General features: G+C 38.4%; 4 protein-coding genes across 5 annotated transcripts; 2 read left to right on the forward strand and 2 right to left on the reverse strand.

Annotated features, from left to right (window-relative positions):
- Positions 1 to 154: 154 nt before the first annotated feature.
- Positions 155 to 1,495, forward strand: LOC131844848 (uncharacterized). The gene is made up of 2 exons (XM_059193830.1): positions 155 to 881; positions 954 to 1,495. The coding sequence occupies exons 1-2, from the start codon at positions 155 to 157 to the stop codon at positions 1,493 to 1,495; spliced, it is 1,269 nt and encodes a 422-aa protein (XP_059049813.1).
- A 6,028-nt stretch (positions 1,496 to 7,523) lies between these two features.
- Positions 7,524 to 23,087, reverse strand: LOC131844835 (glycogen debranching enzyme). Its single transcript, XM_059193812.1, has 20 exons — positions 22,771 to 23,087; positions 18,948 to 19,054; positions 18,549 to 18,643; positions 18,283 to 18,466; positions 17,039 to 17,240; positions 16,215 to 16,352; positions 15,655 to 15,873; positions 15,465 to 15,577; positions 15,114 to 15,377; positions 14,887 to 14,955; positions 14,010 to 14,219; positions 13,273 to 13,393; positions 12,578 to 12,710; positions 12,030 to 12,292; positions 11,096 to 11,329; positions 10,289 to 10,425; positions 9,274 to 10,174; positions 8,800 to 8,934; positions 8,580 to 8,729; positions 7,524 to 8,510 (listed from the first exon to the last, which is right to left on the reverse strand). The coding sequence occupies exons 2-20, from the start codon at positions 19,046 to 19,048 to the stop codon at positions 7,524 to 7,526; spliced, it is 4,656 nt and encodes a 1,551-aa protein (XP_059049795.1). The 5' UTR covers positions 19,049 to 19,054; positions 22,771 to 23,087.
- A 1,738-nt stretch (positions 23,088 to 24,825) lies between these two features.
- Positions 24,826 to 29,060, forward strand: LOC131844837 (small ribosomal subunit protein eS4). The gene is made up of 5 exons (XM_059193813.1): positions 24,826 to 25,108; positions 25,852 to 25,949; positions 26,762 to 26,933; positions 27,806 to 27,935; positions 28,897 to 29,060. The coding sequence occupies exons 1-5, from the start codon at positions 24,901 to 24,903 to the stop codon at positions 29,024 to 29,026; spliced, it is 738 nt and encodes a 245-aa protein (XP_059049796.1). The 5' UTR covers positions 24,826 to 24,900; the 3' UTR covers positions 29,027 to 29,060.
- Positions 29,061 to 37,051: 7,991 nt separating this feature from the next.
- LOC131844839 (radial spoke head protein 3 homolog B) lies at positions 37,052 to 74,398 on the reverse strand. Of its 2 annotated transcripts, none has more exons than XM_059193816.1 (9): positions 74,014 to 74,398; positions 56,070 to 56,163; positions 50,274 to 50,429; positions 49,392 to 49,520; positions 49,041 to 49,244; positions 48,408 to 48,570; positions 47,687 to 47,773; positions 46,440 to 46,565; positions 37,052 to 37,280 (listed from the first exon to the last, which is right to left on the reverse strand). In XM_059193816.1, exons 1-9 carry the CDS (start codon positions 74,136 to 74,138, stop codon positions 37,267 to 37,269), a joined length of 1,098 nt encoding a protein of 365 aa, XP_059049799.1. In that variant the 5' UTR covers positions 74,139 to 74,398; the 3' UTR covers positions 37,052 to 37,266. The 2 variants fall into 2 exon arrangements, with proteins under 2 accessions (XP_059049799.1, XP_059049798.1); XM_059193815.1 differs by lacking the exon at positions 74,014 to 74,398 and adding an exon at positions 59,719 to 60,638.
- Between the last annotated feature and the right edge of the window lie 69,781 nt (positions 74,399 to 144,179).

Below are 144,179 nucleotides of genomic sequence, written 5' to 3' on the forward strand. Positions count from 1 at the left end.
GATTCGCACCGCACAAAACATGTGCGATGCTAATCACACGCAAGCTGAAATACGACACACCACGTCTGAGCATGGGCGGGGTCGCCATAGGCATGACCGAAAGTGTCAAACTCTGGGACTCACCATCGACCACCGGTTAACCTTTAACGCCCACATGGCTGCTGTTTGTAAGAAGGCGATAGCCATCTACAAACAGCTGGCCAGGGCGGCAAAGGTGAACTGGGGTCTGCACCCAGAAGTTACGAGGACAATATACACAGCGGTGGTGGAGCCGATAATCATGTATGCGGCAAGCGCGTGGTCGGAATCGGTGACGAAGATAGAGTTCCGGAAGCAGCTGAGCGTGGTGCAGAGGGGCTTCGCCCAAAAAATCTGCAGGGCTTACCGCACGGTGTCCCTGAACTCCGCACTGGTACTGTCAGGAATTCTCCCTCTAGACCTACGTATACGTGAGGCTGCCTCACTGTACGAGGCGAGGAGGGGGAGGGCCGATGGGCTAGTGGGAGACAGGGATGTCGAACGGATGACGCCAGCGGCAGACAAGCCCCATCCGGCCGAGCAGGGGAGGCTGGAGTTCCGGGACCTGGTAGACGAGGAACAATATAAAACAGCGCAACAAGACTGCGAAATAAGAATATTCACCGATGGGAGCAAGATTGAGGGCCGGGTCGGTGCGGCTCTGTCGGTATGGAACAGGGCGACCGAAACAAAGGCCCTCAAGCTTGCTCTCTCGGCACACTGCACCGTCTACCAGGCGGAACTCCTGGCTCTGAGCAGGGCGGTTGGGATAGCATCAGAACATCCTGCTACCACAATCGGCATTCTCAGCGACTCCAGGGCAGCACTGCAAACGGTTGCAAATCCGAAAGCCCCCACCCCTAGCGGAAGAATTTAGAAGAAGGCACACTCAGTGTAAACAAAACGGGAAAACAATAAACATCTATTGGATTAAGGCACACGCGGGGTGGGAAGGAAACGAGAGGGCGGACCATCTCGCCAAGGAAGCGGCCCTGAAGTCGAAGAGGAGGTCAGACTACGACTGGTGTCGGTCTCATTCGCCAAACGTCTGATCCGGGATCGGACGATTGCCGAATGGGATAGGCGGTACCAGTCTGGCGAGACTGCTTCCGTAACAAAACTCTTCTTCCCGAGCGCGGCCGATGCGTACAGGGTCGTCGGCAAAATCACCGCAGACAAATACATCACCCAGCTGTTCACGGGACACGGCGGATTCCGAGCGTATCTACACCGTTTTCGGTGCCGCGAGAATCCGTCGTGCCCATGTGACCAGCACACACCCGAAACACTATTACACATTATGTCACAATGCCCTCGCTTTGGAAGGAAAAGAATGGACTTAGAAATAGAACTAGGAATCGAAATAAAAACAGAAAACTACAAGGAAATTATAAAGCATAAAGAGCACAGAGAAAAGTTTTTAAAGTACGCAACAGAAATAATAAACAAGGTATCAAACATAAACAGCGATAAGTAAAGCTGTATCTAGGTGTATAGTGGATATACAGTCATAGATAAGCAATAGATATAAGTAATAAAAAGAATAATAGTAATAGTAAGAATTGTATTAGATAAGTAAGAAATAAAATAGGCTAAAATAGTAGTATGTAAACAAAAACAAAATAGATAACCCTTAGAAATGTAAATCCCTAATTAAGTTCTCCTCTAGGTTTAAGTGTAGTAAATAAGAAAGTTATGTGTCTAATAAAGAAAATGTAAAAAACCTGGAATTTCACATCCGGGCTTAAGTGTGTTTCCTTGGCTGTACCCCCTAGCATAAGACCCTAGCTAGACGACGGCCCACCCTGTTGTAAACAGCGGTGGGGAGGTAGGCCAAGTAGGAAAAAAAAAAAAAAAAAAAAAAAAAAAAAAAAAAAAAAACCTAACCTAACCTAACCGGAGGTTTTAGTTGTACTCTCTGTTACTTGTGTAAACTTCAGAATGAAACTTCATCGCCTTCTAGTTTTACCTTACCTGCCATCTAGCGTGCAATGGCGTTAGTTTGTTTGTTTATTGTTGTTGTTACAGTTTTAAGCATTTTATGTTTACCTTACCTACCTGCCATCTAGCGTGCAATGGCGTAGTTTGTTTGTTTATTGTTATAGTTTTAAGCATTTAATGTTGTTGGTGTCGGCGAAACCGGAGGTTTTATTTGTACTTTCTGTTACTTGTGTTAACTCCAGAATGAAACTTCATCGCCTTCTAGTTTTACTTTACCTGCCACCTAGCATGCAATTTTTTGTTTGTTTGTTGTTTATTGTTATTATTATTACAGTTTTTAATCATGTTATGTTGTTGGTGTCGATGTCGCCGTTGTTGCTGTCCTTGTCGTGTTGTCGTTGTCGTTGCATTGTTGTTGTTATCGTTGTCGTCGTAGTCGTTGTCTTTTTCATGTAGTTGTCATTTTCATATCGTTGCATTTATTCCTGCTGTTGCGTTGTCGTTATTGTTGAGTAGTGTTTGTCGTTGCGTTGCCGCTGCGTTGTCATTATTGTAGTCGGCGTAGTCGTCGTTGTTGTTCTCATTATCGTGTCGTTGTCGTTGTCTTCGTAGTCGTTGTCTTTGCGTTGTCATTATCGTATTCGTCGTTGTTGTCGTTGTTGTTCTCATTATCGTGTCGTTGTCGTTGTCTTCGTAGTCGTTGTCATTGCTTTGTCATTATCGTAGTCGCCGTAGTTGTCGTTGTTGTTCTCATTATCGTGTCGTTGTCGTTGTCTTCGTAGTCGTTGTCATTGCGTTGTCATTATCGTAGTCGGCGTTGTTGCTGCCATTGACGTATCGTTATCGTTGTCGTCGTTGTCGTCATTGTCTTTGTTGTCATTGTCTTTGTCGTCATTGTCTTTGTCGTCATTGTCTTTGTCGTTGCGTTGTCGTTGATGTTGTCGTTGTCCTAATTGACGTTGCGTTGTCATTTGTCATTGTCTTAGTGTTTGTCGTTGACGTTGCGTTGACGTTGTTGTTGTCATTGTCATCGTTGTTCGTTGTCATTTTCTCGGTCGGAGTCATTGCTGTGTCGGTATCTGTGTAAGTGTCATTCTCCGCCTTGTCACTGTCAATATCACTGTCTACGTCGGTTACGGTTACTCTGCCAGTAGGATCGTGTGTCGGAACGGAGCGCTGCTGCCGCGTTAAACGGAAATATGCCGGTCAGCGACAGGACTTAGTGCTCTAAATTAAATAACTTTCTTCATACATATGTATGTGTGGCGATCAGGCGCCGCGCCGCCCTGTATTCGACGCTGGCGGAGAAATATCTGCGGCGCGTGTGCCGAATCGCCCACTCATACGAATCTATATTGACAGTTGTGGCAACTTAGTATATACTTTAATACGTAATATTAACGAGAAGTAACGTGTTTGCTGAAGAGCGGAACGTATTGAGGAATGAACAAGGGCGCAATGTTAATTGAAAAGTTTTAATTGACAATCAATCAATCAATCAAATATTGGCCGATTTTCGAGACTTTTTACATAATATTTGGATGTAATAAATTGCATGCAGGCACAGTACAAGAGGTAGAGCAAAGATGGAATGGAAAGCGACGCTCGTTAATAACCTTCGAAGCGGAAAGCAATATAACTGTCGGCGGTAAATTGTGGCGCAGTGTAGAAGCATTAGCAGTTCACAGCCCGCGGCGACTACCGCCGGCCGCTTCCGACATGCATAGACTCGAACCCGCGCCGATCGGAAGTAAAGCTATGTACTAAACCGGTAGATTACCGAGATAGTCATATTAGTAAGCAATTACTGGCATTCACTTGTAATCATTTCGGATTCTGGAGTGAATAGGTAGAAAGGACAAAGGAGCTCACCGGTGAATTCTTTCTTCGACTTCTCCCGATGATTCTCGGCGCTGGTTCTCTTTTCTATTCACTAAGACTAATTTTTTTTTTTTTTTAATAATGTTTTTCTTAAAACTTCTTGATCAACAGACACAACACATTACGGATTTATTCTCACTTTATGCGTTTTATTGTATAATAGTTTTGGACATGCGGATAGAAATTGAGCAGCGTTAGCGGTGGCGGCCGGCGGTAAACTTGAACTAACTAGGAGCAACAGGAGTGGAGCGTAACTGGCACTTCAATTAGTTCCTAATGATTATGGCGGTTCCTCCACGCCATGCTGACAATTATATCGGTACTCATTATAGAATATCTCGCCTCCTACAATTAACGTGACGACCTCTCTTCAATCGAGATATCATTTTGCACGATTATTATACAGTCAGTCTGTCGTCAACATTATTCCGAGCCTGGGTGAAAAATGAGCCCTCTTTCTCCACGTGATCTACGCTTACAGCAAGTGACGCGTTATAGACACATGCTCTGATTACTTTTTAACATTGAAGTTCAAAGCTCTATACCTACCAACTCGTAACATTATGTAATGATGATTATACGAAAAATAAGATCTCGTAATTTCATTCGATAAAAAAAAAAAAAACCAGTTTTGTTTATCCCAGGGTAATACCAGTAACCGTGTTAATGGAAAATCCACCCCTGAGAGATCACACTCAGGCTGCCCTGCGTACTCTGGGGTAGGCAATACTCCGCTCAATTTGGCCAATAGGACCGAGCAAATCTCTAACGGCGTTTCCCTTGCTCATAATCAGTTTTTGCAAAATCAGGGGAATTCATTTCAATCTCAACGCCGTCCACCACCAACTAGAGACGGCGAGGCCGGCATTGCTCTTCCTAACGGAGTCGGAGGAGCAAATCTTCTATCCCGACGAAATTTTATTTATATGTATACATTACAACATGAGAAAGTTATTTGGCTAATAATAAAAAAAAAAAAAAAAAAACCCTGGCAATGTCACAAAAGCAGACTATATGTAGCTACATAATTTACTTTATTATCTAATCATAAAAAAAAAAAAATACTACGTATTTTATTTTATTTATAATTTTTTTTTTTTTAATGGTTTACGGTCATCAATTTTATTTAGCTTCTTCATAATTGTGACATAATTCTCATCGTTATCTTTTTTTTGCCTAATTTTTATATTCTATATATACTTATTTAATTTATTACCTACATTAACTGTAGACATAATTAATTTTGAATATTTTTATACGGGAATGCGATCTGGCTGAGTACAGTACTGTGAATGAAGTAAACAGCTTAACTACAATGTACAATGTAAGTTATGTAATGAAAGTGTAAAAAAAAAAAAAAAAAAAAAAAAAAAAAAAAAAAAAAAAAAACGAGAAACCAAAACTATTTATTTGCCTTATGGAATAATAACATTTATTTATTTACTTATTTTTTTATGTTCGACAATTTATAATACATCATAAGTTTGTATGGTAGTACAAAACAATTACAATTAATATAATGTGCATTATTATTAATGGCGATGGTACCTAGTGGTAGTAGTAACACTGTACCTACTCAGAACTCAGAACAGTACACTGTGTGTGTACGGTGCACCGAGTTTACAGCAGCAGTAGCACGGCTCGTCAGGTGGCACGGCTACGGCCAATGGATAAGTATTTACATAATAATATACTGATGACACATACACAACAATAATGTTAATATTAATTATAAACTAGTACAATATATTGATGTGAGTATTTTTATCAGGACAACAGCATATGCACCTATTGGTGTATTACACCGGATGACTTTTTCTGTTCTAGGAAAATTAGAGTGTATAAATTACAATTTAGTACTTGTACTTCATATACACATATACACTGTAAAATTATAATATAATGGCTGGCTAAGGCTGGATTTCACCAATCATAGGATAATAAAGTTTAGATTTTCAGTCGTTCAGTGTTATACGTTCATAAAATAATATTTGATGTAATGAGTAATTTAACTAAAATAATTTTAAGAAAAATTAATAAGTCAATCATGTGATAATTAGGTTAAGTTGTTTAACTTTTAATTTAATAAGTACCGTCGACTACGAAATATATAACAACAACCTTTACCTATAAACAAGGTAAACATTATTTTATGGAGGATATTTTTTTTTTTTTACACTACTGGTAATTTCTTATTTATTCCCGATATTATATTGTCAAAAATTTGATTGTTTGATAACTGATAGCTGCTTTAAATACGTTTAAAGAGTTAACGGTAGGAAATCGAGCATTCAGAATTTATAAACGTGTTTAGCGAAACTTGTAGTGGTGAAATGCAAAATGAAGCTTTGAACACGTTTAAACGGCATTCAGTTCGAACAAAATGCGATCAGTTTCTTTGGTGAAATCCGACCTAAGTATATTACAATTTCGGTTATCGTACTATTTCTTCACATTATCCCTGCTATATTTAGATTTTTGTTACGTACTTATACAAATAAATTATTACTTAAATTACAACATGGCAACATTTTAATAAAGTTTATTAAAAACTATCATAATATAAAATTTTAATGTTATAAAAAGTAAAAAAGTTTATTATACATACATAAATAGTATAAAATGTTTAATTTTTTTTGTATATGGACTATATATATATATAAATATATATAGTACAGAATGTATGTCTTCTATAATAATTTTATTTGATTGTAGTTAAATTAAAAAAATCGAGCCAAATATTAATTATACGTTAGTAAGGTAGCAGAAGTAGGTGAGCAGCGCGAGCGTCACGCGAGACTGAGGAAGTAGAAGGTGAGCAGCGCCAGCACGTAGCACAGCGCGCTCCAGGCGAGCAGCGCCCGCACGCACGCGCGCTGCGCCGCCTCGTCCCCGCCCCCCGCGACCCCTCGCGCGCGCCCCTCCGCCCCGTTGTTGTAGCGCTCGGTGTTCAGCACCTTGTGCAGCGTCGCCGCCGCCGACCCGCGCCGGGACCGCGCCGGCTCCGACGGCGGCGGCGCCGCGGCCGACCGCGCCTCGTCCGGCAACGCGAACTGCGGCAGCGGCGCGTCGGCCAGCGACCACGAGGAGCCGCGCGGCGACGGGCAGCGGCGGCGGCCGGCGGGCGGCGCCACCAGTGCCGCCGGCGGCGCCAGCCCGCCGCCCGGCTGCCGGTACGACAACGCCGGCCGGCGCGGCGGCGGCGGCTCCTCGCGCTCGCGGACGCTCTCGAAGCGGACCGCCGACACCGGCTCGAAGACGCGCGGCGCGGGCCGGCGCGGCGGCGGCGGCGCCGCGAACCGCGCGGGCGGCGGCGGGCGCGGCGCGACGCCCCGCAGCAGGCCGGCGGCGGGCGCGGCGCGCGGCGCGCTCGCTGGCAGCGGTATCACGTGCGCGGCGCCCGGCGGCCGGCCCGCGGGCGCCGCGCACGCGCGCAGCGGCAGCCCGTAGCGGAAGTAGCGGTCGCTGTAGACCACGGTGGCGAGCGCGCCGCCGCGGCTCTGCAGCAGGTTGTAGACGGTGCGCGACAGCGCGGCGGGGCGCGGCGCGCGGCGCAGCAGCCGCGCCAGGCGCGCGAGCCGGCGGCGCGGCGCGCGGCGCTCGGCGGGCTCGGCGTAGAGGCGGCGCGGGCCGGGCGAGGCGGCGCGCGGCGCGTGTCGCAGGCGGCGGCGCGGCGGCGCGCGTCAGTCGCCCAGCGGCCGCGCGCGCCTCGCGGCCTCCAGCGCGTGCAGCACCTCCAGCGCGGCGCCCGAGCTCCACGCCTGCGTCGGGCACGAGCCGGCGCACGGCGCGCCGTCGGCGTTAGTGAGCTCCGGCAGCCCGCGCCAGGGCGAAGCTTCGAGCGCGGCGAGCAGCGGGCCGAGCGCGGCGTACGCGGCCGCCACGGTGCGCGCGTAGCGACCGTTTTCGTGCGCGAAGGCGAGGCGCGCGCGCAGGTAGAAGCCGAGCGGCCACACCCACTCGGGCCCCTGGTGGTAGTTGAAGCCGTGCGCGACGCTCGGGTCGTCGCCGCCGTTCGCGTTGTCGTAGTCGCCGCGGTAGGCCCAGTCGGCCGGATCGAGCGTCTTGACGCCGAGAGGACCGAGCAGCAGGCGCTCGACGTTGTCCAGCGCGGCCCACGCGTGCTTCGGGTCGAACAGCTCCGGCGCCACGGCCATGGCGACGGGAAAGTTGCAGCGCAGCTGGTAGTCGGCCCAGGGCTGCGAGGCGCCGTGCGAGTCCTTGTAGATGGCGCGGCGGTGCACGAGGTCGGGCCGGCGGTCGGCGGCCGAGGGCGCGGCCGGCACCCAGTAGTGGCGCTCGAAGTTGAGCCGGATGCGCTCGGCCCACTGCGCGAAGCTCCAGGCGGTGAGCGAGCCGTCGCGGTGGCGGCGCGAGACGCCGGCGTGCGGGTACCGGCCGGCGCGGTGCTGCGCCGCCAGCCACGCCAGCACCGAGTGCGCCAGCGCCACCACCTCCACCGCGCTGCCGTCGCGCGGCGTGGCGGGCCGCCCGCGGTTGCCGGCCGTCTCCGAGGAACCCATCTTGTCCATCCAGGTGCCGCAGTTGGCGTCGTTGCCGCCGAACGGGAATCCGGTCTCCGGGTCGACGCCGATCTGAACGTTGAATCCCTTGTCCGACATGTGAGCGTCGATCTTGCGCCCGGCGTTCCTCTCCCTGAACACTAAACCCTGGGAAACGACAACGATATGGTGAGCGTCGGCGATGTCGTCGTATGCGTCGGCGGCGGCGAGCCTCACCTGGAAGTGCACCTGCAGCGCCTCCTGCACGACGTCGTGCAGTGGCTGGTCGGCGGCCCCGGGCGGCGCGGGCTCGGCGTCGTCCTGCGGGAACAGTCGCGACACGGGCTCCGTCAGCAGCGCCGTCCCCTGCGGCGCCTCCGAGCAGTACTGCGACAAACGAAACGTCAGTCGGCGCTCACCACGACCACTCGCGCACACGTACACATCCACACGGTACCTGCTTGATACTCTGCAACCACCACCACACTGCGTCTCTGCAGTTGTACCGCGCGTTGATTCCGCCGTCCAGCAAATTCGGTATCAGTCCGTGACGCAGACAGGCCGCGAAGCCGAGGATGTGAAACCGAGCGTCCTGAAATAGGAATAGGAATAGAAATAATTTTTATTCAAATAGACTTAATATAAGCACTTTTATCACTATTATCTAAATAGGATTTCATCAACTTTAGAGCTTCATTTTTAATATCGTAATGTTCAAGTTTGAGTAAGAGTGTTTCGTGATCGACGCAATCAAATGCTTCGGAGAGGTCACAGAATACACCGATAGCATTCGGAGATCTCTCCCAACAGTCAAAAATGTGTTTCATTAAAGCTACATCAGCGTCAGAACCTGAACGAACCGGTATAAAGTCGCATCAGTCATATGAGAGTCGAGTATCTCGCGATAGAGACGGCGAGGAGAAGGAGTCACCTGGTAGCGACCGGTCAGCAAAAAGAGGCCGCGCAGCGCGATGAAGGTGTCGCGGCCCCAGCAGCGCATGTGGCCGACGGAGAAGTGCGGCAGGCCGGCGGCCAGCGTGACGCAGCGCGGCGGCGGCGCCGGGCGCGGCGGCGGCAGCGCCGGCGACGGCGGCGGCAGCGGCGCGGACGGCACCGCGCCCGCCAGCTGCACGCTGGTGAGGGCCAGCGCGCGGGACAGCGCGCAGCCGCCGCCCGCCGCGCCCAGCCGCGCCAGCGCCGCGCGCGTCGCCGCCCCGTGCAGCGCGGCCAGCGCCCGGGCCGCGTACGTCGGCACCAGGTAGCGCGGCAGCCGCGTCACCGGCTGCAGCGCGGCGCGCACGCACGCCGCCGCCGCCGCCAGCCGCGGCTCGCGCTCCAGGCGCCGCCACTGGTACTCGAGCAGCCAGTCGCCGGCGCGCAGGTTCTCGCAGAGCGGGTGGCCGAGGTCGTCGCTCGGCCGCAGCTCGTCGAGCAGCGAGACGACGCCCTGCAGGCCGGCGTAGGGCAGCGGGCCGTGGCCGGGCACGTGGTACACGCCGCCGCCGCCCGCGTCGCGCTCCTCCGCGTCGCAGCGGTAGAGCAGCGCGTGCAGGTCGGGCAGGTCGAGCGCGGCGAGCGGGGCGAGCGCGGCGGGCGCGGGGGGCGCGGGCGGCGGCGCGGGGGGCGCCACGCGCAGCGCCAGCACGGCGCCGGGCCGCAGCGGCCGGAACTCGAGCACGGTGAGCGCGCCCTCGCGCCGCGCCGCCGCCACCATGGCGGACCGCGCCGGCGCCACGCCGCGCCGCACGTCGCAGCGGTACTCCGCGAGCCCGTTGATGTACCGCGGGTCGCGCTCGAAGGCGCCCGGCGCCTGCAGCGGCCGCCCGGTGCTCCTGCGGACCGAACGTTCCGTCAGGCCGCGCCTCGCTCCCCGCGACGGTGACGCGGAGAGTTTCATCGTCGCGGTGGGAGACCGGGCTCTGCCCAGGCGGTCGTCGCCCGCTTACTCGTGATCGACGTGCACCAGGCTGGCCTCCAGCAGGATCTCCTCGACCTCTCCCTCGAACCGCAGCGGCTTCACGTAGCGGCCGTCGCTCGCCGGGTCCGGGGCGGAGAACGCCGTGTGCGCCACCACGATCACCGACTGCCGGATTAAGATTTCTCATCAGAGTGAAGTACTTTTTAACTTTATATAATAAATATACTTAAGTAAAATAATAGTTTTGTTACTGTGCACAACACTAGAGCCCAATCAGCTGTCCCGGCCATCGACATCATAATGCCTAAAAATAACGGATATTTAGTGGAATAAAAGACCTCTTCATATTGCTCCTGGTATTTTTATTGCATTTTGGGTTCCGGACAAATAACAAATAAAAAATATTTTTTAATTCCAAATTGGAGTCACACCAAAGAAATATTGACAGGCAAACCATTCCATTAAGTAACCGGCCAGTAAATAGTTTTTTTTTTTTTTCAGAATATTTGTCACATTGCGATTGCCTATGTCGTCTACTAAGATTTTTTTTAAAGGATTGTAATAGAATATAACCCACGTTACAATTACTGATATTCTGTTGTAGTACATCATAATAGTAGTCTATTTTGGACAGAACTTTACTCCGATGGTTAGATACCCTAAGTACTCCAAGGGCATCTTATCCTTGGAGTAATATTCGATTCAGCAATAGATAGCCAATAATGAGTTATGTTGCGCTTTGCGTTAATCAACTATTATTATATCGATATGAATATTACTTATTAAATGTGGGTATGAATAGGTGTATGGGTGTGTGGGTGAGTGTGGACGGTACCTGCCGCGTGTGCGGGTGGTGTCGCGTGACTGCGAGCACGTGGTCGTCGAGCTGGTCCACGTACAGCTCGCTGTGGCCGGCGGCCAGCGACAGGCGCAGCTCCAGCAGCGCGCGCCGCGCCGCCACCAGCCCGCAGCCCGCGTCCACCGCGCCCCCCGCGCCCCCCGCACCCCCCGCACACTCACCGCCCTCCGCCCACTCCGTGTACAGCCGCGACTCCGACACCACGTCCACCTGTCGACACGCTCATACTTGTTATATATACAAAACTGGAAGCCTTACAGAATACTTTAATAATAATTTTATACATATAAAACAAACTATTTAATTAATACATCCTTCTAGATGTAAACACAGCATGCATAACTTAATTTTTACACACACAAAATAACACTATAGAAGAATAATTTGCATTAATAGAGAACTATGTTATAAAGCTTCTTGTATTTCAAGAAAATTACAACTTAGTGTCCGTTTACTATTCCTGACTGATGCTCCGAAAATATCAAATATGTGTCTGACAATATTGTAATTCTCACATATTCGATATAACGAAAAGAACAAAGGACCCAAATGGGAACCTTGAGGAACGCCCGAAGGTACTACTCTTGATTTATATTAAAACACCACCGCTCCTGTCATCACACGCGTAGCATAACGAGTTGCGAACGGTTTCTTAGGTAGGAATCGCACCACCTCAACGAAGACCCACAGATACCGGCGTGTTCTAATTGATTAATGAGTATATCGTGGTTCACGACATCGAAAGCTTTGCTAAAGTCAGCGTAAATCGCATGTACCCTCTCAAGCGCAAGTAAAATATCGTTTGGGCAACTCAGTAAATCGGTCCGATTCGTCTCGGGCGTCGGCGTCACATCTAGCATCGAAGAAGGACAGTCGGAGATCGTACGGTAGCCGCGGCGCGGAGGCTGACCTGGTGCGGCACGAGGTCGTCGTAGCCGCGCGTGGAGCCGGCGGCGCCGGGCGCGAGCGCGGCGAGCGCGGCGCCGGGCAGCAGGTCGAACACGCAGCGCGCGGCGGCGGGCGCGGGGTTGTCGTGCGACGCGTCCAGCAGCAGCGCGGGCGCGGCGCGCGGCGCGGCCGGCCGGCGCGCGGCGCCGCGCAGCGCGCCCACCGCCCGCGCGCCGCGCCGCACCAGCCGCGCCAGCTCGCCCGCCGACCGCGCGCTCTGCGACTCTGCGACCGATAGGATCATCACATCGACGACGATCGAGATCATTGTATTATGAAACAGGCGAAAAGGATTGTCAGCGATGCGGACCGATGACCTCATCGCTAGCGATGTATCGTGTCAGTCGACCTCCACGCGATTCCCCCGAAAACCATCGTGACAAATTCCAGGTGAATTTACCACGATGGGCTAACTGACCTGACCTCGTTAGCACAGACGGGTGCACCATACCATAATCGTACATCAAAAAAAAAACGTGACAAAACAAAAATGACGAAAACAGCGTTTACCGCGGATCAGCGCCGAGATGCCGAGCCGGTTGACGAAGATGTTGTCGACGTGCTCCGAGTTGGTGAACAGCTCCGCGACCACGTACAGGTCGGGCTTCACGTTGCGGGCGCAGTCCAACATGTACTCGGCCACCTGCCACGCGACCCATTAGATAATATATAATCTTAAGTTCTATATGTGTCATTTAAATATAATCATAATTTTTGATACAAAAATATACTTATGAATATATTGATCATACTATAATATAAGGAGCGCTTCCGGTCACAATACGCGCCTAAAAGATATAATATCAAATTGTATTGGTTTCCCCGCTCTTGCGCTTCTCACTACATACATCCTACACATCGATGTTCGAGGAAAAGTAATATTTTCCTCGTTCGCCAAACAGCAACTAGTGGTATTTTATACTTCAGTAAGTGTTGAAACTTAACAAATCTCGAGCAACTTATTGTTCGAAAAATAGGTCGATTCGATCGCATCGTTAATATTATGTTTGAATGTGAACGTAGTGCGTGTGTGCCATACGTTATATCTATACACACGATAGTGTGTCAAGCCAAGGTCGAGTAGCCACTTTTGACCCCTCATATATTGAGATTTGCGAGATACATATGTGCTCCAAATGTCATAAACACTTATCAAACTGGTATTTAGACATTAACGTGTGGGTATGTGTGTGTGGGGCACTCACGTGTAGCGGCGTGGAGTGGCAGTTGTCGAGCCGCAGTCCATCGAACAGCTCGGCCGTCAGCTCCACGTACTCGCGCATGTGAGCCCACAGGAACGGACTGTCCTCCGGCCGCGCACCGTACCTGAGTCGGGACAGACGGTTATACTTGCCGCCCAGATACAGCACATACACAGACAACATCCACACTGATACAAACGATCACACTCGTGTATACGAATGTTTGGATCGAGCAAGGAATCGAACCTACGACCATCGTAAGATGGTGTGTCCAATCGCTAGACCACCGAAGCGTCGATGTCATAATGAGTACATGTAATTATAGCTGAATTCGCTCACATCGACCAAGTAGCTATACATAAATAGAAATAATCTGTATTCAAATAAACTTAATATGAGCACCATTGAATAGTTTTATTTTTTCATTTTACCACTGATTCGGAAAGTAGTAGTAGGTAGTCTTATCACAAGAAGATCAAGCGAGAAACACTAAAAAGACTGAAAACTACATATTTAGAAATTTTTATGTGAATACATACAGTAACATAGCAAATTTAACATGAATAATTTAAGTTACTCGAGTAACAAAATAAATCAGTCATGAAAGGGGACCGACGAGTCACATACCGATCCCGCGTCGGACTGAGATAGTCGTTTTATATGACAAAATAGGTCGGAGAGGGTCGGTTAAGTTCTCACGATCCATTCTCAGCGGTAGTACCGGCCGGCCAGTGTCGTACCTGAGCTTGACGCAGTCGGACCAGGCGACGAGCTCGCGGCGCAGGTAGGCCCGGCCGGCGGCGGGCGGCGCCGCGAAGTCCTGCAGCGGGTCGGCGTCCAGCAGCCAGCCGCTGTGCGCCATCACCAGCGCCGCGCGCGCGCCGCACGCCGCCGCCTCCGCCTGCGCGGCCGACAGCGCGCCCGCCGCGCCGCCCGCCCACAGGAAGTACCTGCACGTACGCCGCCGCCGGACCGCGACCTCCGATATTACAATCTCGTGCAAAATTTACCGATCGCTTATTTGGAGCCAGTTTTGACCCTTCACAACTCAAAAACTCATTCACATAAACGTGTCAAATCTAGACACGCGGCAGCGTGTCAAATCTAGACACGCGGCAGCGTGTCAAGCCGAGTTTCAAGTAAACTGATAACTTAGATATTGAGACTTGTGAGATACATACTTACTAATATGTATTTTATAAACATATCAAACGGTTATTTAGATATTAACGTCCAATAATCGTCATTTACATAATCACTGATTGACCTATAGATCAAAATTCTAACCCAGTTCCAAATGACATAGAATCAAATTTGGAAAGGAATAAATCAGAAACTGGTAAAATTTTATTATAATTTTTCGCTTAATTGATTCTATTTCATTGGCCGATATATTGGCCGATTACTAAAATTATATGAAGATGCATATATCACAATATTGAACTTGGCTTTCATTTCACATTTATGTTTTTGATGGGAAACCATTATTACGTCGTCCGACAGGTCATATCAAAAATATATAATTTTTAGAAATCAGGTACCACAATTATTCTTCGGAGTGTGGCCGAGAGACTATTTATAATAGTAAAATACATGTGTGCACCGCCGACATCTCACCTCGGAACCAGAGGATTCTTCTCGCTGACTTCTTCTATCTTCGGCCCGTCCGATTGCAGACGAAAATACCTACGGTGACATGTAACACAAGAATACGATTAATACGTTCGATAAAAAGTAAAATTTGTAATCGAATGAAAAATAAGCGTCGGTACATCGAGCGACCCGTACGGGCCGTCCCGGACGGGTCGGTGGGAGCCGTCGCAGAATGCGGGGCGGGCACTCACTGCATGGTGGCGACGCAGTTGTCGATCGCGGCCCGCAGGTGTCCGCGCAGCTCGTCGGCGGCGGCGGCGTTGAGCTCCTCCAGCCGCCGCCGCAGCTCGTCGCAGCTCCGCCGCAGCCGCGCCTCCTCGTCGTAGCAGTCCGTGCGGTACACGTTGTAGAGCTGCAGCGCCAGCTCCAGGTCCACGGCGGCGTGCAGGCGGCGGTACTGCGGGTCGGGCAGCAGCTTCAGCTCGCCGCCGTCGGCCGCGCGCACCGGCGGCACCCTGCACACGAGCGGCGGTGAGCGGGGGCGGGGGCGGGGGCGGGGAGCGGGGGCGGGGAGCCGGTACCCGACCGTCGCGAGCACTCACTTGTTCCGCGCCAGCTGGTAGAACTCCTGCACGATGCGATCCACGTCACACGTGAACATCTCATGCAGGCGCAGCTCCGGCACCAGCTCCGACTCCAGCAGATGTTTGATGGCCTGCCGACCGTCATGACTCGTTATGAATCAATGAAATTTGCATCGTACCTCTCACAGAATATACCGCGGGCTCTCACCTGCACGTGCTGGTGGGTGGTGACGGCGGGCGGCAGGCCTCGCGCGCGGAGGTCGCCGCGGCCGACGGCGGCGGTGAGGCGCGCCAGCAGCGCGTCCAGCAGCGCGGCGGGCCGCAGGTGCGGACACGTGCCGCAGTTGTACGTGGCCTCCGGGTGCTCCGTCAGCCACGGCGTCTCGTTCGCCGTGTGGTTCAGCACCACGTCGCTGATCGACGCCATCTGCACGGGCGCACTTGTATCGTCGACGAACCTTATACTACCGATGCGATTTCGCAGATGCGAAGCAAATTAAATAACACAAGAGGAAAAAAACAGTTGGGTTTTTTCCCCCGATTTTATGTCCTGATTGTATTTTTGAGTCCCGGATTAGGGACGGTATGCGCATCAAATCATATGCAGCACCGTTAACAGTGTTCAAGTTTCCGCACTGAATATGTTTGGCTTCACGCATGCTAATGACAGCGAAAGAAAACAAAACAATACAAATCCATTAATAACGAAACAATATTTTTTAGGTGTTCGCGACGAAAGACTAGTCAGGTGATCGGTACGGCACGTACCTGCCATTCGTTGCGTATCTTGGAGATGACGTTCTCGACGTCCGCGAAGGTGGCCTCGCGGCCGGAGTCCCCGCTGTACCTGGGGTCGAGCCGCAGCCGGTTGGCGATGCTGTAGCTGGAGTCGGACGCGCCCAGCTCCTGCGGTATATCAAGACGCATAATAAAATATTTAAAGTTCGAAAACGTACTGAAATATAGAAACCTCCGTCGTCATGTACGAGCTCCAAGAGGTATAAATTCAAATTCAAAATATCTTTATTTATGTAGGTCCATTACAGACTCTTATGATATGTCAAATCCACCGTCAGTTCGGAACGATTTCGAAATGAGAAGAACTGACAAGAAACTCAGCTCGTTTTGTTTAATGTTGTACATATTTACAATAATACTATTATATTTAAATTCAAATTTGGGAGAATAGAGTGACCACCACCACATGCTATATAAAAAAAAAATAAAAAAATCTAATCAGTGTTCGCAACCTGAACATACCAGTCCCCACAAGCAGCACCCGTTCACGTGTATGATGGATGAGCCAGCCATCATTGCACTCAACCATATTAGAGGGAGCGCATCGACCCGGCCCACCACGCCGCCACAAGTTTGTACTTTATAGCGAGCATGACTGTTTCAAGTTACTCCACTACGTCATTTATATTATTTACAGCATAAACTGTACCAATCACAGTTTTCACCCATTACAATATTTAATTTACATTATTTAAATTACAATATGTCATTACTAAATTTATAATAAGTTTGTTTAGTGTTAGAGGTATATAAGGACGGGAGGGTGTGCGGTGCGGGGGAGGAGGCGGCGGTACCTGCACGGGCGTGAAGTGCAGCATGGTGTAGCCGGCCTCCCGGGCGACGCGCAGCACGCGCGGCCAGCGCGGCAGCGGCCCGAGACACTTGGCGACGACGGTCTGGCAGCTCACGGCCGCCGGCGGCAGCGCGCGCCCGCCCGCCGCCACCGTCGGCGGCACCGCGAACCAGCCCGAGCCCGCCGGGCCCGCCGCCGACTCCCTGCGGCCGGCGCCTCACACATCTCACACATCTCACACACCACTCCGTGCCACGCATGTCACCACTACCTACTCCTATCACGTTTCCGTGCAGTGAACCCTAACATTTTTTAAATGTTTGCCCGTTTGTGCGTTACTAATCTCGGGAAGGGCTCGACGGTTTTGGGCGCGGTCTTCGCTATTGTATTGTGGCAAGTTTCCTTAATGTATGTTTGTTATTTATAAAATAAAAAGTTATAAGTCCATGGATCGAATACTAGTAATATACGCATTATCTGATGACAGTTGAATGCGCACAGAGAACGTATATAAGAATCAGTTTGTGTCAAAGAACATCTTAAAAGGTAGTGTCGTCGGACTGAGCTCTCTTACGGACGACCAGTTGAATGAGCAACCGGTCAAGGTCCGACCATCGAGGACCGATTTCCACCCTGTCCAAAAATTACAAGGTAGTTAGAATAGTTATATTGATACTAGAAAACTTCAGCTAAGGTTTCGAGGGTAAATTGAAGGACAGGACGCAAATTTTGAACGATAGATCTTATAGCACTATAACTTTTTTTTTTTTAGGAAATTTATTATAATAGGTTTTCTACTGCTAACTACACGGCCATGTAGTAAATATAGACAGCGCTATTTAGATATTTTTGTTTTAATCTCTAAATTGCGGTTTGTAGATACAATAGATAGCACTACAAATTTATTGTGACATACATTTTGTACAACGCCATCTAGTAAGCAGTAGATAACCTGTTAAATAAAACCACAGATAACATAATAAAACTAAAGTTTATAGTACATAAATATTTTTTTTTCCAAAAAAATAAATCTTTGAGAGAGTTCTACTCCTCAACACACCCCCGGACCGCAACTGTCGTTTCATAATACAACTATGTAATATTATGTTATCTGTGATACAACTGTCTTAACAGTTTTAGAAGTTTTCGGTCGAGACGAAATTAAATTCGTTCTCTTACTCCTCCCGCTCGCTCCCAGCGCCGGAAGCGGGCGGTGAATGTAACAATCGAATCGAATATAGTTACGCATTATCGTAGACGAAGTAGTAGTGGAAGGAGCCGGCGCGGGTGAGTCGCAGCTCGCAGTAGAGCTGGGTGTCGGTGACGAGCACGCCCGCGCCCAGCGGCTCGCCGCGCGCCGCGCCGCGCCACTCCAGCCCGTAGTACTGGTTGCGGACGAACTCCGCCTGCTCGCCTTTGTCGTCCTCCGCTGAACACCAAAGCAAGTAGCGAGTCAACAGAGCAGCCGGCCCGGTCGCCGCCACGCGCCCCGACCGATAGCGAACACTTACGGTTGTCCGACACCACGTAGTTGGTGTAGAGAAATACTTTTCGACCGAGTAAACTGGGACCCGGGCAGAATTGCAAGTAGTACCCTTTTTTGAATCTGAAATAAAATATATTAGCAAGAATAACAGTTACATCTCGATTTCATAACATACAAACGGAGTTGGCCAAATGATTTACAGGCTCTAATTAAAATACCAATTACGAAATACACTCAGATATTAGATGTGTGTGTGCTCAAATTAAATATTATCAAATTTAAACGGTAAACTGCTTATTTTTCATAATCAAGTTTATTAATCATAATTACTATGTCTAAATTATTTCAGCGTCTGGTATAAATAACTAATTACGGTTTAGATAATAATTGTAATTGTATTATAGATTACTGATACTGTAGGTACCTGTAGAGGGTGGCGTCGTTGTGCTCGCCGTGCTCCAGCGTGAGGACCCTGGTCTGCGGGCCCTCCGCGGCCGCCTCCGCCGCGCACCGGTCGATCGCCATCTGCCTCTGTTGACAAACACCCAATAAGATTAGCGTAAAGATAGTAATAAGTTATACACGTGTAAAACTGTTACATGTATCTCTATGTATTTTGTTGTTTACTTTTGTTTCGTACCCCATAAATTAATATAAAATGTCGTATGTAAATAAATAGTAGCAATTTCTAGGAAATTAATATCCGGGGCTTTATTAAAAAGAACCCCCAATAGGTAAATATTTAATGGCATGTATGTTACTGGTCACGGACGTGACCTTTTAACGCCGGATCGTACCGGTTCGTATATTCCGTCCAGTGATGTTTTTATTGAACTACATGAATGTTTGCCATTTGCCAGCTGACCGCGTTGCAAGTGCCAACCGTGAGCTAAATACATGAATAGCACCACGGACTTGTGACGCACGAGGTGCCCTTATGTATTGCTAATTCCTACCTCCGTGTCCTGTAATTTCGAAGTGAGGGGATTTTTAACAATGGGCACAAGTGGCTCCACTGTTGGTAATGGACCATGCCAGGTCGACCTCCATACGATCCACGTAGATATCATCGTAGTTTTCAATGACCGGCTAACCGGCCTGACTCAATGCGCATCTTATCATCCTTATGTGGCTACCATGATTATAGGTAGTCTTAAGTTTTATTTGTCTACAAATAATTTCATTTCAAAGTAACATGGGGTATGTTACTTTGAAATGAAACGAATTGAACCAATTTCAATGCCATATAGTTACCCTTCAAGCAGAAATAACCTTAGAAAGGAAGCTACTCGGAGACTGAAGTATGTAAGATTGCCAGACCACTTTGTATAAAGTCTGTCTTAGTATAAACGTATACACAGTACCTGCAGGCAGGGGGGAGTTGTTACCACACTACACGGTATACAGAAACATTACCCTAAGTCGCGCTTGACTACTATAACGTATCTACATATAAATGTTATTTTATATACTGATTGTAATGAGTCAATACTATTTAGTATTATTAGTAATATTTATAAAAATACTTTATTAGTTATTGAATTTATGTTTAATATCTAAGTACCACCACACCAAAGAGATGACTTATAATTTTATTCACTAATAGTTCAATCAGTCTCGAAGTCACGTCCATCGCGACCAAACCCTGCACTAGACTTCACTTGTACCTTTTCTGTGACGGCTTTTTCCTGCACCATTCTGATATATTCTGCTTTCTCGCGAGTCACCATGTTCGGTAGGTAGATTGTAAGCACCGATCATGAAAACCCATGTGACAGCAATTTTCGTTTAAACGTGGCGGCTGTGCTCCGCTCACTTATATAAACGTGGCGCTCGTACACCGGAACCGCACCGCCTCCGTCACGGGCGCCGCGGACCACGCACAGACAGACACTTGCCATATTCACTTACATTCTCCCCTTATTATTTATTTATTTGTTGAATAAACTAGAGCCATCACCACCAAATCTACAAATGCGTCATTTTATTTTTTGTGGATGATAATGGAATGCTACTCCTGCTATGATAATATGGTATATTGCAGGCAATGAGATCATCTATCCACACTACTAACAATCCCATTTTCTAGCACAGATGTGACATTAAGTAAACAACTTACTCAACGACCCAGGTAAATAAACGGAATAAAAAAAATGCGATATTGCGATTTGGGTTTACACACCAAGGAAACTGCCCTCAACTGCTACCTATGACACACTGGGTACTCTTATGTCTCAATAATTTATAAACAAAATGTTTTTAAGTGCTTCTATGACTTGTATTGTTCAGTATTGATAGTATAGAATCGATTTAGCCTTACTAATATTATAAATGCGAAAGAGTGTCTGTCTGTTTGTTACTTTTCCATGACTAAATAGCTAATTTAAGACGACTAATATAAGGTATCTAAGGTAAATGTAAAATCGTGTAGCCTTGCATAGCAGCTAGTATATTATAATTGATTTAACCCAAATCGTTGTCTAATGCAAGTAATGGGCTGTGTACCCTACTAAAATGCTAATAAACAAGGTAAGTATAGAAAATGGCATTGTGCAGTATCATATGTTACCTCTGAACTGCAGAAAGTTAATTTGTACAAGCCGCTTAACATGTTCACATCGCTTCAATGTACATACAACACAAACTATAATTAAAGTAACAGATAATATTAACGTGATAATAAATTATTATTTTATTTCCTAAGAAACCATTACATTAACAGCATTTCCACTCTATCATAGACAGTTACATTCCACCACAAGAATTTAATTAAATTTATAGTAAAGAGTAATACCAAACAATGTGTGTATGCTTAGGGTTCATCAATACAGACATTTCATGATGAGAAGAAAAATTCTTGTATAGTTTAAAACAATCTGTTCATTTATATTTTTTAAATTATATAACGAATTTTAATACAGTTTTCAGCAATGGATAGAGTGAATCAAGAGAAAGGTTTATATGTATAATACATGCGTGTTATAGTGTAGAACAAGCCTAGAAATTGAAAGATTTGTAATTTATCTGTGTAAAGCTAGGACGGGTCGGTAGTTAGAAATAAATCCCAAAACCAAACCACCTAATAGCAGTTATTATCTCCCAATTATATGGTAAGATATGGAGTATTAACGGGTTGCTATGGACTAGACAGTGTTGATAGTTGGTAACAATGTTAGTGTTGTATTTCTATCTCAAAACACAAAGGGATGCAACCTGACACTACTGGCTTTGTGTGCAAATGTTGAGTGTTGACCCACTGAATACATGCAAGTTAGTAAGGTAATATCCAGTATTATTGAATACAAAAAATTAGACTTAGTTTATAGTATCAGTCACATTAGTACATAACAGACTGCATTTTTGCAGTTTAAAAAAAATTGGCTATATACACAATATAAAACATGCACTATGCATGGTCAAAGGACGCCTCAGTAGCATACCACACAGCCTTACTTCCTTAAAATTTCCTTCTGCCTGAAATAATCCAGGCTAATTTAGCAGGAAATCTATTTCAGAGAAATTCAAATTGTTTATACTGATTGTAATTACATTGAGTTTGATAAAATATAAGATTTGAATTTTCTTTCTGAAAATACCATGATTGTTCCACCTGCACCCATGTCAATGGGTAGCCAGAGAATTTAATAGTATTTTGAGATTATTAAACTTATAAATAAATTAAATAGCAACTTTTGTAGATCTCACGACTCACTAGACAACAAATAAATAGTTTATTTGTTTATTTAAGCTTTATTTCTTTATAGTATAATTACATTTTTTAAGCATACATTTAATTCCTTTCCTGTGTGGATTAACAGCCTCTTCTGACTTGCTCCATGATATTCTGTTCATAGCCACACTCATCCCATTTTCTCCTGCTACATCTTTGATGTCATCGGACCATGTTTTCCTCTGTCTCCCTACTCACCTTTTGCCTGTCAATCCTACCCATTTTGTTAGTTGGTAGTCCACCCAGTCCAGTCTCTGTACCTAGTACCTTCATGACCTCCTATATCTGTCTTAAGCTGAAGTACGACTATTATTTTAGTTTTCTGTATAAACATTATTTATTTTGTATACATATTGTCTGAAAGTGGTTTCATTAATGAGAAAAATCAAACACTACTTATTGTATATTGTACAACGTATAACACAAGTATTACTGTCGCCAGCACCGTCCACAGTTCTTTAGTTCCATCTAATTGATGATTGATTAAATAGATGTTCGTTAAAATAAAATCTGGTACCTTGTACTGGTTACTGGACAGCTGGTGATCAACAATATTATAGAATGACCTTTATTGATTTATCTTCTGTAAGATGTATTTGTCAAATATTGAATAAATATTTTTAATATAAAAAAAATTGTAAATTTTTTGTAGTGATGGTAAATGATAACAGATGATAATGACAGATAAAAATAAAAACAATGTTGACATTTTTGTCCTACGTTTGACCTTTCTTCAGGGTTGCCTATAGTACATTTGCTCCAATTTTTTTTACATAATATTCTTGTATTTTTGTATATACGGGTAATGAAACGGTGGGAGATACCTACATGCTTAATATAGGAAATTCAAATTATATATAATGAGATTATGAGACTACTGCCTTCCTTTTTTTGTTTTTGTTTGTTTATCCTTTAACGGAAAGGCAAAGGGAACTGCGCCCATACAGCCATGTCTGCGTATCCCTTATTTTCTTGATTTTCTTATATATATATTTAAAATCTTGAATTGTTGATACACATACAATTGTTGTACAGTGCAAAACTGTTATTGAATTTCTTAATAATTCCTAACGAGAGCGCGGGACCCGCCCCCCACCATAGCAGACCCCAAGCAGTCCCACGAATAGAGATCTCTCTGCATAGAGAACCCAAGCGTCAAAACTTCCCCACAAATGGAATCCCCCGAACGACGACGCCCCGAAATCCATCACAGCGAAGAGCACATCCCGCGCTCACGCCTTTTTCTTCTACTGCGTTCCTATTTATTAATTTGAAGTGTTTTTTTTTAATTTATGAATATAGTATGGTATATTGCTGGCAATGACTCTACTAATCGACATTACAATGTCTTGCCCTAAATTTAAAGTAATTATGATGTGGTTGAGTGTCCGGACCAATAAGGCTTTCTTTACATTTCCAGATGTGTGTGTGTGCGAGTAGGCCGGTTTATTGGGTTTCCTAAAATATGATTATGAGTAAAGACGGTTGGCGCATTCGTCATCCTCTCGAACAGAAGTTAGTTATTGTATTATTCAACTAAATAAATATGTTGATTCGTTTATAATCGTGCTATTTTTACTAAAACATGTAAAGTTGTGCAACGTTTATTTAAAAGACCAAATTTCTTATCGATTCTTTTTGGTTGAAACATCCTTCTGGATGAGTTGTGGAATAAAAGAAATGCAGATAGAGCACAGAACAAAAAAGTAACACTTCTTTGTTCTCTGGGATATATGTAGGTAGTTTATGTACGTGTACAAAGTAATTATGTGTACAAAGACACAAGTAGAGTTGCTGATTTCAAAAGGTATTTCTTCATAAAAAGAAGTCTAAAAATCTCGTACGTTGGTTGCCCATTATCGTCCAGCGGTTATTATTATTATTAATAACTTCAGTCAGTCTACCCGGGTTGTAGACATTACAAAAATAATTAATTTTGGTTTACCCATTATAAGAAATTTTGTAAATGAGAATTAAAATGAACTTTTAATTTTTATTATTAACCTTTAATATTTAATTGTATATTTTTTCTTAAATTTGATTTTTAGATATATTTATATATCATGATTTTTAGATTTTTAGTTACATATCATGTGAGGAAGCCTCTTCGGAACTGCATTATGTCTATGGGCTTCACGATAAAATTTATGTCAAATTTTGTCATTAAAATTTGTGAGTATCTATAATCTGAATTGGTCTGTGCTTTGACAGTTTGACGTTCCTTGATACTCTCTTTTCAATTCTTTCATTTAAAAGTTGTTGTCAGTATGGTGAGTTTTTATCTAATTTTGTTTTAAATCCATTGAAATCGTGATAAAAACTAAATATTATTTGCAAAATATGATTTTCCTTGTTAAGACAAGTCATGAAAAATCTATATTGTACTATATTTTTATATATTCAATTAGTTTGTACATCTAAATGTTGTGTTAATTAAAATATATATTTATATTCTTTATATTTCTATTAATTATTGTTTCATTTAAATTCAACAATATTAATCTAGAACTTTAAAAGCCGTCTATAATGTGATTTAAATATTTACCGGTAACATAAATAGGTTTTAAGGTTATAATGTAATTGGTGTTGCCTGTAGGCTCGCGGTCCTAAAAAGCACTTGAAGCGTTTAAACGCACCCAAAGCATGGATGTTGGACAAGTTGGGCGGTGTGTACGCCCCGCGTCCGTCCACTGGTCCACACAAGCTGCGAGAGTGCCTGCCCCTCGTCATATTCCTAAGAAACAGACTCAAGTATGCCCTCACCGGTAACGAGGTACTCAAGATCGTGAAACAGCGTCTCATCAAAGTCGATGGCAAAGTCAGGACTGATCCCACATATCCTGCTGGATTCATGGGTAAGTTGAGTTTTTATTATCAATTCATTTCAACATAAAATTGAACAATCTTCTAATATATAGCATCGTGATAGTGATATTGTCCGTTGATAGCGTCCCTTCGTCTCACCGACACGCTTGTGGCTGAAGATATTAAAGACATTCCCCAGCATTATAGTTTGTTTGTGATATATACATTTAATAGCAATAAAACTGCAGTGTTGTACATAACATTATTCATTTGTTTCTTAAGTTTATAAAATATTCAACATTCATAATAGTAATTTAGACAATGTATTACTTATTGGTTATCCCAGTGATAGTGTCATGACACAGTAAGGCTGGAGTAGTCCTTGATAAGGACCTTCCTATAATACCGGCTTCATTGTCATCAACTGCAGGTATTACAATTGAAATATAAATAAATTCATTTACGATTAAGTGGGCTGTATGCATTATTGTCATCTGCATGGTATAAAAAAAAAGGAATACTATTGGAATTAGTTATATTTGTTTGTTTTTTTATACTACTATGGTGGCATACAAGCTTACGGCCCATCTGATGTTAAATGGTTACCATAGCCTATGGACACATGTGCATTGCCAACACTTAAGAAACCTTAATATACATGATTAATATAAATACTAAAAAAACCTTTTTCTCTTGAAACATCATCATGCAGTAGTTTTCCACATTATTTACAAACAACAACACGGTACACTTGAGACATCCTTTTTTAATTTTTCTTTGGTAATTATTTCAGATGTGGTTTCTATTGAAAAAACAAATGAGCTGTTCAGACTTATCTATGATGTGAAAGGACGTTTCACAATTCACCGCATTACTCCCGAGGAGGCCAAGGTAATAATGCACATATACAACTTTTATTATATTTTATTTAGTGAAATAATCTAGTAATATTAATCTCAGTACAATTCACACAGCACCATCTAAACCCAAGTTTAGCTAGCTAAAGCTTGTGTTTTTTTTTTAGTTTTTTTTTCATAAATACATGCATATTATACATAGAAAACATCCAGACCAATACAAACAATCATAATCATGATTACAAATATTTGTACCATGCGAGGAATTGAACACGCAACTATCATATGTAAAGTGGTGTGCTAATCAGCTAAACCACCAAGGTCATCAATGATCTTAATCTTTTAATATATTGAAATTGTTATTAAGCTCCTAATTCACACTGGTAATAACTGCCCCATAATGTAGACTCAAACATTTTTTATTTTGTTGTCTCTGCTTATCAGCAATCACTAACAAAATTATAATCAATATCAAATTTAACAAGGCCCTCTGGCTTCATAGCTGAATTGAGAATTATAGTGCTCTTCAACAAATTGCACAGAATGACTAAAAAAGATACTGTGTCTTGTGTCCTTTATAGGCATTTTGTGGGGTTAGTAGTAATATAATCTTAATTATGATTATATTTTCATGAGTATCAAAATTTCATAGTTCAGTGCAAAGCATTGTTTTTTTGTTTAGGGATCTGTTCAACATGTTATAATTCATCTAGAGATATTTTTCTTAAAATTATGAACAGATTGGATATGAATGTTAAGTCAGCAACCAGTGATGTATTAGATATTTAAACAATATTGTCATTTTCATTCATTTATTAATTTTAAATTACTTTTGTGATTCAACAGTACAAGTTGTGCAAAGTAAAGAGAGTGGCGACGGGGCCTAAGAACGTCCCCTTCCTGGTGACACATGACGGCCGCACCATCCGCTATCCAGACCCCCTCATCAAAGTGAATGATTCCATACAGCTGGATATAGCCACCTCCAAAATCATGGACTTCATTAAGTTTGAATCTGGTAAGTTTCAGATCACTTAAATGAAAAATGTGCATGATAGCAGTGTTCATTTTCATTTAATGTTATAAAATTAAATGAAAATCCTGCACATGATCAACTTGTATAGGTGTAAATGTCTACATAAACAACTATATATGTACACTATGTAAATAAATTGACTACCAAAAATATATTTATATTTTTGTAATTTGTATGTGTGTACTGAACTGGACGTTATGTATAAAATATACTTACTGTTCGTAAGTACTTAAAATGTTCTACAGAAATAAATGATTTTTGGTTTGATTTGAGAGACAGTAAGTGTACTTATTACGCTTACTGTCTACTTTAAAATTGAGTTTTTATAACAATATTCTTCTGCTGTTGTGTACATTATCAGTTGAAGTTCTATTTTTGGGATGTAACTAGTATGAATCACTATTTCTCTATTCTGATTATGACATACTAGCTGTTCCAGCGGTTTCACCCGGATGAAATTCAAAGCATATGTATTATTTTGCATTAAAATCCGTTCAGTAGTTTTCGCGTGAAAGATTAACAAACAACCATCCATACTCGTAAACTTTCACGTTTATAATATTAATAATGTTATACGAATTAGTATGACAATATTTGTGTGTCGATTTATGATAACCAAACTGACAATAAACAACGTGACACCATTGATTATTGTTGTAATGAATTAATTAATGAAGGATTAATATGTAATAGTATGTAGGAAGCGAAAAAGCTAGCTGTGGCTAATCGAATTAAAAACCTCATTTAGAATATTAATTTATTTGCTACGACACCCTCGTCTGGAATCGTGTTCCGTCTGTGGTGGGTGAGCGTGGTGAGCGTGGTGAGTAGTGTGTGTGTGCGTGTGTGTGCAGGCAACCTGTGCATGATCACCGGCGGCCGGAACTTGGGCCGCGTGGGCACCATCGTGTCCCGCGAGCGCCACCCCGGGTCCTTCGACATCGTGCACGTGCGGGACTCCACCTCACACACCTTCGCCACCAGGTACGCGGACTCCCGCGAACATTACGGTTTTGTTGATCAAATTTTATATACATTTACATTTCTATCACTCCTCAACACGACGTTGAACGGCAAACTAGACTAACGGCAGAAGTGGCCGTCCTAGACATATGGACCACAGAATACATTGTGACGTCTGTCATACTTATCATTTGTAATATGCATCGACATTTTGTAAATTCTTTGGATTATTTTGTAAACTTACGACCCCTGTGGTATAGCGGTTTAGCACACCGCTTTGCTTTCTATGGTCGCCGATTCTATTCCTAAAACGTGTAATTTTGTATTCATCGATATGATTATTTGTATTAGGTAAATACTACATAGAAAACACTGTAGATGTTTTCTATGAAAAAAATGATTCTGTATTTATATCAGTTATCTAGTATTCATGAAACGAGCCGGGCTTGTTTAGAACTGACAACACTGTAGTAGTTACCGAAAATGATCCTGGATTAATATTATTATTACTGCAATATCTTAACCTATACACTGGTACAGAGCTTGCAAACCTGTTTAGCTGCGGAATTAGGTAACACAAAAGCACCTATGTTGACCACTTAGTTGATTCTTTGATCATTTACATTAAAACAACAAACATTAAGTTGAAGTCTATTTAAATTAAATAAATGAAAAAAAAAACAATCTGTGGGAGTATCCATGGCTCTGACTGAACTTAGATTTCAGTTTCCTATATTCAAACTTCAATAAATTATATTTTAGAGAATTGAGAAAAAGAAAACTACAATTCAATATATGACTAGTTTAAGATTTTCATCCTATAGACATTTTGTAACTGTTACATAGTAGGTTGACTGTAATGCTGTACAATACTGCAATAGTTAGTTAGCTTCCCCTCTGATACGCAGAGGGGTACGCACTTAAAGAGGAGGTGTAGCCAGTAGTGTGAGGTGCGCGTAGTGAGTGCGGTGTGACGTTGCAGGCTCAACAACGTGTTCATCATCGGCAAGGGCACAAAAGCGTACATCTCTCTGCCGCGCGGCAAGGGAGTCCGGCTCACCATCGCGGAGGAGAGGGACAAGCGCATCGCAGCCAAGGTGGCCGGACAGTGACCGCCACAATAAACTAATAAACATATAAAACCAATACCGACTATCATTATCTACCTCCGCTGCCATATATTGTTACTTTTATCATTTCAGCCATCAGACCCCTACTGAAACTTAAAATGACCTCACGGCCTCCCGGACAGAATGTCTCGGGGATCATCTAGCGCTACTCTTTTTCTGGAGTCTAAATATCTTCGTATATACGTGTATGGAGTTATGGGATATTTTAATTAAGGAAACCATGAGAGTAGACTACTAACATACTAATTCATTATCATCATCTTCTTCCTTAATTAACATTGAATAAAACATCGTCAAATTGTGAAAGTTATAGTAATATAATCAATAACTACCTCAATGAAAGATACAATTTCTTGATATTGCTATACTTTAGGAATTCAATAGTCATATCTTCATTTTCAAAATTCCTCTACTTCCTTAAATAAACGTCGAGAGTTAGGTGAAACCATATGAATACGAAGCCAGCAGCCATTCTATTCTCACAGTCACTAGTCCGTATACGTACTCCCTATATCTTCGTACGTAAAATTTTTTTAAGTAATTGTTTGCTTTATTTAGTTAGTCTTAGTATTACTTAAGGACTAAAATTAGTTTTGGTTTTAAATTTTTAATCACTCAATAGTAAATGACTGTTATAGAAAGAAAATGTATGTATTAGTTAGATAAGTTCTGCCGGATATCCGGCTATTCGGTTACATGGTTGGCCGAATATCCGGTATCCGGTTTCAGGCCAAACTGCTATCCGTTTCATCTATAGTCCTAACCGACAACTTCGCCCGAGGGACCTTCATGTCATATACTGACAGCAAACATTTTCATTGTTCATCTCTCTATTTAGTACCTTACAAACTCAACACCGTCTAGGTCTATAGATGTCTTGATTGCATCTTAACATAATAGAACACAAAGCAATATTATTTAATACTGTTGTCAGACAGACAACACTATTAAATAATATTTGTTTGTTATTGTTTGTGCATTTGAATGCGTCAATCTCTGAAATGACAACGGATTGATTGTCTGTCTGAGGGTCTGTGTTTCAGTAATGTAGGTACTGTGGTGGTAATCTTGTAAAATTTTATAGTTTAATATCAGCGATTTATAACCAAACGTTATATGGCTGGTTTCAGACTTGACTAATTAAAATAAAAACATTTAATTATAATTACAAATTTTATTTTACAATCGAAATGACTAGGTACTCCTAAATATATAATATATTGTCTAATAAATAATTAAAAGTTACAATTAGTTAACAACGATGATCTCGACTACGAATGACTGATGTTAGACAAACATCGATGTTTCCCGTAATATCACTCGATGTCATGTCACTGCGTTTCGGATCATCTTTTTTAGGCTGTGCCATGTTCATGTTTTCATTTCTTGTTATAGTCGATATCGCCGAAGATTTAATATCGATGTTGTTGAAGATTTAATATCGATATCAAAACATCGGCGATTATAATTTCAGCTATAATACAGTAATAATTACTTATCGCTATCCGTCAAATTGACAACACTGTCAACCCACAGAAAGAATTTAGGCGAATTCCGAAGGTTTCGAAGGAAGGAAGGAAGGCTTTCGAATTTCTGTCAACTGACTTGCCATGATTAAAGCGGGTCGCAACCTGTCATATTTATTTTGAAAAGTTCAGTCCGATTGAGATTTTTTGGTAAGGGTTCGAGGGCACCCTGAGCTTGAGGGTCTCGGGGCACTGCGCCGTTTAGCCCCTAGGTAACTAGGCCACTGATCTGGACGGTGTGTGGTGGTCACGTGGTGTGCAGTGCGGGCGCGTGCCTGGCGCGCACGTGTCGCAGCAGGTCGCGGCGCCGCACCAGCCGCTTGCCGCACTGCGCGCACGAGTGCTCGCCCCCCGCACCTCCCCCCGCCACCCCCGCACCGCCCCCCGCCACCCCCGCGTGCAGCCGCACGTGCTTGTTGAGGTTGCTGGGGTCCCCGAACGCGCGCAGGCAGTACCGGCACCGCAGCGGCTTGTAGCCCGTGTGCGTGCGGATGTGGATCTTGAGGCCGTACTTGCGCGAGTACAGCTTGCCGCAGTACAGGCACAGGTGGCCGTCGCGCGACCGCCCCCACTCCGCCGCCAGCGCCTCCAGCCGCGCCGCCGCGTCCGGCGCGTCCGGAGCGTACGGACCGTACGGAGCGTCCGGCGGACTGGGCGGGTGTCCGGCGTACGGCCGGAAGGCGGACGGGCGCGCGGCGGCGGACGCGGTGAGCCGCGCGCGGAACCTCCGCCAGAAGGCCGCCGGCTCGTACTCGCCGCACGACAGGAACAAGTGCACCTTCAACGGATTCGGTTCCTCGAACTGCGCGCCGCACTCGTGGCACACATAGTTCTTTTTCCCTGTTACGAGAATAACTAATAAATCTTTTGTCGGTGGAGGAAGTCGTAGGAGCAAGTAGGAATAAAATATTTAATCATGTAGGTTATTTTAGCCAAGTCTAAACGTCAAGTCTAATAAGCTGGCAAGAAACTCGATAGTTTTTTTTTAAAGTCAGTTTATTTACTTTATTTACTTACATAGGTGTCTCCCTCTCTAACATTCAATTCAATTAATTAACTATAATGCACGGGATTTTCATTGAATGTTAGAACAATTGAGCCGTACAAAACATGATTAACAATCAAACATAAAAACCTCTAACCTCTACTCACAGTACAATATCTTGCTCTTATAAATAATATATCCCTTTTAGTTGTCAACGTAAAAAGACACGAATATGATTCTGGGACGGAGAGTAGTGTAGTGTCAGTAGAAGGTGGTCCTTGTAACGGGTGTAGGTCCCGGCACGTACCTCGTATGTTGGCGAGCGTGAGGAACGGCAGGCCGGCGAGCGCCAGCAGCTGGTCGTCGAACCACAGCAGCAGCTCCTGACGCGGCTGCAGCTCGGACAGCAGCCGCAGCCGCAGCCGCGGGCCTCCTCCCGCGGCGTCGCCCTGCCCCTGCCCCTCCCCCTCCCCCGCCCCCGCCCCCGCCCCCGCCCCGGTCACGGCCAGCTCCGCGCCGCGCGCGTGCACGTGTGGCGCGAGCCTGGCGTGAGCCGCCGCCCGCGCCGCTCCCCCGCCACCCGCACACCGCACCCGCCCGCACCCGTCCATCTCCAGGTATATCTGATGCACACACAACAAATAACCATATAAATTTTGTAAATAGATACGTAATATACATTGAAAACACCCAGACCGATACAATCATACGAATACAAATATTTGTACTATGCGAGGAATCGTCAGACTACCGAGGCGGTCAATAAAGTATGCAACTCAGCAGTTCCGTTCGAAATCTTATTCTTCTGTGTATCTGATATGTAACGACAATTGCTCCATTAGTTCTTATCGACTGTTGCAAAGATGGTCTTAAAAATAGGCTTAAAGCTGCATATCCCTTACACCTCACCGTTCTAAACGTGCTACTATGATAGAATACAATTTTCTACAATAATTCATAAAAATCATAAAAACTATGAAATTTTGACCATAGGATCAGGCGATTGATATCTACGTTTCACACTTATCAGATTTTCTTTAAACAACTCTGTTTTTTTCTAACTGAAAAAGTCGATTTTACTTAAAATAGGATTTCTATTTAGCTCATTTCCATGAACAATTGAAGACAGTATAAATGTTGTACAAAAATATTGAGAAAACATTACAATTATAAAGAATTTTAAGTAGATTAAAACAACATTTTGAATGGAAATCTTACTTTTTTTTTTTAACATTTTCTATTATGGGAAACAAGCTAATGGACCACTTGACGGAAGGAAATCGTTATCGTTATAATTTTTGTAGTATTTTGTATGAATGTTTCGTATGCGCCAAATAAATATATATTTCTTTCTTTTCTTTCTTTCTTTATCAAAAAAACAACATGGACGATTAGTCTCGTTTTAACCTTCCCCTCATTAGTTGCCATGCCTGAGGGGTAAAGCACCCTGAAATTTTTATTTTTATTCTGAAGTCTATACATATAAGCCTATTGTTAAAAATGTCGTGTCGGGTTGACCTTTACCATCGTGGTTGATTCCTAGTGAATTTGCCTCGATGGTCTAACTTCATTTCATTCTCATCCCATCACCATCCTCTGGTTCCTCACCATTCGATACTATTTTTTTTTTATTTTAGATAATGAAATGGTGCACCCATGCATTGCTTGCGCTAACGGTTTACGCTGGCGGGGCACCAGTGGAGAATGATAAGATGAGCATGAGGACAGGTTTGTTAGCACATCGTGACAAATTCACTAAGAATTTATCACGATGGTTTCCAGAGGGAACCGAGTGGAGGTCAACCTGACATGGTACATTGCTAGCAAGAAGATCATTAGTCCACATTAACAATCGCCTTTCCCCCTTTCAATACCATTAAAGGAGTCGGCGGGACCCGAAAACAACAAAAACGCTGCGGCGAGTGAAGCTCGGTCGTCCGGTCGTTCTATATGTAGTATAACAGTCAATAACTCACAACGTCTTCGAGGCTGGTGTGCAGCGACTGCACCAGGTCTGCAGCCGAGAACGAGCTCGAGGTCGCGCCGCGCTCCAGACGACCGCGCGCAGCAACCGGCGCCCGCGCACACAACATCTCCAGCTCCAACGGACCGACCCTGGTCTTCACTAGTTAGTATACCACTAGTACCGTTGCAGGTGGCCAGCTCGCTAGCGGCCACGAGTTGGGATATGACTGTCGAGTGTCGGGAGGGTGGCGTGCGTTATATACCACCCTCGGAGGGTGGAGGGTTCGCGCGCACTTGTTGTCACTTCTTAAATCTGCGTGACACCCTCCGCAAATCGGCCGGTGATTAAATTATTGTTACCACCGCTCTATGTGCCACTCTAATGTACGCGATATGGTCGATGTTGTATTGTTTATATCTGGACCATATACATCTCTGTTGTGAATCACATCACGTTTATAGCATTATCCTTAAAAAAATATTACGAGAAGAAGTTCTACATAATTTATCGTAGAAGAAATATACGCAATGGTTTGGTTAGTTAAATATATGTATTTATATTTACAGATAGGTAGGTACCTGGCTACTTACAACAAAGATTGAAAGAAAAGTCGACTTTCAGTCTGAATTGACTTCCGAAATATACGACCAAGTGTAAGCAAATTCTAACAATATTTTATGTACAATTGCATACTGTACATTGATTCGTATGTTGATTCTTTTGCGCGATTATAAAGGTGTGCCTACACTTGTAATATTTCTGTCAACACTTGAGACCCTTCCATTAGTTTACGTCTCTACTAACATAGATTTAAGTTAAGTACTAAGTCAGTCTACGTTATGACTCCGCGTCGACTGTACGACTACGCGTTACTAATAAGCCATGTAGCACACTACCAATAAACTTAATAATGTACAATAAATAGTACATTACTCTTAAATAAATTCAAAACATTTGTTAAATCATATTTACTGAGCAAAGCCTATTACTCACTAAACAATTACTTGAATGACGAGCGTGCATGGCAATAGTTGTGCATGCAAGGGATTTTCACTTAATGTTAGACACAGACACCTACATATATAAATACCTATACATTGTAAATAAACTGGCTTTAAAAAAACTAATTCAATTGAGTTTCTTACCAGTTCTTCTCAATTGGATCTATATACCGAACTGGACGGTAGGGTAAAAAAAATTATAATGTAAAAACTTGACGTTCATAAGCGGCCAAAATGTCCTACATGAATAAATGATTTTTGAATTTGAATTTGTATTTACAATTATTTCACCTGTTTACTCACTACTTACAAGTACATAATATATTGTGTAGCGACATCTCATCACATAATATATAACGCTACAGTGGTGAGGTGATCACCACCGCCCTACAAAGGGATCAAAAATAATATGACGAATATGAATGTAAGAATATAATTCCGACCCCATGTCCGATCATGGTGTGTGTATCTGTATGTATTGTGAGTGGCTAGTATCTGTTGCGTGTACACCATGTACGCCCTGTATGTATGTGCGGGTGAATCATTAAATCTTTAAAAGTTGCCGCTATTTACAAATTATGACTTAGTATCTGTTGCTGTCCGTCCCTATGTATGCTTAAATCTTTAAAACTACGCATTTGATGCGGTTTTTTGTTAATAGATAGATTCAAGAGGAAGGTTTATGTATATAATACATGTACACCAATGCGAAGTCAGGGCGAGCAGCTAGTATATAATAAAATAATATTAATTAATATTAAAATAGAGCGTAAGTGGTGTATTATTCGGTATTTCAGCTGTACCACATTCGTAATATATTAAATCATTAATAACTGTATTTAATGTAGCAATGGTTAAATGTAAAATAAGTAACACCCGCACCATGCTACAGCGACCACAACATAGTGGTCATATAGGTATACCTACATCAACATGAACCTTCAGTAATACCACAGACAACATAATGTTACATTACTCACTGTATTTACTCCCGGACCTGTACAGAGATATGACATTTTTATAATAATGGCAGGCATTTTAAATACAAAATATTTACTTACATTTTGTATTGTAATGAAATTACTTTTTGAAACTGTGTATTTTATATTTTCAAAACACTATGTTACAAATATGTACATTTTAAAGTTTGTCATTAACTGAAAACACTGACAATTTAAAATGAATTCTGTATCTCTACTGAGATATGAGGTCGTTATCACATAAATGTCCGTGATTTATGTATTCAGAGGACTACCATTTACAATCTGGGGGTGTGGTCTATATACCACCTTTTAAAATTGACTTATATTTTGTCTCTTATGCGATATCCGCTTTAATTCTATACGATTTGCCAAAATTGATCTAGAGTTATCAAAGATAGCACAGTTGAATTAAACACCCCGTTTAATTCAAGTGTACTATCTTCGATAACACTAGACCGATTTGTATGATGCTTTTAGCAACAAATAATTTTGTGGTTTCTATATAAATTTCATTACGACAAATTTTAAATTGACCGTCCAGACGGATATTCTATAATAGTGTACGCGCCACTTGGTTCTTGGGATCATCGTCTTATCTGATCCCATGTATGATATGCATGCATACAACCAGTCATATTATTATTTAGACTAATTTTTTGCCATATTTTTCCTACGTCTGCCACTGTTGGTCTATATTTGTCACTTCACAAATACCTACACAGTTTAGTAAAGTCCAGGGTCGTTACGGGTATGAAATTTCGGAAACGGATGGGTTTCGGATGTAGGAATGATTATTATATACGGATACGAATACGGATGCGGATATGAAATTATTTCGGTTCATCCGTTAGTTTCGGATAATTTCGGTTACGGATATTAATTTTTCAAGGAATTTCAAAAGTAAAATTAAAATAGCTAATAAAATTGTTACATAATGTGTCTCAATTAGGCTCCGCCCCTATTCGATGTTATCCGAAACTTTCATGTCGGATTCGGTTACGGTTACGAATATTTTTCTATATCGGATATCCGATAGTTTCGGTTTCAGTTACGGTTACGGAATTCCCTAACATCCCTGGTTAAATCGTATCTGTCGTTCCGCGACAGAACACCAGGCGGCTGCGTTGCGTAAAGCGATCATCAACGTACACTTACAATAGGATTGCCAACCATACTTTATAATAACGTATCCTACTTTATTTTTACATACAAATTAAGTATGCAAAAATACTTTATTTTCAACCTTTACTGCGATGCGTAAAACAAAATACTCATTATGGATACTTAACGATTTATAATTATCTACTGAACGAAATGTTAGATGTCGGTTGTGAGTTGTAACATTAGTCACAGCCCTAGTGTTAAAAGCACACAAAAATACGTTTTTAAAGCAATAAAAACATAGAATTATAGAAATACTCCAAACTAGTTTAGACGTTTCTTTTGTCAAAACAAGTTGGCAACCCTATATTACAATATCATGAGCTATACAAATTAATAATAATAATAATATTAATAGTTTTATTAATTTAATATAACATATCAGTTACACTACTCCTAACTTGCAGTTAGTTAACAAACTATATTCAGTACACATGTAATACTGTAAATTTCCATCTCACTCTCTCATATCAACTATTGTATAACTGTATTGTCCGCACAGTTTCCGCACATTACATTCGCCAGTACAGTGTTTGTCCGTTAGTCGGCGGTCGCACATTCAAGTCCGCCAGTCGCTGACTTGTTCACACTGACTTGCTGTTATTCTTCTAAACCTGTAATAGAAAAGAAGAATGGAACAAATAGTATTGGAATGATGTACGGTGGGAAGTTCAGTAGCGTGGAGTCAAAAAGAAACCAGTTTTGTTTCTTTTTCAATTCAATAAGAAATACATTACTGAAAAACACAGAACACAAAACAAAAACACATGAACTGTGTTTTCTTTTTTCATAAGAAAGCTTGTTGTTTTAAGAAAAATTTGAACATTTTTGATCTGTGCCTCATTGTAATGACCCAGGGATCTCTTTGGTAAACAATTGTAATATGTTCTTCTATAGTAATAGTAAATCGGTAAAATAAATTTGACGGCCTCGGTGGTCTGGCGGTTTAGCATACCGCCTTACTTCTAATGGTCGCGGGTTCAATTCCTCGCACGACACAAATATTTATATTTATGAGTATGATTTTTGTATCAGTCTGAGCGTTTTCTATCTATAATTTAGAAAAAAAAATGTATTGGTATCAGAGATGTAGATAGAGTTGTGTATATTGTACTGAGAATTATTAAGAAAGTTGAAATTAGGGTTTCATATTAGGTACATTTAGTACTAAGTATAATATTTTGACATTTTTAATTTCCAGAACGATATATTTGTCGCACTCGGGCTACGAGTCCACACTACCAACAATCTCGCCCGCCCTTAGGACCGTAGTAATTGCAAATAAGAAATTGTTAAAGTAAAGTATAATAGACGTTTGACATAATCCCAATATAAAAAGGTCAGTGGTATTGTTCAACATTATAAACACATAATCCGCTCGACGGCCACCCCGAGCCCCCGGGGTAGGGTTGCCAGCTCTAAAATGTCAAAACCAGAAACGTGAAAACCCCGGGCTTTTAGACTCTAGAACCCGGACATGTCAACAGGTTTTTTTAAACGTAGTCAGTGTGATAAAAACAGTTAAAAATATCATAAATGACATTTTTATTAATTTTCAGACTTTAAAATTAAATGTAGTAATATTTTTATCATCATTTTAAATGTACCTAACAAAACAGAATCTTATTACAGTTTGTTACAAATTGTTTTAATAATCAGTTCAATTTTTTGTTCTTAAAATAAAACACAAATTATTAATATACTTTAATATTAAACGTAAAAAGATTACATGACCCCGGACGCTCCCCGGATGCCGGAAAATCCGGGGAAACGGACGGATGGCAACCCTACCCCGGGGGCAAGTGGCGGGCGAGCCAGAGCGCCAGCGTCGTAATGAACATAGTATGGCCGGTCGCTGTTTGCATTAGAGATATACTAATTTGTTGTCGCTACGGATTTAAATTAAAAACAATTCTCCTGTTGAATGACGCGATAAGTTTTGATACATTTTGCTATAAAATTGATTTATTATATACCAACTACCAGACCCGGCCACGCATCGCTGTGGGTGAGATCCGACTAAAATAATATTGCGACTATAAACTGAGCTGTAAGCTATCCTATTTTTCGAGTTGGATCAAATTGCACACAATGTGCAAATCAAATTTTGCAATCAGTTCAGTAGTTTAGGAGTCCATCGCGGACAACCTAACGTGATATGTTTTTTTATATATAAAGATTAACCGCACTAAGGTGAAGCAAAAGGAAGGTTTAAGATGTACTTAATTGATGAATAATTATTGACACGTTTGATGAACTACGAAATGATAAAAAAATACTAGGTAGGTACTTAACGCCTGTAAAACCCGTTATTGGATTAAAATATATATAGATTTGTTTTTCATCGTGGTGGATGTGAATATATAAAAACAGGACTAAATTGAAAACTAACATTTTGAAGTCAGTTAATATGGGCTGTAGCTTCAAATCAATTATTACTGTGAATAGATTTATATTTTGTATAATTTCTTTAACATTGATATTAATGTACGGTAAGCAGAGTCGACTCTCGTAACATGACAGTATATCTTCAGTCTTCACCAAACAAACCGAAATCACAAGAAATTCGTTAAAGAAATATTCGTCCTACTTTATAAAATACTAGCTACACGCCTCGGCTTCGCACGGGTGTATGTGTATTATATATATAAACCTTCCTCGTGAATCACTCTATCTATTAAAAAACAACGCTTCAAAACCGTTGCGTAGTTTTAAAGATTTAAGCATACATAGGGACCGATAGGCACAATATAATAAAATATAAGTAATTTTATTTTTCACTTTGTCAATCCATTTCAAAGTAGATTTTTTTAAAGCTAGCTCACTTAAAAAATATGTAAAGCGATATTTTTACTAATTTTGAAGTAGGTATCTTTACACAATTACAAGTGCTATTAGGACAAGTTAGTATTTGTGGATCAAAACTTGAAACTTTGTAAATGTAAAAGATACAAGTGCATTAACTCGCCCCACTCGGTCGGTGCATTGTATTTTATTAAGTGTTTCAAACGTTTAAGCTTTACATTATGAACTACATAATAGATATTGTACGGAGGCGGTGTACGATATTTTTAAAGCGATCGGTCCACAGCTCGCGGCGGGCGATGCAGCTGCACAAACACATGCGTTGGCGCAACGCGACAATCAATTTTGAACGCTATGCTTACAGTCATAGAATCAATAACAATCATTATCTACATCGCAAATTGTTATTTTACGAATTCAATTACATTTTATACAGACTCATGTAATGATAGAGGAAATTGTTCCTTGCGGTGTTGTCTCTAAGGTTCTTTGTTGTTATCTTTGTTTTCCATTCTTTTTGAATGCACACACAGCGCTACAAATGTATTTATATTTGCCGAGTACGGCTACCGGTTACATTAGCAGTAATTAGACACTACAAATATTTATATATCCAACCGAAAATAATAATTAAGTAAAAATAAAAAAATCGCAATGTGGTATTAAAATGACTATGTATTGAAACCCTTACATATATACCTACATATAAATAAAATTGGAGTGTCTGTTTGTAATATTGAAATAATAGTTGTTTACTACATCCATATGAATATAAATACGGTACATACACCAAATTAACATTTTTTACAACTTTTGTCTGTATGTCTGTTTGTTCCGGCTAATCTCTGAAATGGCTGGACCGATTTTGACAGGACCTTTGGCAGGTAGCTGATGTAATAAGGCTACTTGTATTTTAGAAAAATAAAGTTAAGCTCCACGCAGACGAAGTCGCGGGAACAGCCAGTTAGATCTACAATTAGCAACCTAATGGTATGTACATAAAGGAAAGTTTAGCGGCAATACCCATAGTACAGGTTTCTATGGACGGCCTCGGTGATCTAGCGGTTTAGCACACCGCCTTACTTCCGATGGTCACTGGTTCGATTCCTCGCACGGCACAAACATTTATATTCATGAGTATGATCGTTTGTATCGGTCTGGGTGTTTTCTATACATAATATGTATGTATTTATGGAAAAAAAACAATATCTATGCCTCAGCTTAACTTGGGACTAGATGGCGCTGTGTGAATTGTCCTGAGATTATTATTATTGTTATTGCAAATTAACAAATAGTGTGTGTCTAGCCACGTGTAAAATACCCTCGTATGATTAGAGAAATTGTAGTTTAAATCTGGTTGCATCAGATATGGCGCGTTCTTATCGGATCCTATTGAGTTAACATCAGGGTCCGCGCCGTACATTAGCTACTGCAATTGCTTTCGACCATTTCCACTGTTATCGCACACTCGATCGACGCACGTGTGCCACGTCACTAATGCAAACACATTATTTTTATTGATCTTTATAAATACATTAACTATTTACTCAAAAAGCGAAAAGTTTAAGCAAAAAGCTGATGTCAATAATTTATATTACACAGCTACCCGCCTCGTCTTCGCATGGGTGTACATGTATTATACATATAAACTTTCCTCTTGAATCACGCTATCCATAGCTAAAAACTGCATTAAAATCCGTTCGCTAGTTTAAAAGATATACGCGAACAGACATCGGGCCCGACTTCATTTTATACTAGAGACTTTCTGGTCAGTTCTCTCTAGATGGAAAGCTCTCCGAACTGACGGTAGATTTGACATATCATAAGAGTCTATAATAGATCTAAATGAATAAAGATATTTTGAATTGATTTGATTACATACGCTGTAATGCATGGCAGTAGTACCCAGCTGTTTTATTTAAGACTAGCTGTTCCCGCGACTTCGTCCGCGTGAAATTTTATTTTATTTTTCTAAAATAAATATTTTTTTCTAAAATAAAAGCAGCTTAAGTTACTCCTTATTACATCAGCTATCTGCCAAAAAAAGTCCCGTCAAAATCGGCCCAGCAATTTCAGAGATTAGCTGGAACAAATAGACAGACAGACAAAAATTGTAAAAAATGTTATTTTGGTGTATGTACCATATTTATATTCATATGCATGTAGTAAAAAACGGTTATTTTATTTATACAATTTAATTTATATGTATAGATTTCACGAGTTATGTTAGTGTGTGCTATGTAATAGAATACCCATGTCGTAGACGAGGTGCTACGGTGCTACGACCAGCGACTACGAGCCACTACAGAGCTCTATTTCATAATTTTACATCAAGGATCGCTAGCGATTATTTTTCTCTCTCTTTATTTTGGCAACAAACAGTCATTATATAAATAATCATATTTTTTGCAATAACCATTGAGTGCCGAAAATGTTTACAGTTTACAGTGATCTAAATACTAAAATAAAAATACAAGTTTAAAGAAAATGCAATACACTAAGAACAAAAAGAAAAGAAATTAGAATACAAACATTATTAAAATAAAAAGGGGTTACTTTAGTATTTCGTATAGTTCCTTTCTGTATGTAAGTAACGCAACAGAACGGATCCAAGTCAACAAACTTAGTGTTACCACGTGTTACACGTATTGATGGAACGGGGGATAAATCAATTACTGGTATAGTTCTTTTTAAATCGTGGTGGTACCAACATATCGCTGGAGCGTCGAGAGAGGCGTGCAGGTCTACGTATATGTGCGTTGAAATTTATGGATGACAGCAGAAGAGGAGAATCAATTTGACTCTTTAACAATTTATATAAGAAAACCATATCAAACTGTTTACGATTTTCTAGACTTTTCTAGAATCTTATTATGATTATGTAAGGTGTTTCGTGGATTTGTATTTATGTGGCAGTCAAGAGTTGTGCTATAATAATTATAATATAGAGCTCAAAGTGGGGTGTCGGCAGTAAGTCGGCACGCGGCGCGCACGCGCCAACAATATGTTCACATGTACATTCAATTACATCTCCCACTGTCAATATTAATACTTTTAACTTTTACTTATTTTGACAGTACCGACGAGAGCCGACAAGTGACGTTATTATAGAATATCTATATATATATAACTCAAAGGTAACTGATATAGTGACATCTATCAACGCACAGCCCAAACCACTGAACGGATCGGGCTGAAATTTGGCGTGCAGGTAGATGTTATGACGTAGGCATCCGCAAAGAAAGGATTTTGATTAATTTTACCCTCAAGGGGATAAAATAGGGGGTGAAAGTTTGTATGAAACTTGCATAAAGCTACTATGACGTAGGCTAAGAAAGGATTTTGATAAATTCCACCCCTAAAGGGATGAATTAACGCGAGCGAAGCCGCGAGCAAAAGGTAGTTCTGGAATAAACTGGGTATTCAACACGTTTAACTATATAGGTTTATACATTACAACAACGTAATTGTAAGATTACATGATATCCGTATATGATTCTATATATAAAAAGTTAAGTTTACGGCCAAGTTCTTGGTTAGAATATATGTTAGTGTGTAAATAGAAACAACTGTCATTGTTGTGAGTGCTATGTAAAATGCTGTGTGTATGTAATGTTTTTGTAAGCTATTTAGTTCCAATAAAGTGGCCTTTTTTATAACATTCTTACACAAAAATAAACTTCCCGTTGAAAGTCATTCGTGGAGACTAGGGTTCATGATTTCTCGAGCTTTTCAATTTCTCGGGTCTCGAGAATTCTCGAGGTCAATTTCTCGGGTCTTCTCGGGTTGTCGAGAAATTTATATAACGTCAAAAAATTCAGTGGTTTTCCTCTCAAATAAAAGTATCAAATTAAACTTTTATTGAGTATATTTAAAAACATTAATATTACACATGAATATTTTTTTTTTAAATAGAGAAATAATATTTAACCTTACATATGAAATTGGCGTTTTGTCGTACTGGTCACTTTGATCTCAAATATCTCTTCTTTGGTTAGGAATTCCATTTCCAAATTTATACAGCTATTCACTTTGAGTCACTCACAGCATACAAAATGAAAAAACTTAAAATATCGCGTTATTTACGAGTACGAGTTCCGCTGTGGCACCAGTGCTACACGGTGCTAAACGGCTCGAAGTATTAATGATGTGTACGGCAGTGGTCTCGCAAAAGAAAACACGTGCATTTTTGGTTCCAACGTTTTCGTTCTGGAAATTTCGACGAACCAACCAAATCCTGCCCCAAGCGAAATATGGCTCAAAAATGTTACTTGTGAACGTTTGGTGGACTATTTCCGGTGTTGTTCACTTCGGCTTTCTTAAATCTGGCCAGACGATTACGGCAAATGTGTATTGTCAGCAATTGAGAAACCATGATGGAAAAGCTAGCTGCTAAACAACCGAGGCTGGTCAATCGCCAAGAACGCTTAACCACATACTGCACAACAGACAGTTACCAAATTAAAAGAGCTTCAATTGGAATGTCTAAGACAACCACCGTACTTCCCGGACCTTGCCAACAGATTACCATTTTTTTTCGAAATTTGGATAACTTCTTGCAAGGGAAACAATTACATTCCAATGGGACAGTCCAAAGTGCAAAAACAAAAGGCAAAAGTGCATAAATAGAAATGGTACATACTTTGATTAAATAAATATATATTATATATTATTTACTTTGATATATTTTGAAAAAAAAAAATACTTTACTTTTATTCCCTTACAAAACGCCAATTTCAATTTTTTAGGACCTAATTATTCAGACTTATATTTATAATGATAGCACCATTTTTGGCTGCTTATTTAGATAAAAAAAAAACAATGTAAACAAAAATAGTTTCTACAACATAAAAAAATAACACGAAAGAAAACAAAAACGTTAATATCTTAAATTATTGCGCCGCCATGCAACAAAACAAAGGGCAATTTAATTTCTATATAGGTACATGATTTCTCGAGTTCTCGACTTTTCTCGAGCTTGATTTCCCGGGAACAAAACCCATGAATTTCCCGGGAATTCTCGGTTCGAGAACTCGACTTTTCTTGGTGAATTAGTCACTGGACTAACTGACGTAACGAAATTAACCCTAGTGGAGACTAACTACAGTTTGATTGCCCGAATTTACACGATTGTCTTTCAGTGAAAGTAAATAGATTTCGTAGTTGTACTACTTTCCGAACAGACCGAAAAAAGTTGATCCATTTGAATTCCTACATCTGCGCTACATAGCATTTTGAGATATTTGTCCAGACTTGATTCTCAAGTGCAACACAGAACTCACGGTAATGTGAACATCAAGGATCAAGGAAACTGTGTATGCACCGTCATACTGCCCAATGTATTTTATAATATAAACTCAGTTGCTTGTCAACTCGTGTCACATTGAACAGTTCAGTATGTTATATGAAATGTTTAATGTTATTGTAGACCGCGCACGTGCGGCCTCTCAACTCGGCGCGTACTCTCCGACGCGACGTTTAAAATACTTATTGGTTATAACAAAATAAAACTCTTAACTAACGCATACAAACGCGCCCCGCATCAAAACCATATTATAATGTCATCACACCGTATCAATCTTAATTGTTCGCGACCGCGACTCGAGCGCATTATTTAGATCCCCCTTTATATTAGTGTAATCCGTTTGCGGTGCGCCGCGGTTATCGCTCGTATCGCTATTGCACTAGAGTGCAAATTTGCTCGACTATGGAAAATGTATTATTAATAAATGTAATAATATGGAGTTTCGACCGTACGTATATCGATAGAAGGTCGTTATTGCGTCGAACGGGAAATAAATGTGAATATTATTGTGGCGTAATGACACCATTCATCGGGTGCGTGCCAAATCGTGCGGCGGCCGTCCCGCGACCACGTGGCGAGGTGTCGCGAATTGATGCCACAATGAAAACATTTAGGGCCAGTGTTGCACGCGGCGCACGGTGCAGTGCATAGTGCGGGCGGGAACAGGTGGCGCCGCGACATGTGCCACTGACAGAATTACATGTTATGAGAGATCGAGAGACGAATGAGAGGACTCCCCAGAAGATGCAGAGTGGGATTTGTTCAAGATATTATAAATATTCAATAAGATTAGGTACCAACTATCGCGTTATTTACAAATAAAGAAATACGAGAATTATCTATTGACGACCTCGGTGGTCTAGCACAACGCTTTACGACCGATGGTCGCGGGTTCGATTCCTCGTACGGCACAAACAGTTGTATTCATGAGTATGATTGTTTGTATCGGTCTGGGTGTTTTCTATGTATAATATGTATGTATTTGGAAAAAAAAAATCTATGTATACGTATCAGTTATCTAGTAGTTCTAGTACCCATAACACTAGCTTTTGCTAGCTTAACTAGATGGCGCTGTGTGAATTGTCCAGAGATTATTATTATCTATGCGGTCGACGGTATGGTTCTATAGCAGATGACAATTTGAACGAAATTTTTGAAATACGTAAGTTCAAAATTAAATATATTTTTTTGTTCTACGATATTATCAACGAAGCATACGGCCTATCTCATGGTAAACATATAGACGTCTGAATCACCAGAATTGTTACGTGCGCGTTGCGCGTGGCTCTTAAAAAACCATCAGATTGGTCGTATGCTTGTTTGCCACTATAGTAGTTAAAAAAAAACCTTAAAATGCCATTCTTGTAATGTTGTACATAAAGTTAAATAGACCTCGGACCTGGGAAGGGGGCGGCGGTATCTCACGTGCATTCTATATTGTAGAACTTATAATGTTATATATATACTGAAAAAAGGCATTTTTTATACAATTTTATAACTATAAGACAACGAAGTCGTCTTCCTCTCTTCTCTTCTTCTTGCTCTGCTCAACAGGGTCCATAATTTATCTGCTGTATATGAATTTAACTACCTATTAATTACTAACTATAAAGTAATGTACGTAATTCATAAAGTAATTAATAAAAAAATGTAGTGGTGTTACCATCTAGTTCTGCGTCGGGCGTGGGCGCCGAGGGCGACGAGGGCGGCGAGGGGGGCGAGGGGGGCGCGGGGGACGTGGAGTCACGCAGTAGCTCCCCGCGCGCCTCCACCACGTCCCGCACCAGCTCTGCACACACAACACATCACGGTCCGCACACGACAGGTCATTGATACCACAACGACGATTACATTTGTTACCGTATCACTGTCTAATGTATTCATACTTTGATTACCGTTTTTTTTTCTTTCAAAGACTGAACCTGAGCTGTCTACTGACCTAATATATGTAGCATAAGTGTGGAATACAGGCCATTTGTTTTAGTGTATGATCTATTTTATAAGCTTTATATTTCGAATACCAAATTCTATTCTAAATTGTCACTTCTTTCTATTGTTCCTTTCGGTTTCCCTTCGTGGCCCTAGTTAGTAGTGTTTTTTGTATAATATATTACTATATACAATATGTTATGTTATATGGTATGTATATGGTATATTTGATTTATATATGTATTTTATTCATATTTATTTATAGTTTTATATACATTGTATGTATTTGTGTATGCAGATTTATATGTTAAGTATATGTAAACATTTCTTGTAGTATATATATATTATTTATGACATAGCTATTATTTTTCCTATTGATTGATTACATTTGCACCGCCTACAGTTTCTCTGCACAGCCTGTGGTTGACTGCTACAAAATGCCGTAAGCCGTTAAGTCCGCCACATGTACTTTTTTTTACCTTGGTATTTTGTGCATTGAAGATGAAAAAGTTAAATAAATAAATAAATAAACACGACAACTCGCTGGTTTCCTTTATCGCCCATAATAAGCCTTTTCAGAAGCATCTACAAATACTTTTTTTTTCGTTTTAATTGGAATTATTTTATAGTACCTAACGGGAATATGTAATGTACATATGTAGATAGATAAGGTACATAATTAGCATCTCATCTCAAACATTTTCATCTCAATTTAATTCTCCAGAACTAGGAACTTTCATTGACATAGAATATTGTTGAGTATTGTTTAGTAGAGGGTCTAGTATCGTGTGTATAGGTGTGATATAGTGATGCATTTCAGCACGTAGTATAATATATTGTGCCCGTGTACGTTGGATAAGTAACTTTATCTAATTTAAAAAACTTTGTTTAATATAACTAGTCTAAGGTAGAGTAATTCAAGAATCCACAAGTTCCCACCCTACTGTGTGTTTACTCTCACCACCGCTCCTGTCATCGTACCTGTAATGAGGTCTCGACTGGTAATAATGGACTCCAGCTCTTCCGACACCTGGTCCACCAGCCACGGCATGAACTCCTCCTCCACGCCTGCAATAGAATAAGCATTTACATGCAAATGGAAGACTAGTTATAGTTCATTCAAGTACATTCAAAAGTAACTAATTTGTTTTGGTGACATATTAAATATATGTTAATTATATTATTAGCTAGGTTTAACCCGCGACATGGTCTGTGTTTAATTTTAAATATACACATTTTGTAATGTCTAAAGTAGGAGCAGTTTAAATTATTTTTTATACATAATTTTGTCTATATGCGAGTGAAAATCACGTTAAAGTCAATTTAGACGTTTCAAAATTAGCAAGAAGAAATAAAAAATAAGATGGCTAGTCAAAAAAAAATTTTTTTATCATATAATTCTCGTATATATTTATATGCATTTACTCATTAAATGGTCTGATATAAATACTTTATATACTTTTGTATGTATTTTGTGAAAAGCTGTTTATTTGAAATTAATAAAACATTTTTTTTATTTGTATATAATTTTAGATAATATACTCATACCGGGAGTTACTCATTATAAATAAGTACGCGAACGTAAACTACGAAAGACTACGTAAACGACATTATGAAAGAGATATAACGTAATGATGCCATGAGGGTACTTGTTAGAGCACCCGTAGCGGGGCCAATAAACGAAGTACAAAGTGGTTGGTACCCGTCTGCAGCGCGTCGTGGAGGTAGCCCTGCGCGCGCAGGCCGGCCAGCACGGCGGGCAGCAGCTCGGCCACGTGGCCGCGCACCACCACCGCGCCCGCCGCCCGCTCCCGCGCCTCCTCCGCCGCCGCCCGCGCCCCGCGCGCCTCCCACACGCGCCGCTCCTGACACCACACACACCACCACGTCAGTCGACGACACCACAGACTCACTTGGCTACGCTTTGTAAATCCAGACTGTGTAGATGAGATGATGATAATAGAATGGTGCCCCCGGCTGCGCTAACGATTTACCCTGGCGGGGCACCAGTGGAGGATGACAAGATGAACATGAGGTTACGTCAGTTAGCCCATGGTGACTAATTCACCAAGAATTTTTCACGTTGGTTTCCAGGGAGAACCACATGGAGGTCAACCTGACATGATAAATTGCTAGCAATAGGGTCAACAGTTCACATTACTAACAATTCCCTTTCCTCTCAGCACCAACTATTTAAGCTGTTGACTTTGTATAGTGTACTGCAGGTGAGGATAGTGAAGTTCATGGATAAGAGGCATCAAATCTTAGTCTCAGAAACAGCAACGCATGATTATATATCACGGATGTCTCGTCATGTCCTGTCACGTCCCGTCACCTTCTCTCGGTGGAGGCGCGCGTGTTGCGCGGCGAGCCGCTGCCGCTCGGCGAGGTGTGCGTCGCGCAGGTCTCGGTAGCGGCGCTGGTGCTCGCGCAGCGTCGCCAGCTCCTCCTCCTGCGCCACCTCCGCCAGCGCCTGCTCCGTCGTCTTTCCCACTAACACCTCCAGAATTGGCTGCACCTCCAAGTCGAAGTCGAACAGCTGCAGAACATAAAAAATATTCTTTCTAAATAGTATCACTAGCAACTCTAGATTATTATTTATTTATACTAATGAGTTTGTCTTTTCTATATTAATATTAATTACAAATGTGTTTTTTTAATTTATTACAACAAATTTGACACTCACATCACCGGGGTAGATTTGAGTGAAGGCGTCGGCGCCCGTCTTGGCCGGGACGTATATGGGAGTAGCGGGCCGGTCCACGAAGAGGTCTGTCTGGACGCCCACCTCCATCTCCACGCCTTTGTCGAATAGCTGTATATATAAAAAATATTTTCTTTTAAACAGCAGACTATGCGTCTTCTATTGCATAGGTGGGTGTGTTCTGAGGAGTTACACGTATTGATAAACACGGCTTAATGCCATTGTCGTACGTAATGCGTCGTGAACTAACCTGATGTACGAATAGCGATCCAAAATATTGTGGATTTTTAAGATTTTATTTCCTACACATAATCATAGATAGGACTACTTCTGTACCAAACCAATATTGAAATTGTAAGATTACATTTCATAAAAGGCCGGCGGCATACTTGTAATTCTTCTGGTGTAGCATTTATAGGTAGTAATCACTAACGATAATGAGATGATCGCATGACTCTACGCTGTAATAAAATTGCCCTAAGAGGCGACCAGGAAAATGAAGTATAACGGAGTGATTTGTGTTACTGGTGAATTGCTCATGATGGGCTAATTTACTTGACCCCATACTCATCCCATCATCTTCCACTATCGCCCCGCCAGCGTAAACCGTTAGCGCAGGTCCTATAAATACATTAACACCAATACTGTAGTAGGCTCAACAAATCGCTACTAATCTTGAAGGAGTAGTAAGCCGTTATAGTCTGCCATTCACCCAAAAAGACCAGAAATGTGTCTTCACTGGGGGGTCTATTGTATTCCGGTGTGTTCCCCCATGTTGGGCAGAAGCAGTGCAAGTGGGGGCCGCCGGTCCGGACTTCCGCCACTGGTGTGTCAGTGTCAGTAGTGGTGGTGTGTGGTGGTCACCTCCTCGAGGTAGTGTTCGGTCTGCACGGGGTGGTGCCTGCGGCCGGGCGCGGGGGGCGGGGAGCCGGCCCGCAGCCGCGCCGCCGCCGCGCGCCGCGCCAGCGCCCGGCGACGAGTGCGCGCCGCCCGCGCCGCCGCACTCTCACCGCCGTCGCCCTGCACACCATGCACCTTAGTCATTAACTGCCTTTACACAAAGAGAAGAGAAAGGCAGCACGCGCCGCAAGGTCGTGCTTTCTTGCGTCCTTCAGTCGTGCGTGGTATTGAGCTTTGTTACAGCATTTAATTAATTAACAAATTAAAATGGCGGACTATCACTTTACTACACATGACATCGTTCTCACCCGCGTAGATGACAATCTCAATCACATCATCGAGTGCAATTGACCTGGCGCTTGCACGTGTCTGAGAGCTCCGCATTCGCGCCCACGGCCGCTCTGAATAATCCCATGTCCAATTCAACCGAGTATCGAATGTACGACGACCTGAGCTGAGATTCGAACGCCTAGCGGTGCGTTCAGACTAAAGTCGTCTCCGTCAAGCAGAAGTTGGCCTTCAGCCGCTCCATAAGTCCTTCCGCAAGTTTGAAGTGCCATCTGCACTCACCCCCTATCGTCCGGTGAAATTACAAAGGTCAGCTGCATTTGACAGCAATAGAGTAGTTGAAAATAAAAAAGTATAAAACCTGTAAAAGAGAAAGTTTCAGATCCGTGTCCGTCGGAAAATCCATCCAAAGGTGAAGCAGTGTATTAAACAAAGGGTCTTAAATGTATAATGGAAACAATACAAATATTACAGTTACGTGTGGAGTTACGTGTGGGCTATATTTTATAGACTCCTGTAAACGTCAAGTTAGAATATTTATTTTTGTAATTACCCATAGGGGTAACATTGTCAGCTTGCGTGTCTGTCGTCGTACAAATCCCCGATTGTCACCGAATTCGTGCAACACGCGTCTTAAGGTGTTTCTGGATTTTACAGAACAGAACAAAGGGTTTCTAACGGTTGGAGGTAGGTACGCAGAACTCCCGAAAATATTGCGAAATAAAAAATATATTTTTATATTCTTAAGTAACTACAGGCCAAAACTTCTTCAACTAAAAAACCTTAGTTTTAACTACTATATTTTCATTTTTCATTCCATTTCCAAATTTTTGTATGATCATAGGTATGACAACATTTTTCAGTGAACAAACGACGAATGCGTATTCTAACAATAGTACATTATTCTATCATAGTAATTGAAGTTCCATTAAAAAAATTGATCGAGTAGCCTAGGAAAATGTAAAACGGTCTTGTTTCTTTGTTAGTTCATGCAAAATTGGATAATTACGGTATCTACGCGAATAACAATTGACTGTAAATTGTAACGGTTTTGAATTTCAACCTAATGGAACCAAACATACAGTCTGTTATATGTCAGCGCTATCTTACAATTTGTGAAGACCTAGTGAGTAGTACATTAAGAATTAACGTCAACAATGACATAACCTTTACTTAGTGCACATGCACAATGAAGGTAGGCATACATATCTGAAAAGTTTAAGGTTATTTATTCCTGAACAATTCACTTGATACATTATTTATAATTTTCATCAGATATACCTTGTTTGGGGCTATGGAATTAGTGGACAGTCAATTAATTACTAAATTATATTAGGTATATTGTGACAAATTGGATAACGTGCATATGAAAACGGAACGAGCAGGCCGACGCCCTGCGGCTGTTAAGCGAAGTTCTTTCAGCAACCTTGGTCTCTGCCGAGTACACCGGGCCCTCATTTACGCACCGATTTGTTGCCCACCGCTGCACAACGGAGCTGGTCTTTCAAATCAATATTACCGTAACATAATTCTATTTTACAATCTAGGTTAATGGCTACAATTCGAACAAATAGTACGAGCCGGTGACTCGTATATTATGCGCTACGTAATTCTATAGGTAATTAGTTAACCGTTTGACAAAAGGAGCAGCATTTAAATTTTGAATTGAATTGTAATTGTACGGGACGACTTTATGACTTCACGGATTTAGATGTCTCAATATTTAATGATAACAACAATAAATATGGAAAATCTCGAGCTCAATTCAGAGTTCGTATATGTGTGTGTGTTACTATATTTACATACATTATTGTATGTATATTGAATATAACTCAATTGTTTATCAAATCAACTTAACACGTTGACGGACAGTAGGAACAAGCGAATATATATGGGTCATTGTCAAATTTTGCGCAGGTGTAACTCAAAATTACAAAAATATAAAAAAATAAATGTATTTTAACTTTGCTTTTAGTATTGTCCGTGCCTGTTAAAACAATTGAATTACGTTATATAATCGTCGTCCGCGATGTTTAATTAAAAATTTAAGATTTATTCCAGATTTCGCTGGTCAGGGTGTAAATAAATACAACTCTGTTATCAGTATGCTTTACGTTTTATTGTATAATTTAATAAATCAGTCGCAAATATTTTGGCATTAATATTAATTACAGTCTTATACCTTATAATCACATTTAGAATCAAAACATTTTTTTGTTTAACAATCATAAATTTAAACTCTTAAACAATTCTGTTACTTCTTAAATATTGATAGACCTTAAATTCTACCTAAATCCTCCAAATATACATACATTAAGAGATAACTGTAGCACATTAGCGTATACGTATCTGATACATTACCGTTTTGTGATATTGATATATTACATTAACTAGATTTTCCTAAAAATCTTTGATTAGTTCTTTAATGTTTGGGACAAGAAAGTAACAGAGTTGTAACACATTAACATAGTTGTTCTTTTTTGTACCTAATATAGAGAAATTGCACGTAGTTTAAGATCTTACACAACATAAATAATAAACTTTGTTATTAATAATAATTAAATGAATTGAATTCAATTTAAGTGTAATTTCAAACTTATTTATCAAATCCTTTCCTGTACTCTTTATTTCTTCTTTAATGTCTTTTGTTACTTTGATTTTCTTTCCTGACTTCTCTATAACTTGAATTTTACTTAACCATTGAGGATATTTTACTATAATTTCGTCTTTTTGTATCAAAAACAGTGGCATTTGATTGACATTCAAAACAGATTCCGGTCATACATGCTGGTGAATCTGGATTGCATACTTGATTTACAATAATCTTATTAAGATCTGAGGTTGGAATAACTTTATTTTTATACAAAGCAAATGCTATGTATTGAATATTAGTGTGTATTCGACACAAACATGTTTCTCTTGCAGTAACAGCAGGAAACACAACATAAAATGGTCTGTATCGTGTAAAAGTTTTATAACTACATCTCAAATTAGGGTTTTCTTGTTTAAAAGCTACATAAAGGTTTTTCATATTGTCGAGTAAGTAGCGCTTCTGCATTTTGTCTTTTTTTTTAGATACCATTCCCTTTTTTTCCGGCTGTCGCTCTTGATACGTCGTCACGATCGAAAAAATTCTTGATTTTGGTACTTAAAATGGTTTTCTTAAAGAGAGGCTGTTTTTTTCGTATGTATCCTTGGTCGACAGCAAGACATTCTTGTAGGATTTGTATCTTCTGCCTAGAATATTTAATAGTCTTCTCTTCAAATATTTTTTGGATAGCATATTTTTCCTTTCGATTTTTGACGTTTTCATACCGTTTTCTAATAGCATTTGATAATATATTATATTTCTGTTGATTTTCTCTATTGCTATCTTCATTTTTAGATTTCTTTTGTTTTTCTCTATTGTATCGTTTTTTATATTTTTCGTATCTCTTATTTGCTGCCTCTAATTGATCCTTCAATTTCATGTTATCTCTAAATAATCGACCTGTTTTTCTTTACTTGTTTTCTGCCGCGAACAACCGCGGAAAAAGCTAGGATTGTTTTCACGGGAAGTAGACAGCTGGAGTGTAGACAAATTCTGATAAGCTCTTGAAATAACTAGGTCTAGTACTGAAGGGACTGGACTATTTAAACGAGAGGGTGATGACTCTGGTGTGTGCATACTAACAATGTGAGCTCTAGCCTTATCTCTCCGTTTAGCATTTGCAGATCGCCATTTCTTTTTTATTGCTCGATGTTCACGTGTTGTTAAATCTCGTACTAAACGTTTGTTTGCATGGTACCTCTCTAAGTCCTTTCTTTTAGATTCTGCTTCCTTTTCGGGATTATTTTTACGCCGTTCCCGGTATCGTCGCTGCTTTTCAACAGGCGTGAGAGGCATATTAAAAGTGCAAACAGACACAGTATCCTGTAACAATGTTTTTGGATTATTATAGTTGATACACTTTATTTGTATGTTAGTACATTTACACATTATTTCAGAAAATTGATTATTCAAAAAAATGTAATTTAAAGTATAACATTTCAGCAAAGTTGAAATAATATGGGATTTTTCAACTCTGTTACTTAACAACTCTGTTAGCACGCGCTAGTAACAGAGTTGTATAGTAACAGAGTAGTAAATTTTATATTCCGTAAGACATATGTCATAAAATAAAGCGTAATGTATCAAATATCTTTCACGTTCAGAATATTTATTTCTTAGGCTACATACCAAACGTATAATATTAAAAATAAAGATTTACTTACGAGAATAGGTGTACGTAACACAGTGGATGCACAATAAAAACACGCAGCATGTTTAACACTTCGCGGTCCACTGAGAAGTGATGTACCCTCCCCCGATCTAGAGAAGAACCACAATAGATACCGACACTCTGCCCAAGCTAATAGATAGTTGAAAGCAACGCCATCTCTACTTTGAATGATGATTTACTTAATAACATAGGTGTACAGATAGTTCCATGCAATACGTGGGACAAAGATTAGGATTTTTTTTATAAATTACATTTTTATACTAACCAATTTTTAAATATATTTTATGAATATTCGAAATACTCAATTTATGCTAAAATATTTAATTATATAGATTGATATAGCAGAAAATAAAGTTATATTGATTTTTACTATCGGAACAGGTAGAGTTTCGAAGAAAAACCATTCTGTTACCAGAAATGACCAATGTGTTACTTTAAAAAAACTTATAAAAAATATGACCCATGTTTTTATTTTGTAATGGATGTTTGTTAATGCGATATATATTGAGTTTGATGTAAATTTTGTTAGAGGTTGTGACATTATTAACAATTAATAAATAAAAAGGGTCGAGGGACTAGTTTACCTGCGCAAAATTTGACAATGACCCATATGTTTTTGTGATTTTTAGAATGTTAGAAGTATAGTTTTACTCTTTCTGCTTAAATAAACTTATATATTATATATTATATTATATATATAATATATATTTATCATTTACATTATCATTATTTATTTATATTTCTAAAAATAAATTTTGTTTTTTTATTTCTGTTTAAAGTATAAAATGAATAATAAACAAATACATACCAGTATAGTTATATAAATAATAATAAATATCGTTAAACGTATCAATAAGAACTATAAATTCAATAGAAAACACGATCGCACTACTCCCTTCACAACCACGTGCATAATGAATCTGCAACTCGTATAACAGGTGAAATATGAACTTCAACCTAAAAAGATGTTTTCAAAACACGACACTATGCTTCTACGTATACGCCAGTAAGTGCACATTTGTGCTGCTATAGCCGTAGTGTCTAAAAACGACCGTTCGTTCTGGACGGCTATAGCAGTCATGCCACATTGTGAACTTCGCTTTGACGGCTATAGCCGCAATTGTCCGTCAACGTGTTAATATATTTTGTCAGATTATATCTACTACAGACTGTGTCTATTACCACAGATAACATAATATCTATTACTGACCGCTGCGAGCGGGTGCGCTGCGAACGTGCTGCCGCGCACCACGCGCTTGTCGTGCATCATGTTGGAGTAGGGCGCCGTCGACGCAACGCCGCCGCTGCAAGCAAACAACACCACGGGTAATCACAATACAACACATTTAACTACCATCTTATAAATTATTTAAAAAAAATGTTAAAATTAAAAAAAAAAATCGGTGAATAAAAATAAAACAAAGATTGTCAGTTTTATTTCTATTGACCGATATTTATTATTTAATTTTCAATTAATGGATTTTTTCTCTATATAACATAGATAAATATGCCCCGTAAGCATCACTGTGGGTATTTTTTTATTATTGTTTATTTATTCTTTTCTCCATTTACCTTTTATTTTATTTTTTTTGTGAAAATGAATGAAATGGAAAAAAAACCATTCCACACAAAAACTACAGACGCATTTTTATCAAACATTACCGCTTATACATCAGAATTAGCCAATTTTCACGCGGTTAAAACCGCGATGTTCTATGGTTAACAGGTTTGTTTCAATATCAATCATTTTGTACGTATAAAATCAAATCTTTCCTCGTCATAACATCAGTTTAGACGACTGTTATAGACTTCCTTGACATATTTATAAATAATGAATAGAAAACAGCGCAGTAGTAGTAGACAAATAAGCGACAAGGACTCACAACATGTAATAAAATATTCAACACACAAAAAAATTTGAAAAATAAAGTTATTTTTCAATTTTTTTTAAAAATAAGATTTAGGTTACTTTTACTTAAAAAAAAGTTAGAAAAATTACTCCTTATTACTTGCCAAAAAAAGTCCTGTTAAAATCGGTCCAGCCATTTCAGAAATTAGCCGGAACAAACAGACAGACAGACAGATAAAAATGGTAAAAAATATATTTTGGTGTATGTATAGTATTTATATTCATATGCATGCAGTAAAAACCCGTTATTGCAATATTACAAACAGACACTCCAATTTTATTTATATGTAAAGATGTATAGATGTGAAGGTAGCGATGTTTGTTTCACTTTCACGCAAAAACTACTGAACCGATCATCATGAAATTTTGTACACATGTTCTTGAAGGTATTAGAATGAACATAGGATACTTTTTATTAAAAAAGTACTATATTTTTTATTGCATTCAAACGGGTAAAAGCTGTAGAAAATAAAACAGTAAAGACGGACAGAATAACTGACAGTTTGACGTTCAAAAAATCAATTGACTGATTAATTGTGTCGAGAGATAAGAAAATGAAGGATGTAAGTAAATTGGTTGCTTTCAAAGGGCGGTGGGGAGACGGGGGGCGACCGTGGGGTGGCGACGGCCGCCGCGGTGGTGGGAAATGGGACACCGGACCCACAAATTGTTGGTCACAGCCTGACCCCGATATTATGAATTCGACTGTGTCACCTGCTGTACCCACCAGCGGTACACCTGTCCGTTCTCTAGAGTTCATTTCCATCACCAAAATTAGTACCTAGATACTTGTTCAATACCACTCCTACACGTTACATATCTATAGAAATAGAAATAGAAATAATCTTTATTCAAATGAACTCAATACAAGCACTTCTGAATAGTCATATTTTTTATACTACCACTCATTCGAAACGCAGACTCATCACAAGAAGAATCAGCAACAAACTTGTATGTAGCTCTTTTGAGTAAGAGGCATGCGATAATCAACACAGAAACCTACGCACTCATTCTTAGTGCAATCAGATAATATTATCAGCGCTATGAATTTTATGAATGTTAGTTATTACTACAAAAATATATTTATCGGACTACAAAAAAAGGTGGGAAATAATAAGAGTCGAATCTGATGGTAAACAGTTACCGCAGCCTATGGACGCCTAAAACACCAGGGGTGTCACATGTGCGTTGCCGACCCTTAAAAAACCTTAATATACTCTTCTTGAAAAACCCCATGCTGTAGTCTCTCGAGAAAACCTCGACACGTAGTTCATTCCACAACCTAAGTGTACGCGGGAGGAAGCTCCTCTGAAACCGCACTGTCCGAGACCACTTAGGTTCCAGCGTGTGGGGATGAATTTCCTGTCAATGGCAAGCGGTGCGATGGTAAAAGGTAGCCGTAGACATCATGTCAAATAATTCATCAGAAAACAGTCCGTTGTACATACGGTAGAACACACAAAGTGATGCGAAGTCTCGCCTCAAACTAAGTGGCTCGATACCGTTTGAGAGATTGGGATCATCGACAATTCTCATAACATGTCTCTGAACTGAAATATGAATTTCATCTGACGACGAAGCTGCAAAACTTAGTGCCTAGAATAGGATATGAACTGGTAGTGGCAGGCATTGACATGTGTGGAATGAAATTTAGTTGTATATCTATCTCATATATCAAACACCATATTATATATAAAAAAGAACCTTTCACAAAAAATGATCTCAAAATGATGAAAAATATGTGGGGAAAAATATGACGTCCGTTGTTAGGGGATGGAGGAACAAGAGGGTATGGAGAGTGAACGCGAGGAAAAAAAAATTGACGAGTAATTTTTTCGTTTCGATGTATGTGTCCACCTAACGTGACAGCACGTAACTATTATTATCCTTACATTTCTCACAATTGAGAATATATCTCCTAACAGATATTAGATATCTAATCAACCTAGATTTTCCTTATTTTTACATATTATAAAAACAATGACGAGGCGCTTGCTCTTTGTTTGCCCGTTAAATGTTTCACATACGTAAAAACGTTAATTAAAGTAAATATTTTAAAAATAAAAATAGAATAGTATTCCTATTAATAGTTATTGCATACAACATTAGCTATTTGTGAGAGAAAGTCCTATAAAAATGATCCATTCGTCGAAATTATGAGTCCAGTTGTTTTAGCAAGAACAGACATACAGACGGTCAATTCTTTTAAATTTTTTTTCATGTAATGCATATGCATTTCGTAAATTTTATTTATTTATGCTTTAATTTGTACTTTAATTCTTGTCGTTTAATTATCATAAATAGATGAAATCAGTAAATTTACACGCGCACGAAATCGCGGGTACCGTCAGTAGACATGATAGAGACGACCGAGGTCAACAACAGACTCTACGTAGTAAGTCTCTCTAAGCGCTATCAACCAAAGTATATAAACTACGATTAAAATCTTAAAGTAATGCAAAGGATAATACTGGACACTGCTCCTTAAACAAATCATAATCATAATCATAAATCCTCTAAACCAAAGCTCTCTTTAAAGCCTAATTAAAAAAACAGAGCTCCTGACATCACAGTCATTGTGCTTCAATGATTCTCCATACTTATCATTTAAAACTCTCGCCTTCAGGTTGCCATAAAATGTTTCTTATATCCTTCGAAGAATGTACTACTTTGTAGTCGCTGTCAGATATATGGGCATGCAAATGAAGTTGTGGCTAATATGTGTTAAAATTTAATAATAACATTCTTAATTGACATGGAAGATCATAAAGACTTTACCTATATCGCTAATCGAGTCAATGAATCGAGATAAAATACTGTCATGGTGATAATATAGACAATCTGTGACGATATTGCCTGATAGTGACAGTTAGAATCGATATTGAGATGATGTGATAATGAATTTCTCTTGATTAATGCAATGGTCCATTGACGAGATTTATGAACATACTTATCGCTTTTGTCGAGGAGATGCTTCATGCCCACTACGCCGGCTACAAGCGCCCGCACTCCGCTGAACACGTCGCTGGCGTTGGGTCGCTTGGCCATGCTCCCGGTGGCTGATTCTCCATTGGGAATATTTTCTTTTTTTTCCGGCAAAGATCGTTTCGATCTAGTGGTGACTGGTTTAGGTTTGCTAGCATATGAGTATACAATTTTTTCCCTGTCTTGTTGCGGGTACAATGTCTCCAGCCCAAGAAGCGAAGCTACTTCAGGCGGTGGCAGGAGGAACTGCCCAGTCTTCACCGTCGTTATGAACCGTGGTTTTTCTCCCTCGTTGGACCCCGATACTTTGCGGATGCGACTTTTGCGTCCAGGTGATGGAGACTTATCCATTTTGGGCGAGATCTTTTGCTTGTAGTCGTCGTCGAGTGCAATTATATCTATTCTCGGGTTAGATTGGCTGATGCTTTTTCCAGGGGAAGTCATCTCTTTTGAACTAATGTTTGGATTTGAGGCAGCTATTAATCCATTGCGAGGCCGATATCGAGTGGGTCTACGTAGATTGGCCTGTAAAATTTCTTTTTCTTTTAGTCTACGAAGTTTAAAGTCGAGCGCTCGGGAAAATTTCGGGTCTAAAATGGATTGCAGTCCGGCGGGATGATCCATGTTGTCGGTGGCGGGCACGTCATCGCCGTGCTGCAGCGGTTTCACCACGTTCACGTTTCGAGGCAGTACATAGTCGTTGGCTTTCTTTTCATTTACTGTCTCCTCGTCTCGCTGCTTATTGTCATCGTGATTGATTACGGTGAACGCGCTGGAATCCTCGCTCGAGATATTCACTGGAGGCATGTTGTCACATGTTTCACGTACGTAAAGTAGGAATGGGGTCCGGTGAGCAGCGCGTCAGTCGGCAGTGTTGTGGACGTCGTTATTCGAGGAGCGCGTGGTGTTGGTGGTGGGGCGGGCGGTGGTGCGGCCAGTCGCGCGGCCTGCTAACGATCACTGAGGTGGCGGCGGGCGAGGGCCGACGGCCGCTGGTCAGCCGACGCGCGTAGCCGCCACATGTCGGTGGCGCGGCGCCGTCGCTCACCACTTGCGACGTTTTACGGCCGAGCCCCACTAATGCGGCATACATAATCGCGCAAGCGCCCACGTGGAATTACGAAACTTAGTAAACATTAGAATACTAGGTTAATCTATGAGGCATCGAACGGTTCAACTGAAATATTTGACTAACAAAAAACTATTATTTTCATTGTAATAAAAAATAATGACGCATCTAAACATTTCGACTTATAATAATCATCTGAAAGCTTGACAAAGTGCCATGTATTATATCTAATCTACAAATTGTTACGTATAATTAAAAAAAAATAGAATATTCCTTGATATTGATATTTTTTGTCAGTAACTTATGCACCATGATATTCTTTTTTATCATAATAAAAAATACAAGACCTGGACTTCCTAGGAGTCCCTTTTAGTAATACATCACTAGACTACGATATTTGGGTTGGAAATGTCTTAATCATTTTATACCACAAATTAAAGACTACCCATTCAACGCTGACTCTCTTTACATATTTCGGAGCACTAACATGAGCTGAACTGATCTGGACGGCAGGGAAACAAAGAACACGAACAAGAAACTTGACTTGTATATATGACTAAATTGTCTTACATTAATATATTATTATTTAATTTTAATTTGCAATTTGATTTTGTCTACTCAACTACCTATCTAAATATATATACTATATATATATATGACTGTGTGACTGTGACTCATAGGTGACATAGTGATCTATCAACGCACTTCCCAAACCACTGGACGGATCGGACTGAAATTTGGCATGCAGGTGGATGTTATGACGTAGGTGTCCGCTAAGAAAGGATTTTGATTAATTCTACCCCCAAACGGATAAAATAGGGGATGAAAGTTTATATGAAACTTTGTCAATTTTAAACCGATCGGGCTGAGACTTTGCATGCATAAAGCTACTATGACGTAGGTATCTCTTAAAAAAGGATTTTGATAAATTCCACCCCTAAGGGGATAAATTAACGCGAAGCCGCAGGCAAAAGCTAGTAGGTATATATGCAGGGGAATCGCTAGTAGACTACTAACCCCATTACTAGCAATATATTGAGTTGACGTGTCATTTTAATAACCATGTTTAGTTACAACCAAATGTGATTGTACGAATACAACAAATTTCTTTTAAATACGGAAATTTATTCTTCAATGATTCCGAAAATGCTCTAATGATCTGGACCGGCCGGGCGGCCGGCAGCGTTCGTCAGCTGGTCGAGGGCGGCCGTGGGAAGAGACACCTGCCTTCCCCACTGGCACACTGAGTGCATTTAACTCAAACACTACTTAAGAGCTCACACTCAGGGGCTCGTAAATCTATACATATAAATAAAATTTGAGTATCTGTTTGTAATATTGAAATAATCATTTTTGCATGTGAATATAAATACGGTACATACACCAAAATAATATTTTTTACAATTTGTCTGTCTGTCTGTTTGTTTGTTCCGGCTAATCTCCGAAATGGCTGGACCGATTTTGACGAGACTTTTATTGGCAAGTATTTGATGTAATTAGGAGTAATTTAGGCTACTTTTATTTTCGAAATATAAAGTTAATTTCCACGCGGACGAAGTGGCGAGTACATCTAGTATTACATTTGTTATAATCAATAAATAACTTACTACAAATCACACTTAAACAGCCGCGTCTCAACTCTGTAGCTTACTTACACTCATTGTGAGTGCTACTCTAACTGAGCAGTCATAGCGAGATGTCACAGATTCATTAGTTTTTTAATACAATGTCCATATAACTATGTCCCTAAAGTGAGAAAATAAATTACACTATGCGTGCCTACGGTTTCATCCGCATGAAATGTATAACGTAGCTGGTTCATCTGATGTATAAGCTATATTACTATAAAGTTTCATCAAAATCCGTTGAATAGTTTTTGCGTAAAAGAGTAACAAACATTTATTGATATATGTTATTATATACGTATGTATATCATATACAATAATAATAATAATCTCAGGACAATTCATACAGCGCCAAATTTTGCAGTATTGTTATGGAATGTTACCTAGTAAAAAAGGTTTGATTTCTAAAAATGCCTATATTTACAGCATAATTAAAAATGAAGATATATATACTGACGACCTCGGTGGTCTAGCGGTCTAGCACACCGCTTTACGTCCGATGGTCGCAGGTTCGATTCCTCGCTCGGCACAAACATTTGTATTCATGAGTATGATTGTTGTTATTAAAGTTAAAAATCTATGTATTTGTATCAGTTGTCTAGTACCCATAACACAAGCTTTAGCTAGCTTAACTTGGGTCTAGATGGCGCTGTGTGAATTGTCCTGAGATTATTATTATTATCATTATAAGAGAAAAAAAACAAACCCCTTTCTCCGCTAGTTAATGGTATTGCGGTAAGCGTTATGTATACATTATGTATATCTGTACATTAGTATTAGTGTAACCTAAATTACTATAATGATAGGTGCTGTATGGAAATGGCACACGAAATACATTGGCGAGTGTGGCCAGCGGCGGCCAGCGGCGGCCAGCGGCGGCCAGCCGGGGGTGGTCTAGGGGGTTGTTCCGTGAATGTTCGAGGCTGCGGGCGTGCGTCATCCGGGCCGCCTCAATATCCATTCTTGATATTTAAATGTAGGCTATTACTTAGTCAATACTGCCCATCGACATCGCCATAGTGGCTCATCCCTATAATCATTCAATAAAGCAATAATATCAAGTGAAAGTTGAAAGTGGCTCTAGCTACTTAGTAGTTACTGACTGCTAGTAACTGTCCTGACTATATTTTGTATTTGTATGTATGCTTTTTAAATTTTATTACTCGCTTGTCTAGCCTTCTCTACTACTATTTGTAGTTGTATTTATTATATGGTGTATATAAAAAGTGGTTATTTTGATTTTTTTTACTCTCTCTTTCCGCGGCTTCATCCATATGAAATTTATTTATGTAATTCTGATGTATAAGCTATATTACTTACAGTTTCATCAAAATCAGTTTTTGCGTGAAAGAGTAACAAACATCCAACTATGCTCACAAACTTTAGCTTTAACTTAGTCTTATGTATCATGTTTAATTTAGTTTACATAACTAGTTAACTATATATAATATTGTTGTAATTAAATTTATTATCGTTTTATTAGTTTGTCATATTATTTAGGTCAAATGGCTTTTTATGGGTTCAATCTATCATTCATTCGATGCACTTAAGACAACATATGTCACATAAGACTTGTTATTTACGAAAATGTCCATTCAGAATAACATTCATGACAGTACGTCCTCCCCATCATTTGGCATGATTTTAATACATTAATTCTACAAATAACATTAGCTAAATACGTTTTGTGTCAGGCCGCGCCGCTGTATATAGGGTGTATTTGAAGCTATGCAGTCATGAATTGGACACGATCGTAATTGCAACAATAAGCCAGCAAAATAATTCATGATTATTAAGAATATATAGTTCGTTCATATCCTCGAATATTAATAAGTTGCATTTGGTTTTAGATAATTTGTAGATTTTAATAGAATATATTTTGTGTACCAGTTTTATTAAATTCTGCTTGAAATTTCAAAACATGTTTGTAAACTTATGTCAAATAATCTTACCTGACTATATAACTATTACAAATTTAGATTTATAATTAACCTGCTAATGTCTAAATATCTGATTAATCTTTTATTATAATATGTGTTGTTTTCATTTCTCTTATAATTGCCGTCTGAGAGAAAAAATAACTATCAAACATATAATCATTTGTCGTAAAAGAGGAACCAATCATTGTTTTGTTTATGATAATACGTGTCTTTGCTCATATGAGTAAGTAATGAGTACTATTGGGATACCACGCTGGCCACGTGTGGCCACGTGCTGGCCTCTTAATATGTAAACGAGTGGTAATACACTATAGTCTCACTCTACCATCACATGCACAGAGTTAATTATATTATAAGATATTGGTGGGAAGATTGTTAGTAATGTGGACTGATGCTGGCATTATACTATATCAAGTTAACCTCCACGCGACACTGGAAATCATGACAATTCCTGGTGAATTTGTCACATTAGGCTAACTGACCTAGGGGCGGATCTACCTAACGGCGTTTTAGGCTGCAGCCCAGGGCTCCGTGAATAAAAAGGTCTCTCAGCCTCCACTGACACTGAAAATAATAGGCGATATATAGAAAAGTATCTAAAATATTAAATACTTATCATAATGCCCATAAGGTCTGCCTCGGTGTCACTGTTAGGCAAATTGTAACATCTCGGCTGGAGTTGTACAAAAATGGAAATTAAATATATATAATAATATTAAAGTAAATTCTCTGCGCGTCATCCAACGGAACGAGGAATTCCCCATCGCTTGTTGTTGCTCTGTGTATTTTTTTAGTTAAGTTATATAATTAGGTGGAACCCTAAATAGTTTTAGTATAGGGCCCAACAAATTCACGATCTGTCCTTGAACTGACCTTACATGTGGTTAGCTCATCCTGTCATCCTCCACTGGTGCTTTGCCAGCGTAAACCGTTAGCGCAGGCGAATGCGCCATTGTTTTACCATCCCTTACACTATATACTATACTAGCAGACCCGGCCACGCGTTGCTGTGGCTAAGGTTGTATGCCAATAAATAAATAAATTGCACACAATGTGCAAATCAAATCTGCAATCGGTCCAGTAGTTTAGGAGTCCATCGCGGACAAACAACGTGACACGTAATCTTTATATCTAAACATTATATTGTAAGATAAAAAGAAGAATAGGTTGTTTTAATTAGAATGCGAGTTTTGACCGGAATCCGTGGTGGTTGCCGGGGCGACGGGCGCCAAACGGCGGCACCCCTTAGCTGACCGCTGCCCTCCCTCACACGCCACGATGCTACACCTCGCACCCCTATTTCTTGGGTCACCCAAGGTTAAGGGCGTTGCTCTTCAGAGGCCGCATAAGAATAAGGGTTTCAACAATCGCCTCACGCCATGTACCCGTCGGTGGTGATCGATGGCCAGATTTACGAATATTTAAAACAGGCAAGGTCATGGGAACGCTGGTAACATCGCATGTTATATTGTTAATGGCAGACTGAAAGGTGGACGAGCGAAATATTCAGAGAATACAATAACGTAGTATTACGGTGAGTTAGGTGATTTAGATTTTTTACGTCATACTAAGCGAGCTTTACAGTTTCCCAATATGGGAAGGATACACTAGAGATGTGCTTGTAATAAACATAATTCGAGTTAACTCCAGTTGAAGTTCAGCTCTCAACTGTTTATTCCAGCTAACTCGTTGTTTTTTTTTAATTTTTCGAATAAATCTAATGTGGCGTAGAGGGCGAGTAGAAATGGCACTTCAAAACCGCGGAAGTACTTATAGAACGCATAATCATTTTAATGATAACACACCGGACGAATATGCGAAAAAAATGATAACGATCTCAAATCAATATTGAAACATTTGTGACGAGTGAAAATTGTATGACATGAAATGATCGGAAAATTTCATGTCATTGTCATGTCATTGACAGACTCATGCTCTCGCTCTTTCACTTGATTCGTTCATTTACCAGTTGAATTCGTCCAACGCGAGTTGGCAGAATTCAACTCGAGTCAACTCGAATTCACCGCAACTTGAGTTAGTAACTCGAGTTGACACATGTCTAGGAAACACTAGTTACACAAGGTAAAAAATAAAAACATAAAAATAATCTTAAATTTACACACTACTTGCATAATCTACTGCCACCCTACCAAACTCCAGCAAATTACAAGTAATTTGCCGGAGTATTGTAAACGATTATTAGATAAGAAGATAAGAGAAGATGATAGTATTCATCCTCTTTATACATCTATGCATATAAATAAAATTGGAGTGTCTGTTTGTAATATTGAAATAACCGTTTTTTGCTACATGCATATGCATATAAATACGGTACATACACCAAAATAACATTCTTTTACAATTTTTCTCTGTCTGTCTGTTTGTTCCGGCTAATATCTGAAATGACTAGACCGATTTTGACGAGATTTATATAAGCAGGTAGGTGATGCTTATTACATCAGCTACCTGCCAATACAAGTCTCGTCTTAGTAAGTAGCCTAGCCTATTTTTATTTTAGAGAGATCTTTTGTTTTAGAAAAATAAAGTTAAATTCCACGCGGACGAAGTCGCTGGTACAGCTAGTGTTACAATAAAAACCAATTACAATAGAAACATAACTACTTAAAAAAGACTTCATTAATACTGTGGAGTGCCGCTGGTGGACAGTAGTAGCTGTATGTATTGATCATCACAATGAAGGTAGTTTAAATAAATTATTAAGAAATAGCTCCTGTAATAATTCAAAGACATTTAAAACAGCAATTACTGAAACACACAGTGTTCAGTACACGGGATGTTTTAGTAATTGCGGTTCAACAAAGTGACATCAAACGTATTTTGAAGGACTAGCTATGGCCGCGGTTTCAACCGCGGGAAATTCACTGCTTATGTGTTATTCTGATGATCATTATATAGTATAAAATAAAGTAACTGTCGCTGTCTGTCCATCCCTATGTAGGCTTATATCTTTTAAACTAGAAAGAGTTTGCAACCTATATCGTGCTGTGAATGTTGCAACTGCAACGCGCATGTGACACCCCTTGTGTTTCGGACGTCCATAGATACTAACCATTTATCATCAGATGGGCCGTATGCTTGTTTGCCACAAAATTGTTTGATTTAAGCATAGGTACATGCGACTTTGTTTTATACTATGTAATGATAGCAGAGTCTAAAGTTTTAGATATCTATATGCATATTTAGCATTTATCTATTATCTATCTTAATATCTATGTTCTTTCGATGACCGCGGGTTCAATTCCCCGCTAGGATTGTTTGTATCGGTGTGTGTATTTTCTATATATATTATGTATATACAAAAAAAAATATCTAAGTATTTATATCAGTTGTTTAGTAGCCATAATGCAAGCTCTGCTTAGCTTGGGACTAGATGGCGCTGTGTGAATTGTACTGACATATTATTATTATTATATATTTTATATTCAAATCCTCTGACATAGTAAATTGGAAGGAAGCTGTAGAGCTATTCTGTAGGCATCACTTAAGAATTCGTAACCGGAATCCGCGTTGAGATTGTACATTGGTTTTGTGTAAAACTCGATAGCGACTGCAGCGCCACACGCTCGAGAGAGGAATGGAGGCAAAACAGGCACTAGTTTAGAAATATAGGCAAACTCGATAGCTTAGTAGGAACTTTATATTTGAAGTGACTCGAGTGGCCTCGAGTGAAGCGATGAGTGAAATGAGTTGTTAAAACGCTTACAGAATACCAATACTGAACTAGTGTGATTTGAGAGAATGGTATTTTACTCCTACAAGTATTATATACAGGGTACTACGAAGCCAGCTACGACTTATGGCCGTTCTGCGTAGCACTCTATAGCAGTGGCTTGTATATCAGACTAATGAGTTACTGAGCAATACATGATTCTTTGTAGCACCCTGTAGCCGTAGACTGAATGTCAGACTAATGAGTTACCGAGCGACCAATACGTGATTCTGTGTAGCACCCTGTAGCCGTAGCCTGAGTATCAGACCAATGAGTTACCGAGCGACCAATACGTGATTCTGTGTAGCACCCTGTAGCCGTAGCCTGAGTATCAGACTAATGAGTTACCGAGCGACCAATACGTGATTCTGTGTAGCACCCTGTAATCGTAGCCTGAATGTCAGACCAATGAGTTACCGAGCGACCAATACGTGATCCTGTGTAGCACCCTGTAATCGTAGCCTGAGTATCAGACCAATGAGTTACTGAGCGAATACGTGATGCTTTGCAGTAACTCTATTACCACCGACCTCATAGCAATGTTTTATATTTTTATACTAGCTATTACTCCAGATTTCTTCTACGTGAAATTTCACTTTTATTTTATTGAAATACCTAAATGTAATTTCTATCCTAAAATACATATATGAATGATTTTCTTCATGTCTCTCATTTTATCTTGTATGAATTCTAGATCTTTTCGCCGATAGTTTTTTTAGTAATAAAATATTACGTTATCTGTGGTAATAATATTAATAATGCTTTATAACGTTTATTAAAGTGTAGTCTAAATTAAATTTGCCTAAGTTACGGGATATAACATTAGCTATTTTTAAAATTCATAAGCATTTAATGAAAAGCTGTTAATTAGAAATTACTCAAGCACTTAAATTTTCTTTATTTAAATAGTTTACTAAGTAATACATGTTGCCGTCGTATTGGTGCAGTCATCACGTATTCCTCGCTTATCAAATTGGTATATATTACTTATTTAATACTAGCTGTTATTTTTCTAAAATAAAAGTAGCTTAAGTTAGCTGACCGATTGGTTAAAATGGCTGGATCGATTTTGACGGAACCGTTTTTGGCAGGTAGCTGATGTAATAAACTCCTTATTACATCAGCTACCTGCCAAAAAAAGTCCCGTCAAAATCGGTCCAACCATTTCAGAGATGAGCCAGAACAAATAGACAGACAGACAAAAATTGTAAATAATGTTTTGGTGTATGTACAAACAGACACTCCAATTTTATTTATATGTATTGATGTATAGATAACAGATAAATGATAATTTTATAAATAAATAAATAAATAAATCAAAGGCCAGATACTTCAATCAACATAGCATGTATCTATATAAGTATTTACTCTGTACTTAACTATAAATAATGATATACAAGCACTGCCTATTACGTACGTATGTATAGCTACAAAGACGTCAACGAACGTTACTCTATAACACTGTTATGAAAATTTTAATGTGAGGTAATTGGCCATAATTAAGTGAGCAACCTTGAGGAGGTCGTCGTCTCCAAAGGAGGAGGGAGCGAGGAGTTGGGCTGATCAGGTCAAGCTGGACACGCGACACAAGTGTTCGGGTTCAAGGTTTACTAACAGTTACACCACTAATCATTACATATATAGTATAAAATAAACTGGCTGTTGCTGTCTGTCCCTATGTATGCTTAAATCTTTAAAACTACGCAACGGATTTTGAAGCGGTTTTTTAAATAGATAGAGTGATTAAAGAGGAAGGTTTATATGTATAATACATGTACACCCGTGCAAATCCGGGGCGAGTAGCTAGTAGTCCAATAATTTTTTTGTTTCAAATATTTTTTCATATTTCTTACCTTTATAGAGTTATTTTGAAAACAGGCATTTTTCAACCCTTTTTTATTATTTTCTTTCATCCCTTACCCTTCAACTTTTATCTGAATTTCTTTCTGAATATTATTATGGTCAAAAATGGTCACATTATGGTTTAATAAAAAAAAATTGGACTACAATATAAGTATTTTACTTTATCATTGAAACGTGGTAATATTATGTTATCTGTGCTACTATTATATTATAGTATAGCCACAGATAACATGATATTAGCTAAAGTCTTTTGTTAACGTCGTAGTATCATCACCTAAAGGATTTATATTATTTTGTGTTATATATCGCTACTATTGGCTTGGGTCTAGAGAGTACGATCCCGACTAGTTATTTTAATCCCGGGATTTCGGGATTACTGAAAGATAATATCGGGATCCCGGGATCCCGATATTATTATATTATTAGGAATGCAGTGGTAATGAAAAGTCCTATTTTATTTTGGTAATTGATAATAGTTTCATTTTAAAGCTATATTAAACAAAATATACTTCTACTTTCTTTGAAGACTAATATTTGTAGTTTACGATTACATTCTTTTAAAAATTAAACTTTGAGAAAATCAACTTTGTTAGACTCACTTAGAGAAACCTAGAATAATACCCTACAACCATAAGGATAAGACAAGTAGGTATGCGAAACCATTGACTTCGACAAATATAGTCATTCTTATGCCCAATTTACACTCAGCTCGAGTGGGCAGGGAAGTGAGCAGCGCTAGAGTGTAAACACGAGTGGGAACACTTCCCATGCCATTGGCGCTGCCACACGCGCGGCCCGGCGCTCCCGCGATTGTCGGTTTTTCGTGCGCGAGTCAAAGGACTGGCAGCGCGAGTGGCAGCGTGTTTTTACATTCAGCCCTCTCGCTCAGTTGTCGCCCGGCAATATTTCCGGCAGCGCGATTATAGTTCTTACAAAAGACACGTTGCGCTTATAGTCAACGAAATATTTGCTACGAAATTAATTTCTCAGATCGCCGTAAAGACGATCTTTTGTACACATTCACATACAACGCCGCGCCGTGCAAACTAATTCAATCAATCAGCTGATTAGCCAAGATGGCCGATAAAAGTTAAAAAGGCATTAAGTAAGTTTCGTTCAATGAAAAAATACTAGATTTAGTAATTCGTGTAACTTTTTGATAATCTTGAAAATCCCGGGATTTGTTATACAAAATCCCGAGATTTTCGGACCGAAATTTCGACCCGGATCCCGAGATCAAATCCTCTACTTGTGTCAGACCACAAATATTCAATACGGAAACCTGACCATTGCTACTGGGAGTATACAATAGAAATTTATTTATTACAGTAATGACTATACAAACGTAAGTTACATGTAAGCATTTTTGATTAGTCACTACTTATTTTTTTAATCTACCGCTCATTCGGAAAGCTGACTCATCACAAGCAGAATGAGCGAGTAACTCGCGTGTAGCTCTTTTTAATAGTTTAGTTGGACATTTTAATTTTTAAGTAAAAATGTGTGAATTGAAACTACCAAAGCGTTACGACCTTTTCCATTAATGATCAAATACCGACCTTTATTGAATTTACGCCCATATTGCGATATTTCTGAACGAAGCATCATAAGGCAATGAAAAGATAACGTAAGATAAGGGATAGAAAATTTTAAGCGAGCTTTTGGATGTACCAAGCTCTTAGAGCTTGGTACATCTAAGCTCTTAAAAAGCTCGCTTAAATTTGATTGAATTTACGCCCATATTGCGACACTTCCGAACGAGGCATCATGAGGCAATGAAAAGATAACGTAAGATAAGAGGCAGAGAATTTTAAGCGAGCCTTTTAAGAGTTTGGTACATCCAAGCTCTTAAAAAGCTCGCTTAACAGCCTAGAGTTGACTATTGAGCACCAGACTCAACCTAGTACAAATCAAGTTATTTATTAGTTCTACAATTTAATTATTGTTTCCTACTAATTAATATATAAAAAGTAATTACAGAGTAAAAGAATTATTTTTCACTTTATTTCTTAGGAAAATTTGTCGAATTTTATAAATATTATACTAGTTCAGGCTTTTTGCCTTTATATATGTACCAGGGATGTTATGGATATGAAATTTCGGATACGGATAGGTTTCGGATATAGGAATGATTATTATACCGGATACGGATACGGATGCGGATATGAAATTATTTCGGATCATCCGTTAGTTTCGGATAATTTCGGTTACGGATATTATTTTTTTAAGGAATTTCAAAAGTAAAAAACAAATAGCTTCTAAAATGGTTAAAACGTCGACGATCAACGATTCCACGAGGACGAAGTCGCGGGAACAGCTAGTTTGTAATAAATGGAATGCAGTCCATCATTGAGCGGTGTGTATGTATGTATGTGTTTTGCAGAAGCTTTGTGTACAACACGTTCATGATACCTATAATATTATCAATCTCAATCAAAACGGAATGATTCGTGACTGCATCGCATGTAATAGAGGCGCGTTGTAATTTACTATGCAAATGGCATTATGTGGAAGATCTGATATGGTACAAGTAACCCATCGTTTATTGCCTTCAAGTTATTATGAAAATATTAATAATTTTATAATGTGCAATGTAACTGCTAGCTATACAATGCTATACAAACTTGAGGTATGAGCGATACTGGATAATGTCATACCATTATCAAGACACTAATGTCGGATTTCACCAATCTAAACATATTATATAACTCAAAGGTGACTGACATAGTGATCTATCAACGCACAGCCCAAACCACTGGACGGATCGGCCTGAAATTTGGCATGCAAGTAGATGCTATGACGTAGGCATCCGCTAAGAAAGGATTTTGATTAATTCTACCTCCAAGGGGATAAAAGTTTGTATGAAACTTTGTCTATTTTAAACCCACTTTGCGTGCATAAAGTTACTATGACGTAGCCATTCCTTGAGCAAGGATTTTGATAAATTCCACCCCTAAGGTGATAAATAAACGCGAGCGAAGCCGCGCGCAAAAGCTAGTTATCATATAAAAAGGTGAGTTATGCACAATCGTGCATGACAATAGTTGTTCATGCACGGGAATGTCATTTAATATTAGACATAGACACCTATATAAATATACATTGAAAACATACTACGCGGTTGGTGATTTCCTGACTGATACATTGACGTAAGGACAGTCGATTAACGACTATTTGTATGACGACGTAGTGCAGTGATTTTATTAAATTGAACCTCTTATGAGGTTAATGTACGGATCTCAATAACATATTGTTAACACCTCATTGTTTACCTATATTTGGCAAATAAAGTATTATTATTATTAAATAACAAGGATTAAAAAAAAATCTATTTAGTTTCTTGACAGTTCTTCTCAATCGGATCTGTTCATTGAATTAGACGGTAGGGAAAAAAAATGTCGTTTATAAGCGGCTAAAATGTCCTATATGAGTAGTGATAAATGATTTTTTAATTTGAATTTACATATAACAACTACCAATCTATCAGGCAGACTGTGGAAGCTCGACATTATTTCAAACAGGTGTTAAACCGTGCTCTCGTGTTGCTATAGGTACGTGGCGTTCAATGTCATATCTGTTTATATAGCATATGTATTTTTTTTATTAATATTTTACGGCTCTGGATAGAAGTCCTTTTTGCTTGTGTTATGGGTACTAGGTAATTGATACAAATACATAGACACTTTTTTTTATAAGTACAAACATATTATACATAGAAAACACCCAGACCGATATAAACAATCATATTCATGAATACAAATGTTTATGCCGTGCGAGGAATCGAACCCGCGAGCATCGGAAGTAAAGCGGTGTACTAGACCGCTAGACCACCGAATAAAACATTATACTGAATATTTAACAATGTGTTGACATAAGCATAATAATTTTCGCATTACATCATTACATGGCCGCATATTAAGCTACGGATGACTGTGTTCAATTAAGTTTATTGCGACACATATTTATAAAATACAGTCGTTTTATAGCCTTGTGACTGGATCTAAACAATATAGTTCTGGATACAAAGACTCACCACGGCGGATCCCTCTTCAGTTTGGCATTGTTGTAGAGAGCGCGCGGTGTGCTAGCATACGTAAACGGCCCCTTGGTCTTTGCCTGCGGCCCCTCCACCAACACCGAGCGCACGGACACGCTCATGGCTGCTGCCCGCCACGCTCACCACGCTCACCACCCTCACCACCGCCCAGTAGCACTCCTCGCAAGCTGCCAGCACCAAACAACACATATAGCAGCCAGGGGAACGTCCGACACCGACACTCGCGGCGACACTGTCACTTCCACGTCACGACACTCGCATTCGAAAAACAAATTTGTCATGTACACACGAGTATTGTGTTCATTAGTAACAATATTATTGATGGCCAGTTGAGTGCCGGCGACGAGGCACTGTCTCGATTACGGACTGTTCCCTGTTGGTTGTTATTTTGATAGCGACGCGAGGGCGACGGTAACAAGCGGCGGTCGCCTGGCAACGGTTAAACACGGGCCTTCCGGTCATCAACTGACAAGTGACATGTCGCGTTGCTGCGCTGCAGGTCATCGCCGCCACCATTGTAGGTGTTGGGAAGTTTGTAAATACATAGCTACATAGTTAATATGTTATTGGCCGATTGACGTCAGTTTTAGAAAACGAGGTGGAGCGACGACATTATAAATGTTGCACGGGTTGGTTGGATCTTCGGGATGTTGACCTGACATTTGGCTATCTACAAATGTGCTTTCAGTAGATAACTAGGGTTGCCAACTGACTGGTATGGTGTTTGAATATTTGAAAAGAGTGTGTTTTGTCATCTTGTCTGCCGTCGTATTGATGTATCCGTGTAAGTTATCTATATTATTGTATATTATATTAAATATGTTTTTATATTATTTTATCTTGTTTAGAAATATATGTTGTTTATCTTATTCGACCTCGGTGGTCTAGCGGTCAAGCATACCGCTTTACGACCGATGGTCGCGGGTTCGATTCCTCGCACGGTTCATCCAAACATTTGTTTTAATGAGTATGATTGTTTGTATCGGTCTGGGTATTTTCTATGTATAATATGTATGTATTTACGAAAAAAAAAATTATCTATGTATTTGTATCAGTTGTCTAGGACCCATAACATATAATATACATACATAACCCACAAGCTTTAGCTAGCTTAACTTGGGTCTAGATGGCGCTGTGTGAATTGTCCTGAGATTATTATTATTATTATACGTTGTTTCCTTGGGCAACACTATAGTTACTCTGTTAAAGTGTGAAGTTCAGAGGTAACTTCCCTCACACCAACCATACTTTATAATAACGTATCCTACTGTAGTTTTCGTAATTATACTTTATACTTTTACATACATAAAGTATGCAAAAATACTTTATTTTCAACCTTTACTGTGATATGTAAAACAAAATACTCATTATGGGTACTTAACGATTTATAATTACTGAACGAAATGTTAGATGTCAATTGTGAGTTGTGACATTAGTCACAGCTCTAGTGTTAGAAGCACACAAAAATACGTCTTTAAATCAATAAAACATAAAATGGGAAATTTACTTTTATTCCTAATAATTTATTTTTTTCCTATCCAAACCATTTTATACGTGCTTTGGTCAAAAAAAGTTGGCAACCCTATAGATGACTATGGTGTGTACACACTAGTGCTAGTGATAATTTCAACATTGTTGGTAATTACATTGTTGTTTGTAATGGGATCTTTTTATAATATTATTATTGCAGCATTCTTAGACTTCCCTATTACGTAGGTTCCTCAGTGAAAATAATAATACTGTTGACCCTGGACATTTCACATAACTCTATCTAGTCCTGAGCTAAGCAGAGCTATACAATTGATATAAATGAATAAATACATATTTTTTGTTAATACATAATATAGGTACATAGAAAATACCCAGAAAGATACATAGAATTATATAAATGTTTGATCATGCGAGAAATAGGAATCTAAACACCTACTGTACACACTACACAAAAATACTGTAAAATCATAAATATCCTATTTCTATTTCATTTGTCACTTCTTTAGCACGTACTAAGTGGTGATTAGGGAAATAAGCTCGATTCCAGGCAATCCATTAAAAAACTGTGTTGTACCTTCATTGAAATCGGTTAATAATACATGTAATATTATCTTATCTGTGATAACAATTATAAACAGTTTTGGGATCAACGCCATCTATGGTATTTTTTATACATTAACTATTTCATGCTTTATGAACTTTCTAAACTACATTTGCTATGTACCTTGCTTTAAAAATGACTCTTAATTGTGTGATGTGTAAATTAATGAGTAAAATATTGCATAGAATTGTACATTTTATTAATTAATACCTACTACATTTATAACTTTAAAAGCAGCAAATATATTTTGTTAGCTGTGCTTTTCATTTCTATAGTGTGCTAAGTATTTGTTCTGCTTTAGCCACTGTTTGCTATCAACTAACTGTCCTTGTCGTTTGCTCACTTGAGTCTAGATGGCGCTGTGTAGAAAACAGTCATGGTTTTATTATAAAATGTTTTTTTACAATTGCTTGCATGAAATAAAGTATCAGTCGACTTGTGACCAGTGGCTTAATTATATAAAGCTGTTACTACCAATTATAATCTGAAAAAGACTATGATTTAGAATTTTAGTTTTAATTACACAGTTGCAATTGTAGACTCAAACTCAAAATTATTTTTAAAGTAATGTGCATGACAGTGTATAGTTAAAATAAATATCACAAAGTTGTTACCTTGTTGTTACGAACAAGCAAATTATGTATATATGTAATTGTATGACTCCTGTAGGTATTTAACAACGTTATTTTAAGTAGATAACATTCATGTTTTAAATTTGATAAATATTTTTTTATTCAGTCAAGTTCTTACTTAGTTTAGTTTTTCTTAATTTTTATTTAGACCCCAGGGTCAAATAAATTTTCTATAATTTTGATGGCAGTGTCGGAAATATCTGAAGGTTGATATTATAACGGTGACCCCCTATTATATATATACATTGTAGAAAATTTAATAATATCTAAACTCGTTCGTATATTCAAATTAATATAATTATCTATTTATATTTATATGTACAGTTGACGTTTTATAGAAATAAAATAAAATATTTAAAAATATCACATTGCTTGAATTAAATAAAAAGACCGAGATAGATTAGTACCGTGAGTTATTATTTTACCTTTTAATCCTAAACAGAAATATGTTATATTTCTATAGTATATTGGGTTTGCTGTACTGCCCAGTACAATCATTTGGCGTCAGTGAAAGTACAATAGTTGTGTGTCTGAAAATATAATCCTAACTTCTCAGTTTTGATATGTGGGTACATATCAATAAATAATGGTACATATTGAATATCAAATATTATCAACTTGGTAAAGGATTATATCAACTTACAATAAAAAAAATTACATATACTATGAAATCTGCAACATTCACCTAAAAACATCATAAATTAAAACAATTAAAATTTAACCGCCAGTTTAGCCATTTTTCCTTTTCTTTTTTTTAAATATCAACACTGCTCGATTCATTTTTTAAAATCCCGAGTTGGACGAATTCAACTAGTAAATGAATGAATCAAGTGAAAGAGCGAGAGCATGATTCTGTCATCGACAATGACATTTTCTGATCATTTCATATCATAAATTTTCACTCGTATATGTTGATTTGAGATTAAATAATTAAATAATCGTTCTTAACTCTGCGGCTTTAATTGTCAATTGCCCCTCTAGTTCATAATGCGTCCAAAAACATTAGTATTTTTCGAAATAATAAAAAAAACTTTTTATTCCAGGTAACTCGTGGTAACTCGAGTTACTTGAATTTCAACTCGAGTCATGTTTATTATGAGTTAGCACATCTCTAATAAAGACTGTAGTGTATGGTGTTACACTAGTATTAGAGAGTTAATTCACCTGTCATCTCTCACCGAGCGCACACGGTCGACAACTACAAAGACTACCTACATATAACTTCTTCATCTGGTTTCTTGTAAAATCATGATGATGATATAAACCATCGACTGTAGTACTTTACACATATTTGACTTTGATAGTGGACGCGGTGCGTGTTTGCCGTAGATAATCCCATAAATAGCGACGGCAATAACATCATTGTGCCCTCTTTAGAACTAGTCTAGTATGAATTTACACATTTCCCGACCGTTGGAGCGGGCGGCGTGTCCAATGCGCGGGGGTCCCGATGAAGACGTCATAAAATAATGACAATATAACTTTCCATGAGATAATTCTTTTGCGACAGCCCTCAGTAAATACGTCTTTCAATGACTTTAAATTTAAGTCTTCACCGCTGAAGTTACGGTCGGTATTCGAATGGCGAGCTAGGGCGCGGGGGCGTTCCACGGCCACACCGCCGCCGGACAGGGTTGTCAAAGCGTACAGTAATAAATATAGTTGAGCTTTCACTTAGGAGAGGAGAATGGAGTTTAATGATCTGTGCGTAATGCTCTCGAAACATAACTTCCGTGCTCTTTTGTCGTCGTAAAAAAGTCGCCGAGCGCCGGCCGCCGCGTGGCCGCCGATTGCCGTGTTCCGTTTGCGAGCCCTAATGTTTGTATTGACTAGCATTTTTTATGAAATATCACAGAAGTAATATAAGAATTGATAAAAAACGTACCTACAAAGACAGTAGGTATCTAAACTAGTCCAAATTTCGATGATTTAAATACTGTTACGTAAACACGACGTAACATACATAAATTGAAATTGTAATAAAGTGTAGAGACAGATATATTTTTTTAGTTAACATAATATTTTATGCATTAGTAAAGAAAAAATGAATAGACTTATGACGACAATTTGAGAACAACAGTGATTTGCATTGTGTAATAAGAGACATTTTTTTTGTTTTTTAAAAAAAATCTTTTATGATGAAAAAGTTTTTTTATTAGGTCTACAAAACTGGATGTCTTACAGAGTACATAACTTTATACACATAAAACAAACTATTTAAGTAATACATCCTACTAGATGTAGACACAGCACGCATAACTTAATTTTAACACACACATAATGACACTATACAATAATAATTTGGATTAATAGAGAATTATGTTATAAAGCTTCTTGTATTTCAAGAAAAGAGTTTACCGAAAGTACACTTTAATAAAGTCTATTTTTGTTTTTAAAAAAATCCTTTTACTATTACCGGAAGAGTTTACCGGAGGTACACTTTGTATAAAGTCTTGTGTGTGGGCACAGTCCCACCTAGTGACTCTACTGTACGTTACAGATTAGGCAATGAAATTGCAGGATAAAAGACTCATCACATTTTAGTCCTCTGGCATGATATCTCGGATATCACATGATAACGTGATGTTCGTAGTTTTGTTCATTTATGTTAAAAAATAAGTAAAGTAATAATGGACATGACATTTTAATTTATTATTATGAAATTGACAGTTTTCTTTATTAGACATATAATTAATTAATTAATAATATGTAATAAATTTCAACACAATATAAATTGTTATAAATAAATGAAATGAATAAATAGGCGATTTCAACATACCATTAGGTCGGCAGTTACTTTGCCATTAATAAAACTTTAGTTTTAGTTTTAACGACCTCGGTGGTCTAGGTTTAAGACAAGATAATACTTCTGATGGTTAGGGGTTTGATTCCTGGCATGGTGCAAACATTTGGTGTGAGTTTGGTGGGTTGGGTGTTTAGTTTTATATCTATCAACAACAACAAGATCTGCTTAGTTTGTTGCTAGATGACGCTGTGTGAAGTATCCATAGACATTGTTGCAAAATCTGCACATTTTTACATGTTTATTTTTCTTTCGATTTTAAATGTATTTTCTTTATAGAATTGTCATATATATTTATTGTCACTGTTGCCTTACAACCGTTTGTACATGTATCTTCATTATAGGTATTTACCATTTTCTATCCATTGTTTGATTTACATCACACATACAGTCCACTCATTCTATCGCCCATAGATTTTTTTTATACTACTATGGTGGCAATCAAGCATACGGCCCATCTGATGGTAAACGGTTACCGTAGCATATGGACGCCTGAAGCACCAGGGGTGTCACGTGCGCGTTGCCGACCCATAAGATACCTTATTGTTTTCATTTATTATAATATGTATATTTGTTACAGTATTGTTCCACTCCTAGGTACCAGTCAATGCATCAATAGTTAACTGGTAGATAATAACTTGCATTATTGTTAACTTCGCCTTTGTACCTGTTTAACGTACAATAAATAAATAATTAAATAATATAATCTATGGTGCGGACGCGATGGATGCTGGGTACGCGCATCTCCGGAAGCATATAACTCTCGCTGCGCCCGGCGCTCCGGCACGTGGCACGCTCCTTTTTTACGCATTTTGCGTACGTATGACCGTAACCTCCATGTGAAACATTAATGACTCATTTGCTTCCTCGGCACTTGATTTATTTATTTTTTCCCTTTATTTGTTTCACAGTTATGTACATATTTGGATTTATAAATTCTTAGGCTCTCGCTGCGATTTCATACAGAGGAAGTTTTTAACAGAAGTTTCACTGTGTATATATAATATTATACATATTTTCATAATTACACTTATAATATACATAAAATATTATATTAAATTCTAAATATATATAACTCAAAGGTGACTGACATAGTGATCAATCAACGCACAGCCCAGACCACTGGACGGATCGGGCTGAAATTTGGCATACAGGTAGATGTTATGACATAGGCATCCGCTAAGAAAGGATTTAGATTAATTCTACCCCCAAAGGGATAAAATAGGGGATGAAAATTTGTCAATTTTAAACCGATCGGGCTGAGACTCTGCATGCATAAAGCTACTATGACGTAGGCATCCTCTAAGAAAGGATTTGGATAAATTCCACCCCTAAGGGGATAAATTAACGCGAGCGAAGCCGCGGGCAAAAGCTAGTTTAAATATAAAATTTAATAATAAATAGTTTTCGCATGTATGTAGTGTACACTTATGTATTGTTGATCTATTTTAACTTGTAAATAATACTTCTAGCCAGGGCATCATAAGAAGCAAGAGTTTCCGGCTTCTTAATGATGCTCGTATCTATATGTTGAATAGTATATTTTTTATTGTATACGTAGTGGTATATCAAGCTGTGGTCGTCCTATCGATTGATATTGCTCTCTCATCATCTCATTTCACGTAAGTATTTATACAGAAATGGACTACTACTACTACTTTGTGTCTTTTTCATATGCACAATCTTTTAGTCGCTTCGGTACTTATATTCATATGCATGTAGTAAAAAACGTTTCTTTCAATATTATATACAGACACTCTAATTTTATTTATATGTATAGATACGCATTCAGAATGAGTGGTAGAATAAAAATATGACTATTCAAAAGTACTTGTATTGAGTTTATTTGAATAAAGATTACTTCTGTTGTAATCCTCTCATTAGATTTCAGTATCTCATGAGTGGGCATCAAGGTAGTAAGCAGTTACACACATACTGGAACCGGGAGACGGTACCACGGTACGCATGGGGCAGGTAGAGCGACGGCGGCCGGTCGAGGAGCACTAAAAACGCGGCTCCGTCCAATTTATTAGAGCACCCCATACATATGTATGGTGACCCGGCCGCCGCTGAAAAACTCTCGCTAATCAAATACATTGCATTATACATTAGACAGGAGCCATTTTGGGAATTGCTGGGGACACTCCGAGACAAAACCCACTCGCTGTTAGCTAAACTGTTTGACGATCGACCATACCATCACACTACTCGCCAGCTACAGCATTTCATTACTCAAAGATGTTTTTAGATATGCTATTATTGCTTTCCTCCAATACATATAAAATAATTTATATAAGAATAGAATAGAATAGAAAATCATATATTCAAATAAACTTACATTGAAGCACTTTTGAATAGTCATCACATTTTTTAAATTACCGCTCATTCGTAAAGCTGTGTCAACGCAAGAAGAACGAGGAATAAACTTGTGTGTTGCTCTTTTAAATAATTTTATTCTTACTAAATAAAAAATTACATACTTACTAATATTATAAATGTTGAAGTAGGGATGTTTATTACGCTTTGACGCAAAAACTACTGAACCGATCATCATGAAATTTTACACACATATTCTTAGAGGTATTAGAACGAACATAGATAAAATTTATTTAAAAAATTACTATTTTTATTATAAAAAACAAAATATAAAATATCAACGTTTTGCTACTTCAGCGCCATCTATCAGCCAGTAACGATGTTATTTAATGCATTCAATCTGAGCGAAGCCGCGGGTAAAAACTAGTAATTAATAAATCAATCGTGGATAACTCACATAGTGTAGTATGTTTCCAAACTAAACTTATACTATCTGTATTTTTTGATGGATGAGAGTGGGACGGTGCACACGACTGTGCTAAGGGTACACGCTTGCTGGGCACCAGTGGAGGATGATAAGGTGAACATGAGGTCAGGTCAGTTATGTTATGACAAATCCATCAGGAATATATCATGCTCAACCTAATATGGTACATGGCTAGCAATGGAGCATCAGTCCACATTACTACCATACTCTTCCCCCCGTACAATCAATATTAGACATCTAACAAACATGCTTAAAAATACCCTGACAATATAAAAAGGTATTAATTAATAGAAATGTTTAGAAAGCGCAATAAAATTTAAAATAATTTAATTAAATAATCACTCGTACCATCAGGTGAGCCGCATGCTCGTTTGCCACTTCTGTACGGTGTATGTGTTAGGTATATGAATATTAATTTCCCGCGTATCGCTGTATGCATGACAGTTGAGATTATAGCATTTTAGTTCAGTATAATTTTAAATTAAACATTATGTGACCAGTTTGGGCGCAATATATAAAGTCCGCAAATACACGATTAATAATGATAATCAGAAAGAAATTTTAATTTAAGTTGACGGGGACAGGGTGAAAAAATTAAAAAAAATGTGTTGAAAAACGCCTTTTTTCAAAATTACTCGATAACGCTAAGAAATATGAAAATATGTTTTCAATAAAAGTTGTAGAGAAAAAAACTCTACATGAAATAGGTACTGTTAATTTTTTCATAATCTGCTGTTGTTCATCATCATCAGTTACATCATGTTTTACTTACAAAAACTGTACGTAGTAAAAATTATAGGGTCAAAGTTAATTAGTCGTAATTGACATTTTCTCACAATCACTAGTTCTGTTGAATAGTTAGTGACTCTTTGTAAATAAATCACGAGACATATCCAAGCTGTATCACGCTATCATATAACACGCACCTATCTATAAGGTATCCGAAAATCGATTTATTTATTATTATTTTGTTTAAACTAAAACTAATATTAGTTAAAAAACTACTACTTATTTTTTGAATAATTTCTGGCATTATGAGAGATTTATAGAAAGAGAAATCTTCATTCCAATATACTTCATATAAGCACTTTTAAATAGTCATATTTTTTTATTCTACCACTCATTAGAAACGCAGACTCATTATAAGAAGAATGAGCAAGAAACTTACGTGGTGCTGTTTTAAACAAATGTTGTTCAGAATGCTGAACAACATTCGTTTAAAACAGCACCACATAAGTTTCCTTAGCCTATTTCTCTGCAGTTTCCTTAGCCTGTCTTAAACTGGAGAGACCTGGCTACCTGACTAAGGAAACTACAGAGACCTGAATTCTAAAACTTAACTATTCGCAAACGGAGAACATTATTGAGTCACAAAACTAAACATCCCCATTCCCACAAAATAAATAACTCCAAAGACATAAACAAATACATACAAACGCACACACACACACTTAATCTTTATTTTTATTAATAAATTACCACTAAATGAAAAAAATATATGTATAGTTTTAAATTTTGCCACTTAGATTAAAATCTTAAATTTTATTATATGTAGATACTGTATTAGAACTGACTATCTTAAAACAAACTAAATAGGTAAAACATAGTCTGGCTCCTGCGATACAAGCTACGCTTAGTGCAGAGATCGTCGTAAATAAGCATAACTGACCACTTTGTTTAATCGTCATAGATTAAGTTAAGTTAAGATATATATTTGTAAAGTTGTGTTTGTGTTATTACTATTATTATTACATTTTTAATATTTTGTGTGACTACAAATTACCAAATAGTAAAGTTGACGTACACAAATAAATTGTTACAGTCTGTAAAAAGTTTTATTTATTATATGACTTTAATCAGACTATTGAGGAATACTTATCATTCGATATTCTCGATGATACGTTCTTATATCCGAATGCCTACTATAATAATCTTAAGTCATGGTTGCTATACATCATTTTAGAAGGCATTTGGATATGTATGATTTAGAGAGTTGATTATACTTCTCGATATGAACAGGAAGTGAGTTCAAAATCAAAATCACGGAGACTATGTAACCCCCCAATCAAACCAATTCAAGTCAAATCATAGATCATGTAGGACATCTTAGCCGTTTATGCACATCAAGTTTTTTGTATTAATATTTTTTCCCCACCATCCATGATGGAAAATCACATCACATCAGCAGCAAAACAACCGAGGCTGGTCAATCGCCGTAGGCCACTGCTACTTCAGAACAACGCTGGACCACACACTGCACAACAAATAGTTACCAAATTAGAAGAGCTTCAATTGGAATGTCTAAGACATCCACTGTACTCCCCGGACCTTGTTCCAACAGATTAACATTTTTTTCGAAATTTGGATAAGTCCAAAGCGCCTACAAAGATTTCATTGATTCCCGTCAGAATGGTTTTTTTAGTAAAGGGATCAATTAACTACCTATGAGATGGCAAAAGTGCATAACTAGCAATGGTGCATACTTTGATTAAATAAATATATTAGATTTTGAACAAATCGATTTTACATTACTCCCTTACAAAACGCCAATTTCATATGTTAGGACCTAATACAATGTTTATTTATTTAGGTGTCTATGTCTAACATTAAACGAAACTCAAAACGTCGTATTATTGATCCCAAATCTTTAATGCTGAGATTCGTCGATTTTACGAAACAATGCATTTATTATACAGTAGAGACAGGCCGTGTTACCGTGATTGGTAGGTAGTGGTAGGTAGTGAGTGACGCAGGTAGGTACGATTTTTAAATAGGACGCTCCGGACGCCTGAAGGACTCATCTGAATGCATTCAATTATTCTGGAAAATCTCCGAGCGATCGGCCGCTGTCACTCAATTCAAATGCATGTTAATGAGTCACGTGTCTCCACGTGACCGCGCGACCGGCCCACCATCATACCTACACGACGTGTGACGATCGTGTGCAGCCAGTCACAAATACCACCATCATGAATTTCAATACAATACCATCTTTACCATAAGGGCACACGGGGTTCGTGCCCAGGGCCCCCATTCTCAGGGCCCCCCGATTTTTTCACAAATCAGTAATGTTATCAGAAGGTTATCACAAGGCATATACTACGCCATTATACTGATTACTTCGCCTATTCCTGTTTTTATACCTAATGAGCTTTTTTTTTTACTTTCCAAAAGGGCCCCAAATTCTTGTGTGCCCAAGGGCTCCAGCCTAGTTTAAGATGGCGGTGTTTCAATGTGAGATTTTTTTAGACGGCCTCGATGATCTTATGGTTGAGCACACCGCTTTTGGATGGTTGCAAGTTCTATTTCTCGCACGCAACAACCTTTGTATTCATGAGTGTAATTGTTTGTATAGGTCTGAGTGTTTTATATGTATATTAAAAAAAATGTGTCTTAGTACCCATAACACAAGATCTGATAAGGTTGGAATTGTTGTTATTACTTTAAATATTCAACTGGATTGTGTTGTGTTAATTTACGCGGCCAAGAAATAGAAATAATTTTTATTCAAATAAACTCATTACAAGCACTTTTGAATAGTCATATTTTGATTCTACCACTCATTCGGGAGCAGATTCATCACAAGAACGAGCAAGAAACTTGTGTGTTGCTTTTGAATATTAATAATTACAGTATAACAAGTAAGAGGCATGCCATAATTTACGAGTATCTCGACTCGCGCTACAGAATACTGCAAATTTCACAATTGATCAATTTACAAAACTTTAAGCAATTATTAATATTTACCAATGAGTTTATTTTGAAAAATAACTTTTCACTTGCGTACATAATGCACATGGTGTGGTACTTTTTTGTGTATATAATGATTTCATCTCAATTTAATGTATTGTTTTTATTTAGATTTATCTTATATAATAATTTAACTGATGAAAAATAAAGATGTAACATTGAAAGAAAAAAGGAAAGTCTTCAACACATGCATCCTGCCCTGTCTAACATATGGGTGTCAAACTTGGAGTACTACAGACAAAACATATGCAGAGACTAAGAGTATGTCAAAACTCAATATAAAGAAGTGTTATCAGTGTTAAAGTAAGAGACAAAATTGACCTAATAAAAATAAAAGAAAACACAAAATTTAAAAATGTTGAAACCACTGTTAAATCTATGAAGTGGAAGTGGTCAGGCCACATAATTAGTGAAAAAATACCAAAATGGACAAAAGACATTACAGAGTGGTACCCAAATGTTAATACTCATAGTACTAACATCGCGCATACTGCCATGGTGCCCTCATCAATCCTACTGCGGCTGCGCGCCGTCCGTATATTTTGAATCTGTGGCGCGTTGCATTTGCGCGGGAAACTATCGACAATTTGACTTCTTCTAGAGACATTCTACAACTATTGTACTTCTGATCACTAATTTTTGTATACTGTTCTTCATTACTATATATAGCTGTAAATGACTATTATTAGAATAAACTTCTTATATACAACCAAAACTGGCATATAAATAAAGCCCCTAATCATACCTCTAACACCGAAAGAAGCGGAGGCAGACAGACCAAAAGATGGGCAGGTGACGTTAGGAAGGTAGCAGGGAAAGTTAGGACTCAGAGTGCAGGGGACCGAAGGCTATGGAAATATTTGGAGGAGGCCTATGTCACGTGACAGACTGTTCACATTCAGATGTGGAGAAAAAAAAATAGACTAACAGGGCCACAGTAACAGGCTGTAACACACATAATTTATATGCAGCTGTCAGCATCGTTTTTATTGTTGTGATGTGTGATGTAATAAATGTTATTCTATTCTATTTTATTCTATTCTACTTCGCCAGTGAATGTTCTCAATAAAAGATGGATTTCATGGCTCCAAGTAATTGAGAAGACTGCTTCTGTTCTGAATTGTTTTTGGCAATATGAACACAAGTGCACGAGAATATCGCCGAAAGGGTATGTTTGTGCGCCGACAGCGGCGCGGCGGCGCTGCGCGGGAGTCGATCCGCGATATGCAAATCGCGGCTACCGTATTGACTGCGCTATTGTTCCGCCGCTGCTTCTTTTTATTTCCTCAGCGAGGCTCATACGCATGTAACTTATGGTTGAGGCCAGGGCCGTCTTTCACCTATTACAGGACCTGGGCCCATTACAATAATGGGGCCCCTATGACTATTATATGAAATGATCAGAAAATTTCATGTCATTGTCGGTTCGATGACAGAATCATGCTCTCGCTCTTTCACTTGATTCATTAATTCTTCCAACTCGAGTTGGCAGAAATCAACTCGAGTTAACTCGAATTATGCGCAACTATACCTATGACCATAGTAATAAAGCACTATTTTGTTAGAAGACAGAGTCATTTGTACATGACTCCTTAGAGATGTATATGGGGGTGCCCTACCTTCAAAACAAACCAAGCAAAAGAAATTTTAAAAATCCGTTATGTGTAGGGTTCAAGTTTTTGCTAGACGTTTATAAAAAAATAACAAAAACGATCAAATTGACCATAGTCGGTAATCATTTGTTAAGACTGATTTTCAGATGAGAGTCTCTACTCTCGTCTCTCGAGAGACGCTACTCTTAGCTATCGGTTATCGTTTGGTAATGGAGTAGGGACTAGAGTAGACTAGGGGGCCCCAATAGATCGCGGGGCCCTGGACACATGTGGGGAAGAGGGGCCTGGTTGTGGGCTTTATCCGCCACCACAATGAGCGTCGCCTTCTCCGCCGCATCGATAGCTTTGTTGCCGATTGTCCCCTCATAGCTTACAAGGTAATATTTTAAAACGTCATTGTTCTTTCATGTGCGCTTTATCGGTATTATATGTGTTGCTAGCAACGTTCGCATCCCTAATAACAATCCAAGATTCCGTACACTGCATCCGATACAAACTGGATTGTCACTCGCTGCGATTTAAGTCATTGCATTCACAATTAGGTCAGAAGATGAGTAATATTCTGAGGTCAGTTCTATTTCTACTTCTTATATGTCAGACTAGCTGTTCCCGCGACTTCGTCCGCTTGGAATTGCAGCCTAAGTTATTCCTTATTACATTAGCTACCTATCAAAAAACGTCCCGTCAAAATCGGTCCAGCCATTTCAAACATTAGCCGGAACAAACAGACAGACAAAAATTGTAAAAATGTTATTTTGGTGTAAGTATGTATTTATTTTCATATGCATGTAGTAAAAAACGGTTATTTCAATATTACAAACAGACACTCCAATTTTATTTATATGTATAGATAATGGAATGGAGCATCCGCCTGAGCTAACGGTTTATACTGGCGGGGCACCAGTGGAGGATGATAAGATGAACATGAGGTCAGGTCAGTTAGCACATCGTGACAAATTCACCAGGAATTTATCACGATGCTTTCCAGAGGAAACCGCGTGGAGGTCAACCTGATATGGTATATTGCTAGTAATAGGGTCTTGAGTCCAGATTACTAACACTAGAAGCAACTTCGCCAATTGTATATATCTCTTCGGTGGTTCTTTGTGAAGCAGCTTGATATCTTTGAGCAGCCTCTGGTCAGTTAATGTACCATGAAACATTTGTCTTCAGATGAAATATAGACTTTGTTTTTGGATAACAAATCCATCAATCCAACCCAGTCTCAGATCAACAGGATTTGGCGGAGACGAAGCGGTTTTATTTTATTTAAACAAATTGAAATACGATCTTCATTAGGATATTTGATAATAGCTAAGCTTTGGTTGAAATTGTTGGAAATTTGGAAAGTAAATTCCTTCTTATGCTAGTTGTAATGCCAATCTTTAATAATAGTAATAATAATCTCAGGATAATTCACACAGCGCCATCTAGACCCAAGTTAAGCTAGCTAAAGCTTGTATTATGGGTACTAGATAACTGATACAAATACATAGATATTTTTTTGTAAATAATTAAATAATATACATAGAAAACACCCGACCGATACAAACAATTATACTCATGAATACAAATGTTTGCGCCGTGCGGGGAATCGAACCCGCGACCATGTGAAGTGAGGCGGTGTGCTAAACCACTAGACCACCGTGGCCGTCAAACTTTGTATCTTAGTAATAAATCACCTAAGAATCTTGCACTTTCTGTCACAATGTAGTATGATACATGTCCTCGGTGTGAGAGTCATCGGCCTACCGTTGTTCAGGAGATGTCAGGGCGGACGTTGAGGCGGGCGGCGGGACGTGTGCGACGGTGTTATCTTAATTGGTGACCTTGTAATTTATAGTTAGTTAGGCACTAACTACTCCGTCGGCCGTTCAGTTTATCCCCCTACCGCCCCCCCACCCCTCAGCCAGCACCCGTGACATATGAGCACCACTTAACTATCCCGAAATATCTATATAGAGCTGACAGTGAGACTTATCATAATTAATGATTTATATTTTGTTTAGTTAGCAGAATATTTTCAGTTATTGAATGAATATAAAATAAGTCAAAGCAACACCGCCAGGGTTCATCTTAGATATAGGGACAGCAGCTACACTGACGTCACTTGCGTTATTCTTATCCAATCTATACCACAGATTCAATTGAAAAATAATGTGATTAAATAAAATTAGTAAAGTGTAAATAAAACGTATTTTTATATAAAATCATGCTAGTGCTGATAAAAAATTTAAAAAAAATTAAAAAATCATTTATTCATGTAGGACATTTTAGCCGCTTATGAACGTCAAATTTTTACATTCTAATTTTAATATTTTTCCCTACCGTTCAGTTCGGTATATAGATACAAATGAGTAGAACTGGCGATAAACTCAATTGAATTACTTTTTTTTTATGTATATGAGATAAATATTAGATAATCAATTACATGCAGTATTTTCCGTAATAAAGTTATTAAATTAAAATAATGACAGAGATTTCTAGAAACCTTAAATTTAATAAACATTTAAATTTTAAAACACAACAACGACGAGACTGATCTGTATTTACGTATATATACATATGTTTTGATGATTTTAGTCAAATCGAGGTTTTTATGGGAAAAATCTTAATTAAGTACAACCTTTAAGTTTGCATTTTCTTTCGCTTTTATTTTCATTTTCTTTAGCTTTCCGAATAAGCGGTAGATTTAAAAAAAAATGTTGACTATTCAAAAGTGCTTAAATTAAGTTTATTTGAATAAATGATTTTCGATTCTATTCTATTCTATTTATAATGTAAATATCATACGCATCCATCTATAAATACACATTACAATATCTGTTGACAGATCTGCAAAATTTGCAAGTTTTTAAATACTTAAAATAATAGTAACTAAGTACTTTTTGTTAACTTATTGGTTTTATATATTTTGTGTGTATAATTAAAAACAATTAGTTATTTTTTTTGTAATAGAAAAGCTATACCATAAAGTTGCAACTCTATACATTCCTGAGGATAGTGTAATCACAGATCGAGATGAGCCATATGTAAGACAACATTGATTTACTGTATCCGCCTGCTTAATCATACGCTATCTACACACCATAACGGCCCCGATGGTCTCGCGGTTTAGCACACCGCTTTATTTCCGATGGTCGCAGGTTCGATTCCCCGCACGGCATAAACATTCGTTTTCATGAGTATGATTGTTTGTATCGGTCTGGGTGTTTTCTATGTATGTTATGTATGTATTTAGAAAAAAATGGCTAAGTATTTATATCAGTTGTCTAGTACCCGTAATACAAGCTCTGCTTACCGTAGGACTAGATGACGCTGTGTTAATTGTCCAGGGTTATTTATTACTAGCTGTACACGCGACTTCGTCCGCGAGGAATTTACTTTATTTTTCAATATAAAATCATTTTTCTAAAATAAAAGTAGCCTAAGTTACTCCTTATTACATCAGTTACCTGCTAAAAAATACCTGTCTCAATCGGGCAAGCCATTTCAGAGATTAGCCGGAACAAACAGACAGACAGACAAAAATTGTAAAAAAATGTTATTTTGGTCAATGTACTGTATTTATATTCATGTGCATGTAGTAAAAAACGGTTATTTCAATATTACAAACAGACACTCTAATTTTATATATATGTATAGATCTGTACTGCCACTATATAGCACATACATTCATCTACACCCATACAATCGACTGGTTCCTTATTAATTCAATTCAGTATAAATTTCAAACTGAACAATACATGAAGATCGGACGGTCATTTGAGATATTTTCTCCATAATATTGTCTATAAAAAGAATCAGTTCCATTGACGTGTCAGTTTATGAAGTGAAACAGTAGTGAGGTGTATAAATCACGTGCCGTCTCGAGAGACAAACACGACCGCCATATATCACGGGGATTTCTTTATTCATAAAGAAGGTCAAAAAATTGCGCCCGTCAAAAATATCTCTACACATTTTTTTATGAATTGGATTCCGTTTGCTTTATTTTTTAAGTTTTGAATTGGGAGTGTGGGTATGGTGAGTCCCTATTGTTCTGCGTGCTTTGTGTTCGCCGCGACATACCGCGATCCACGACTTGATACCTACTACCTGTACTACCTGCAGTACAGTAGCCTCCATTTCTCCATCATGCTATACCAAGTACAGAATCAAAATTGTAAATAGCCTGGTTCTTGTTTTTTACACAGCGCCATCTAGTTATAAGCTAAGCAGGGTTTGTGTTACGGAATCTAGACAACTGATATTAATGGAGCCATGAACCAGGGATGTTAGGGAGCTCCGTAATCGTAAACTATCGGATATCCGATATAAAACAATATTCGTAACCGTAACCAAATCCGAAATAAAAGTTTCGGATAATATCGGATAGGGGCGGAACTAATTGAGACATATTATGTAACAATTTAATTAGCTATTTATATTTTCCTTTTGAAATTCCATAAAAAAGTAATATCTGTGACCGAAATTATCCGAAACTAACGGATAATCCGAAATAATTTCATACCCGCATCCGTATCCGTATCCAATATTAAAGTCATTCCTATATCCGAAACCTATCCGTATCCGAAATTTCATATCCATAACATCCCTGCCATGAACTCCATCTTGTTCTGTCACTTTGCTTGAAAATGCATACTTCTGAAAAATATACATAAAAGTAGACAGTTCCAGTTCCTTTCTACGAGTTCCGAACCCGGACCAATGGAGAGAAAAGAATAGAATAGAAAATCATTTACTCAAATAAATGTACATTGAACCATTTTTGAATAGTCATCACAATTTTTTTTTCTATCTACTGCTCATTCGGAAAGCTGTCTCATCACAAGAAGAACAAGCAAGAAACTTGGGTGTTGCTTTTTTATATAGTTTTATTGTTACTTTACATTTTTAAATTGAAGTGTGTGAATACAAATATATGTGAAAACTAGTTCTTGCCCGCGGATTCAGTCGCGTTAATTTATCCCCTTAGGGTTGGAATTTATCAAAATCCTTTCTAGGGGATGCCTACGTCATAGTAGCTTTATGTATGCAAAGTCTCAGCCCGATCGGTTTAAAATTGACAAAGTTTCATACAAACTTTCATCCTCTATTTTATCCCCTTGGGGGTAGAATTAATAAAAATCCTTTCTTAGCGGATGCCTACGTCATAACATCGACCTGCATGCCAAATTTCAGCCCGATCCGTCCAGTGGTTTGGGATGTGCGTTCATAGATCACTATGTCACCTTTGAGTCACAGTCACACAGTCACCTTTGAGTTATGTATAGTTAAATAAAGCTTTTATTTAATAAAGTGCGTATTCTCCTCGTCCTAATCTCTCTCTCTCTCTCTCTCTCTCTCTCTCTGCCTAACCATTTCCCATTTCATTTGGGGTCGGCTCTCCTAGTCTTTCTTCGCCAGGCACACCTGTCCTGGGTCGTCGAGTCGGTTACCCCGTTCTTCAGGTCGTTCATGATAACGGACTGCACAGTTAACAGGGGTCTCTCGTTTTTTTTTGGTCATATGTCCCCCTTCTCGCCTCATTACGTGTTCTCCTCGTCCTAAGAGTTCTCAATTTTTTAAACAATCTAATACCTTACAGATATTTGTAACAAATGTCTATTTATTGTAGAAATTATTTCTGACAAATTCCAATGAAAGGGAAGAAATCATTATCACCAGAGAGTATTATAAATATGTAATGTTCAACAGCATTTATTAAAACAGCAACACGAAAGTTACTTGCTTATTCTTCTTGTGATGAGTTTGCGTGGTAGAATCATTAAAAATATTTTTATTCAAAAGTGCTTATTTTAAGTTTATTTGAATAAATATTATTTCTATATCTATTTCTAATTTCGACGTATATTGTTTCGTCATCATTTTTATTAATTTATATATACGTTTCACACATGCAGTCTAAGTGAATTGAAATGACCATTCACTGACCAGTTTCTTGACTAGTACTATAGCCAATCGTAACAGCAATCGGCTGATCACGTGACGATTTTCGTGATGAGAAGTCTTGTCTCTCGTAGCTGAGTGTCATAAAATTCAAATTTAAGTCAAAGAACCCTATGAACTATCATCATTCCTCAAGTTGTGAAACCTGAAGTGGACAGCAGATCCGAAGTGGAAACCAGAAGAGCAAAACGCAAAAAGGGAGAATCGATCCCCGGCTCTTCCAGGAGAATATACGACGATCCGGCTATATGTAAGTAGTGCTTGGTCTCTTCTTTCTTCATCTTTCCACAAAGACTGGCGTGTGTGATCGTCTTACATAAGTCTCCCAAAGTGTCATCGGTTCTACCAAATTGATACATATAATAATATATTGATATATATATGGTATATTTAACAAGTAGGTAGAGTACGTGTTACAGTATACGACAGTATCAAGCAGCCCGGCCGTTAATTTGTTTACTGGGAATGGCGAGTATCATAAAAAATGCTACTGTGTACAAATTAAAAAAGTCAATATCAACAAAAAACAGTCCAACTGTATTTAAACAAAAAATAGAATGGAACATCAGATAAACACGTGTACGAGCTGCGATTAATCTGCCGGGAACAGGTAACAACGGGACTTCGTACTCTATGGTTGTTTAGTTTTTGCTGTTTTTATGGAATCCCGTCCTTTCCCCGAATTTTGCCAGGGACAACGAGGACGTATGTTCGTGAGGTGCCAATGTAGATATTATTTTAATAGTTTGCCTAATATTAATTGCCATTGGGGAGGGGATCGTTAGTGATAGGAACTAGTGGCTCCACTGCTAGTAATGAATAATAATATAAAGCTAAAATTAGCTAAAACTTAAGGTAAAAGACTTGGCTGTCTTTTGACACCCACACCGATACAAACAATCATACTCATGAATATAAATGTTTGTGACGTGCGAGGAATCGAATCCGCGATCATCGGTCGTAAAGCGGTATGCTAGACCACAAGACCACCATGATATATATTATCATGCTATAAAAAAATACATAGCAAATACTTAGACATTAGGAATTGATTTAACAAGTGACGAACACGAGTGGTCGTTGCGTGCGCAGGAGTCTTCGCATCTGCAACTCAAATTTCTGGATCAAATATTGATGAGTTCTCGAAAACTCCACCGGTACATGTGCGCATACGCTCTGCATAACATCACGGGTGTTTTTCAAAATCTTGAAAATGATATGCGTTTGACTTGCGTGTAATACAACAGCCGGACCCTGTCAGCTCGCGGTGTCCGAGTGTCTATCACTGTCGCCACCCACCTGGGGAGGATTGTTTGATGTATCTATTACGTCCTTATAAATAATTTATTTAGTAATGATTTAAATTTTTTCTCAATTCTAGTAAACTGAAATATTTTTTATAATAGTTAGGAACTGCATAAAATTTACAATTTAAACATTGATCACTAGAGATAGGAATATACTGTAGGATGTACTGGAGTTACCTTTAAATAAATTAAAAATCTCAACTTTTAAATCTTATGTCGTACTAATACATATTAATATATATACATATAATATAATTATACATATAAATACATAAAATATATTATATTTTAAATACATAATAATACATATTATTATCTATGCTATTTTCATGAACATGTAATTGTGTGTGATTGATATAATAATGTGAATAACAAACAAATAAACGATATATCTATCTATCTATATATCTAATAGCTGTGTAAAAGTTAGTATTTGGTATTTAGTAATATAATAATATACTCAGCATCTTAAAAGACATTTGTGTCATTTTTGAAAACGATGTCATAAGCCCGTGGTAAATAATAATATCATTTCTCATTACATTGGTCATAAGGTTTTTTAGCGATAAGACCGCCCATTGTTACCTCTTTGTCTTGTTTATTGTAATTTTCTTTTTATCATTTTATACATAGTTGTATTTTCTGTGAGAGGAACAATAAAGAGTTTCATTCATTCATTCATTCAAGATTGTTCATAATTAAGTAAAGTTCAATATTTGTAAGTAATACACTAATGCTAACATTGAATTATCTATTTAATGAACAGCATTAGTTTGATAGGGTCTACAATTTATTACAACGTGTTGTACAACCACCTCCCACATAAATCACGTGGCCCGGGCTCGGGTGTAAAGAATCAGAGCAATACATTACAATAGCCGGCCGTGGAGAATCGGCCGGGCGGGTTCCGTCATCTTTAGATTTAGTCAGGTTTAGGTGCAACACAAAAACGTGCCAACACATACAGGTGGCATCTCAATAATACGTTTCCATAGAAATACCAGATATAATCTGATGTTGTGCTATTCGATGTCTATTAACACGTTCGAGAGGTATTGCGGTTGTGGGAAGGTTGCCAGGAACTTCCAAGTTAAGGGGCACGTGCAGATTTCATAGTAACCTACTGAAACAGAACGATTGGTTAAAATTTTTCTATTCTATTTCTAATTTGGTTTAAGTTATTCTAATTATGTTGTAGGGATTAATGTACTTAGTAATTAAGTGGTATATAAGGATTATTAACTTATGTAACGTTAATTCGTGTTAATCGAGAGGGCCTGTCGCTCCATTTATGGTATGGGTTCCAGGGAGTCATTGCGAGAGTGTTTTAAGGAATCAAATATCCTCACCGTTGCTTCTCAACACATTTATGAATCTGCCAGAAAAAAGATTTAAATGTCAAATAAAACAGTTCCTTTGCAAAAAAGCTTACTATAAAATTGAAGAATTGTTTTTATAGAAAAACTTTAAATCCATAGCACTGACAATATTATCTAATTACACTAATAATGAGTGCGTAGCGATTTCTATGTTGATTATCGCATGCCTCTTACTTGTTATACTGTAAATATTTATATAAAAAAAGTCTATTAAAAAGAGCAACACACAAGTTTCTTGCTCGTTCTTCTTGTGATGAATCTGCATTCCGAATGAGTAGTAGAATCAAAATATGACTATTCAAAAGTGCTTGTAATGAGTTTATTTGAATAAAGATTATTTCTATTTCTATTTCTAAATATATATAACTCAAAGGTGACTGACATAGTGACTCAAAGGTGACGGATCGGGCTGAAATTTGGCATGCAGGTAGATATTATGACGTAGGCATCCGCTAAGAAAGGATTTTGATTAATTCTACCCCCAAGGGGATAAAATAGGGGATGAAATTTTGTATGAAACTTTATCAATTTTGAACCGAACGGGCTGAGACTTTGCATGCATAAAGCTACTATAACGTAGGTATACCCTAAGAAAACTAAGGAAACAAAGGTAAAGCCGCAAAAACTAAACCTATTTAATAATAATACTTCTTAACGCGAGCGAAGCCGCGGGCAAAAGTTAGTATTAAATATAATTTGTCCCTTTACGGCGGAAAATTAATTGTCTCCGGAACTGCAGAGCAGCATATGATTTTAATAACTACGCAAGCAAACAAAGCTTACCAACGAATTGACCCTAGTAAGTGGCCTGATATTGCCTGATAGATGTCAATGTACATCGTATTGCGTAACGAGTGGCACATGCACGCGTGTTTGTTTGTACGTTTACTCCAATTGTCCCGGGGTGTCAGTACGCTGTGCTAACTCCCGGGGGATGACGGTGAGTCCGGGGGTTAGGGTGCAGGGGTGTTGGTGGGCTGTTTGTTGTTGGTGACGTGGAGAGTCCTCGCGCAGCTTTCGCGCATCGTCGCATTTTAATTACAAATATAACGACATCACAATCGTCTGCGAGCGCGAATCGCCGCCATGGCATTGTTCGCGATGGAACCCTAAAGGCTTAACCCTCAATTATCTATAACACAATGTCTTTCTTTGTCATTTGCATCGACGGGGTTGTTGGCTGTCTTATTTGCATGTTCCGTGATTGTTTTAGGGAAAAAAATTAAACGATTTATTTTATTTGGTTGGTGATGTTTAGCGACGTTGCGTCCAAAAATATTGAGGTTTGGTAAATTGGTTCTTGCAAGGTTTAGATTTTAGATATATTTCTAGCTTAGATTATGTCATGAACTGTCGTGCACTCATGTTATTGTGTCAGACAAAAAGAAACAAAATTGGTTATATTTTTTTTTAAACGTGATCATAAGCACCGACGTAGCTTGTCAATCTTATTAATATTACTAGCTGTTATATTGCTCCTTCGTCCGCGTGGAATTTAACTTTATTTTTCTAAAATAAAAGTAGACTAAGTTACATCTTATTACAGAAGCTATCTACCAAGAAATGTCCCGTCAAAATTGATCCAGCCATTTCAAAGATAGACAGACAGACAAAAATTGAAAAATATGTTATTTTGATGTATGTAACGTATTTATATTCATATGCATATAGTAAAAAACGGTTATTTCAATATTACAAACAGACACTCCAATTTTATTTATATGTATAGATGTGAACATCAATTACTGTGGCCGAGACCTGGTGCCAAAGCTATACGCGCAGCCCTAGCTAATGTATTCGCGAAATAGTTTAATTTAGTGGCGACATCTATGGGCCATGTTTGCGGGCCGACAGTTTTCATTACGGCCCGTGATCCCGGCTTATTGGCCCGGCGGGATTATTGCCGCCCGGGATCGCCCGGCCGTCCGGGACCACCGGCCGCACTAAATTAAAAACTAAGACGATTGCCCGTCACGGGCCGCCACACCACCGCTCTAATTTGTACAGTAGACGTTCCTACTACTTCATCACGAGGGTCTATCCCAACAATATTGGTCCACGGTAACTTTTAGTCAGTTATTATATTAATATATTTATATTTTGTTATTAATTTCCAAAAGAGTATTCGTGAGATCAGTTTTATTATCTTTCATCTAGAGGCATTTGTTCTCAGTTAACACGTTTGTCCTTATGTCCAAATAGAAACAGAAATAATCTTCATTCAAATAAACTCATTACAAGCACTTTTGAATAGTCATATTTTGATTCTACCACTCATTCGGAATGCAGATTAATCACAAGAAGAATAAGCAAGAAACTTGTGTGTTGCTCTTTTGAATAGATTTATTTTTTTATATAAATAATTACAGTATAACAAGTAAGAGGCATGCGATAATCAACATAGAAATCGCTACGCACTCATTAAAAATATATTGCTACTTATCAGTTAGTTTACTAAAGTACACTTCAATGTAAATAAACTAATGGCCCTAATTGTACATTTGTTGAGTAGTATAATAGTCATTAATTTAAACAGTAAATTTTGTTTTACCTTATAATTACCCTTAAATAAATTCAAAACATCTGTTAAATCATATTTACTGAGCAACGCCTATTACTGACTAAACAATTACTTGAATAACGATCGTGCATGACAATAGTTTTCATGTTCGGGATTTTCATTTAATGTTAGACATAGACACCTATATAAATGCCTATGCATTATAAATAAACTGGCTTTTAAAGAAAAGTAATTCAATTGAGTTTCTTGCCAGTTCTTCTCAATTGGATCTATATACCGAACTGGACGGTAGGGAAAAAAAATTATAATGTAAAAACTTGACGTTTATTAGCGGCTAAAGTTTATCTTGATTACATGCTTTAATAATATTTTTTTATATTTTATAATTGTGATGGTATGTAACTACCCGCTGGGTAACGGTTGTCTATAGGTATACTATATATACATGAATTGCATCATGGACGATGGACAAATCATCGTCATGAAACGGAAATCCATCGTTTCATTCCTGAGTACCAAGATACCAAAACACATCCCACAAAAAAAATTAACGTCACAAATATAAATAATTATTTAGACGGTAAACAATGCAAAACAATTGATTGTTTTTTAAAATTCGCCGTTACCTTCTAGTTAGTGGTTTCGCGAATCGATTGGCGACCTCCTGTGGAGAGCTGGAAGGGTCCCGGCCGGGTCCCACGCCGTCTGTGCCCGGGTGAACAAAGCTCGTGATTGTTGGCGATTGTGCTGACTCGGCTTATTGATAAACAATTCATTAGTTCGACACGCGACTGTACAATGACTGATTGATTGACACTATTACGGGGGCTGAGTGAACGGTGAACGGTGAACGGTAGCCGGACCGCCGGAACAGGGGTCGTGGTAGCTTTAATAATAATCAAAGATCGTTAACTTCAATTATCTATACATATAAATAAAATTGGAGTGGAAATAACCGTTTTTACTATATGTATATGTATATAAATACACAAAAATAACATTTTTTACAATTTTTGTCTGTCTGTCTGTTTGTTCCGGCTAATCTCTGAAATGGCTGGACCGATTTTGACGGGACTTTTTTTGGCCATAGCTGATGTAACAAGGAATAACTTAGGCTATTTTTATGTTATAAAAATAAAGTTAAATTCCATGCGGACTAAATCGTGGGTACTGTTAGTTATTAATAAAATACAAACAATAGTAAAACTAACTGAAATAATAATTTTAGTTTCAATCAGTCTTTATTTATTCTAGTCTAGTGGTTTAACACATCGCTCTAATTCCGATGGTCGCGGGTTCAATTCCTCGCACGGTGAAAACATACGTATTCATGAGTATGATTATTTGTATCGGTCTGGGTGTTTTCTACGTATATTATCTATGTATTTAGTTGTAACTTGTCTAGTACCCATAACACAAGCTCTGTTTACCGTGGGACTAGATGGCGCTGTGTTAATTGTCCAGGGTTATTTATTTAATAATTATTATTATTATCTTTATTATCTATGGTCGGCTAATATTGCTTATGAGCAATTCATTTAATTTTCCCATCTCCAATTGTCTTTTCTTATTAATTATTATAATTTCGATTACAATAACCAATTATCACATTAATACATTACATTTTTAGATATTATATAATCTACTTATTAATATAATTATATAACTTACAATATTTACTTATCTGAATATATATAACTCAAAGGTGACTGACATAGTGACCTATCAACGCACTTCCCAAACCACTGGACGGATCGGGCTGAAATTTGGCATGCAGATAGATGTTATGACGTAGGCATCTGCTAAGAAAGGATTTTGATTAATTCTACCCCCAAGGGGATAAAATAGGGGATGAAAGTTTGTATGAAACTTTGTCAATTTTAAACCGATCGGGATGAGACTTTACATGCATAAAGATACTATGACGTAGGCATCCCCTAAGAAAGGATTTTGATAAATTCCTCCCCTAAGGGGATAAAATAACGCGGGCGAAACCGCGGGAAGAAGCTCGTTTTAGTATAAATTAGAATATATAAAAGACATTTTGATTGAACACATTTATAAAGAAAACTAGAACAATTTCATAATTATCTATCCAGTGCAATTAAACTGTCTAATTAATACGAGTGATACACTCTAGGTAGCTATGAAGTGATCTCTTGTATCTCTAATGGATAGTGTCCACGTCGTGTCACGTACCGCCCAAATAGAAAGGCTTTTAACGAGCCAGCCGAGCGAACAAACGAGACAATTACACGATACAGGTGTCAAGTGGTCGTTGGCATACGAATTGCAAAACAGGCCCTCCTCAAATAATGAGTGGAAAGAGGAACGAGGAGCGAGGAGCGGGGAGCGAGAGGCCGCCGCTCCCGTCACTCCACCGCGTGGCACCTTCCACTCCACACCGGCTTAATTGAAATGTCTAGTTTCCTATAAACATATGCCACCTTTTATACAGAACACTGCTTGTGACTGGAGTGGGAACACAACAAACAACTGTTAGCTAGCTGTCCCCGCGACTTCGTCCGCGTGGAATTTAGCTTTATTTTGGTAAAATAAAAGTAGCTTAAGTTACTCCTTATTACATCAGCTACCTGCCAAAAAATGTCCCGTCAAAATCGGTCCAGCCATTTCAGAGATTAGCCGGAACAAACAGACAGACGAAAATGGTAAAAACGTTATTTTGGTTTATGTACCGTATTTATATTCATATGCAGGTAGTGAAAAACGGTTAGTTCAATATTACAAACAGACGCTTCAATTTTATTTATATGTATATATATGTGTATATTTCCTAAGACGGCTCACAGCGGCTCTCACGAAGTAACAACTAGTAAAAGTGACATAAATAATAGATTTACAAAATGAAATGTTTATAAAAAGAATGGTTGACAAGCTGCCAGCAACACTGCTTCTTAATTTAGAATAGATAGATATATAGATATATCGTTTATTTGTTTGTTACTACTCACACACAACATGTCCATAAGAATAGACAATACATAATACGACATAAGATTTATAAAGTTAACACAACTTATTATGTGTGATCTGCAGCAATACAAACAGGTCGAAACACAGCGTGGAACATTGTTCAAAAAACAAAACACTGATTTTCAGCTTCAACCCATTTGAGGGTACGTGAAAATAATAATTAATAGCCTGAACATAGTAGACTTAGAATACTAGACTTAGTCTAACTTACGTTTTGCATTTGATTCATATTTACTGAGCAGTCTATTACTCACTAAACGATTACTTGAATGACGAGCGTGCATGGCAATAGTTGTTCATGTACGGGATTTTCATTTAATGTCAAACATAGACACCTATATAAATATACATTGTAAATTAACTGGCTTTAAAAAAAAGTAATTCAATTGAGTTTCTTGCCAATTCTACTCAATTGGATCTATATACTGAACTGGACGGTAGGAAAAAATTATAAAATAAAAAAATTGACGTTCATAAGCGACTAAAATGTCCTACATGAATAAATGATTTTTAAATTTGAATTGATCATTACTGAAGCGGATAACAAGTTACGCAATCCTGACGGTGTACCTGATGGAAGCGAATAAAATATCAGGTGCATTACGTGTGAGTTGCTTACTCCGAAGAAATCTATTCACGCCTTTTTTGAGATCGCGTGTAGTCCAGAGTACCTATTATTTATAGCGAGTCTGTTATGGAAACCTTACTAGTAAATAAAAATGATTTATTGATAACTAGCTACTCGCCCCGGCTTCACGCAGGTGTACATGTATTATACATATAAACCTTGCTTTTGAATCACTGTATAAAAAAATTAAAAAAGACCGCTTCAAAATCCGTTGCGTAGTTTTAAAGATATAAGCATACATAGGGACGGACAGACAGCGACAGCGACTTTGTTTTATACTATGTCATGATGAACTATGTCATGTGGTATTCTAATATTAAAAATGTGAAAGTCAGTTAATACGTTTATTATATTTTAACGATTTAATAAATAATCACAAGATCTGGCATAGGTAGCTCAGATATGTGTAGATAACTTGGAATGGGAATGAGTTACTTTTCACCGAATTAACATCGAGTCGCTGAGAACAGATTTTGTTATACCACGTAGGTGGCAAACGGACATACGACCCGTCTGATGGTAAATGGTACTGTAGCCTATGGACGCCGAAACATCAGGGGTGTCACGTGCGCGTTGGCGACCCCAAATGATGACATTCCGACATCCCAGCGACCACCCCTTTGCCGAGTGTGGGGGTAAGTTGTCTTTGACGCGGGAGGTGGCGCCAGTGGAGGACACTCGTACCGATATTAAGTTTGTTTTGTGTCGCGGAGGGCGAGTGATTTAAATGCGAAAGACTGATGTTGCACTTCCACCACTCGCTCGAGAGACCTCTCGTCCGCGTTCAGAAGCTTTTATTTTTATTTGCGCTCGCCCACGAGTGCCGGCTCCGTTTGCATAAACAAACAGACCAGCATTTGTTATTATTTCAAGTGAACGGAAGCGGAGCCCTGTTGACAGGGAAACACTTCTAGCAACGTGAGCTGTTAGGAAGACACGATCATTATTTCAAGATTTAAGATCAATACAATTAAAATCCAGACATCGTATGGTGGCAGAGTGATATTATGAGAAATACATTATATTTAATTTAATGTCCAATCTTTATGCTATTGGAATCGTTAAACAAGCTGGTGCAAACTCTTTGCACATTTTTATATGTTTATTTATCAATCAATTTTAAATGTATTTTCTTTATAGAATTCTCATATATTTTTATTGTCACTGTTTATCTTACAACCGTTTGTACACGTATCTTCATTATAAGTATTTACAATTTGCCAAATTTCAGCCCGATCCATCCAGTGGTTTGGGCTGTGCTTTGATAGATCACTATGTCAGTCACCTTTGAGTTATATATATTTAGATTATGAAAAAATTGCTCTGTTTATAATATTTTAATTTATGGTCACTGCTAGAAGAAGACTCTGTGAGACTAGAGGGAAACGTGTACGGAATGGTGTTGCGAAGTTTGTTTCATTGAAGAGTAGGTCTCTTCAACTTTCAAATCAGTTTCAGAACTATCATTCAAGGAAGTGAACCATATCGGTTTCGGTTTATTTAAGGGCTGATGATACTAGTCAAAGTTTGAGCTATAGGTACCCACTATATGTAGAATAGTAGAGTAACTAGAACAGTAAACAAGTTAACCTAAGCTTATTACCTATTGGATAGATGGTCAACCTTCAAGGCAACCTTCGATGCCAGTGTGTTATTGCTAGTGGCTGCTAGTGCCTATTTCTACGGTATCATACCTCCATATCCTTCATTACCACTGCTATACCTTACCTTACATTTTTAACATGGCTTACGATGTAAAGTTTACTTGAAGTAAGGTTGGTAGAAATAATTCAGACAGAGCCGAATACCTTTTAGAACAGAATAGAATAGAAAATCATTTATTCAAATAAACTTAATTTAAGCACTTTTGAATAGTCATAACAATTTGTTTTTTATCTACCATTCGTTCGGAAAGCTGTCTCATCACAAGAAGAACGAGCAAGAAACTTGTGTGTTGCTCTTTTAAATAATCCTTGTAAGTTTACATTTACAAGTCGAAACGTGTGAATACAAACTACCAACAAGCACTAATTTTTTGGGTCAAATATAATCATGCAATAAGATTAAATCAGTCGTAGTGATAAGAGCAGACCAGTCCCTACAAGCAGCACTCGTTCACGAGTATGACGGATGAGCCAGCCATCACTGCGCTCGACCATATTTTAGGGAGCCCATTGACCCGGCCCACCACGCCGCCACATGTCTGGACATTTTAGTGAGCATGACTACTCATTCCACACGACCACGTCACAGCTACAAAAATTACTATATGGTAGTTACAGTATTCGCACTTTACATAAGGATGCATGCGGCAATCAATATAAAAGCCGCTACGCTATCATATATCAAGAAAGCAGTATGAAAATTAAAATTATAACGTTGTCCGCAAATAAACTTATTCTTGCTATATATTACTATCATCTATAAATTCATCTATCTTATAATAGGCTTTTTTACATAACATTTGTTTAATATAAGATTTGAATTGCCTCTCTGTAAGATTTACCTTTATATAAGGTGCCTTCGAGAAAACTTCGTGATATGTTTATACGTGTAGCTGGATAGTCCAAGCACACGGTACACGGCAGGTACTATGTTGGCACGTGGTAGTTCGTTGGCGGTCCCGTCGCTGGGAACAGTGATATTTATTGTGGTTTCGTGCGCCGCCGTCGACGCCTCCGTCACGACGGCGGCCGGCGCCGTGTGAACGAGTCTTTATCGTGACATTTGGTACCGTTGCTGTACAGCTTTTTTTATGTTTGATAATGGAATGGTGCACCCGCCTGCGCTAACGGTTTACGCTGGCGGGGCACCAGTGGAGGATGATAGGATGAACATGAGGTCAGGTCAGTTAGACCATCATGATAAATTCACTAGGAACGTTTATCACAATGGTTTCCAGGGGGAACCGTGTGGAGGTATATCTGACATGGTACATTGCTGGTAATGGGTCATGAGTCCACATTACAAACAATCCCCATCCCCCTGCTGTACAGCTTGGTCGTTTCCGCTCGACATGAGTCAGTATGTTTTTTTCAACCTATTCTAATGCTATTGGTCGCAGCAGGCCTTAACAGCGTTACCGAACCATAGGCACTCGACATGAAGAATAGAATAGAATAGAATAGAAAATCCTTTATTCAAATAAACTTAATTTAAACACTTTTCGTCGTGTACTTGTCGTAACATTTTTTTTAATCTACGGCTCATTCAGAAAGCTGTCTCTTCACAAGAAGAACGGGCAAGAAACTTGCGTGTTGTTTTAAATAACCCTTGTAAGTTTACATTTTTCAAATCGAAACGTGTGAATACAGACTACCATCTAGCACTAATTTATTAGGGTCAAATATAAATGTATATGGGACTCCAAACATCCTCCTTCTTCATCTCTCCATCCTCCCTGACGGATATGATTTTAGTCCCTCTAGAACCTCGGCTCTGAACGTCGTAATTTCGATCCCCGTTTGAATTGGAGTGGGGATCGATCGGGGAACAATATGATGCACGCGACAATTGTTTTCCAAATTGTCTTTAGCCAATGCAACGACGTGCCAAGCCATAAATAAAAAAATGTCGCTAGTGACTAACGATCACTTGAAACTTCAAAGACAGATGCCAACAAATAATTGACGTCTGACACCGAAACCATGTCATTAATGATTTTAAATTCAATTGTAGTGATGTATAATATACTATATTATACCTAAGTATACATGTGTTTCATTCACTCGAGGACTTGCAGCGTGGGAAGGCCTCCAGCAAGGTGGATCGACGATCTGATCAAGGTTGCTGGAAGGCGATGGATGCGAGCAGCGCAGAACCGATCGTCGTGGAGATCTTTGGGTATGTTCAGCAGTGGATGTCTTCCCCCTTCCTACCTTCCATGTACCTACAGGAAGTACTGATTATTTTTTCCTAATTAATTTTTAATTAGAAATAGGTGTAATGTAAATAAAATTACTAATTGTTAACTTATATCTAGAATTATTTAAAGTTCAACATTGAAAATGGTTTTATTTAATGTTACTAATTCATAATAGGTAGAGACAGATGCAAAATGATTTTAATTCATCAGAACCGATAGCATATCGGAATCTCTATTTAGAATATATATATATTTACTAACTATTCGGCCCGTCTTCGCACAGGTGTAGGTACATATATAATATATATAAAACTTCCTTTTGAATCACTCTATCTATTAAAAAAATCGCTTCAAAATCCGTTGCATAGTTTTAAAGATTTAAGCATACATAGGGACGGATAGACAGCGACAGCGACTTTGTTTTATGCTATGTAATGTTTTAAGGATTTATAAATATACACCTACGCCCTATAAAATACTAGGACAAGTCTAGTGTGTTTAAAAAAAAAATTTAAAAACAAACGCCAGTAGCGCGAGCGTGCTGCGAAAAGGCGCGAAGATTTCGCGAGCGCGTCCCGCCCACGCCAGCTCCGCCAATGAGGACGCCGCACGCTCGCCATTGGCTCGCATTTGGCGCCGAAATGCTATGAAAAAACGTGCCACGTGAAAAACAATGGCACTCACTTGCACGGCCAGTACTTGAGTTTGCTCATTGTGTACTGGCCAGCGTAATTAGAGCCGTCCGATGCGTGCCCCGACGACCCTTCAGCCGATGTGACATAGTAGTCCGGAGCCGTGAGAGTTCAAGTTATGGTGGTGCATCTATATTTGACCTGGTGCGTACCTAGGTATAGTACAGCGTAAGTTGAGTGACGTCACAGTGTTGCATGTGTGCGTGATGGAGTTATTGGTGTGTGCACACATGCACGCGAGATCATTTGTCAAGTTGCTTTGTCATGTGTTAGTGCTTACAATAGACAGCTTCGGAGCTTTGTCTATCTACAGATAGACGTCGATGTAGGTATAGTTTATTAAAAACTCAACTCCTAAGTCTCTTGCACAGTCTTCTCGACAGAAATTGCTTTATGAATGCAATGCGAGCAGGTAGAGTTATAAAAATTGGTATTAAAAATGATTCAGTTAAGTTTGTATGTTTAATGATGATTTCTACTGTATTCCTGTATTAAGTTAAATAAATTGACTGCTCAGTATATAGCTTAGTATGTATAAATACTCAGTTAATGTTTTTAATCAATGCTTAATCAAGAATTCATTCACTTGACTAATACCCACTTACCAGTTTTAGTTAGGGGTTATTTACACCCCCTATTACTTCAAGTACTGCCTACTGGCGACCGGACATTTTAGGGGATGGTTTTCATATATTTTACCTTATCATTCTTGGTATCGTATAATTAACTATTTCATAATATTGCTTACATAATATTGTATCTGGACATTTTAGTGAGCATGACTACTCAAAACACTAGACTACGTCAAAGCTACTTACAATTGCCATCTGATAGTTATAGTATTCACATTTTACATAAGAATGCATGCGGCAATCAATACAAAAACTGCTACGCTTTCATATTTCTAAAATCAATCCATTAAATCAAGAAAGCAATGAGAAAATTAAATTATAACGTTGTATGCTAATAAACTAATTATTTACTTGAATCTATCAATGCACAGCCCCAACCACTGGACGGATCGGTCTGATATTTGGTATGCAGGTAGATGTTATGACGTAGGCATCCGATAAGAAAGAATTTTAATTAATTCAACCCCCAAGGGGATGAAAGTTTGTATGAAACTTTGTCAATTTTAAACCGATCGGGCTGAGACTTTGCATGCATAAAGCTACTATGACGTAGGCATCTCCTCAGAAAGGATTTTGATAAATTCCATCCCTAAGGGGAAAAATTAACGTGAGCGAAGCCGCGGGCAAAAGCTAGTACTGCATATATACAGACAGTAGGACGAAAGGTTTAAAATAATCTTTCAGTTTAGTTAATGGCAGTTTTCAAGTTTTCTTCGTGTATTTTATTGAGTATGTACCTAGTACATAGAGGCAGGGACAAAATAATATCACCCGACGGGAAAGTGTTCGTAAGTAAAAAAGCAGCAAAAGCACGATGTTTACAAATAAACAGATACCTATCTAATTAGTCAGTATTATCATCGTTTAAAAATTAGTGAGAAATAGTGTATTATAGTTTACGATTTCAGTACATAGCTGGCAGTATCAACAGGTACATACTGAGAGATGTTTCTATAACAGCTGAAATATAGTTAAAAATCTGTGGATACCCAATTATTTGAATCCCATCTAAGTACTCTGCTTAGACGTAATTTAAATAGTTTGTGAATAAGCCAAGATTTTTAAAATCTATCCCTAAACGGGTAAAACTAGGGCTTGAAATTTGTCATTTTAAAAGTTGGCAGCTGATCATTTTACATACGTGGGTAAGGCCTGAATTTCATGTATTGTTATTTTTTATATTATTTTATATACAGCTTGCGCTCGTTGAGGCCGCGGCTGGTGGCGGTGTGCATGGCCGCGCCGCCGCTCGACGCGGAGCTACGCCGGATGCTGTATATTATATTATTTTATATACTACAGCTGTAGCCCGGCAAACGTTGTTTTGCCTTAAAATAAAAAAAAAAATAGGGGTGGACTACCCCTAACATTTAGGGGGATAAAAAATATATGTTGGCCGATTCTCAGACCTACTCAATACGGTCACAAAATTTCATGAGAATCGGTCGAGTCGTTTCGAAGGAGTATGGGAACGAAAACTGTGACACGAGAATTTTATATATAAGATATATTTTATATTATTATTATTTTGCCGTATTGTTATTTTAAGTAGTCAACAAACTACGTAGATATAGGTACACGCTGACAATTATTAATATAATAATAATAATAATAATAATAATCTCAGGACAATTCACACAGCGCCATCTGTCTAGATGGCGCTGTGTGAATTGTCCTGAGACTAGCTTAATTTGAGTCTTCAAATTAAGCTAGCCAAAGCTTATGTTATGGACACTAGATAACTAATAAAAATACATAGATAGATACATTTGTTTGTAAATACATACACATTGTACATATAAAATACCCAATCCGATACAAATAATAATAATATTCATGAATATAAATGTTTGTGCCGTGCGAGGAATCGAACCCGCGACCATCGGAAGTAAGGCAGTGTGCTAAACTACTACACCATCGAGGCCGTCAATATGATGTCGTTAAAATAAACTACAACATTAATTAAAACGAGTGCATCCAACGAACATTCATAACCGGTCGATAACGCATGCGCCCGCGCACGCTGACCGTGTCCACCAACAATATTGATCGTTACCACACCACATTGATTTTTTCCCTACCGTCCAATTCGGTATATATACCAAATTGGACGGTAGGGAAAAAATCAAATAAAAAAATAAATCTTCTCAATTGGTTTCTTAATCTATAGATCCATCTATAGATCCAATTGAGAAGAAACCAATTAAGTACATTATGAATTCACGCTCATGCAAATGTGTACATATCACCTTGTATCTGAACATGATTATTATCCATTGTTATCAGTTCGTGATATTAAAAATTAACACTATGCGCTGAGTGTGGAACAATCAGAATACTTACAATGTGAAAAAAGAATGCACATTTTATTATTCACTGCGTATCCATACTACAGTCATATTGATAGTTCTCTAGTAATGCCCTCCTACTATACAGACATACACAATTACTCTTACACGTAAATACCTATATTTCTCTATCTATACATCTATACATATAAATAAAATTGAAGTGTTTGGGCATGTGAACATAAATACAGTACATACACCAAAATAACATTTTTAAAAATTTTTGTATGTCTGTCTGTTTGTTCCGACTAATCTCTGAAATGGCTGGACCGATTTTGATGGGACTTTTTTGGAAAGTAGCTGATATAATAAGGAGTAACTTTGGCCATTTTTATTTTAGAAAAATAAAGTTAAATTCCACGCGGACGAAGTTGCGGATACAGCTAGTATATTATATATATAAACCCTCCTCTTGAATCACTCTATTTATTGAAAAAAACCGCTTCAAAATCCGTTACGAAGTTTTAAAGATTTAAAGAACAGATAACGACAACTACTTTATACTATGTAATAATAATAATCTCAGGACAATTCACACAGCGCCATCTATATCCAAGTTAAGCTAGCTTAACCTAAGCTTGTTATGGGTCCTAGACAACTGATACAAATAAATAGATAACATAGACAACACCCAAACCGATACAAACAATGATACTCATGAATACAAATGTTTGTGCCGTGAGAGGAATCGAACCCGGGACCATTGGAAGTAAGGCGGTGTGCTAAACTGCTGGACCACCGAAGCCATCGATATCTAAAAAAAATTATTCATATAGGACATAATTTTTATAACTACAGCCGTACTGTTAAGCAGGTAACATTTTATGTTGTTTTTCAATACAATAAAAAAAAATATTTGCCTAATTAAAAATGCCTATATTAAGTTTATAAGACGACCTCGGTGGTCTAGCGGTCTAGCACACCTCTTTACGTCCAATGGTCGCGGGTTCGATTCCTCGCACGGCACAAACATCATGAGTATGATTGTTTGTATCGATCTGGGTGTTTTCTATGTATAATATGTATGTATTTAGGAAAAAATATATATTTATGTATTTGTGTCAGTTTTCTAGTACCCGTAACACAAGCTATAGCTAGCTTAACTTGGGCCTAGATGGCTCTGTGTGAATTGTCCTGAGATTATTATTAGACTATTAATTATAGATCTATTTCTACTTAAATTTTCTCAGCATACAGCATCAGCAGCAGCAGAACAAAAACATATTGTTATTAAAAGAAAAATATAGAGAATTAAGTCAAGTAGACATCAACCACTTGGTAGGTATAATGCGATTCGTAAACCAAATTCAACTCAATTCAAAATATCTTTATTCATGTAGATCTATTACAGACTCTTATGATATGTCAAATCTACCGTCAGTTCGGAATGATTTCGATATGAGAAGAACTGACAAGAAAATCAGCTCGTATTCTTTTCAAATAAATGTTGTACATATATACAATAATACAGATTCATTTAAATTCAAATTTGGGAGAAAAGTGACCACCAGCATATGCTATTGCCAAAGCAAATAGTGTAATCAGTGTTCGTTACCCGAACAGACCAGCGGCCGTATATGGACTCTTATTCCCAGGCAGTGTACGGCTTCAACTGAACTGCCTGGAAACTGACTGGATTGGAAAAAGTTAATAATACGCCCCTAGTCCCCACAAGCAGACGAAGCAAATAAAACCTTAATAGGGTCATTAACAGCCCACTGAAAGCATTGGCGAAGTTAATAAACAAGAGTTGCGACATGCTACCGAATAATCATTACGAACCAACGTTGAATTAAGACGGTTACAATTTGCACGTTTCATTGAAAGTCCGGCCGAGTTTTTGGACAAACGTTTAACATATTTGTCCAAAATTGGTCGTCTTCAAACCGCTACTTGCATAAAGTGTTATGCAAGTAGCGGTTTGAAGACGACCAATTTTTAGTTTAGTTTAGTTGCCAGATATATTTTCAACCTATAAATGACAAAAGAAAAAGTTGGAGTCGTGTCGTATCAACAGCTAAAAAGACTGATGGAAGATCGTGGAAGGTAGCAGGAGCTCTACCGACAAGAGCACAGCTTTTAAATTATGAATGGAAGGGGCAAATGCTTAAATATGCAAAAAATATGGGAATTTAGTTTTTTACTCGGGACAAATAAAAAACAAATTATATAGTGACATTATATATTATATATTTTTCTGAGGAGCAAGTCATCTTTAACAATTTTTTTTATTGGTTTTAAAATATTTATAAAAATCACTACAATTATAATCGTAATTAAGGGTAATGCGTGAGTATTTTTGTCTAGCGTAGATCGATCGACTTAATAATAAAAAATGGAGGAAGGTTCCAATACGGGACAGAGTCAGTCCCGCCGGGACATTTTAAACTAAACCTAAAATACGGGACGTCTGGCAACGCTAACACTGTACGAGCAACCTGCAGGTATGGGCTAAAAAGGACTTGTATCCAGAGCCGTAAAATATTAATAAACAAAAAAAAAACCTGCACGTACATATAGCGATGTAGTAGGTACAGGTACTTGCGTGTGGAGTGTAGTTGCGCGCTGTACTAGGCAACAACGCAGCTCTAAAAACACGGCTGACTGACATAAATATTGTATAGACGAGCTCTGAATGCTTAATGAGGACGTGGACTTGTTGTCATGATACCGCCGCTTCTCAAACTTTCATTTTTTTTTTCATTATGTTGAAAACTCTTGAAAATATCGTTTCCTCGTCAGAGAGGTTTTTAGAACTCTTACCGACTAATAAACACATATCTTTACCCCTTCAGATCAAATTCACATCCAATCAAACGGCGATCGAAATTACGGCGGCTTGAGGCGTCATTTGAACCCATAGGTTGCCTGCTTAGCTCACCATACCGTCGTTTCTCATTTTTTTTTCTTTATGTGGAAAATTCTTGAAAATACCGTTTCCTCGTCAGAGAGGTTTTTAGGACTCTTATCCATCAAAAAATACCTGTCTTAACCCCTTCCGATCAAACTCCCATCCAATCAAACGGCGATCGAAATCAGGGATGTTATAGATACGGATGCGGATATGAAATGATTTCGGATTATCCGTTAGTTACGGATAATTTCGGTTACAGATATTAATTTTTTTTTATCTACCGCTCGTTCGGAAAGCTGTCTCATCACAAGAAGAACAAGTGAGCATGAATACTCATTCCACTCGACCACGTCACAACTACAAAAATTACTATATGGTAGTTACAGTATTCGCACATTACATGAGGATGCATGCGGCAATCAATACAAAAGCCGCTACGCTATCATATATCAAGAAAACAGTATGAAAAAGAAATTATAACGTTGTCCGCAAATAAACTTATTCTTGCTAGATATTGCTATCATCTACAAATTCATCTATCTTATAATAGGCTTTTTTACATAACATTTGTTTAATATAAGATTTGAATTGCCTCTCTGTAAGATTTAGCGTAGACTCTGGCAGTTTATTATAGAATCTTACGCAATTACCATAAAATTAATTACTAACGTTGTGTAGACGGCATTTAGGTATTTTTATTGCGTAAGTTTCTACTTGTACAGGCTTTAAGTTTCTTGAAACTATCTAAGTTTTTCCTTGTATACATAATATTTTCATAAATGTACTGTGAGGCATATGAAAATATTATTACAATTATAGTTGATTTTCGTGGAAAATCATATTAAATTATTTTTGACGGTAAAACTTTTTGAAACAGAGCACCACAGGATTCACTATGCTCGTACGACGGCGTCGCCCGTCGCGCCGGTACGAGTGGCCGCTGCCATCAACCCGCGAGACGCGAGTCACTCACCACCTCCTTATCTCCGTATATATAACATAATTATCTTATTTACATATCTACGGCCTTTTATAGGTAGTATATTATTTTCTATAACAATTATTCATCGCATCTCTATGGTATACCCCTCCGATTGATCCCCCGTCCAATTCAAACGGGGATCGATATTATGACGGCCTGAGCCGAGGTTTGCACCCCTAGTGGTGCCCTCAGACTAAAGTCGTATCCGTCAGGCGGGAGTTGGCGTTCAGCCGCTCCATAAGTCCTTCCTTTGGTTTGTAGTGCCATCTGCACTCGTCCCCTATCGTCCGGTGAAGCTGTAAAGGTCAGTTGCGGCCAACAGCATTAGAGTAGTCCGAAAAAAAAATCTAGGTACTTAATTTAATTATAAGACGGTCTCGGTGGTTTTGCGGTTTAGCACCGCTTTCCGATGGTCGCGGGTTCGATTCCTCGCACGGCACAAACATTTGTATTCATGAGTATGATTGTTTGTATCTGGGTGTTTTCTATGTATATTATTTAATTATTTACAAAAAAATGTCTAACTACTTGTATCCGTTATCTAGTACCCATAACGCAAGTTCTGCTTAGCTTTGGACTAGATGGCGCTGTGTTATTTGTCCAAGGTTATATATAACTCAAAGGTGACAGACTGACATAGTGATCTATCAACGCACAGCCCAAACCACTGGACGGATCGGGCTGAAATTTGGCATGCAGATACATGTTTGACGTAGGCATCCGCTAAAAAAGGATTTTGATTAATTCCACCCCTAAGGGCATAAAATAGGGGATGATAGTTTGTATGAAACTTTGTCAATTTATAGTACAATACTACCTATTACTAACACTCGGGTAATACATACCCCTTCCCAACACCAAACTTCATAAGACTGCAGAAAATTCTTTTACGGTGTATAGTGTCAAGTTTTTCAGACAGTCTTTCTCGGTGTCAGTCGATAATCAATTGCATGATAAGGATCAGAACTATAAAGGACAGTAATCATTATGATGAATTACAAAATACTGGGGAGTTATGACTTTTATGTGACAATTCCGAGTGATGCTACTGGTGTATATTTATGGGACTTCTGTTGGTTACCATCAAGTATGATTGACTGACTCTTTATTATATAAAAAACTAGCTGACCCGGCAAACGTTGTCTTGCCATATAAATTCCCGCGATTTAATTTAACTTTAATTTTGTAAAATAAAAGTAGCCTAAGTTACTCCTTATTACATCAGCTACCTTCCAAAAAAAGTCCCGTCAAAATCGGTCCAGTTATTTCAGAGATTAGCCGCAACAAACAGACAGACAGACAAAAATTGTAAAAAATGTTATATTGGTGTATGTACCATATTCATATGCATGTAGTAAAAAATGGTTATTTCAATATTACAAACGGACTCTCCAATTTTATTTATATGTATAGATTATAGAAAAAAAAACTAGTTTTTCTAAGTTACCTTGTCTATACTTACTAATATTATTTAAAAAGTCGTCGACGTGCGTCAGTCTGTATGGTGAGATCTAGTTCTGTAGATAAACGTCGGCTCGTCGCTTTGAACGAATTTGTTAAATAAAAATAAAATAAATAAATAAAAAAATTTAATTATTACTATGTTTGTTTCCAGAATATTGTGTTTAGAGATAATAAAAGCACTGCAGTGTAGGAATGGGCGTCGCCGCGGTGCTGGCTCCTCCTGAATGTAACTAGCAATTAGCGGGGCCGGTGGCGGCGCGGCGCGGGCCCACCTCCGGCCTGTACAATTAACGTCACCATTTGACTTTTTCATTAGCGCCTTCAGCCGGCAGCGACCTATTAACTGCTTAATAAAAACCGTCAGCCGCAATTTGTTTGATTGCCGCGCATTCTTATAAAAATTGCCAATTAGTCACCTCGTCCCACTTCTGAAACGCATCGCAGCATTCCGCTCGCCATCGCCGTATAGATTTCATTCACCGGCATAACATTTTGAACCGTCATTAAAGTTTGAAACGGCGTAATTGATAAAGAAATCAGTCAGAAAACATTTCGGATTCAATCGGAACGTGACGCGTATCGTCTGGAAGCCATGTCCGCAACGCGAATTATATTAGTATTAGCGTGGTTGGGTCCAGAGGTTCTAATTGTTACTCTGTTGTGATCGATTTAAGGTCGAGAGTTACGTTTGGGTGCTATTTTTTCTGTGCGTAAGTTTAGTTTTGGAAAGTGTGCGTGGAGTGTCGTCCGAGGACAGTCTACTCTTGGAGTAGTGTAGCGGTAGGAACCTGCGAACTGTGGCGGCGGGCGGCGGGTGGCGGGCGGAGCACATTCCACTGCGCCGGCGCACCTTGTTGGTATTCCTCGACCGCGTCGCGCGCGCAAACTGAACGCGCAAAAAAGACAATGACTTCGTATTTTATAGGACCCTAAACGTTCCATCAGCGTATTGATACGATTCGTCTGTCCTGTCCTTAAATGACGAGCGGGCCGATTTTGTTTTTGAAAGATTTCGTCGTTCCCGCTGTCTCCAAATTTTTTATCCCGATTTAAACAAAAGTCGTGCATTAAATAAATCGCATCCGATCGTATCGATTTCATTAATCCTTTTCTTTGTCTCGACTCGGAGGAATGGAGGCATAATGATATGAGCTACTTGTGACCGGCCGGTGACACGTCGGCCGGCGCAACGGCTCCCATCGAACCAGTGTCGGCTGCTGTCGGGGGAACCGTCGCTCCCTGTTTGCTCGCCTCTTGTTCTAATATTGAAAAACTTTGTGTCTCTGAGCTAATGTTTGCCGAGCGGCACAGAACGGTACACGGTACACACACCGTCCAGTTACAAAACGTTCTATGTGCGTTAGAGTTGTTGTCACTTAATACATTTCCGCTTGCGACGCGAGCTGCGTTCGCCAAGCTCGGCATCGACAATGCCGTCGTGAGTAATCAAAGAATAATTGTTATCTGTGTAACAGTTCCAGAGTAGTTTACGTGTGAAGACACGGCCGCCGTAGATACAGAAGGCGTCACGTATTGACGAAATGTTATTAACAATGGATTTCTTTGAACCGAAGCAGGGTCGCGGCGCGGGCGGCGGAGGACGCACTGTTTGACATAACAACGAAATATTCTATACATTTGTTATGGTTCTTAGCTTTTACCTCCCATGTTCCCGCGTCGCTCGGACGCAATATAAAAGCCGTTGAACCGGCGACTTATTGAATCGTTCGTGCCGTATTCAATTGATATTCATTCCACAGCATTTTGGATGGGGACGCAACAAATGTAAATCTTCCATGTTTACGACGAAAGTTATCAATGAGTTGGAATCGTTTCTGCAATTATTTGAATGACCACTGATTGGCAGCCTAATGAATTCATTACACATAGCAGATTACCACTTTGTTGGTTCTTTTTATAGCATTTGAATCAATCAGTTGACGGTTGACCTGTACCTACCTACCTATATGATCAGTAACGTGGACTTTTACAGCATTATGGTGGAACGTGCTCTGCTCTGATGCTGATGATGCGATGTCTGTGAACCGTGCTCTCGGCCCACGTGACACCACTTACAGGATTCCGCGATTGTCACTTTTTAAAGTTCTTCAACGCGAGATCCCGCCTTCGACCGAACAGGAGTAATGTCAAAGACTCGAAGGACCAAAGAATGTGGGGGTTTAAGCCCACAGTTCCGTGATAATGCTATTGATTGATTGATGAGGGGTTTTTGTTAAATAAAACCGCCTTGGTTGAATGCTACTCGAACACTGACTTTTATTACTAAAATAAATATAATGAGGTGTGAAATGTATAGAAGTGAAATTGCATGTGTCGGCAATTGTGTATTGCACAGTAAGCAGGCATGTGCGGTTGCCCGTACATATGGTGAACTACTAGTTTTAACATCTTATTTGTCTGTTTATACTCTGTATTCTATCTCTATGAAATTAAATAATATATTGGAATCTGGAATTATATTATCATTTTTTAAATTTTGTGTTTATTCCATTTCTTCAAATTCAAATTCAAATTCAAAATATCTTTATTCATGTATGTCTATTACAGACTCTTATAAAATGTCAAATCTACCGTCAGTCCGGATTGATTTCGAGATGAGAAGTACTGACAAGAAACTCAGCTCGTATTTTTTTTTAAATGTTGTTGTACATCTTTACAATAATACAGACTGTAATAGACCTACATGAATAAAGATATTCTGAATTTGAATATATAGAACATAGAAGAGGCAGCATGGGAAGGCCTCCAGCAAGGTGGACCAACGATCTAGTCAAGATCGCTGGAAGGCATTGGATGCGAGCAGCGCAGGACCGATCGTCGTGGAGATCTTTGGGGGAGGACTTTGTTCAGCAGTGGACGTCTTACGGGCTGAGATGATAATGATGATGATATAGAATATATACATTACATATCTCTATATATATATATATATATATATATATATATTCTTTAAGAAATATAATAAGGTATAACATTTATAATGGCCATGAATCATATTGGTTGGCAGTATGCTCAAATGATCTGACAGTACTTCCACTGATATGGTATGTTCTATTAATTATGTTTCAGGAGGCTTAGGTATCGTTTTAGTGATCGTTAGTCTCAAAATATGGTTAAATGATTTAGTTACTGGCTCAATCGTAATGCATTATCTATGAATCTGCTTTTTTAAGTCTATTTTTATTTTATAACTTAATGGTAAATCTGTTATCACACCTAATGGTAAATAATAACCTTTATATATGAACAGCACTACAGACATCACGTTATCATGTGATACCCGTTACATCACTCGTGTATTGTCATTTTAGAGTGCTAATATGAGAGAAATGATGATATCTTTGATTTCTTACTTCTGTGAAATGACATGATGAATGATTTTCTTGTAATTTCACTGCCTAATTGCACCCAACCGATATACCTTTTACAAAAGCTGTCATTTGCGTCTGAAATGGAAGATGCTAAGATCTCTATTCAGATGTCTTTTTACAGTCTACTTCTAGTAAACTCTCTGCTACTCTACCATTTACTTTCATTTATACGAGTATAGTGCCTGACCAATTGAGTATGGCTAAAATGTAGCACTAATATACTATTGAAAACTATGTTACTTCATTGAGAAACTCATTATATCTTGCTTCTACATGTGAGCAGAGATCTAAATAAAAGTTAGATAAAGTATAATTATTATTATTATTTATTATTTTTTCTTTTTATTCACATAGCGCCATCTAGACCCAAGTTAAGCTAGACAAAGCTTGTGTTATGGGTACTAGACAACTGATACAAATACATAAATAATTTTTTTTTTCGTAAATGCATACATAATTCAAATAAAAAAAAAAAAATTAATATAGGACATTTTATGAACGTCAAATTTTTTATATTATAATTTTTTCCCTGCCGTCCGTAATGACATCTACATAACCAAAGCTAGATAAAGCTTGTGTTATGGACACTAGGTAACTGACACAAATACATAGATAATTTTTTTTTTCGTAAATGCATACATAATTCCAATAAAAAAAAAATTAATATAGAACATTTCATGAACGTCAAATTTTTTATATTATAATTTTTTCCCTGCCGTCCGTAATGACATCTACATAACCAAATAAAGTTTTTTTTCGAACGATTTCACGAGTGTAGGTAGGTCGTTGGGTTTGCACATGCTCCTGATAGTCGACATAGCAGCACGTTTGCTGGCGGCGCGGCGCGGCGACGGTCGCTGGCGCTCGTGACGGCAGCCAGTACCAGCTACCGTTACAACGTCCGCGGGTATTTTGGCGCCGCTTCGCCCGGAAAGCCTTCCAAATTCAACATGTTTTGTATGTAACAATTGTAATAAACAAATATGTAGCTCATTTGATGGTAAACAGTTTGTTAGTATTATATGGACGTTTGTTATTTTTTAAACTTTCGTGTTTAATATACTAGTTTAATAGAATAGAATGGAAAATCATTTATTACTCAAATAAAGTTAATTTAAGCACTTTTGAATAGTCATAGTTATCATTCTTTTAATCTACAAAAAACTGTCTCATCTCAAGAAGAACGCGCAAGAAACTTGCGTGTTGCTCTTTTAAATAATCATTGTAACTTTACATTTCCAATTCGAAACATGCGAATACAAACTACCAACCAGCACTAATTTATTAGGGTTAAATATAAATACAAAATAAGATTAAATCAGTCGTAGTGATAAGAGCAGACCAGTCCCTACAAGCAGCACTCGTTCACGAGTATGACGTATGAGCCAGCCATCACAGATGATGATGACAGACAGACAGAATTAAAAAAAAAAATTTGGTATATGTCCCGTATTTATAATATATGCATGTAGTAAAAAACAGTTATTTCAATATTACAAACAGACACTCCAATTTCATTTCTATGTATAGATGTATAGATTATAATTGTGTGTAATTATTAACAATTAAAAAACGATATCTCTATCTATCTATATATATCTACTGAGTGAACTTCTGTTACAATCCTTGCTGCTTATCAAGTTGCTTGCACATGATGATGGGCAGTATCTATGGACAGTAAAGTGGTGAAGACGGCAACAGTGAACGGTCGTTTACGCACTAAACGAATAATAATAAGCACGTAATTGTCAGATAATCTTGTCGTCGCCAGTGGCCAGAGACTTAGCAACGCACACCGACAGAATATCCGTGTAACTGACGGCCTCGATGGTCTAGTGGTTTAGGACGTCGCGGGTTCGATTCCTCGCACTGAAAAAAAATTGTATAATTGTTTGTATCGATTGAAAACATGACTGTTTTCTTATGTATATTATGTATGTATGGGTTTATAAAATAAACGTGTTTAAGTAGGTGTATCCGTGTTAGTACCCATAATACAAGCTCTGTTTAGTTTGGGACTAGATGGCGCTGTGTTAATTATCCAGGGATATACTTTCTGGTATTACAATTGCAAACAATTTGAAATTTATTTAGGACTAGCTGTACCCGCGACTGCGGCCGCGTGGAATTTCAGTTTATTTTTCTAAAATAAAAGTAGCCTAAGTTACTCTTTATTACATTAGCTACCTGCCAAAAAAAGTCCCGTCAAAATCGGTCCAGTCATATCAGAGATTAGCCGAAACAAACAGACAGACAGATAGACAGTAAAAAATTATAAAAAATGTTATTTTGGTATATGTACCGTATTTATATTCATATGCATATACTAAAAAACGGTTATTTCAATATTACGAACAGACACTTCAAATCTATATATTAGAAGATTATAGAAAAAAAAACTAGTTTTGCTACCTTACCTTGTCTATACTTACTAATATTATTTAAAAAGTCGTCAACGTGCGTCAGTCTGTATGGTGAGATCTAGTTCTGTAGATAAACGTCGGCTCGTCGCTTTGAGCGGCGACGGCGCCCGCTACGGGATGGACGCGCGCACCATCGCAATGAGGAGACAATGATCTGCCAGCGCCAGCGTCCACTCGTGTTAACCTAATGAGATGCAGCCGATGTGGCTGCTGACACCGTAATCCGACACGTGCAGTCGCTCCTGAATGAGAATGTATCAAACTTAGGTACATTGCAAACTTAAATGGTTCTTGCAAAATAAAAAATCTCAGGACAATTCACACAGCGCCATCTAGACCCAAATTAAGCTACCTAAAGCTTGTTATGAAATGAAATGAAAATGAAAACACTTTATTGTTCCTCTCACAGAAAGACTAATTACATAAATTAATATGTACTTTAAATATAAAAAGGAAAAAAAACAACATAATTATAAGTTATGGGTACTGGACAACTGATACAAATACATACATATGTTTTTTTCGTAAATACATACATATTATACATAGAAAACACCCAGACCGATACAAACAATCATACTCATGAATACAAATGTTTATGCTGTGCGAGGAATCGAACCCGCGACCATCGGAAGTCAATGTGCTAAACTACTAGACCACCGAGGCCGTTGAAATAATGTAATAGTAATGATGATATTGCCATAAACTTATAGGTCACTGTGTGGGACTGTGTGTAGGGCGCTGGGGTCGGTGCAGCCAACGATGGTGGTAATCAAAATGTATAGAAGATATAGTCACTACGTAATATAAAACAAAGTCACTATCGCTGTCTGTCCCTATGTATGCTTGAATCTTTAAAACTACGCAACGGATTTTAAAGCGGTTTTTTAATAGATAGAGTGATTCAAGAGGAAGGTTTATATGTATAATACATGTACACCCGTGCGAAGCCGGGGCGAATAGCTAGTAAATAATATAATGATGTTTTATTTATGGATGATAATGGAATGGTGCACTCGCCGATACGGTACGCTGGTACCAGAGGAGGATGATAAGATGAGTATAAGGTCAGGTCTGTTAGCCCATCGTGACACGTTCACCAAGAATTTATCACGATGATTTCCAGGAACCACGTGGAGGTCAACCTAACATGGTACATTGCTAGCAATAAGATCATCATTTCACATTACTAACATTCCCTTTTCCCCAGTGTGTTTGTATTGAATTTGAGCATTGACTGAGGTACTGGACCTTGGAACATCTAGATGAATTCACAATTGAGAGTAACCCAGGTTTTTGGGTCGGAAGGTGCTGCATTGGCTAAGATATCTATTGTATGTCTGAAGACTTTATTTTAGATCTAAGCAAAAACGGATCAATAGTGCGAGTGGCCGATGTAGCGTGATAAACTGAGTCCCGAGGACGGATGAAGTCACGGTACAAATTCAAATTTAAATTAAACATTCATATAGGACATTTCAGACATTTGCTCCGATTTCCGGTATCTAGGTTCTCTCCTCCAAAGCAATGGTGAATTAGACAGGGCCATAAAGCATAGAATTAACGCAGGATGGATGAAGTGGCGGCAGGTTATGGCAACGACGTGTGACTCGCGTGTTCCTCTTAAGCTTAAGGGGAAAATTTACAAGACCATGATCCGGCCTGCTGTCTTGTATGGATCAGAGTGCTGGCCCGTAAAGGCGACGGATGAAAGACGACTGCATGCAACTGAAATGAGAATGTTGAGGTGGATGTGTGGTGTGACAAGAATGGATAAGATAAAGAATGAATACATTAGAGGAAGTATGAAAGTGGCACCGGTGTCAGAGAGGTTGAAGAGTAATTGTCTATCATGGTATGGACATGTAATGCGTAGGAACGAGGATAATATTTTAAGAAAGATGTTACAAATGAATGTGGATGGTTATAAGGGCAGAGGAAGGCCGAAAAAGAGATGGATGGACTGTGTGAAAGATGATATGGTAAGAAAGGAAGTAAATAACGCGATGACTGCGAACAGGGATGAATGGAAACGAAAAACATATTACGCCGACCCCAAATAAATGGGATAAGGATGAAGCAGATGATGATGATAGGACATTTCAGCTGCATATGAACGTTTTTGTTATATTATAGTTTTTCTCTACCGTCCAGTTCAGTATATAGATTTAATTGAGAAGAACTGGCAAGAAACTCAATTGAATTACTTAGCTATTTATATATACTACTAGCTGTAGCCGCGACTTCGTCCGCGTGAAATTTAACTTTATTTTCTAAAATAAAAGTAGCCTAAGTTGCTTCTTATTACATCAGCTACGTGCCAAAAATAGTCCCGTCAACATCGGTCCAGCTATTTCAGAGATTAGCCGGAACAAACGGACAGACAAAAATTATGTGTATGTACCGTATTTATATTCATGTAGTTGAAAATGGTTATTTCAATATTACAAACAGACAGTCAAATTTTATTTAAATGTATAATTGTGCTGTTTAGTGTGTGATGATCAGGGTGCGTCGCCGTGAGACGTTCGGAGGGTCGCGGGTTCCGTTCCCAGGCGGCGCCGCGGCAGAGTCTGCCGTTATCGCGTGCGCTGATCAAGCACGCATCCTATTCCCAAGCAATACGCCACCGGCGCGGCCCCGGCCCTGCACTCACCACTACATTGTAACGTGGTCTCTATGTAATTGTTTATCTAAATATATATAACTCAAAGGTGACTGACATAGTGATCTATCAACGCACAGCCCAAACCACTGGACGGATCGGGCTGAAATTTGGCATGCAGGTAGATGTTATGACGTAGACATCCGCTAAGAAAGAATTTTGATTAATTCTACCACCAAGGGGATAAAATAGGGGATGAAAGTTTGTATGAAACTTTGTCAATTTTAAACCTATCGGGCTGAGACTTTGCATTCATAAGTCTACTATGACGTAGGCATCCCCTAAGAAACAATTTTGATAAATTCCACCCCTAAGGCGGTAAATTAATGCGAGCGAAGCCGCGGGCAAAAGCTAGTCAATAATATGACTATGGACATATCATCGCAAGAACGAAATAAAAAAAAAGTGTAATGATTTAGACTCGAAATTAATTTAATTTAATTAAATCAACAATTGATCTGGAGTGTTTTTATGAAATCAAATTAATTTTAATTCGTCTGCTATGTCAAATCTACTCAACTCACTGACATTGTAACAGTTAATAACAGGGATGTAAGGGAGCCCCGTAACCGTAACCGAAACTTTCGGATATCCGATATAAAAAAATATTCGTAACCGTAACCGAATCCGAAATAAAAGTTTCGGATAACATCGGATAGTGGCGGAGCCTAATTGAGACACGTTATGTAACCATTTTATTATCTATTTTTATTTTACTTTTGAAATTCCTTAAAAAATAATATCCGTAACCGAAATTATCCGAAACTAACGGATAATCCGAAATAATTTCATATCCGCATCCGTATCCGTATCCGGTATAATAATCATTCCTATATCCGAAACGTATCCGTATCCGAAATTTCATATCCATAACATTCCTGGTTAATGATCATCTGGCAATTGTTTTGTGGACTCCTGCGATATATGTTCGCCTAGTACAGGGTCCGATGTATAATATGTATGTTTGAAAATGAGGAAATGAATAAAGGTATGTTTATACTCGTGTACTCCATCGCAAGTGTTTAATTCTGCTCTATAATTGATGTATTGATCACGTAGCGAAACGATCACTTCTTCGAAGGGTTTGAAGCCCAGGCAGACTTTGAATCAAGGTGAAAGCACCGGCTTTACTTTTGCTCACCATCTTTACTTTCCTCCATGACGTCTTTATGTTAAATTTATATGTACAACAGCTAGCAATATCCGTCAGCTTTCCCTGTTTCTTATTTTCATTTTCATTCTATGTTGCATGTTTCTAAGTTTCTAAAACAACCTTACCTTCTATTACGAACTCTTTTAATTTTATGTATTTACTAGCTGACACTGCAAACGTTGTTTTGCCATATATACATATAAATAAAATTGCAGTGTCTGTTTGTAATATTGAAATAACCGTTTTTTAGTACATGCATATGAATGTATATACGGTACATATACCAAAATAACATTTTTAATAATTTTTATCTGTCTGTCTGTCGGTCTCTTTGTTCGCGTAATCTCGGATTTGACCCGATTTTGACGGGACTTTTTGTGGCAAGTAGCTGATGTAATGAGGAGTAACTTAGGCTACTTTTATTTTAGAAAAAAAAGTTGTATTCCGCGCGGACGAAGTGGCGGGAACAGCAAGTATAAATTAAAATAGGGATTGGTGATAGAAGGATGAAAATTTAGGGTTCTATGTATTTTTCAATGCTAAATAATAAGGGAAATAAAAATTATATACAAAAAAAAATTTGGGGTGGACAACCTTATCATTTAGGGGTATAAAAATAGATAGTAGCCGATTCTCAGACCTACAGAATATGTATATAAACTTTCATAAAACTCGGTGAAGCCGTTTGGGAGGAGTATGGTAACTAACATTGTGACACGAGAATTTTATATATAAGATTTTTCTATCAATTTTAAATGTTATTAATTTGTTATCTATTAGAATTCTCATATATATTTATTGTCACTGTTTGCCTTACAACCGTTTGTACACGTATCTTCATTATAAGTATTTACGATTTTCTATCCATTGTTTGATTTACATCACACATACAGTCCACTCATTCTATCACTCATATTTTGGTCCTACATCAGTAGAAATCCAACATTTACATCCTACACCTTCTTCTTCACTACTAGTACCTAGTGTTCTAGTACTAGTACTTATTTCTAAATTGTTTTGCTGAGTTTCTTTCATAATATATTGGACTAGCTGTACTCGCGACTTCGTTAACTTTATTTTTCTGAAATAAAAGTAGCCTAAGTTACTCCTTATTACATCAGCTACCTACCAAAAAAAGCCCGTCAAAATCGGTCCAAGTATTTCAGAGATTCCGGTACAACACACACAGACAAACAGACAGACAGAAAGAAATGTTATTTTGGTGTATGTACCGTATATTTATATTTATATGGATGTAGTAAAATACGGTTATATCAATATTATAAAAAGACACTCCAAAGACAATTTCATTTATATATATAGTTTTCTACTACAATATCCTCATAGTTTGACCTCCACTTGGTTCCCCTTGAAAAGCATCATGATAAACTTCCATTTTCCAAGTTACGCTAACTGATCTGACTTCATGCCCACTTGATCAGCGTCCATTGGTGTTCTACCGCGGTATACCGTTAGCTCAGGCGGGTGCACCATTTCATTACCATCCGTAATAAAGTCCTATATAGATGTGGCTTATGTTCTCACACAGTAGTTGTAGCCATAGGGAGGAGGTAAAACACGGCACAAACATTTATATTCATGAGTATGATTGTTTGTATCCGTCTGGGTGTATAATATGTATGTATTTACGAAAAAAATATCTATGTATTTGTATCAGTTGTCTATCCATCCAAGCTTTAGCTAACTTAACTTGAAAACTACTTGAAGAAAAACCTTAAATCCATAGCACTAACAAGAATTATTAAAATCTTACTGTAATTACCGGGAAATCTCGACATTTTCAAATTTCCAGCATTACGCACGCAATATTGATCAACATTCAAAACATGTGTAATACCCATCTCGGGCGTCATTTAGCGACAAGTTATTCACATTGTCTCCCATAGCTCGAATCATCCGTGCTATTTTTGTGTCAACAGTAGCCATCGTTGCAATTCTGTCACGTGGCGACGACACGGTCCGAATGTGTCGTGGTGATTTAACTGGCGGGCATTCTCACGTCGACGGCCGCAGTTAGTGCGAACCACACCGTTAATCAATGGACCGTGGGAGAGGCTCGGACACGTGCGTCCGCGCGCCGCCCGCCCTCCGCGCCCAACTAACTCTTAGCTAACACTTGAGGCGATACATATATTGCTTCACTTTGTACGTTCTATTGAATATACAACGGACTGTGCTCTGAGGAATTCGACATGATGCCCACAGCTAACTTTTATCATCGCACCCTTCGCCATCGACAGGGAATTCTTCCCCTCATGCTAGAACCTAAGTGGTCTCGGACACTGCGGTTTCAGAGGAGCTATAACTATATATATAATATATATCTATACATAATATATATATAACTATATATAATAGGACTATGGGGAGCGTACACTTAGATTGTGGAATGAACTACCTGCTGTTTTCTCACAAGACTATATCATGAGGTTTTGTAAGAAGGGTATATTAAGGTTTCTTAAGGGTCGGCAACGCGCAAGTGACACCCCTGGAGTTTCAGTCGTCCATAGGCTACGGTAACCATTTACCATCAGATGGGCCGTATGCTTGTTTGCTACCACAGTAGTATATGAAAATAGCAGGTCGAGACATAACCTCAGCACCTCCACACCTCGACATCTCACTCTGACGTACCGTCACTCACCACTATTTATAGTTCCTTTGACGGACGCTCCACGATACCAAAAATACAATCTTGCGCGCGCGCAGGCGGGGCATTCTGTGCGCAGGCGCGAAATACGAAACAATGGCGGTTTAAAATACAATGAGTGCGACCTGAAATACATAACAGCAGCGACATTCCCGTCACGACTGCGCGCTTACCTTTTTCGACTATTTTGTTCGTGTCGGGCGCTGCGCCCGCGCAGCCCACCGACTCGTCTCGCGCCCCGGCGACCTCTCCTTATTAATAACGTGGTCGGAATCGGAAATTGTGTAAATAATGAGACGATCCGGGCGATATCTATACCATCACTTATTTTGACACCCACTCACCCCTAATCAGCTATACCTAATAGGGCGCCGTGGTTCCCGATTTTCGCCCGTTAGCAGTCACCCGGCAGCTCGGTTACATCGCGAGCATTCGAGATGCGGTCGTGATTAAATAAACAAGTCAATGAAGCAGACGCTGGCACTAATTGCTGCTCGCAATTCAACGTGACGGTGCGGGGACACGACCGCGGCCGTGGTTCGCACATCCTAGCCTAATTGTTGCGGTCGCAGTTGCTTAGCATACATTACAATAGGAATCAGCTACGTCGCCGATGTCTTAGTTCACATCGCCAAGACATCCGGCGCGTTTTGACAATACCTGCTCTAAATGTGAGCGATTGAGACGCTTTCAGGTTGACGCGAAGGAGGTTCCTTGCGACGTTGTGTCGTGCGATGGTTAGAGAGCGTTTGCGAGCGGATACGCAAATTGTCTAATTAGTGTGTCGGTCAGCCAGGGTGCGGCTTAGTGTTTAAATAAGAATTATATGTAAATGTCGGGCGGCACGCTGCGGGCGAGCTGGCTGCGCTAGCGTAACGCTATCGGCCGTTATGAGGCTATATGTATGGCAACCCCGTTCTCTTGATCGATGGAGGACTGCTTTATGACCATTTGTGCGCCGCGACATACATTTTTTGCTGCGTCGCAGGTGTCAACTTTATTGTCTCGCTTGAAACTTGGGAGTATAGTTGCCAATGACAACTATGTAACTGACAGTAACAATGTACAGGTATACACCACATATATACATACATGGATATCTTTATTAAGTAAAACATTGTCTGAGAATTGTCGTCGATGAGAGTAAAGTTCAATTAAGATTGAGAGGTAAGTAAAATTCAATTTGGCTCCTTAAAAATTCACAATCTAATCTAATTTAGTGACAGTATTTTAAAAACACACTTATAAAACAAAACTTAGTATATCAAATATAAAAATAATAAGCATATAATCTTACTAGGCCCTAAAAAGGTGATAATATGATAATATGATAATAATTAAGACATGGGCTTCATTATACAGCTGAAGGGTGTAAAGATGCAGCGATACGATCTGGAAGATGACACGAATGTACAATTAGATGTTATAGGAAGTAGCGACCAAGATGGCCGCACAAAACAGCTCGGCCAGAGATTCTCAACCATCTTCAACTTAGATCATATGGTCCGCAGCTGATACTCATTTCGAGTTGTTAACAGTGTTAAAAAGAACATTTTACTCAACATAATGACAAAGTTATGGCAAAACCTTTCTATGCATGATGACTAGGGCCCTCACAGGACACTGCAAATTAAACAAGCATATGGCTAAACTGGGCCTATGCTCTACAAAAATCTGAAGATTCTGCCAAACTGAAGAGGAAACGCCACTACACATCCTATGTGGTTGTAGCCCACTCATGCATAAACGAAATATCTCCTTTGGAAAGTTTACACTCTTTCCCGAGGAGATAAAAACCATCGCTCCTAAGAATATCCTTCAGTGTCTGTCCTGTCCCAGACGGGTCTAGGTAGCGAACTTTGAAAAAGGGCGAGCACAATAGATCTATGTAGGTCGCAGTGCTACAGGTGCTACAAACATCTGACAATAGCCCAAACAACCCAATAAAAAAAATATGGCCAAAACACTATTTGCAAATGTATCTTTATTTGAAAACGAATTTTCCGATTTATTTTCAACGTGTAAATATTTATGATGATTTTGATTACAAATATCGCACTGTTTAGCTTTAAAATATTTCCAGCTGTGCTTACCTTTTAACAATCTTCATTTGTAAGTAGAATTTTGCCGTAACTTTGTCATGATGTTGAGTAAAATGTACTTGTTATCATTTAGATGTTAATGTCAGACAGACATGCACCCTAAAATATGGTCGAACGCTGAGTGGTGGGCATATTCGTTTCATTGAGCTGATTTAATCTTATTGTATGTTTATATTTGCATTTTTTCTTGCTCGTTCTTCTTGTGATGAAATAGGTTTCCGAATGAGCGGTAGATTAAAAAAAATGTGATGACTATTCAAAAGTGCTTCAATGTTATTTGAATAAACGATTTTCTATTCTATTCTTTAGGTACTAAGAAATGTATTGTCCTTTAAGTTAGAAACGATAACTTCGTTAGTTCATCATCAATATATATAATTTCAATGATTTTTTCTGTCACTATCATATCCATCTGCGGCTCTTACAAAATTATAATATTGTATCTATTACGCGTATTTTATGTCACATCTTCTCGATTTTTTATTGATAATTGATAGCATTATCTAATAAATTTGTCTTAAAAAAGACATGTTACTTATATATTATTAATTCCAGAATATTCCGGGAGTTCTTGTAAATTTATATGTAAGAGAATCGCTGACTCACTAAAACAATCTTTATATATAAAAATTACGTGTCACGTTGTTTGTCCGCGATGGACTCCTAAACTACTGAACTGATTGCAAATTTGATTTGCACATTGTGTGCAATTTGATCCAACTTGAAAAATAGGATAGCTTACATCTCAGTTTATAATCGCAATATTATTTTATTGCAAATTATTTGGCTCTTGAATAGTTTACTGCAAGAACCTTAGCTCCAGCAACTCGTGGCCGGGTTTACTAGTATTGAGCTTTAAGAAAAGCTGCGTATATGATGCGGGCCAGCATTGAGCGCGTCTGCTCCAACCCTTATCTCGTTGCGGGCCGGAAATGTGATTTTGACGTGCGTGTAGGGACGTGCGCGGTGCTGCGTGGTGCGCGTACGCAGACTGCGTGCGCGACGTGCGCCGACTGTATTACGGCTGCTTCACGACTACGGGCAGCTTATAATAATAATAATAATCTCAGGACAATTCACACAGCGCCATCTAGACCCAAGAATAGAAGAAGAATAGAAATAATCTTTATTCAAATAAACTCATTACAAGCACTTTTGAATAGTCATATCTTGATTCTACCACTCATTCGGAATGCAGATTCATCACAAGAAGAATGAGCAAGAAATTTGTGTGTTGCTCTTTTTAATAGATGTTTTGTATATAAATAATTACAGTATAACAAGTAAGAGGCATGCGATAATCAACATAGAAATCGCTACGCACTCATTATTAGTGTAATTAGATAATATTGTCAGTGCTATGGATTTAAAGTTTTTCTTCAAGTTAAGCTAGCTAAAGCTGATAGACAACTGATACAAATACATAGATATTTTTTTCGTAAATACATACATATTATACACCAGACCTATACAAACAATCATACTCATTAATATAAATGTTTGAGCCGTGCGTTACCTTCTGTCCTTTGACTACAACTACTGTGTGAGAACATAAGCCATATCTATATTGGACTTTATTACGGATGGTAATGAAATGGTGCACCCGCCTGAGCTAACGGTATACCGCGGTAGAACACCAATGGACGCTGATCAAGTGGGCATGAAGTCAGATCAGTTAGCGTAACTTGGAAAATGGAAATTTATCATGATGCTTTTCAAGGGGAACCATGTGGAGGTCAAACTATGAGGATATTGTAGTAGAAAACTATATATATATATAAATAAAATTGGAGTGTCTGTTTGTAATATTGAAATAACCGATTTTTACTACATGCTTATGAATATATATATATATATGGTACATACACCAAAATGCCATTTTTAACTATTTTTGCCTGCCTGTCTGTCTATCTGTTTGTTCCGCCTAATGGCTCTGAAATGGCTGGACCGATTTTTATTGAACTTTTATTGGCAGGTAGCTGATGTAATGAGGAGTAACTTAGGCAACTTTTCTTTTAGAAATAGAAAAATAAAGTTAAATTCCACGCGGACGTTGTCGCGGGAACAGCTAGTATGTAATAAAACTATTTAAAAAAGGGATAAATGCTTTAATGGTAAGATGGTAGACAGTGAAGTGGCATATTATATAGATTTTTTTTATATGTCTGATTAAATAATATAAAATTTAAACTTTGAATATAATATCAAAAGAGTTTCTTAACAGATATATATATAATATTTGTCCCTATTACTAACCATTCCCTGCACCCCCAATCTTACGTGATATATAAACTACTATTATATTTAAGATTATTTCCTATTAAAATCAAATAACAATAAGCCATTAAGTTAGTTTAAGTACCACAGAGCCAGTACCGGTCCGCCACCACGCGCGGCGCCGGGACGTGTCTTCCTGGCTGCCGTTGTCTCCGTCGTCGCACGCTGGCAGCCTGCCACTCACCGTCACATCACCACCGGCACCATTCCTACCGTCAGCCAACATTGCACTTGTCTGCATTCAGATTGAAGAACCTATATTTACTACTAGAGATGCGCCCGTTTTTCATTTAAAAGTGCATTCAATGCTATTTGTGTGATACGCGTATATACGGACAGATAAAAAATATAAAAACTGTTTATTCTTCTGTTGGTTTAAATTAAGTTCTCCATTATTATATAATTCTTCTCCAATTATAGATTGACAAAAGTGGCGACTTCTGTAAGGTAAATGTTTTTGAAATGGTTGTGACTTATTTGTGTTATATATATATATATTTTTTATACTACTATGCTGGCAAACAAGCATACGGCCCATCTGATGGTAAATGGTTACCGTAGCCTATGGACGCCTGAAGCACCAGGGGTGCCACGTACTCGTTGCCGACCCTTAAGAAACCTTAATATACCCTTCTTGAAAAACCCCATGCTGTAGTCTCGTGAGAAAACCTCGGCAGGAAGTTCATTCCACAATCTAAGTGTACGCGGGAGGAAGCTCCTCTGAAACCGCACTGTCCGAGACCACTTAGGTTCCAGCGTGTGGGAATGAATTCCCTGTCTATGGCGAGCGGTGCGGTGGTGAAAGGTGGCCGTAGGCATCATGTCGAACAATTCCTCAGAACACAGTACGTTGTATAATCGGTAGAACACACAAAGCGAAGCGAAGTCTCGCCTCGAACTAAGTGGCTCGATACCGTCAGAGAGATTGGGATCATCGACAATTCTCATAGCACGTCTCTGAACCGAGTCAAAAGGCCCGAGCTGGTATCAAGGTGCTCCAGCCCAAAGATGAGAGCAGTATTCCATGTGCGGCCGAACTTGAGACTTATATAAGAGGAGTCTCTGGTCTGGTATATAATATATAGATATTATTTTCATATTAATATAACTCTTAATTGTGCTTAGAAAATATAGTTACAAAAAAAAAGAACTTAATATAAATATGCTAACAAAAATCGCCCTCAATCTATTGCTCAAAGCGATCTCTTACAGACAACATGGATCTCTCTTTTAAAAAGAAATATAATTTATTTACCATTTCATTCTATTTGTTTACTATAGGAAAACCCGGGCTATTCTATATATATATATATATGTCTATACAATTTCTAAAACATGTTAAACTACAGACAGATTTCCACAGATAATAATAGGTACAGATAACATATTATTACATAATATTACTGTGAAATTTGACATCATTATATGAAGGCAAAACAAATCGAGATTACAAAGGAGGGTTTTTAGGAAAAGAGCAACTAATAATTATTAAAATTACAAAAATATATATTTATATATGTCTAAAATATATATATTTTTTTTTACCAGCCGACCGGCTACTTAGTCTGCGTCACAGTTAGTTGATATTTATCATTGTATTTCACCCTATTTACATAATATCTTTGTAAATCATAGCTTATATGTTATTCTGATGTATAATCTATATGAATGTAAAGTTTAATCAAAATCCGTTCAGTAGTTTTTGCGTGAAAGAGTAACAAACATTCATCCTTCCATACTCATAAACTTTCGCGTTTATAATATTAATAAAATGACTCAAAGAATTACGTAGTCTGTGTCGACGATTTAATGTTATCTATACATATAAATAAAATTTCAGTGTCTGTTTGTAACATTGAAATAACCGTTTTTTACTACATGCATATGAATATAAATACGGTACATACACCAAAGTCTGTCTCTTTGTTCCGGCTAATCTCTGAAATGGCTGGACCGATTTCGACGGGACTTTTTTTGGCAGGTAGCTCATGTAATAAGGAGTAACTTAGACTACTTTTATTTTAGAAAAATAGATCCAAGTTAACAGTTTTAGTCAGTCTATTACTACTAACTTGAAGCTTCTTAGATAGTATATAATTACATAAACATCTCATATTAAATTTAAATTGCAAGTTATAATCTTAATTCACCAATAATGAGCTGGTTTAACACTATTTAGTTATTTATTCATGGACGGTGTGTACTCGATGTTGGGGATGGTGTTTGGTGGGCACGTAGCTGGGACGTGGCTTCCTGGTGGGAACTAACTCGGTCGCACATCATTCAACCTGACATCTAAAAATAACTTGTAGAAAAAAAAACACTGATACTTAGATATATTTATTGCCTGCATATCTAGTTGTAATAACTACGCTAAGCTACTCGCCCCGGCTTTGCACGTGTACACATGTATTATATAAATAATAGTAATAAATTTTATTTCATCTCCACATATTACATAATTGCAGTTCGATTATATGAATGCCAATAATAAAAAACACAAATATAATTTGTGGGAAATCTGGAGCCCAAACTAAGCTATAGCCTGTACCGACACCAGATCTCCCCTTCATATAAATTAGTTATAGAATAGAATAGAATAGAAAATCATTTATTCAAATAAACTTACATTGAAGCACTTTTGAACAGTCATTACATTTTTTAATCTACCGCTCGTTCGGAAAGCTGTCTCATCACAAGAAGAACGAGCAAGAAACTTGTGTTGCTCTTTTAAATAATTTTATTATTACTTTACATTTTTAAGTTTAAGTGTGTGAATACAAACCACCAATTAGCACTGATTTAATTAAATACTCAAATAGAAAAAATATTGAATATATAACCAACTGGTTAAACAATTAATAAGAGGAAATCAGTCATAGTGATTATATACATCTAGTTTTAAGTTTAAACGTGGAGTACTTTGAGCATATGTGTGTGTGTGTGTATGTGTGTGAGTAAGTGTAAAATTTACATATAGACTTATAATTTATATTTTACTTATATTTACATGTGTGTTACAATACATAGACACCTTAATATCGCTGATGAAGAGCGAACTAGATTCTACATGGACTTTGGTGTGAACCAAACGCGATGCTCCAACGCTGATGCAGCGGAACGTGCACCAGCGCCGACATGGTGACTTCGTGGTTGCCTAATTGTGCAACCGAGCCGGGCTTCCGTCCGCCACTTCTATTCTTGCCTCGATAGTCACCTCTCTTTTATTATAATTAGAAATAAGTAATTTTAATACATTGTCAAATTCAAATTCAAATTCAAAATATCTTTATTCATGTAGGTCTATTACAGACTCTTATGATATGTCAAATCTACCGTCAGTTCGGAATGATTTCGAGATGAGAAGAACTGACAAGAAACTCAGCTCGTAGTTTTTTTTAATGTTGTACATATTTAATAATACTATTTCATTTAAATTCAAATTTGGGAGAATAGAGTGTCATTTTTAAATAAATTTATATTTAAATAAATTTAGTTTTTTTTAAGTCCTAAGGCTGCGACTTACGTAATTTGTGTGTATTTAATTTATGTGTATTATAGTTTTATTACACTGCATATCTTTTCCGTTTCATCGTAATTTTGTTTTAAAAGCCATATAAACCATCCTCTTGAATCATTCTATCTATTAAAAAAACCACTTCAAAATAAAAAAAAAAGTTTTAATGATTTAAGCATATATAGGGACGGATAGACAGCAACAGTGACTTTGTTTTATATATTGTTTTGTCTATTTTAGCTTATTTACGCATGTTGTGAGCGATTAGTTTGTGTTCAAATACAATAATAAGAGTAATCGGGTCGTAGCTTGAATAAAAAAAGTATAAAATATTTACGTTTGGATGTTTTTACTGGCCACCTGGGTCTTGCCATTAGCAATGTAGAGTAGTGTGACGTAGGTAGACGGTGCGCAGGCGGCCCGAGAGAAGTATCTTTTTTTATAGCACAGGGGACAAACGAGCATGCGGCTCAGCTGATGGTAAGTGATTACCGCCGCCCATGAGCATGCAACACCAAGCAATTGAAAGTGGGTTGACGGCCTCTTAAAAAGGAATAAGTTCTTTTCTTGAAGGTTTCAATATCGTATCGGTTCGGAAATACCATTACTGGAAGGTGATTCCACAATGTGGTTGTGCGTGGCAAAAAGTTTCTAGAATACCGTACTGTGGAGGACCGCCAATCATCCAGATCAGGATGGTATTTTAGTTTCTGGCGGGTGGTACGGTGGTGAAACTCAGCAGCTGGTCTTAATCCGAACAATTCCTCAGAACACTCCCCGTGATATATGCGGTAGAAAATGCACAGAGATGCAATATCTCGCCGCAGAGTCAATGGGTCGAGTCTGTCGCAAAAACGTTGACTACCAATGATTCTGGCTGCTCGGTTCTGGTCAAATGGAAGTAGCTGGTATTGTGGTGCTCCCGACCCGAGATGAGAACAGTATTCCATAGTGCGCTTTACAAGTTAGATAATGTTAACAAGATTGAAGCTAAACCCAAGGTATAAGATTACCTATAAAAATTAGACTATGATGTCACTGAACAAATATTTAATAGTATTACGTATAACCTATAATCCTAAACAATCAATAATTTAGATTGTGGAATGAACTACCTGCCGAGGTTTTTCCACGAGACTACAGCATGGGGTTTTTCAAGAAGGGCATATTAAGGTTTCTTAAGGGTCGGCAACGTGCAAGTGATACCCCTGGTGTTTCAGGCATTCATAGGCTACGGTAACCATTTACCATCAGATGGGCCGTATGCTTGATTGCCACCATAGTAGTATAAAAAAAAATTAATTAAAAAAAATATGCGGCCGGATCTGTGCCTGTCTGTTTTTGGAAGCGAAGAAAAAACCACCATCTTTTGAAGAATGAGGGCAAATATATGAATTAATTAGTACACGCCGCCGTATGATGGTATCATAATAACACCATCGATACCATATATACCACAATCAATTTAAAATAGCCGACTTTAAAAAGTGTCACCAGTGAAAGTATACAGCGATTTTTTGTTGGTCCCCGTAGTAAGGTCCAAAGTTATGTCCAAAATTAGAGGAGTTCTTGTACCCGCTTGACTTGTTCATGTCTGTGTTGATACGTTTAGTTGAATTTATATTGTATGCAGTAAAAACTGATCCGACAAGTAAGTAAAAACTGTCCTGTATGATAAAATAAATAACGTAATAAATCTGAAATATTTGTGTCATTCTGAAATCAATCTAAATATATATAACTCAAAGGTGACTGACATAGTAATCTATCAACGCACAGACCAAACCACTGGACGGATCGAGCTGAAATTTGGCATGCAGGTAGATGTTATGATGTAGGCATCCGCTAAGAAAGGATTTTGATTAATTCTACCCCCAAGGGGATAAAATAGGGGGTGAAACTTTGTCAATTTTAAACCGATCGGGCTGAGACTTTGCATGCATAAAGCTAATATGACGTAGGCATCCCTTAAGAAAGGATTTTGATAAATTCCAACCCTAAGTGGTTAAATTACCGCGAGCAAAGCCGCGGGCAAAAACTAGTAAGTTCATAAATATTTTGCTTTATATTTGTATATATTTTTTTTACATTTCTCATTTATATTAGTGCACCGCCAACAATCTTTCTCTGCACCACTCATGGTTGCCTGGTACATAACGCCGCAAGATGTTAAGTTCGCCATATGTACACATTGTGAATTAAAGTTAAATAAATAAATAAGCGGCTAAAATGTATACATGAATAAATGATATTTGAACTTTGAATTTTGATATCTGCCTATATTGTTATTGATGGTAAACATCAACTTATTTTGAAAAGCAATTCAGATAAATTTGAATAAATACATGCGGCCGTCACCCGCCGCGCCGCGCCGCTCATTATTATGGACCTATTAAATACATCTTCGCCTCCTACATCTGCGTCCATTATGCTGAAATTTAAATCTCAAGCGACAAAATTAAGAGTCATTTTAGTTTGCTTTTTGAGGTACGTGTGATATGTTTGAGTGGAGTGGATTGACGTGTGCGATCGTATCTGAATAATGCGAGGTGGCTGTTTATACTTTTCATGAATCCCATGAATACAGAAGGCTACAATATTTACTGTTTGTTTAGGGTTGCCATACGCCAGGTTACCCTGGATTTGTCCTAGTTTGGAAGGCATCGGCCAGCGTTCGGGGTTATGTAATTTTTTAGGTTTAATAAACTGATGACCTCGGTGGTCTAGCGATCTAGCACACTGCTTTACGACCGATGGTCGCGGGTTCGATTGCTCGCACGGCACAAACATTTGTATTCATGAGTACGATTGTTTGTATCGGTCTGGGTGTTTTCTATGTATAATATGTATGTATTTACATAAAAAAATCTATGTGTATGTATCAGTTATCTAGTACCCATAACACAAGCTTTAGCTAGCTTATCTTGGGTCTAGATAGCGCTGTGTGAATTGTCCTGAGATTATTATAATATTATTATTATATTAAAGTATGTTAAGGGGGAAGGCCTCCAGCAAGGTGGACCGACGATCTGGTCAAGATCGCTGGAAGGCATGAGAAGGATGCGAGCAGCGCAGGACCGATCGTCCTGGAGATCTTTGGGGGAGGCCTATGTCCAGCAGTGGACGTCTTCCGGGCTGCGATGATTAAAGTATGTTAAAAATTTGTCTTTTATTTTAAGAACAAAATAATCGCACTGACGGACGGATCGGATTATTAAAATAATTTGTAACAAACGGTTTTGTTAGGTCCATTTAAAATGATGATAAAAAATTACTACATTCAATTTTTAGATCTGAAAATAATAAGATGATTTATGAAATTTGTAACTGTTTTTTATTACACTGACTATGTTTAGAAAACCCTGTTGAAATAATAATAACAATAAATTTTACCACTACACACACATTTTCTCCACAAATTACATAATCCCAGTTTTATTATATAAATGCCAACAATAAAAAACCACAAATTGTTCACAAAAAAAAACATCTAAAGTCTAGGGTTTTCACGCGTCTTATCCTGGTTTCCAAATTTTATAGATGGCAACCCTAGACTTGTTGCATCTGTAACTAGACAATTCAAAATGACCGTTTTGTGTTTTTTTTCCGATATACCTAGGAGTACTTATGTAGTTTGGTCTAAAATTGAACATACTACGAAATAACCTGTATAATGTTTTTAGTTCTTATTATAGTACTATTGCTGACGTACTGGCCATAGGTTTTAAGTTCACATTTTCTTTTAATTACTACTAGCTATTTCCGCAACTTCGTCCGCATGGAATTTATCTTCATTTTTCCAAAATATAAGAATTTTTCTAAAATAAGAGTAGCCTAAGTTACCTCAGATACCAGCCAAAAAAACTCCCATCAAAATCGGTCCAGCCAGACAAAATTTGTAAATAAAAGTTATTTTGGGGCATGTATTTATATTCATATGCATGTAGTAAAAACGGTTATACCAATATTACAAACAGACTCACCAATTTTATTTATATGTATACATTAAGAATTTTATAATATTTTTTGTATACAGTAAATCCAATAAAGTTTATCAAATCGATAGAAACAATCATACTTATGAATACAAATGTTTGCACCGTGCGAGGAATCGAACCGACCATCGCAAGTAAAAAAGTGTACTAAATAGCTATACCACCGGCCGCCAAATATTTATTTCTATATTGCAGTAACCAATAATGCCTTGACCTTCCCCTCCAAGGTTTTCCATCAAAACAAAAAGGTGGCCAAGGGGGTGGGTGGCGGTGCGCGGGCGCGGGGTAGACTGCCGCATGCCGTCGCCTGCGCATCCGAGCTGGCTGCTTGTGAATTCAACAACGCGGCCGTTCGACGAGTTATTACCGAGTGTGTCAATTGTGATTCCACGGGGGGCTGGGCGGCCGCCGGCGCATACACAAGCAGCACTCTCTGTTGCTGCCGTGTGAGCCTCCACAATGTTAGAAAACTCCATTCGTACGTGTGTACCCAGCGCCGGCCAACTCACTGACAGGGTTGCCTATTTGTTCTGATATATTATTTTATACTACTATATTGGCAAACAGGTATACGATCCATCTGATGGTAAACAGTTACCACAGCCTATGGACGTCTGATACACAATGGTTGTGATATATGCGTTGCTGACCCTTTTGAGGTAAGAAACCGCAATATACACTTCCTGACAAACCCCATGCTATAGTCTCGCGAAAAAACCTTAGGCAGGGAGTTCTTTCAACTAATTGTATGCGGTAGGAAGTTCCTCTGAAACCGTACTGTCCGAGACCACTGAGGTTCCAGCGTGTGGGGATGTCATCTCTGTTGATGGCGAGCGCGTCGAGTGTTGTGATGGTAAATGGTAGCCGTGGGCATCATGTCCATTAATTCTTCAGAACACAGTCCATTGTTCTCTTAGTTAGTTCTCTTCGTCATCATCAGTCTCGCGGAGCCTTTCACCATATCTGTATATGTGTAATCCATGTTATAGTATTTATGTAGTATAAGTAGTTTAATAATATAATTCATCACATTATTTACAGTTTATTCATACTTTATATATTTTTATAAAGAGCTCGAAGTTTAATATTTATGTAATTTTTTAGTAATAAGTATAGTATAAGTAACTTTTGCGGCACATAAAGTCACATTTCTTTTATTAATTCGTGTTTTTTCTGTATTAATACTCTTATCCACGAATCCCCAAGGGTGTACTTTTTGTAGTTAAATAAATTAAAATAAAGAAACCTTTCAGTTGCTTTTTTTTTTTCGGACTACTCTAATGCTGTTGGCCGTAGCTGGCCTTTACAGCTTCACCGGACGTTAGGAGCGAGTGCAGATGGCACTCCAAACTCGCGGAAGAACTTATGGAGCGGCTGAAGGCCAACTTCTACCTGACGGATACGACTTTAGTCTGAGGGCACCACTAGGGATTCGAACCTCGGCTCAGGCCGTCGTAATTTCGATCCCCGTTCGTATTGGACGGGGGATCGATCGGTGGGGCGCCGGTGTGGAGCGCCTGGGCGCGCGAAGGCGCCCGGTTGAATGCGCGATATTGTGAGTTTGAGGTCGTCGTCTTCACCGGCGAGGACGGTGTCGTGTGTAAAGTGTGTTTTCAGTTGCTGTTATATTAAGTATTTTATTAATAATTATCAAAAGACTATATGTATTCAAAAATAAATCTTAATAGCGAGATGTAGAAAAATGTATAAAACTAAACAACGCCATCTAGTGGCACACTTAGGAACTAAAATAAACAAATGTAATCTCGTTCGATTGTACACTGTATCTCACGTATGTTATGTGTCTATAATTGTGAATAAAGAATGTATCTATCTATCTATCATTGTGTAGAACAAACAAATGCGAAATGTCACCTCAATCATCTCTCAGGAGGTATCTAACCACTATCATGGTCGATTGCAAAAAGTCGTCTAGGTTACGTCACCGAGCAATGTAGACGACGTTTTTAAACACTCGCTTTTATTAAAACATGAAATCTTTAGGATAAGGCGGATCAGCAAACTTTATTACTCTATTCTATTCTATTCTAATAATTTTAGTAATGGTTGGTATTATTCCTTAATTTTATTTGGAACCTGTTTTACATCGTAACTAAAGTAAATAAAGAAACAGTTGTTAAAATCGCGAAAAGTAATACACATATAACATAAAAAACAATAGTAGATATTAAGACGCCTAACTATGTTACAGTCACTGCTAGTTAAAATCTTTAGCTTTATCGTGAAGTACGTGTAGTGTATAGTTCACGACTGACATGTCATGAAGGCACTGACATGTCATGAAGGCATTGACATGTCATGACGGTACTGACATGTCATGAAGGCACTGACATGTCATGACAGCACTGACATGTTATAACAGTACTGACATGTCATGACATGTACGGTAGGCAGCCCTAGTTGTGGCCGCGGCACGTATCCATTGTGTCCGCTTGTCATTATGTTTTTTACGGTTGTTATTAAAACTATACCTATCCTACACTGAACTAGCGGTTAAAGTGATGAGTTTAGATATTGAGGTATTGGGTTTGTTCTTCGGGGCGAATAAATAATAATAATAAAAATACCAACTTCCTTCGAAAGAATGGTAGAATAAAAATAATGACCGTTCAAAAGTGCTTATATTATTTATTTTTATTTCAGGTGTTTGTTAAATTCTGATTCTGAAATATTATCTTGTTTTTAGTTCAATTTTGAATTTAAAATGGGAAGATAGAGTTTAGAGTAGAGTCAACTAAAAATTACACTATATAATGGAATGGTGCACCCGCCTGCTCTAACGGTTTACGCTGGCGGGGCACCAGTGGAGGATGATAAGATGAACATGAGGTCAAATCAGTTAGCCCATCGTGACAAATTCACTAGGAACGTTTATCACGATGGTTTCCAGAGGGAACCGTGTGGAGGTATATCTGACATGGTACATTGCTGGTAATGGGTCATGAGTCCACATTACTTACAATCCCCCTCCCCCTGCTGTACAGCTTGGTCGTTTCCGCTCGACATGAGTCCCGTCATATCAATATATTTTTTATCCAACTATTTTAATGCCATTGGTCGCATCTGGCCTTATCAGTCAAATCTGGGACTGGTCTGCTCTTATCACTAGACTGATTTAATCTTATTGTGTTTTTATATTTGAGGCTAAATAAATTAGTGCTGGTTGGTAGTTTGTATTCACAAGTTTCGACTTGTAAAATGTGAACTTACAAGGTTTGTTTAAAAGAGCAACACACAAGTTTCTTGCTTATTCTTCTTGTGATGAGACAGCTTTCCGAATAAGCGGTAGATTTAAAAAAAATGTTGACTATTCAAAAGTGCTTAAATTAAGTTTATTTGAATAAATGATTTTCTATTCTATTCTATTCTAATCAGTTAGCCCATCGTGACAAATTCATGAAGTTCATCCACGTAGAGGTTAACTTGACAATTTATCATGATGACATTGTCGATTATCTATAGTAATCAAATGTTATAATGACCATTCGTTCATTGTTAAGATAAATTTATTTGCTTGAACACTTACAGGGTTGAAGCAATTTATTTGCTGTATCTTATTTATTTGCTTCAACCACTTTACTACCAGTGGGGTCATCAGTCCACATTACTGATAATCTCCTCCCAAAAGTTGATATTGTCGATTATGTACTGTAATCAAATGTTATAATGACAATGATATCTTAACAATGAACGGTTAAGATAAAACAATTTATTTGCTTCGACATTTACAGGGTTGAAGCAAATAAATTATTTTAATTTATTTGCTTCAACCCTTCAAAAATTCGTATTTAGAATTTTTCTTTATGTTTCTGTTCGTATTTTCTCGGTCACTTAGCTCTTATTTAGACAATACTAACAGTATTGCAGTTACTTATAATTAACATAGTTAAATGTGTATTAAATAAGATAGTTTGTGAGTTATCTGATGAAGCAGTCGACAGTCTACGGAACGGTGTGCATGCACGAGACGAGACCTGAATGTGAATGAAGCAAGAATTGCGTGAAAGGACAGAAGCCTTCGATTCTATATGTTTATATTAAAAATATAATATGTTGTAATCTCTTAAGACAATTCACACAGCGCCATCTAGTCCTTAGCTGATGTTTTGGGTACTAAACATTTGATTTTTTTTTAAATTTCATGTGCATAGAAAACACTTGGACCGATGCAAACAATTATTCTCATAAATACAAATGTGTTTGCCGTGCCACGATTGGAACCTGCGAGCTTTGGAAATAAGGCGGTGGTAAACTATTAGACCACCGATACCCTCAATATATATATCTATATCTATACCTATAAATAAAATTGGAGTGTCTGTTTGTAATATTGAAATAACCGTTCTTTACTACATGCATACGAATATAAATACGGTACATACACCAAGTAACATTTTTTACAATTTTTGTCTGTCTGTCTGGACTGATTTTGACGGGACTTTTATTGGTAGGTGGCTGATGTAATAATGAGTAACTTAGGCAACTTTTATTTTAGAAAAGTAAAGTTAAATTCTACGCGACTAGTGTATATATATATATATAGTATAGTATTGAATGTATTAATTTTGACAAGTGGTGGTAGTTTTGTGGTTGGTATCTGTGGGACGGTCACGTC

The sequence above is a fragment of the Achroia grisella genome, unplaced genomic scaffold, assembly GCF_030625045.1.
Source record: "Achroia grisella isolate CSIRO2021 unplaced genomic scaffold, CSIRO_AGI_Agris_v1 utg4142, whole genome shotgun sequence".
Taxonomy (NCBI): Eukaryota; Metazoa; Arthropoda; class Insecta; order Lepidoptera; family Pyralidae; genus Achroia; species Achroia grisella.

Excerpts from the sequence above, each read along its gene's own strand:
- LOC131844848 (XM_059193830.1), top strand. The coding sequence starts at position 155 with ATGGCTGCTGTTTGTAAGAAGGCGATAGCCATCTACAAACAGCTGGCC. Across the intron at positions 882-953 it reads TCCGAAAGCCCCCACCCCTA|GCACACGCGGGGTGGGAAGG; the intron begins GCGGAAGAATTT and ends TATTGGATTAAG.
- LOC131844835 (XM_059193812.1), bottom strand. The coding sequence starts at position 19,048 with ATGGCGATCGACCGGTGCGCGGCGGAGGCGGCCGCGGAGGGCCCGCAG. Across the intron at positions 15,874-16,214 it reads AGATACGCAACGAATGGCAG|ATGGCGTCGATCAGCGACGT; the intron begins GTACGTGCCGTA and ends GCGCCCGTGCAG. Across the intron at positions 8,935-9,273 it reads TGCTGACCGGTCGCTACCAG|GACGCTCGGTTTCACATCCT; the intron begins GTGACTCCTTCT and ends TTCCTATTTCAG.
- LOC131844837 (XM_059193813.1), top strand. The coding sequence starts at position 24,901 with ATGTTGGACAAGTTGGGCGGTGTGTACGCCCCGCGTCCGTCCACTGGT. Across the intron at positions 25,950-26,761 it reads TTACTCCCGAGGAGGCCAAG|TACAAGTTGTGCAAAGTAAA; the intron begins GTAATAATGCAC and ends GTGATTCAACAG. Across the intron at positions 27,936-28,896 it reads TCACACACCTTCGCCACCAG|GCTCAACAACGTGTTCATCA; the intron begins GTACGCGGACTC and ends GTGACGTTGCAG.
- LOC131844839 (XM_059193815.1), bottom strand. The coding sequence starts at position 60,560 with ATGCCTCCAGTGAATATCTCGAGCGAGGATTCCAGCGCGTTCACCGTA. Across the intron at positions 56,164-59,718 it reads CTCCTCGACAAAAGCGATAA|CGGCGGCGTTGCGTCGACGG; the intron begins GTATGTTCATAA and ends GTTTGCTTGCAG. Across the intron at positions 48,571-49,040 it reads CGCGCCTCCACCGAGAGAAG|GAGCGGCGCGTGTGGGAGGC; the intron begins GTGACGGGACGT and ends GTGTGGTGTCAG.